The sequence below is a fragment of the Malus sylvestris genome, chromosome 4 (assembly GCF_916048215.2).
Source record: "Malus sylvestris chromosome 4, drMalSylv7.2, whole genome shotgun sequence".
Taxonomy (NCBI): domain Eukaryota; kingdom Viridiplantae; phylum Streptophyta; class Magnoliopsida; order Rosales; family Rosaceae; genus Malus; species Malus sylvestris.
Genome location: NC_062263.1, coordinates 22981925 through 23125459, shown reverse-complemented (window position 1 = coordinate 23125459; position 143535 = coordinate 22981925). Strand labels below are relative to the sequence as shown.

At 36.8% G+C, this 143535-nt stretch overlaps 9 protein-coding genes, 5 long non-coding RNA genes and 4 pseudogenes across 18 annotated transcripts; 12 read left to right on the top strand and 6 right to left on the bottom strand.

Moving 5' to 3' along the window:
• The first annotated feature begins 21968 nt into the window (after positions 1 to 21968).
• LOC126618222 (probable LRR receptor-like serine/threonine-protein kinase At3g47570) lies at positions 21969 to 25110 on the top strand. The gene is made up of 2 exons (XM_050286285.1): positions 21969 to 24300; positions 24501 to 25110. The coding sequence occupies exons 1-2, from the start codon at positions 21969 to 21971 to the stop codon at positions 24911 to 24913; spliced, it is 2745 nt and encodes a 914-aa protein (XP_050142242.1). The 3' UTR covers positions 24914 to 25110.
• Positions 25111 to 27071: 1961 nt separating this feature from the next.
• LOC126618221 (probable LRR receptor-like serine/threonine-protein kinase At3g47570) lies at positions 27072 to 56385 on the top strand. Its single transcript, XM_050286284.1, has 4 exons — positions 27072 to 27132; positions 27704 to 27819; positions 55200 to 55548; positions 55741 to 56385. Exons 1-4 carry the CDS (start codon positions 27072 to 27074, stop codon positions 56151 to 56153), a joined length of 939 nt encoding a protein of 312 aa, XP_050142241.1. The 3' UTR covers positions 56154 to 56385.
• LOC126619127 (probable LRR receptor-like serine/threonine-protein kinase At3g47570) lies at positions 27813 to 31133 on the top strand (annotated as a pseudogene).
• On the bottom strand, positions 37198 to 37963 carry LOC126619150 (uncharacterized). The gene is made up of 2 exons (XR_007621982.1): positions 37582 to 37963; positions 37198 to 37546 (listed from the first exon to the last, which is right to left on the bottom strand). It is a non-coding gene; the product is annotated as an uncharacterized LOC126619150 (long non-coding RNA).
• On the bottom strand, positions 40427 to 42831 carry LOC126619149 (uncharacterized). Its single transcript, XR_007621981.1, has 3 exons — positions 42748 to 42831; positions 41932 to 42024; positions 40427 to 40523 (listed from the first exon to the last, which is right to left on the bottom strand). It is a non-coding gene; the product is annotated as an uncharacterized LOC126619149 (long non-coding RNA).
• LOC126619144 (uncharacterized) lies at positions 44652 to 45919 on the top strand. Its single transcript, XR_007621977.1, has 3 exons — positions 44652 to 44823; positions 44990 to 45113; positions 45618 to 45919. It is a non-coding gene; the product is annotated as an uncharacterized LOC126619144 (long non-coding RNA).
• LOC126619145 (uncharacterized) lies at positions 51047 to 52308 on the bottom strand. The gene is made up of 2 exons (XR_007621978.1): positions 51352 to 52308; positions 51047 to 51163 (listed from the first exon to the last, which is right to left on the bottom strand). It is a non-coding gene; the product is annotated as an uncharacterized LOC126619145 (long non-coding RNA).
• Positions 56386 to 57981: 1596 nt separating the features above from the next.
• LOC126619136 (PHD finger-like domain-containing protein 5A) lies at positions 57982 to 78326 on the top strand. Of its 4 annotated transcripts, XR_007621973.1 has the most exons (3): positions 74349 to 74478; positions 75537 to 78229; positions 78312 to 78326. XR_007621973.1 is itself a non-coding variant. In XM_050287410.1 (2 exons), exon 2 carries the CDS (start codon positions 75541 to 75543, stop codon positions 75871 to 75873), a length of 333 nt encoding a protein of 110 aa, XP_050143367.1. In that variant the 5' UTR covers positions 57982 to 58120; positions 75537 to 75540; the 3' UTR covers positions 75874 to 76166. The 4 variants fall into 4 exon arrangements, 3 of the variants coding, with proteins under 3 accessions (XP_050143367.1, XP_050143366.1, XP_050143368.1); XM_050287410.1 differs by lacking the exons at positions 74349 to 74478; positions 78312 to 78326 and adding an exon at positions 57982 to 58120 and having other exon boundaries at positions 75537 to 76166; XM_050287409.1 differs by lacking the exon at positions 78312 to 78326 and having other exon boundaries at positions 74343 to 74478; positions 75537 to 76166.
• LOC126619134 (PHD finger-like domain-containing protein 5A) lies at positions 58116 to 59748 on the top strand (annotated as a pseudogene).
• On the top strand, positions 66029 to 71997 carry LOC126619122 (probable LRR receptor-like serine/threonine-protein kinase At3g47570; annotated as a pseudogene).
• A 1801-nt stretch (positions 78327 to 80127) lies between the features above and the next one.
• On the top strand, positions 80128 to 81922 carry LOC126619131 (protein ZW2-like). Its single transcript, XM_050287407.1, has one exon. It carries the CDS (start codon positions 80966 to 80968, stop codon positions 81719 to 81721), a length of 756 nt encoding a protein of 251 aa, XP_050143364.1. The 5' UTR covers positions 80128 to 80965; the 3' UTR covers positions 81722 to 81922.
• Positions 81923 to 82859: 937 nt separating this feature from the next.
• Positions 82860 to 87126, bottom strand: LOC126620013 (acyl-coenzyme A oxidase 4, peroxisomal-like). The gene is made up of 13 exons (XM_050288469.1): positions 86915 to 87126; positions 86424 to 86528; positions 85985 to 86091; positions 85797 to 85874; positions 85576 to 85699; positions 85377 to 85450; positions 85233 to 85292; positions 85010 to 85119; positions 84586 to 84745; positions 84046 to 84122; positions 83767 to 83938; positions 83585 to 83677; positions 82860 to 83235 (listed from the first exon to the last, which is right to left on the bottom strand). The coding sequence occupies exons 1-13, from the start codon at positions 86934 to 86936 to the stop codon at positions 83104 to 83106; spliced, it is 1314 nt and encodes a 437-aa protein (XP_050144426.1). The 5' UTR covers positions 86937 to 87126; the 3' UTR covers positions 82860 to 83103.
• Positions 87127 to 95124: 7998 nt separating this feature from the next.
• On the top strand, positions 95125 to 96928 carry LOC126618219 (uncharacterized). The gene is made up of 3 exons (XM_050286283.1): positions 95125 to 95692; positions 95837 to 96645; positions 96902 to 96928. Exons 1-3 carry the CDS (start codon positions 95125 to 95127, stop codon positions 96926 to 96928), a joined length of 1404 nt encoding a protein of 467 aa, XP_050142240.1.
• A 1014-nt stretch (positions 96929 to 97942) lies between these two features.
• On the top strand, positions 97943 to 106611 carry LOC126617710 (uncharacterized). 2 transcript variants are annotated; one of them, XM_050285752.1, is made up of 24 exons: positions 97943 to 98160; positions 98460 to 98590; positions 98889 to 98973; positions 99231 to 99284; positions 99703 to 99794; positions 99897 to 100000; positions 100529 to 100604; positions 101269 to 101728; positions 102042 to 102380; positions 102553 to 102759; positions 102842 to 102940; positions 103020 to 103092; positions 103263 to 103390; positions 103519 to 103813; positions 103912 to 104153; positions 104231 to 104355; positions 104552 to 104666; positions 104765 to 104820; positions 104936 to 105029; positions 105110 to 105296; positions 105379 to 105453; positions 105546 to 105646; positions 105737 to 105799; positions 106189 to 106611. In XM_050285752.1, the coding sequence occupies exons 1-24, from the start codon at positions 98116 to 98118 to the stop codon at positions 106294 to 106296; spliced, it is 3354 nt and encodes a 1117-aa protein (XP_050141709.1). In that variant the 5' UTR covers positions 97943 to 98115; the 3' UTR covers positions 106297 to 106611. The 2 variants fall into 2 exon arrangements, with proteins under 2 accessions (XP_050141709.1, XP_050141708.1); XM_050285751.1 differs by having other exon boundaries at positions 105543 to 105646.
• A 122-nt stretch (positions 106612 to 106733) lies between these two features.
• LOC126617715 (selT-like protein) lies at positions 106734 to 107718 on the bottom strand (annotated as a pseudogene).
• Positions 107719 to 110387: 2669 nt separating this feature from the next.
• LOC126617712 (omega-3 fatty acid desaturase, chloroplastic-like) lies at positions 110388 to 113241 on the top strand. The gene is made up of 8 exons (XM_050285754.1): positions 110388 to 111303; positions 111490 to 111579; positions 111692 to 111758; positions 111862 to 111954; positions 112047 to 112232; positions 112316 to 112396; positions 112551 to 112688; positions 112814 to 113241. Exons 1-8 carry the CDS (start codon positions 110783 to 110785, stop codon positions 113000 to 113002), a joined length of 1365 nt encoding a protein of 454 aa, XP_050141711.1. The 5' UTR covers positions 110388 to 110782; the 3' UTR covers positions 113003 to 113241.
• A 4801-nt stretch (positions 113242 to 118042) lies between these two features.
• LOC126617717 (uncharacterized) lies at positions 118043 to 119966 on the bottom strand. Its single transcript, XR_007621494.1, has 3 exons — positions 119499 to 119966; positions 119329 to 119397; positions 118043 to 119236 (listed from the first exon to the last, which is right to left on the bottom strand). It is a non-coding gene; the product is annotated as an uncharacterized LOC126617717 (long non-coding RNA).
• A 7046-nt stretch (positions 119967 to 127012) lies between these two features.
• LOC126617713 (uncharacterized) lies at positions 127013 to 128827 on the top strand. Its single transcript, XM_050285755.1, has 2 exons — positions 127013 to 128058; positions 128274 to 128827. The coding sequence occupies exons 1-2, from the start codon at positions 127173 to 127175 to the stop codon at positions 128630 to 128632; spliced, it is 1245 nt and encodes a 414-aa protein (XP_050141712.1). The 5' UTR covers positions 127013 to 127172; the 3' UTR covers positions 128633 to 128827.
• Positions 128828 to 143535: the final 14708 nt, after the last annotated feature.

Sequence of the window (143535 nt, the reverse complement as noted above, 5' to 3'; positions counted from 1 at the left end):
GTATAGTTATGGTGCGGTCAGGATGAAATTGGCTGCTAAAAATAAGAAGGGGCGGCATCATTCTAAAGCCCCTCCAATTCAACACACAAATTGCTCTACGCAAACTCTCGCTTTATGCAAAACCTCTCAACAACCTTGAGATTTGTGTTTTCTTTTCCCACCGACACACCTTCAGTTTGGATAAACAGCACTATGAAGGCAACCGGCGAACACCTTCAGTTTGGATAAACAGCACTGTTGTCGTGGAATCAGCCAACCAAGAGGCACCTTCAGTTTGGATAAACAGCATTATGTCGAGGCCGACTGGTTACTTATCCAAGTCTCGGTCGAGAAGGATTTTCGAATCCTTATCGGTAGAGGCCGTCTCATTAACCTTCTCGGCGAAGTGAGGTGTTACAGATTGCTAGGCTCGGCACATTGAACGCCGAGTTGTTTTATGATTAGATATTCACAAGTGGGATTTAGAGTTCAGTATTCCGACGGCCGAACTACATTTACGATTAAGACGCACATCTGCTTTGAGTATCTATGCCCGTATAGTTTAGTGTCGATTCAGCGCGCTTATATTTTTACGAATATAATCACTATGACCGAATTCGATGCCGATAATTTATGAACTTCGTAGAACTAGCAGCCTTGTCTTCAAGCTCTAGAACCCGAAGGCCGAGACAAGTTCCTTCATCAGCCGCAGTCGCAAAGCTAAGAAGTCAGTAGCGCACCCAACGCAATATCAACAAATTTTACTCATTGGCCGAGCTCAGCCGTCGAGTTGGCACGTACTGCACACAACTAAAGGACGTAGCTAGCTTATTAGTTACCCGGCCTGCACGCCACGTAGGTTTGGTAGTTTTTAGGGTCAACATTTTGGCACGCCCAGTGGGACCCAATGCTAAAACTACGAAGTTCATGCCCGTCGAAACACGATCGGTTAAAAAGAAAATAATCATGGGAAAGTCAATGACCAACCTACCAGTTCAGAGCCCGGTACAAAATTTGTCACATGCACATAATCCTCTTGTTACTGTGACACCTGAGGCTGTAAGTGTAACACACCGAGAAAAAGAAGTTTGTCTCGGTCCCCAACCTCGCAACACACAAGTTCTCCACAAAACCGCAGATGTTTTTGTTGAAGGAATAGTGGAGAACTGCGATGAAGATGGTGGTAAGGGTTCTGATCCCCCAACTCGGTCCTTTCTTCGAAGACGACTTGACGAGAAATCTCAGCAAGTTAAACAGGCAGTTAGCCAAAAAATGAATAGTTTGCTCGAGGTGATACGGAATAATGGTGACACACACACCAAATTGCTCGAACTATTGGTTAGTAGAGCCTTCGAATGAGGACCTATTGATCAGTCCCAACAACTTCCACTCAGAAGTAATTCATTGCAAGCCGAAACAGGATCTACTCGGTTCAAAATGATTAACTTGGAAAAAAAGAAGTGGATCAAGCAGTAGATCAGACGGATCCGACTAGATAATGGAAGTAGCCTCGGTCGATATTATCGATGTCTAAAGGATGATTGGGTCGGCCTTGAAGAAAGGGCCGAAGTTCCCAAAATTCATCCATCCATACCCTGCTTACGTAGAGAAGTTGAATATCCTAAAGGTTTCAATATCCCATATTTCAACCTTTTTGCTAGGGAATCGTCCTTATCATCGCTGAAACATATGGCTCGATTCACGGCGCAATACGGAGATGTTAGTAGTGACTTCTACAAACTGCGACTATTCAACTTCTCGCTAACAGGTTCGGCATTTGCTTGGTACATCAACCTCCTACCTAATTCCATACAGAGTTGGGAAGAACTGGTCGAAAAGTTCCGTGAACAATTCTACCGACCGGGCATGGAAATGTCAGTCTCATCATTAGCTAAGATGGCTCAAGCGTCTAATGAATCACCAATGGAATACTTAACTAGGTTTAAATCGGCCAGAAATTGGTGCCGAGTACCTCTCCCTGAAGTTGAATTCGTTAGAATCGCTTTGAACAACCTAGATATGGAATATAAAAAGAAATTCTTGGGGGCAAACTTCCTAGATATGTATGAACTAGCCCAGCACATCGAGCAATATGATTATTTGCTCCGAAAGGAAAAGATCTCGAAGCCCCCATCCCGGGGGGATGATTTACAAAAATCCTACGGTTAACTATGCATCGATCGGAGGCGAGGATTCCCAATATGTTAGTGTGGATGCGACCAAGATAGTGATAGACAAACCGTACGTTTGCAAGGCATTGGCTCAAAATAATTCCAAAGATGCCAAAACCCGCTTGGCCTCTGAAGAGGCAGTTAAAACATCAAAAGGTTACACTTTTGATATCACCAAGGTCGATGCAACATTCCTAAGGTCGAAGAGTTGAAAGGAAAAACGTATTGCAAGTACCATAACTCGAATAAGCATACCACAAACAACTGCGACGTGTTCCGTGATGCTATTCAGAGCTAGATTGATAAACGTAAGCTCAAATTTCCTGACAAACAAATGACTGTCGACGTTGATCCCTTCCCCTTGGCAACAGTGGGCATGGTAGATGCTCATTTGTCTAAGAGGAAAGGGAAAGGGAAGGCGGAGTTCGTTCCAATACAGTATGTCCCAAAATAGAACTCTCAGCCGTGACTCAAGATTGATCTATTTTCCAACGAGCCACCCACAAAGTCTTTGGGACCAGCTATAATCGAGTCTATGTCAAATTCCAATACAGAAGAGACTGATGGTTTTATGTAACTGTTGTAAAGCACGCGTCGTCCTAACAGAACCAAAAGAGAGACCACCCTAGGTTCCAACACCACGGCAACCATCCAAGGCCGTAGCGACACCTCCAAAGGAATTTGGCAGAGGATAGCGTCAGAAAGTGTTCGATAGGCTCGACCCTCACATATGAACGGACGGCCCCATCTCAGCCAGACGGCGTCTTGATTTCAATGTGCCGTTTTATAATGAGGATTATTACTCGCATAACTCCAGCAACTCAAGTTCATTGGCAAATCAAAAAACCTTCAAACTACCTGAGCCAAGCAACCAACATTGGTATAGTTACAATTCCCCCATTGGCATGTACACGACATTATCCAAATCTCATAAATGTCCACGCCAACAGATAGATTGCACGGCTCGACGACAGGCAGTACAGGCCACTTCGGCTACCAAATGGCAGCCAAAAGAAACGGTAGAAAGTGGAGATGACAAACAAAACTTGACAGTCACGATCGAATTACTTCAAAGGAAAATCACATCAAACACCTCATTCGGCCCGGGGAGATGAAAGCTCATCTCGAGCATTTCAGAAAAGAAGCCGAAAGAAAACTTCCCCCATTACCCCCACAAGAACCGTTAATAAAAGTTTGACGAAATCTTTACCCGCCATTCCTTGGCGAATCCTTGGAGTACATGCGAGAGTTTCACAAAACAAATTCCGCTAATGACTTGTACGGCCTACCAAAGGCGTGTCAAAAAGCTCTTGACCTAGCGTTAACGTGCCTCGATGCTGAACAGATTATCCAAAAGACTATTGATTTAGCAATAAAGGCTAGGTTCCAGTATATACGTGAAGCTCAGGTCCTCGGCTTCGAGGTCGACCCGTACACGGACATAGACATCGTCGAGCTCCCTTTTTTCTTTTAAGGACCTTCAGTATTTACGACATCATTTCGAAGTCTTCTCAGTCGTATCTCTATTCAGCCTTACGACCAATGAGCAGGATCGTGTGGTGCGTCTGGATGCCTACTAAAACACACGGGCCTGTAAAGCACTGCAAGGATAAACCCAAGTCCCAGCAACGACTACGTTGGAGGATGACAGCCGGAATGGAACATGTTTAGTGTGTGCGTCACAAAAACAAGTTTCCAACGAGGCAAAAAATGATCAGGTCGAAGATGCTCCAAAACATGATACTGCACTTGATAAACCAGAGGATGACAATCAAGACCCGATGGGTCCTTCTATCCTTGAAAATATGGAAATCAGCATGGTCCATGTTCTACCTGCTGAATTTCAACCAACCACACACCAACCGAATTTCTTGGATGGGGATGTGGTTGCTGAGGAAGCAACACAAGTCGAGTTCATTGCCACCGGAGAAGATGAGCAAGTGAGTAAGGATGATAAACTTAAAGCGACTCTGGCCGAACTGTTTCCCCACTCATCTTCGATTAATCTCCAAAATTTGAAGCCATTATATGTCACGGCTCACATTGAAGGTTATCCAATATCCAAACTTTTCGTTGTTTGTGGGGCGACGACGGTCAACATTATGCCTGTATCTGTTATGAAGGCGTTACGACGATCTAACAACGAACTCATTCCATAAGGAATAACCATGAGTAGCTTCATCGGCGACAAGTCCTAGACCAAATGAGTGCTTCTTTTGGAGGTAAGTGTTGAAGGTCGTAAGCACATGACCGCATTCTTTATCGTTGACTCCAAGACCAAGTATGTGAGAACCCGTATTTGTATTGGTGGAAGCCTTATGTTTAAGTTATTATTTATTTTATTAAACTTGAAGCTAAGATTTGGAATATTTTTCTGAGTTAAGCCTTAGAACCGTGTTTATGCTTAGTCATAAGTTTATAAGGTGGACTTGTGAAGCTTACCATGCGGCCTTAACTCTTATCCTTTTTAAGGTGCTTGTAAGCACCATGCTGGGTTGGACGTGTAGCTCCACAATTCAAGTCTTGCATCTAGTTGACACATCTTATTGCCACCATGTAATCATTAGCTTAATCACCTAGTTAGGTGATATCTCCTCATGCTATGATTCTATGCCAATTGACACGTGCCTTTATGAATCACTAAGTTTTGGAGCCGCTCGGTACTATAAATAGGGATCTTTGCTCCAATGTTTTTGTAAAGAAGCTAGCATTTCAGTGCATGCTTCGGAGCTAACGTACTATATATATATATATGAGAGAGAGAGAGAGAGAGAGAGAGAGAGAGAGAGTTAAAAAGAGATTAGGGTTTGAGGTTTGTGGAGATGTTAGTTGGGTTGTCTTGCCAAAGATTCAAGTTATCGAGGTGAGTGGTTTATATAATGTGTTTCAAAGTATTCTTATTTTCTGATAAATGAAAACCATGAGATATCATAGGTTTTATCTATTTATAAATATCTCTCTATTTCAAGTCAAGCATGTTGGATTTGTTGAAATACCTTTGGAATTATTAATATGGTGATATGTGGATTATTTGGATATGTTCATGGAGCATGAGAACTTTAGTGTTGCATTAATCCGAGGGATAAATGTAAACTGCACACGGGGACATTAGGGCTGAAAGGCCAGTAAGGGTCACGTGGTGAGTTACAATTTATGAAGGATATAATGAACACGTAAAGGGGTGATGTGATATGAAATTACGTGGTTAAAGCTTTGATATTATTATCCTATTTTATAGTGTGTGAAAAGGCATTGCTTGATTGGCATATTACATATTCTACTCACTGAGCAACGGTGATTGTTGCTCACTCCTCGCCTATTATTTTACATATGAGTTATTTGGCAAGACAGGTGTTATTTGATAGGACATGTGTTATTTGACAGAACGGGTGTTATTTGGCAAGACAGGTGTTAGAAGAGCTGAGGTTGTGATTGAGGAGAAGTTTAAGGATTTTAATTTATTACTTTTGTACACCCTGTAAGCTTTTGGAGTTATTTTAATAAAAGGAGTTCATTTTCCAACCCGTATCAATTCCCTTTTATTTATTTTTACTTTTATTTGCGTTCCGGGCGCAGGGTCTTATTTTTATTCACCGACCTCGGGTCCGGGGCGTGACAGAGTATAATGCCCTGCTTGGTCAGGATTGGATTCATCAAACAAATTGCATTCCCTCTTCGTTATATCAGGTCCTTATTTTTTGGGACGGCAAATCGGTTATGGTTCATCCGGCCGATAACCATCCGTTCGAAGCTAACATGATTCAGGCACGATATTACGATGATCACGTCGGCTATATTACCCTATAAGGTTTGAACGAAGAAGGATGGTTGACTCAAATTTTCGTAAAAAAAGCAATCGAGGTAGGTGCCAATATTGTCCATCAGGATTCATCGAGACTCGAGTTAGCCGATCTAATCGCAGACCCTGATGTCTGAAGGCAGACAGGATAAATGTTGGGCCGTAGTTTCATCTACCATGGAATGACTGCTGGCCCATTGGTATGCTATTTCCAACCAACCAAATTCGGGTATAAACTTAGTTGAATTTTTGGCCGAATAAGACAACGGTCAAGTACTATCGCTAGACAAAGTTTAGGTTGCACCAGCTGAGCTCGAGGATAGTCAACCATAGGTTAAAGATCCTTTAGAGGAGATAAATGTTGAAACAACCGAAGGCCCACGACCTTTGTTCATTAGCGCGTTGTTACCCCAACATGTCAAAATCGAGCTTTGTAGATTGCTCAGAGAATTTAAAGATTGTTTCGCTTGGAGTTATCATGAGATGCCTGGTCTAGATCGAGCACTAGTTGAACATGAGTTGAGCATTAAACCCAGGTGTAAACCTTTCCGCTAACCACCTAGGTGATTTTCCACCAACGTATAACTCGGTATAAAAGACGAACTCGTCCGATTGTTAAAACCCGGGTTTATTCGGACAGCTCGGTACGTCGAATGGTTAACAAACATCGTCCTTGTTTTAAAGAAAAGTGGTGCCTTACGTATCTGTATTGATTTTCAAAATTTGAACTTGGCGACTCCTAAAGACGAATATCCAATGCCAATGTCATATTTGTTAATCAATGCTACAGCAAATCACAAGATCTTATCTTTTATGGATGGACATGTTGGTTATAACCAAATTTTTATCGCTGAGGCCGATGTCCATAAGACCATTTTTCGTTGCCCGAGGGCACTCGGCACATACGAATAGGTTGTCATGCCATTCGACCTCAAGAACGTCGGTGCCACATACCAACGAGCTATGAATACTATTTTCCATGATTTAATTGGTACCATCGTCGAAGTCTACATTGACGATGTCGTAGTCAAATCCGCACGGCAGCAGACACATTTGGATGATCTCCATCAGGCTTTCCTGCGTATGCGCCAGCACAACCTTAAAATGAATCCTGCCAAAATGTGCCTTCGACATAGCAGCCGGCAATTTTTTGGGATTCCTTGTCCATCATCGTGGTATTGAGGTGGACCAAAACAAGGCATGAGCAATCATCAACACTCCACCCCCAAAGACTAAGAAACAACTGCAGTCGTGGCTCGGCCAGATTAATTTTCTCCGATGATTCATTACCAATTTCGCAGCCAAAATGAGAGCCTTCTCCACACTCTTAAAACTTAGGATTTTGACATCTTCGAATGACATGCAGAACATCAAGCAGCATTTACGCAGATCAAGGTTTCCCTCACAACTCCACCCGTCATTGTCCCACCACGCAGTGGCAGACCTCTCAAGCTGTACATTTCAGTAGCCGAAGAATCCATCGAATGCCTACTTGCACAAGACAATGATGTTGGGCCAGAACAAGCCATTTTTTATCTTAGCCGAAATCTTAATCCACCGGAGATTAACTATTCAGCCATCGAGAAGCTCTGCCTAGCCTTATTTTTTGCTGCATCAAAACTCACGCATTATATGCTGCCGTCAGTCACTCAGGTCATCACCCAGATCGATGTCATTCGTTACATGCTTACTCGGCTGATAGTAAAAGGCCAAATTAGAAAATGGACAATGGCACTGTCCGAATTCAGTTTACAATATGTGCCCTAGAAGGCTGTTAAAGGCCAAGCATTGGCCGATTTCTTAACCCAGCACCCCTCACCACATAGTTTTGGGGGTAATGATGTTGAAATGGGCATGGTGGAGACACGCGATCATTACTGGACAATGTACTTTGATGGCTCAAGTACTTCAGTCTCAGCTGACGTTGGGATCATTATTCAATCTCCAAATCACAGCCGCTGGTATTTTTCTCTCAAGCTTGATTTTTTTTTATATGAATAATCAGGCCGAATACGAAGCCCTTATTATTGGCCTTGGCGTCCTTCATGACTTGCGGGCAACTCGTGTCCTCATTCTCGGTGATTCCGAACTTGTGATTAACCAACTCAAAGGGACTTTTCGTTGCATGAGTTGCACTCTGGCGCCCTATCACATGGTTGCCAGGTATTTGGCCGAGTTTTTTTACGGCGTTACTTTCAAACACATTTCATGAGTTCGAAACACGGATGCAGATGAGTTAGCTCAAATAGCCTCTGGAGTGTAACTCTTGGAGGGCAAACTACGTCGAGAAATACCTGTGTTGCGACGAACACACCCGGCCTTGGTCAATCAGTAAGTCCTCTAGCTCGATAGCGTGATCCGTACACGAGTCATGTCCTTACCTTCGTTGTTGGAACGATAGGCCAACATAGAGGTTTGTGTCGTCGAGGCATTACCAAACGATTGGAGAAGGGCGATTATGCGATATCTCGATAGTGATAAACACGACCGACGAACAAGGGTCTATGCTACGAACTACATGTCATACCAGAACGAGTTGTATCGAAAAAGTGAGGATGGATTATTGTTATTATGCCTCGGCCGACAAAAGGTTGCCCATGCAATTACAAAAGTGCATGAACGAATTTGCGAGGCTCATCAGTCCGGATGAAATATGCGATGGTTGCTTCGTCCACACGGTTATTTCTGACCGAGCATATTGAAGGATTGTATTGCGTTCGCACGAAGATCTGTACAATGTCAAATTCATGGGTTGATACAGAAGCTCCTAGCCGAATCACTCCATTCGGTCACAAAACCATGGTCGTTTAAAGGATGGGTTATGGATGTAATCGGCAAAATTACACCATCTTCTAGATCAGCAAGGCATGCGTGGATACTCGTCGCGACAGACTACTTTACTAAGTGGGTCGAAGCCAAGTTATATGCCAAGTTGACGTCTAAAAAAGTTTACAATTTTGTAGAAGAAAATATTGTGACTAGATTCGACGTACTAGAAACAATCATAACTGATAATGGTACAATCTTTACATCTGACAGGTTTAAGGAGTATGCGGCAAATCTAAACATTCAACTCGAGCAGTCTACGCCGTATTACCCACAAGCGAATGGACAGGCCAAAGCAAGTAACAAGGTTTTGATTGGTATTCTCGAAAAAATGGTTAAAGAGTGGCCTGCAATATGGCATTTAAAGTTAAATGAAGCTTTATGGGCATATCGAACTTCACCCCAATCGGCAACCGGGATAACCCCATACGCGTTAACCTATAGACACGACGCAATGCTACCAGTCGAGTTAAGTATAAATTCGTTGCAAGTGGTCGAACAAAGTAATTTGTTCAGTGCAGACTACAATCAGGCCATGAGACAAGAGTTAGAAGACTTAGAAGAAGTTCAGCTTGATGCTTACAATCTGTTGGTAACACAAAAGAAGATTGTCGAGTGGGCCTATAATCAGCGGGTCAGACAAAAAAATTCAGCAAAGGAGAGTTAGTTTGGCAAACCGTGTTGCCAGTAGGAATTAAAGACCCAAGGTCCAGTAAATGGTCGTCGAATTGGGAAGGACCGTTCGTCATTCACAAAGTTCTCGGCAATGGGGCATATCATCTTAGAGATAGAACCGGTTTGGTTCATAAATTACCGATCAATGGGAGATTTTTTTAAAAATATTATCCAGTTACTTGGGAGATGCAAGAATAAAAGTTCATTTCATTGATCTTTGCAAAAACGGCCAACCTCTAACGTTAGAGTTCAACAATTTGACGATTGAGGTCAACAATTTGTCAGTCGAGGTCAGCCAGCTTTTTAGTCTTCACCTTTATCGCCTTGACCTCTGGACAGAGAGCCTCTTGAGTAGCCAACGCAACCTTAAACTCATCATCCGCTCGAAGAGCTTTCTCGAAAATATGAAAATAATCTCGAGTTCGTTCTAAGGTGGAAGATAAGCGAGTGACAATTTCGTTGCTCAATAGGCCGTCGGCTGCAAGGTTATTCAAGCATTCTTCTACAGAGTCAAGACCTTTATGTTCGAGGATTTGAGGAGCTGAAAGAGATAAGAGCCCCTGCAGCTTAGCATTAACAGTCGACTTGGCTACTGATGCAGATGGTCTGGCTGATGAGGCAGAAGGACCGGCCGCCCCCGAAGAACTAGAGAGAAGGGCTTTGAGTTCGACTTCCCATGATGGTTGCATGTAAGAGCAACGTGTTAAGAAAAGTCAAGTAAAAAAGCCAAAGAAAATGAAGGTTTGCTCTAAACCTGTAGAGAGGAGACTTCGGCCATGTCTGATGGTTAATTGCTCGAACCTAAAGAACTTAATGGCCGAGCCCAATGTTTAAGAGAGCCTCTTAATTCACGAGGCCGATTGAGGCTATCCACATTCGACGACCATTGAGGTGGCCATGAAATATAGATAACACCCTTCGGCGCATAAAATTTTTGGTGAAATGAGTAATTGGGCACCTGACATTTGATATTTTTTGGTTTATAATTCTAAAGCAGGAAGTTTACAGAAGGGTGATGAAGGTTCTTACAAAGGCCGAAGTAACCTCTTGAGGAGGAATGCCGAGATTCTGATCCTGAGGATGAATTAGCGTCTTTGCCGTCACTTCCATCTCGGCAAAGGGTATCGCTTCATGCCCTTTATTTGCTCTGGTAGAAAGGTCGACTTGACCAGCCCGTTCAACCACCGATTGGGGGATTGGGGTCGTTCTTTCGCCCTGTCGAGATCTTCTCACCAATTAAGGACCTTCGCTCTCATCCTCCTAAACAAAAGGGACAATCAGTAAACAAGGAGTTTTAGAAGGAAGAACATTCTAAATGTTATACTTCTTCTAGGATAATCGCAGTAGTTGCTCTTGGAATGAGGGGGTTCTTCTTGACCGAGGGAGTTGCCTTCTCCAGGGTAGCATGCACCGGGCTGATTTTAACGTGAGCGGTTGTCGGGGCTGAAGTTGAAGGCTGATCAACGACTAGGTTGATGGTTGTCTTAATCACCGAGTTTGGCTGCACATTGGCTGAAGTTTCGATAACAGGAGAAGGGGGAGAAGGAGCAATTGCTCCCGTGGTTTTGCTGGAGATAACATGAATCTCCCGTTCCCCTCTTTTAGCCAATTTCTTGACACGTTTTGTGGGCCGGGAAGCGTCTCATGCCTTTTCGGCTTCTGGACGGGGGCACTTACTTGGCTGGGTCAGCGCGGCGGCTACCATCCTTTTTGGATGAGCGAGTTTCTTCTTGGCTGCGACCATCGAAACTACCTCAACCCTTTTAAGCGTACGGTCACCTGAAAACATTGAAATTGGGTTAAATTAAAACTCGAATGAGGTAAATAAATAAGGAATGTAGAAGGCATATACCTTGAGCCGTATCTTTGGATTTTGGGGCAAAGACTTTCTTCGGGCGATCATCAAAAAGTTTTTTTGAAATTTCGTCCGCCGGCGTGGGAAAGAAGTCCTTGGTGTAAGCCTCCCACCCCTCGGCAAAGGTGTTGGCGCACCGAGATTCCAGGTCCCTTGGCCGAAGATGAAATTTGTTGCACCATTCGGTAAACTCCTTTTCAGCTGTCTCGCATTCTTTTTCTGATGAGCCAGAGAAACGTTCTTGACTTAAAAGAAAGCGAGATGAAATGAATGGCAAGGGACACCCCTGGAGGTAACCCAGTTAGCAAGCTAGGAAGTTGAGGTGGTAAACCTCCTAACTACCCCACCAAGCTTCACAGTTGTAGGGTAGGTCACGGGTCATGATGAATGACCCCCAGGTCTCCCGAAGATGAGTATCCTCGACCATCTCCCATACCGATTGTGGGAGAATGATGGAAGATGGGTATGTCCGGCGACAGCAGATTTGGTATTTTTAGTCGGTAAGGTCCTCAAGGCCAAAAATGTATCTGAAAATGTCTTCAGCCGAGTGAGGAAGAAGAGGGCGCGAAGCTAACTCTAAACTCATAGCTATGGATGAGTTGAAGCCTGAGATTTCAGGCCGCAAGGTTGAGAAGTAGACTTACAGCCAGAGCTGGAAGACCTAGAGTGAGCCGGTTTGGTGGGGGTCAATTTTCCCCAAAGTTGTTTCGGCCAAACACCGAGTGAGGTTGGCGATGACGGCGGGGCTGAGAGGGAGTGGCCGCTGGCCAGGGCATCGACGACGAGCATGTTTTCGGCCAAGCACTTATTCGACTTGGCACAAAAGAAGTACTTGTTGTATCAGTAGAATAAGAACGCCCTATGTTCTCCCTTTTCAAGTTTTTCGCCTTCGGAGCCGGCGAAGTGAATGATCAGGGTGCTGTAATTGAAAAAGTTCTTATACAATTTTTGCACCTCTTCTTTAGACGGCCTGTGATCTCCCTTCGTCAGGGACTTGACGGCGCATTCCTCGAAGACCATTTTCAGGTCCGTATCGAATTGGTACCTAGCGAGAGAAGTATTAATCGAGATACCAGTTGGAGAAGTACCAAGTAAAGCGGTCATATCTAGGACCGTTGGGCCGATAAGAAGAACCATCATGTTGTTGGTTGAGCATTAGAAGCTTAATGCCACCATCACAAGCTCTCGATCTAGGTTCATCTCGATGGTCAAGAGTTTGATGGCATCGAAGATGCCGAGAGCTTTCCACTCATCACTGAAATATGATTCCATCCGAGCAACCCAGGCAGCAATGGTCGAGGGCCAGACACCCGGGGTCTGGCCGATTCCCATTTTGACCAGTCATACCCTTGGAATAAGGGTTTTAGGCATGCTCCCTAAGCATCTCGATGATTGCTTCAGGAACCTGGTATTTAAATAGTGGGCCTAGGGTTTGGTGGGAGACGTTTGGCTCATCTTTGAACCGGATGGTTTTGATTGTGTTTCGATCAATGATATTTTGGCATTTGTTGCACTCATCGGTCAACCTGTGGATGAAAGTATTGGTAGCCATTGAAGATGAAAGTTTTCTGAATACTAAAGAATTGGTTTTCTAGAGAAAATGGTGAAGAGATATGAGGGACAACGGAAAAACAGTTTCTGGTTTTTTCTAAAAGTGTAAAAGGTTTAAAAGAAGAAGTGGGAGTATTTATAGGTGTTTTGAGAGGGAAGATCAACGGTTTAAATGTTAAATTAGAGGATAGAATCGACTAAGGGATTTAGTAATCATAATGGGAATTCAAGGAGTCCAAGTGAAAAGACCGGGAAAAACGCGCAGATCGAGGCTGCACGATGGCATAAGACGGCAGATTCAATGATAAGGAGACGTTTGGTTATGTGCACGACTCAAACAGACCAAAAAATTCGTAGTTCGAGGTTATAATGATAGCGTCGTGGTTCGAGGTTATAATGATAGCGTGTGAAAGGGTTTTGAGGATTGAAAGGACGTTTCAGTGTCAAGTAAGGGGGCGTGCCCAGAGGATGCCACGTGGCGGAGTGTCTGACAAAGTTAAGATTGTGTAATCGTGCTCCATAAATGCACACCTGGTAAGTGGAATATTTGAGACTTTTCATCATCCTCTAAAGATACTTTCAGGGTTTGATTTCACTTCTTTAAGGTTGAAATTCGACTAAGAGGTTTTAGGCCGAAGACCTCAGAAGTAAGGGGGCAATGTTTGGGCCCAAAATATTGGTGTGCGCCGAGTAAAAAGTTGTTCTCGGCCCGGTAGTATAATTCTAGAACTATGGCGAATTCCAGTTATTATGGGCCGCTTGGTTAAGATCAGTCGAACCCTAGGTTAAGACAGATTGATGAGGTAGGACGAATCCTAGTATAATAAGGAGTCCTAATAGGATGAGGATGCTAAGATTTGAGAAGAGAATGTGGCCGGATAAAATGTTTGGTTCAGAATCCTAGTAGAGGTAGGACTGGTCGAGGCTTAGATAGATTAGGATTAAGAATCCCAGTCTGAGTATAGTTATGGTGCGGCCAGGATGAAATTGGCTGCTATAAATAAGAAGAGGGTGTATCATTCTAAACCCCCTCCAATTCCACACACAAATTGCTCTGCGCAAACTCTCGCTCTACGCGAAACCTCTCAACAACCTTGAGATTTTTGTTTTCTTTTCCCTTCAACACACCTTCAATTTGGATAAACAGCATTGTGAAGGCAACCAGCGAACACCTTCAGTTTGGATAAACAACACTGTTGCCGTGGAATCAGCCGACCAAGATGCACCTTCAGTTTGGATAAACAGCACCGCGTCGAGGTCAACTGGTTACCTATCCAAGTCTCGGTCAAGAAGGATTTTCGAATCCTTATCGGTAGAGGTCGTCTCATTAGCCTTCTCGACAAAGTGAGGTGTTACAGATTCATAGGCTCGGCACATTGAACGCCGAGTTGTTTTATGATTGGATATTCACAAGTGGGATTTAGAGTTCGGCATTCCGAAGGCCGAACTACATTTACGATTAAAACGCACATCTGCTTTGAGTATCTGTGCCCGTATAGTTTAGTGTCAATTCAGCGTGCTTATATTTTTACGAATATAATCACTATGACCGAATCCGGCGCCAACGATTTGTGAACTTCGTAGAACTAGCAGCCTTGTCTTCAGGCTCTAGAACCCGAAGGCCGAGACAAATTCCTTCCTCGGGTCAAGAAGTCAGTAGCGCACCCAATGCAACAAATTTTACTCACCGGCCGAGCTCAGCCGTCGAGTTGGCACGCCCCTCACACAACCGAAAGACGTAGTTAGCTCATTAATTACCCGGCCTACGTGCCACATAGGTTTGGTAGTTTTTAGGGTCAACAGTGGGGTAGGGCTATGTTGGACTCAATGTCAAAGCTAGAATCCAAAATATAGGGGCTTTAAGTAGACTTGGCATTTTGGACCCAACCCGTTAACCCGACCTGACCCGACCCATTAATATTAGTATTTGGGTGGACGCTTAACAGGTCGGGTCACTTTGGGTCAACTCGTTAGCACCCGTTCATTAAGGATGTTTTAGTAATTTCAGTAAAGTCTTAACAACAAAAAATAAACTCTATGCAAAAATAATAATAATAATAATTGTTAATGGGTGTTAACGGGTAAAATGGGTGAAACGGGTCGAGTTTGACCGAAACCCAATAAGCCCGACCCGTTTACAGGTCTAGCTTTAAGTCATACAAAAGAAATTAGACAAAATAATTGCAATTTTAATTAATGGGATAAAAGTAAAGGTTTTGTTTTTTATATTGGCATGAAAAATTTTAGTCAAACAAGAGTGGCAGAGCTTTAATTTTTAGTATTGAAATATATCATAAGAAAAAAAAACTTGTTTGTGAGCTTTGATAAATAAAAGATTAATATATTAGATTCCAACAAAACATTTTATGTCAAAACTTAAAATTAGATTGCTCGAGACTGTATAGGCCTCGTTTTATATCAACGAGCGAAAAAAGAGGGTATTCTTTTTATATGGTAAAACATAAAGCTAATTATAACAAAAAAAAAAAGTGGGCTTGGTTTTTGTATGGTTGAGAAATAAGGCAAATTATAAGGACAACAAGTCTCAAACCAGGGCCAAATGGAACTGCAAAACTCCCATTAACCAATGAGCCATATTCTCATTGTTGTAAAAACTTGCAGATAGTTATATAAAACAGTGAAATTCCAGGAAAGGCCCATGCCTGTGCTGGCCACTATGTAGGCCACTGGTTGGGCTGGTGGGAATCAAAGACAGAGGGAAGAGACAAGTGAGAAGGGAGGGGCAATTTAAAACTTTTGTATGAATTTTTGGTTAAATTTGTAAGAATTGCAAAAAGTAGGTGAAAAATCATTCCGTGGTATAAATATGGCTAGTTACCAAAAAAACCTACCTTGAAACGTAAACACAAATTTAATGGACAGTTGGTGGAAATCTGTAACCTTTAATTATGTGCCATTTTCTACACATTACATGTTTATAAAACTCTTGTTGGGAATAATTTATCATTTTGAAGAGACTAGAAATAGTAGAGGAGAAAAAGTGGTGCACTAGTACCAAACAATGTCATTTTCTCTCAACTAATTATCGCTCTAGCCTCTGAACCCCATTGATTAGAAGGAGGAGATCCCGATCTCATTGCTGACTCCTAAAATTCCAGTGAGGAGTGAGGACACAACAATTTCTCGATAAGTAGGGCAAAGACTTCAAAGTCAACACATCAACCAGTCAACCCAAAAAGAAATCTCCCAATTCCGGTTTTCACAATGTGACTTTAGTAAGGTTTTAGATATCGGTTTTTACATATATTTTCTCAAGTCCATGAAAATGAAGAATGAATGTGGTTACTAGTGATATTCCTTTTTACTTATAAATGAGATGTTTTAGGTTCAATTCTCGCTAAAAATCTTAAACTTGTTTTCCGTTTCTCTTTCAAATTTTCCTTAAAAAAGAATATTTTTTTTATTTAGTAATTACTAATTCAATGATTCCCATTTTCTCAAGTCTATATTTATTTCATGTTTGAACGACCAATCAGAAGCATTTAAATTTTTGCATATATATATGTTTATTTTTTATCAAAGCATATACTTTTATTTGAGCCAAAATTTACATGACATAGCATTATTAGTTTGAAATAATGCACATGTTAGTCCCAAATCAAGTATTATATATAATCGTAGATATTAGGATGGGAAAGGCACCCAGGAGCACTAAGGTAATGGCCTTTTGGGGTCTCCGCTTTCTTCCACTTCGCTATGTTTTTCCACTTGCCCCTGCGGCAAGTGTTACAAACCAAACCACACTTACAGAGAAAACATGAACATAAATTCATAATTAATGGGACTTTGGTAAGAATAAGTGACTAATTTTATTATGCATCCACTTCCACTACTTTTCATGAAAATTTCCGGGTTAATGATTGCTTTATTCCAAGTCCTCGGCCACCCCTCTTTGAATGTATATTAAAGGAAAAGAATTTTGTCACTAAGTAATACTATTTAGTAATATTTCTCTTACAATAGATGTTAGGTTTGAATTTCGTGAGTAACGATTTCGCAACTAATTTATTCACCATGCTCACTTAATTATAGTGAATAAAATTGTTAAATGTTAGGAGGAAGGGGGATCAGTGAAGATCGCACACGCACTAGAATGCATAACCATTATTATTTATGCCACTAGAATTAAGAGAAAATGTGAGTGCATTTGCCCCAACAATGAAATTTTTCTCTCCACTACTAAGCATTGATTACCACTTTTGCTTGTGCTTCCTCACCTTACTCTGCCCTCATATTTAAACCCCATCTCTCTCTCTCTCTCTTTGCGTATTCTTTTACTTTCCCTTTCCAGTTAACAGTCCACAGTCCATACACACCCTCCATTTCTAACTTTTGCCCCTCAAAATTTCTCATTCTTTTTTCTGTATGTAATTAATCGTGACAAGGAGGTTATATCAGCATCCCCTTATTCGTAACTGCACGGTGACTAAAGCGATTAGTCACGGAGTAGGCACCAAAACGTCATTGTAGCGGCCAAAGGTTACGAAAACAAAAAGGTGACCACTGCTTGTCTTGTTTGTTTGATATTTTTCTTTTGTATGTATGATTTGGAAGAACTTCTGAACACAAGTTGAGTGCTCTTTCTTGATATTCTTTGAACGATTTCATGATGCCATTCAGCACGTAATCACTAATCTGCCTCTCTCTTTCTCAAATATTAAGTTTCAACTTTATATGAATCTTATGAATTTTTTTGTAAGTAATTAGAAAAAATATGATTCTTTGTTAGAAAATGAAGTCCCCAAATCAAATGGATATTACCAAATAGGGAAACTTGATATAAGTCCAATTTTTTAAGCCAGTAGTAGGAATAGTTCAATTTATTAAAATAAGTCAAATTCCAGTGTGGGATTATTTTATAGAAAACTAGATTTTAATCCCCAAATAAGATGAAGTTTTGAAAAATGTCTTATACAAGATTAAAAATTGATTTTAGTCCCTAGACTCTATTAAATGTCAACATATGTATTCAGTGTCTCTCTTTTTTATTTATAATTTTATGTTGTTCATAAATTAAATTTTATGAAAATATTATAAATTTTAATTCTCATTATGGTCAGTATCTTATATAAGAAAATATTTTTCGTAGAAATTTTTCGATACACTTATGTTTTTGCATATTTTCTTATGTGCCACTAATTCATTACAATATATTTAGGTACAAACATTTCGGTACACTGGCCGGGTTAGTATAATATGTTTAGGTACGAACATTTAGGTATACTAGTTTAGTATAATATATTTAGGTACCGACATTTCGATACACTAGCTTAGTATCATATAATTAGGTACGGAATTTTCGGTGCACTTATATTTTTGCATATTTTCTTATGTGCTACTAATTTACTACAATATATTTAGATACGGGCATTCTGGTACACTAAATTAGTAAAATATATTATGATAAGAACGTTTAGGTACACTAATTAGAAGAAGTTAAATAAAATTAATGAATTAAAATGTGTATAATAATAAATTTTAATTTTAATGTAATGACATTAAATAAGATATTTATTAAATATTTAAACAAAAATATAATATAAATTTGAATTAAGTACACATTAAGGGACTAAAATCAATATCCAACCTAACATCAGGTTTTTATTAAATTTTAATCTTCTTGAAGGATTAAAGTTAAAAAAAACCCCATTATTTTATTGGCAATAACATTATCTTTTTATTGATGAAATTTACTATAAAAATTAAATTACTTTCTAATTATCTCTTTAGTTATTTCTTCTTGTTTCTTTTTCTTTTTGTTATGTCTTGTTCTTATTGTTCTTCCTGTTCTAAACCCCATTTATAGATTTTATTTTTAATTTTTATAATCAACCCATATCACAGGTTAATTGCATTTATCTACCTATATGATATTTCTTTTTTGTAATCAACTTATATAAGAAATTAATGTTTCTTGTTTGTAGGTGTATTATGTTGTTGTACATTTTAGTTAGGTTTCATATCTCGCTTATGGGTATAATATATACATTCATGTATTTGTTACTTGAATTAGGGGCGTACGTTGTGTAGATGAATTTAGGTTATAAGATATTAAGTAGATTGTTGGAATTAGAAGATTCCAATTTATCTCTAATATTTTTTTTAAATGTAAAATGAGTATAAAAGAAATAAAAGCAGAAAAAAATAATACTGGACTTAACCTATATAGCCATGTTGATTTTTTGGACCCAATTCTAAATGCCCCTAGTGTAACATCCCACGTCATCCAATGGAGTGGATCCTCTAAACCGTATATGTATATTCTCATCTCTACCTATCACAAAGCCTTTTGAGAGCTCACTGGCTTCGGAGTTCATCGGAACTCGGAAGTTAAGCGAGTAGCACACGAGAGCACTTCCATGATGGGTGACCCACTGGGAAGTTCTCGTGTGAGTTCCCAGAAACAAAACTGTGAGGGCGTGGTCGGGGCCCAAAGCGGACAATATCGTGCTACAGTGGAGTCGAGTCCGGGATGTGATGAGGGCCTGGGCCGGGATGTGACACCTAGCAAATATTGGTTGGAAAATTTGAAAATGTAACACTATTCAATGGATATTCATGCAGTTGTAACACCATATATGTAAATCTAATATTTATATAACTAGAATGGCAAGAGACTAACCTGTAGAAGCTCCAGAAGATGATGCCATAATTAAAAACTCCCAACAAAACTCACTGAACCTTCTCCTCTCTTGCAGAAAATAATATACTGGCCTCACAATAAGTTTAAGTTCAACAATGAGACTAATATTTGTGAGAGCAGAGACCACTATATACATAATCCTAACCAAAACTAATGAGGGTTCCCTATTAAAATCCATACAAGAAACTGAATATGTTTCCTCGTCTACCGGGAAATCAATTCCAATGCCATAATATAATTCTAATACAAGGACCATCATTCCTCTTTAATAAGACTTTTCTATATCCATTGAATCGTGTATAATCTTTTTAATCTCATACTCAAAATCAGTGGCGAAGCTACGTAGGGGCAAGGAGGGGTGGCCGCCCCTCCCCTCACCTGAAATCAAGTCTAGGAGCGGTGATTTCGCCGCTCTGGTCCTGTCGGAAGTGCTTGTTGGTGCGGTGGTGGTTCCATCTATGTTCATCTAGGTTTGTAGCTGGTGCACAGCTCTGCTATGTTTGTTTTTTTTTTTCTTTTCTAAAAGCCAGGCCAAACGACACCGTTAGGTCCTGGTTAAAAATTCCTTTAGTGCAATGACATCGTTTAGGTATAGAATTAAAAAATAAATTAATCAGAGAGTAGCGTAACAGATCCCGTTCGCCCCCTCCTTCCCTTGCTTCCAGACTTAAAGGCTTCAAAGTTCAAGCCTTCAAGCCATTCCAAGCCGCAAGCAGCCAGCCTCCAGCCGCCATTATTGGCCCCTTTCTCTTAATTTTTTAGATAAAGTTTTTAATTTCCAAATTTATACTAACATTAACCCTAATTGCTTATTTAATATGAAATTTTGTTTAATAGATATAGAATCATAGAGTAATTAATCAATAGGGTTATTGATTATTGATTATTGATATGAAATTTTATAATTATTGATGAATAAAATTGTTATTTAAAGTTGAATTCTTGATTATTGATTAATTGAATTGAATTTTGTTTAATGAATAATTTATATGATTATTGGTATTGTTTAAGAATCTAAGACTTTATTTTTTCCGCATTATACGGTTACATAATGGAAGGATATTATAAGAAACAATGCTTAAATTCTCCTTCAAATATTTCAAGTAGTCCTCTTCAAATATTCTGGGTAGTCCTCTTCAACTATTCTGGGTAGTTCCAACAAAGTGAGGTCACTGAGTTGGATGAAATATTGACTAATCTTTTTTAACCTTGTACTCTTTTAAGTTCGCCCCAACCCATCACTTAGTGCTACGGTCTAGTGTATTCCTTTTCACTTGTAAGTAAAAGGACTTATGTTCAATTCTTGCCAAGGGCAAATTTAAACCACATTATTGCTAGCTCATTGTGAGGCTTAGCCCACTCCCCCTCCCATGTAGATAATATCGTTTGTCAAAAAAAAAAAAATTTCGCCCCTCCCCCCCCCCCCCCCGCGACAATTCCTGGCTTTACCACTACTCAAAATCATACAACAGTAATTGCGAAATAGACGTCATGAATCGAAATAATTCCAATTGGTAATATAGGGAGTAGCCCAACTTATCCCTTCTTTTCTCAATGTCAGATTCATACTCTCAACATTGAGAAGTATCATTTTTAGATTCAAACACATTTCTCTTCCAAGATTTATTTTTATTTTTATTTTTATTTTTATGAAGCAGTATAAATTAAGCAGACGTTCATGACTTGGGTAAAAGTAGAAGCCAATGCAAGTGAGACTTAAAGTGTCAAAAGCTCTCTGGTTAATAATCCAAATTTCCTTTAAGCTTTTCCTTCTAAATGTTACTTGTGAGCAATCGCATCAATCAGACTCTTGTGCAGCCAAAAGATTAATTAAGAATGGACAAAGTTCCCCTCTCATTTGAAAAATCTCCTCCATTCCTTGTAAGATGTACAGTAGAATGAGGTATATATTATTTTTAGTTCTTACGGTTGCCATCTAATTTTTTTTTTAAACATATTGATCCAAGTGTTTCTTCTATGTGATATGTGATAGCATTTCTTCTCTTTTATGCATTTGTGCAAATTACACTTCTAACCTGATTTGCTCTCCGTCTTAGAGCAATGATGGGGCATTCATGTACCAATCGTACGCTGGTTTTGTTCAAATTCCTGCATGGGTTCATTCTTTTATGCATGAGCACATGCCTCGAATCTGCAGCACTTCGCAACCTTACTCTGCTTGAAAATGAATCTGATCGCTTGGCTCTGCTAGACTTCAAGAAAAGAATAACCACAGATCCTTTTGATGTCATGAGCTCGTGGAATCATTCCATCCATTTCTGCAATTGGGTTGGAGTTTCATGCCACCGTTCCACCAAAAGAGTCTTGATGTTGAACCTGAAATCAAAAAAGTTGGTAGGCTCCATTTCACCTTCAGTTGGAAATCTTACTTATCTCACTGGAATCAATTTGAGATACAACAACTTTCATGGGGAAATTCCTCCAGAAATGGGTCGTCTACAAAGCCTACAATATCTCAACCTCTCTCATAATTCCTTTGGTGGGAAAATTCCAACTAATTTGTCGCAATGCATACAACTAAAATTCCTTAATTTGGAAATCAATCATATTAAGGGGTCAATTCCGAACCAACTCAGTTCATTGTTGAATTTAGAAGATATATGGCTGTATGATAACAATCTCACTGGATCCATCCCACCTTGGATAGGAAACTTTTCTTCTTTGAGGACTCTTGATCTTGTGAGAAACAATTTGCAAGGAAGCATACCAAATGAGCTTGGGCATATAACAGGCTTGGTTCAATTCTCAATTGGGGAGAATAATTTGTCTGGTATAGTCCCTTCTTCAATATATAATATTTCCTCCATACAAATGTTCAATGTCGTTATCAACCACTTACATGGAGAGCTACCACCAAATCTCGGCACTATGCTTCCTAATCTCATACAGCTTCACTTTAGTGGGAACAAAATAAGAGGAAATATTCCTATATCATTGTCAAATGCTTCTAGACTTCAGAGTCTTGGGCTTGCTGAAAATGGCTTCTCTGGGACAGTCCCTAGTGAAAGTCTAGGAAGCTTGCGAAGCTTAGTTTCGCTAAACTTTGAAAGCAATCAACTGGGAAAGAGAAAAGTTGGTGACTTGAATTTTCTCAATTTCTTGGCTAATTGCACTAGTTTGGTGTTTTTGGGTCTTCGCGATAATCATTTTGGAGGAGAGATCCCAAGATCCATAGCCAACCTTTCGACCCAACTAAAAGTTCTTACTCTTGGGGCCAATGTGATACATGGAAGCCTCCCTAACGGCATTGGAAATCTTCTAAATTTGACCGTTCTAGCAATAGAAGGTAACCATTTGGGTGGTAATGTCCCGCCTGAAATTGGGAAGCTAGAGAAGTTAGAGCAGTTGTATATGGATGGTAACGAATTTTCTGGGTCAATCCCGTCCTCACTTGGTAACATGACGTTATTGTTAAACCTCTACATGGAGGTCAACAGGTTTGATGGCAGTATACCTCCAAGTCTTGGAAACTACCAAAACTTATTAGATCTTAAACTTTCAAGTAACAACCTTACGGGCACCATACCTAAAACGCTTATGGAGCTTTCAACCCTTTCAATTTCTTTAGACCTGTCTGACAATTATTTGACTGGTCTACTGCCCTTTGAGGTGGGTGATTTAGTGCATCTCACGGAGCTAAATCTCTTAAGAAACAATTTATCAGGTGAAATCCCAAGCACCCTCGGCAGTTGTGCTAGTTTGGAGCGCTTGTATTTGCAAGGTAATAAGTTTGAAGGAATAATTCCTCAATCTCTTCAATTTTTAAAAGGCTTGGAAGAACTTGATATTTCAAGCAACAACTTATCTGGTCAGATTCCTGAATTCATAGGCAAGCTTGGTGCTCTCAAGTATCTCAATCTTTCGTACAATGATTTTGAGGGCGAGTTGCCTAAAGAAGGGATTTTTGCAAATATTAGTGGTGTCTCTATTCTTGGAAATCATAGGCTCTGTGGTGGCATCCCACAATTACATCTACCACCATGCCCCTCAAAAAAACACCATTCATCTCGAGGACTACATTCCCCAAAAGTTGTCATCCCTATAGCTTGTGTATTTGCAATCATAATTGCTCTATCATGCTCCTTTGGTGCTTGTTCAATACTGAAAAAGTCAAGAGATAAGTTTGCAACTTCACGTTCTTATAAGGATTGGAAATCAGGTGTCTCCTACTCACAACTCATTGAATCAACTAATGGGTTCTCTGTGGATAATCTGATTGGTTTGGGAAGTTTTGGTTCTGTTTATAAAGGGATAATTCCTAGTGATGGAACGGTAGTTGCTATTAAGGTATTAAACCTTCAACAACAAGGAGCTTCCAAGAGTTTTATAGATGAATGCAAAACTTTAAGGAGTACAAGGCACCGTAATCTTCTCAAGATCATAACTACATGCTCGAGCATTGATAATCAAGGTAAAGACTTCAAAAGTCTAGTTTTCGAGTTCATGGCAAATGGAAGTCTTGACTCAATGTTGTATCCAAGGGAAGAGGAGCAAACTCTAAGCAAGAGATTGAGTTTTATGCAAAGATTGAACATTGCCATTGATGTTGCTTCTGCTTTAGATTATCTCCACCACCATTGTGAAACGGCCATTGTTCATTGTGATCTAAAGCCGAGCAACGTGCTTCTTGATGAAGATATAGTAGCCCATGTTGGGGATTTTGGTTTAGCAAGGTTCCTCTTTGAAACATCAAATGGTCCCTCATTCAGTCAAACAATGTCATCTCAGTTAAAGGGTTCTATAGGCTACATTCCTCCAGGTATATATGAGTTTCTATCATTCTAACTTCCTTTTTATGTTCTTAGTAAATTATTACTAAAAACCAACTAATTAATATCTATTTATGAAAAATACATTACTGCCTTTTTTATTCTTGGAAAATAAGTAACATATTAATCTAAAGAAGATATTGTTCTAATTGTCAATTGCATATGACATATTGTATGTATGTCCTGGCAGAGTATGGTACAGGAGGCCAAGTTTCTATACTTGGAGATGTTTACAGCTATGGGATACTATTGCTGGAAATGTTCACAAGAAAAAGACCTACTGATGACATGTTCAAAGGTGGTTTAAGCATTTACCAATTTGTAGCCATGGCTTTGCCTGACCATGTCATGGACATAGTTGACCATTCAATTATCCTCGACCTCGAAGCAGACTGTGATGTCAACGATGACATAGAGCGAGAACAAACTCCATCGAGACGTAACAATCGTGGCCCGGTGAAAGCAAAGAAATTAAAGGAATGCTTGGTTTTAGTGATGCAAATAGGACTCTCTTGCTGTGCCATGTCACCAAGGGAACGGATGCTGATGGACGCAGTTGTCAGAAAAATGAGTGGAATTAGGGACTCGTACCTCAAAGTTTAAGAAGACTTATGAAGGACAAAGCATGCTACTCAACGGAGAAAGGACATGATGACTCATCAATAATATTTTCCACTCTCTACTCACCAAAATTTTCTTTCTACTTTTGCTTTCTTTCTCCTGCTATCGCTTTGTATTTTGTCTCGTTTATGTTTGTGGTGTGTTTTACTTATATGACTTGAAACTTTTGAATTTTAATTTGTGCGGTGCTTTTTAGAATTTTAATGATTAGCGGTTTTTGTTGGATTTTTTTTTCTAGTGTATTCTTTGTTGAATGGCTAACTCTGCAAAAAGTAGTTACAAACTGCTAGCAGCTTTGATAGAATTTGCAAATGGTGTTAGGAATGTGAGAGAGATGGTAGATAGTAATAACATTGCTACTTACATTTTTCTTTAATCTCGGAATTTGTTGTTCTCGGTGCTCTAAAAATGTTATTTTGCCGTATTCATAAGTGAAAACATAAAAAAGATGTTCACTTGTAAAAGGGGAAAGCAGAAAGTTGCATGATGGTGAGAGCTTAACATTAAGGTTTTGTGCAAAGGGTTTGGAGTGAAAGGAACATTCAAGTTAGGAGCATTTTTCTGTTGTGGTTGAAGGCCTGAGATTGATTTCCCATTCCATAAAATTGCTTGTATAAAACAAAACATTAAATTTAATATGAAAATTGCTAACATTTCTTACAATATATTTTATTAGAAAAGAACATAATGATTTTTTCTGAAGTGTCAATAACAATTTTCAAAATATTTAGCATTGTCACTTAACTTCGTTGTTACTAAATTTGCGTATAATATCCTTATTATATATGTACATACGTATTTTAACAAGTTTTGTTTTTCGTACACGTATTAATACGCTTTTTAAAACTCCAACGTACTATACATATTTTTCATGTTTAAAACACGTTATTTTCACACGTTTTTCAATAATACATATTATATTCAGTTTATCCATATTTTTAACATATTATTGATTAATAAATATTAAAATTTAAAAAAAATGGCCAAATTTTCAAAGTATTATTTTAGTAAAGTTATACACCGTGCATATTTTTCACATACTATACATTTCACTAACTATGCTCAGACAATCTCTAATCCTCGGAGTAAAATCAAATTTTAGGTTTTAAACTTATCCCAACTTGCTCCAACCCTTGGGGCAAATAATAGTTTTAATCCAAAACTCATTTTTGGTGCAAATTTAGCCCAGGATTTTCCCTAGGTTAGTGGGACTAGCCCACCCTATATGTGTACTTTTTTTAGTTTTATATTTATAAATTCATTGAATCTAACGGCTAAGATCAAATATGATCTAATCCATCGGTAAAAAAAATTAAAAAATCTAAAGGTCCAAATTTAAATCCAATGACTAAAGTAATTAAAAAAAATCATTTATGTGTTTCATATTTTTCATAGTGTTTCACGAGTTTCAGGGTCTCGGTTTAATGATTTTTCAATATTTATCGGAATCTAAACATTTTTAGGTTAAAATGTTCATAAAATTAAATTATAATAGTTTACATAATTATTCCTTTTTAGAAAGGTTACTTTAAGAAGAAGAAAAAAATCCTAAATTCATTCTTTAATAATCTCGGTTTAAAAATTTAACCCAGAAATGTTAGAGAAGAAAAACTATTTATGGATTAAAACCTAAAGGCTAAATAACCAAAATGGTCCCTAAGATTTGCATAACTCATCTCTTTGGTCCCTAACATTTCAAATCAATCCAAGTGGTTCCTGAGATTGTTCACCATCCATCATTTTGGTCCTTCCGTTAAAAACTCCGTTAAGTGTCCCAGAGCTCTTGGCTGGAAGTTTGGGTAATTTTCAAAGCTTCGTAACTTAATCGTTTCTTAACTAAATTCGACCCATAATATATCAAAATGAAGATAGGAAATTGTAGAGTAAGATTATACCTATTTGGATGCCCAATGGTTGCTGAAGATGGCCGGAAAATAGCCTCAAAGTTGACTGGTCCGAGGGAAAACTAGAACACTCGTCGGAAACTGGGCAAACTTTAAACGTTCATAACTTCTTCAATACTTAACGAAATCAAGTGATTCAAAAACAAAAATCATACTTCTCAACGAGATGAAGAGAATGGTACTTTTTTTATGGCTAACTCGCCATGGTTTGGCCGAAAAACGGCTCGAAAGTGGCCATGGACAGCCAATTTCGAGCTGTTTTCCGGCCAAACCACGACGAGTTAGCCATCCAAAAAGGTATCGTTATCTTCGTCTCATCGAGAAGTATGAGTTTGGTTTTTGAATCACTTAATTTCGTTGAGTATTGAAGAAGTTATGAACGTTTAAAGTTTACCCAGTTTCCGGCGAGTTTTTCAGTTTTCTCTCGGACCAGTCAACTTTGAAGATATTTTCCGGCTATCTCCGGCACCTATTGGGCTTCTAAATAAGTATAATCTTATTCTACACTTTCATATCTTCATTTTGATATATTATGGGTCGAATTTGGTTAAGAAACGATTGAGTTACGAAGTTTTGAAAATTGCCCAAACTTTCGGTCAAAAGCTCTGAGACACTTAACGGAGTTTTTAACGAAATGACCAAAATGATGGATGGTGTACAATCTCAGAAACCACTTTGATTGATTTGAAATGTTAGGGACCAAAGTAATGAGTTATGCAAATTTCATAGACCATTTTAGTTATTTACCCAAACCTAAATTTTCTGAATTAAAATTTTTAAATTTTAATCAAAAGTTAGAGGCATTCTTAACTTTTGACCTTTTTTTTATGTTTTTATTTTTTAATTTTACTAACTGTACTCGACTTTTGAACTTCTTTCTTTCTATTCGATTCTCTCAGTCAGCCCCCAATCGCGCCAATCCCAAATTTGTGCTCGCATCTCTCAGTAGCAGCCCTTCATCCGAGTCCTCTCCATCTATCTTCGGTAATCATTGGCCCCTTAGCTACTCGTTCTCCCTCTCTAGCTTTCGAGTATGTAGAAATTGCTGCTTAATTTTGAATTTTTTCCATCTGAAATTTAAATTTCTAGCCGAATGCGCATTCGATTACCTGTTTTAGGGTTCCTTTTTCTATTCAATTCATGAATCGTTTGATCTATTTGCACAGCCTTTTTAAATTCCACAATATGTTTTCTGTGATGGGAATTAGGCAAACATCGCAAGCGCCCAGAAGTTGAAAGAGTAACTAGAAATTAAAATTGGAAAAATTTGGAATATTGTGGGTTTTTTCTGTTTTTGTACTTATGGGGCAATGAACTGCTTTTCAATGATGATGAACTTTCACATTTTCTTGAAATTACCTTCTTTGTTAGTTCTTACTCTGATGAATTGGTGTTACAAAAGTAAACCACTTCTATTATTTTTGTGCATAGTTGTAAAAGAGTTTACAAATATTCGTAGCTGATATATTTGGCGTAAATTTCGTGATTTGCGAATATAAACATCCTGCAATTTGGCATGAAATTGTTGAAATTATGCAGATTTGCAATTGGGTTAGTCTTGAAATGTTGGAATTTGTAGTAGCGTTATCAGTTGATGCAGGAGCATCTAAGGGGCTCTCGAAAGCTAAGTGAGTCCGCTAGCCAGATAGCTGGCTAGGGTTGTAGTTAATTTGGGAGTTTTAGAGACCGTTTGGTACTCTATTTGAATTCAAGGTTTTAAACTCAAAAACTTGTTTAGTAAGCCTGTATTGTATGCAACCAATTCATCCAGCATCATCTCTAACAATAGGCTATATTAATTATAGATTAATCCCCCTCTATATATAAGGATAATACTTGTATCCCCTTTGGGGGATCCATAGCCAACTTGTCGACCCAACTTAATATTCTTGGTCTAGGGTTAAATTTGATACATGGAAGCCTCCCTAACGGCATTGGAAACCTTATAAACTTGAATATTCTAGCATTAGACGATAACCATTTGGGTGGTAGTGTCCCGCTTGAAATTGGGAAGCTAAAGAAGTTAGAGCAACTGTATTTGGATGCTAATGAATTCTCTGGGTCAATCCCGTCTTCCCTTGGTAACATGACTTCATTTTTAAACCTTTACATGGAGTTCAATAGGTTTGAGGGCACCATACCTATTAGATCTTTCCCTTTCCAGTAACAACCTTACGGGCACCATACCTAAAATGCTTATGGAGCTTTCAACTCTTTCAATTTCTTTAGACCTATCTGATAATTATTTGACGGGTCTGATGCCCTTTGAGGTGGGTGATTTAGTGCATCTCACGGAGCTAAATGTATCAAGAAACAATTTATTAGGTGAAATCCCGAGCACCCTTGCCAGTTGTACTAGTTTGGAGCGCTTGTCTTTGCAAGGTAATAAGTTTGAAGGAATGATTCCTCAATCTCTTAAGAATTTGAAAGGCTTGGAAAAACTTGATATTTCAAGCAACAACTTGTCTGGGCCGATTCCTAAATTCATAGGCAAGCTTGGTGCTCTCAAGTATCTCAATCTTTCGTACAATGATTTTGAGGGCGAGCTGCCTAAAGAGGTATTTTTTGCAAATGCTAGTGGTGTTTCTATTCTTGGAAATCATAGGCTCTGTGGTGGCATCTCACAACTACATCTACCTTCATGCCCCCAAAAAAAACACCATTCATCTCGAGGACTACATTCCCCAAAAGTAGCTCGAGGACTACATACCCCAAAAGTAGTCATCCCCATAGCCTGTGGATTTGGAATCATAATTGCTTTATCATGCTTCTGTGTTGCTTTTTCAATGCTGAAAAAGTCAAGAGATAGACTTGCAACTTCACGTTCATATAAGGATTGGACATCAGGTGTCTCCTACTCACAACTCGTTGAATCAACTAATGGGTTCTTTGCGGATAATCTTATTGGTTTGGGAAGTTTTGGTTCTGTTTATAAAGGGGTAATTCCTAGTGATGGAACAATAGTTGCTGTTAAAGTACTAAACCTTTAACAACAAGGAGCTTCCAAGAGTTTCATAGATGAATGCAAAGCTTTAAGGAGTATAAGGCATCGTAATCTTCTCAAGATCATAACTGCATGCTCGAGCTTTGATAACCAGGGCAAGGACTTCAAAAGTCTAGTTTTCGAGTTCATGGCAAATGGAAGTCTAGACTCAATGTTGTATCCAAGATATAAGGAGGAATCTCCAAGCAAAAGAATGAGTTTTATGCAAAGATTGAACATCGCCATTGATGTTGCTTCTGTATTAGATTATCTCCACCACCATTGTGAAACGACCATTGTTCATTATGATCTAAAGCCGAGCAACATACTACTTGATGAAGATATGGTAGCCCATGTTGGGGATTTTGGTTTGGCAAGGTTTCTCTTCGAAACATCAAATGATCCCTCCTTTAGTCAAACAATGTCATCTCAGCTAAAGGGTTCTATAGGCTACATTCCTCCAGGTATGAGTTTCTGTCATTCTAACTTTATGTTCTTAGTAAATTATTACAAAAAAAAAACAACTAATTAATCTCTATTTATGAAAAATACGTTACTGCCTCTTTTTTTCTTGGAAAATAAGTAACATATAATCTAAAGAATATATTGTTCTAATAGTCAATTGCATACGACATATTGTATGTCTGTCTTGGCAGAGTACGGCACAAGAGGCCAAGTTTCCATACTTGGAGATGTTTACAGCTATGGGATACTATTGCTGGAAATGTTCACAGGAAAAAGACCTACCGATGACATGTTTAAAGGCGGTCTAAGCATTTACCAATTTGTAGTCATGGCTTTGCCTGACCATGTCATGGACATTGTTTACCATTCAATTATCCTCGACCTCGAAACAGATGGTGATGTCAACAATGACATAGTGCGAGAACGAACTCCATCCAGATGTAACAATGGTGGCTCGGTGAAAGCAAAGAAATTAAAGGAATGCTTGGTTTCAGTGATGCAGATAGGACTCTTTTGTTGTGCAACGTCACCAAGGGAGTGGATGCTGATAGACGTGGTTGTCAGAAAAATGAGCACAATCAGAGACACGTACCTCAAAGTTTAAGAAGACTTGACAAGGACAAAGCATGCTGCCCAAAGGAGAAAGGACATGATCACTCATCAATAATATTTTCCACTATCTACTCACCAAAATTTTCTTTCTATTTTTGCTTTCTTTCTCTTGCTATCGCTTTGAATTTTTTCTCGTTGATGTTTGTGGTGTGTTTTACTTATATGACTTGAAGCTTTTGAATTTTAATTTGTGTGGTGTTTTTAGAATTTTAATGATTAGTGGTTTTTGTTGGATAAATATTTTTTATGTTCTTTGTTGAATGGCTAACTCTGCAAAAAGTAGTTACAAACTGCTATCAGCTTTGATAGAATTTGCAAATGGTGTTTGGAGTGTGAGAGAGAAGGTGGATAATGTTGAAATGTCTCACATCGATCGTATCAATGAGAAACTAAGAGTTTAAATATCATAACCTTACTCCAACTAATACCGAGGCCTTTTGTGATAAAACCATACACTTGATGGATTGTGCAGGTGTTAATTACCAAGTTAGGGATAATATCGGTGTTGTTGGAAGTGAACCCTTGGCCCGTCTCTCTGATAATTCTACAGATACTAAGAAGCAGAAAGTTACGTGATGGTGAGAGCAAAAGGTTTGCAGTGAAGGGGATGCTCATGTTAGGAGCATTTTTTTCGTTGTAGTTGAAGTTCTAGAATCGATTTTCCACTCCATAAAATCGTTTTTGAATAAAACAAAATAATAAATTTAATATGAAAATTGCTAATATTTCTTGCCATATGTTTTATTAGAAAAGAATGTAATGATTTTTTCTGAAGTATCAATAACAATTCTCAAAATATTTAGCATTGTCATAGTAAATTTGCATATAATATCCTTATTATATGTACATACATATTTTAACAAGTTTTGTTTTCTATACACGTATTAATGATTCGTTAAATTGTATGTTTTTTAACGGGGGGTGTATTCAATTAGGATTTTGAGGGATTTTAATTCTTTTAATGAATCTAGGGGTATTCAATTAGGATTTTAGATGATTCTTTGGAATTCAAGGTGTATTCAATTAGAATTTTAAGATAGTTTATTAAAATCCTTAGAAATCCGGGTGTATTCAATTATGATTTTAAAGAAGTTTATAACATTACATGTGTATTCAATTAGAAATTGATTTTAAAGAATTTGAGAAAGTTGAGGAATTTAAGAGAATTTGAGAGATTTCATAGTGTATTTTAATCATCCACAAATTTCATCTCTCCCCATGTGATTTCGAGGGAATTAAATCAAAATTTCATATGGAATCTCTACAAATCAATTAAACTCCATAAAAATTCATGGATTTATGGGGGGGTGTATTCAATTGAGAATTTGAGAGACTTTAATGGATTTATAAATCCATGAATTTTTATAGAGTTTAATTAATTTGTAGAGATTCCTTATAAAATTTTTGATTCAATTCCTTCGAAATCACATGGGGAGAGATGAGATTTGTGGATGCTTAAAATACACTACGAAATCTCTCAAATTCCCTCTAATTCCTCAACTTTTTCAAATTCTATAAAATCAATTTCTAATTGAATACACATGTAATGTTATAAACTTCTTTCAAATCCTAATTGAATACACCCAGATTTCTAAGGATTTTAATAAACTATCTTAAAATTCTAGTTGAATACACCTTCAATTTCAAAGAATCACTTAAAATCCTGATTGAATACCACTAGATTCATTAAAAGAATTAAAATCCCTCAAAATCCGAATTGAATACACCTCCCTATAAATCCATTAAAGTCTCTCAAATTCTCAATTGAATACACCCCCTAAAACTCCAATGCACAATACATATTTTTTTTTTCACGTTTAAAACACGATATTTTCACATCTCTTTCAACAATACATATAAAATTCATGCATTTTACTCATATTTTTAACAAATTATCGATTAAATAAATATTAAAATTTAAAAAATGCCTAAATTTTCTAAGTATTATTTTAGTAAAGTTATACACGTGCTTCACTTACTATACCTTTTACTAATTATGCTTAACTTTTGACCTTTTTATTTTTACCACTTTTGTTATATCCCAATCCGGGCTTCACCATATCTCGGGCTCGACTCCGCTATAGCACGATATTATCCACTTTGGGTCCTGACATGGACGGAGGGAGGTAAGGCCCAGTGGGGGCACATGCCCCCTCTCATCCCCTTTGTTTCATTACAAATTAATCATGCTTTGCAGATTATTCAATTAATCATATTAAAATAGTGAAAATCTTCTTTTAGTTTTTAAATGCCCATCCGTCTTGTATATTTTTCTCACGCACTAATGTCTAAACCTTGTTGAGTTGCTTGTACTTGGTTAATTAGTACAAATGAGCATTAGATTGTCAACAATTAAAAACAAAATTAGACAATAGAGTAATAAAATTAGGCATTTTGTAAGTAATTTTTTCAGCATTTGTAAAAGAACTAGCTTTATTTGTCCAAAAAAGGAGCTCAAATTTTTTAAGATGCCCCCTCTTAGTTAAATTTCTGGCTTCGTCCCTGGGTCCGGACCACGCCCTCACGGTTTTATTTCTAGGAATTCACACAAGAACTTCTCAATGGGTCACCCATCCTGGGAGAACTCGCTTAACTTTAGAGTTCCTACGGAACCCAAAGCTAGTGAGCTTCCAAAAAGCCTCGTGCTAAGGAGGTGGGCATGTACATATAATGTATAAAGGATTCACTCATCTGGACAATGTGGGATTTAACAACTTTCATTTTAGTTTTGAGTCCTAATTAAACGTGCCAATTTACCTCCCATCACAAAAATAAAAAATTATAAGACTAATGAAAAATGCCTCACCAACTTATTTTTATCCAAAAATATCTAATGAACCTTTTTTTATTCGTAAGGACAATTACAAATTTTCTGAAGAAATAGCTTTAACTTATTTACTATATAGTTACCGCAGCCAAACTAAATTCATTTACGATACTATCACCACCGCTATCTTGTTTTTGTTATTATTATTTATAGTAATTCATTAAGCATTTTTTATTAAATTATATAAAGCCATTTTGATAAAAGTGAAGTTATAAATATAAACACTTTTTAATTTTTACACTACTTGTTAAATTTTGTTTGTTCTTGTTTGCGTTATTAATCTGATTATTAAAATTAAAAAGAGTGAGAAGTCAGGGTAGGTGAAAATCATCTACCCAATAATAAATAAGAAAAAATAAATAAAAAAAATGAAATTGTTGTATGAATTTTTAATTGAAACTTAAAAGAAAACAAAACATTAGCCCTATTCGATTTTTTGTGTCATTTGTGCTCTCCTCTCTCATACAGTAGCAGCACTTCATCCGAGTCCTCTCCAGCTATATTCGGTAAGCATTGGTCCTTTATGCTGCGTTTGGTACGCAGACGGAACGGAACGGGACGGAACAGATGTTCTATATTATGTTTGGTACGTGCAGGACGGAACAGGATAGTTGTTCCGTCCTGCGTTTGGTACCGCATGGACGGAACAATACCAAAAGATTAAAATGACTAAAATACCTAAAACCCTTCTTACAACAACACAGAACATCGCCACTGCTGCTTCTTCTTCTTTATCTTCCACTCTCTTCTCTCACCCTCCAAACCCAACATTCATCGCCACCCCTTCTCCCACGAGAGCCTCGTTGAAACCGTTTTCCTTCTCCCAGGTGCCGAGGTGGATGCAGGGAACTCTTCGATGCCCTTCTTCATGCCAACGTCGTAGATTCGGATCTTGGGGTCGGGCACACCGCGACTGAAGCAGGATTTCGGGTAAGGTTTGTTCTTGATATTTGCTATTCTGATGTTACGGCAGAGCAAGGGCAAGGGTATCAACAGTTTCAATTTGATGTTCTGAGTCTTGTTGGAAATCAACCTTGGGTTCCCCATGCAATCCAGATGTTTGATGGAATGCCAAAAAGAAGAATTAAGGACCCAATGCCTAATTTTCTCACCTTGGATGGAACAATTTAAGTCTGGTTTGGCTCTTAATGAGTATACAAACTGTGCTTTGAGAGCTTTAAGGGCAATTCGAATGTTGAGATTTCTATTGGATGAGGGAGGGGATCTACGAGAACTACAAATTGTCGAGGCTGTGTTTAGGCAACTGTGTCAGTTGACATAAACAAGTATTAAAATTGTTTCGGATCAATTGAGCATTGTGGACATTACACTTTTGTATCCTGTAAGTCTAGAGCTCACTCTCTTGGCTTTAGATTGGAGCAAGTTACATATTACAAGACCATTAATCTTGATCCTTACAGCAGTGTTTCTGCCCTTTGAAGATTTTTCTATTATTTGTAGACATTTCCAAACAGTCTCGAGCAAGGAAAATATGGTGTACCACTTCAAGGTTAGTTATACTGTCGACGTAAGGTTGATGCCTCTTATGACTCACACTCATTTCCTTCCATATGAGGATATTATTCTTGCCTTGACATCTGCATATTGGAGTTCAGAAGCTATGCACTTACGTAAGTTCATTGCTACATCTTTTCATAAGAGTGGGTTACTAAATAATGATTTTGCATTGATTGTCTTGCACCTGCACCTTAAGCCGGTTGAGAAATTCATGGAAATATTTGAGAACGTGTGGATAAGCTGGATGACACTACTTATTAGTATGAATCACAAAGGGGCGCTGAACATGGAATCTTTCATTAAGTTACAGAGACTTTTACCATTAACAGGAGTTATGTTTAAGTACAACAATCCAGTGGCAGCCACCTACTTTAGTTCTGAAAATCAAAGACATGTTTGTCTTATCTTTGGTATTGATTCCATTGCTTTGAGAACTGCTTTTGAAAAGTATTGGGATAGTGAGGACTATGTAACATGGTGCCACTTCAATGTCACATGTAACGTTGATCTTATGGCAGCTATGTTTGTGACTCATACGACTCATGTTTTTTTAATGGAGATGTATTTTTCTGGTCCTACTACTTCTATGTCTCCTACTCATGTTCAGCCTCCAGTGACCACTTTTGTTCATGGTTTGCTTTTTCACCTTCATAAGCATGAATTAGATAATGTCTCAGTGGGGATGATAACTCAAGTTGCTGCCACCCTTAGTTATTGATTGAATGTTAATGTTTTGTTTATTGCCGAATGGGTTGAGAAACATATAGTTTTTGTGTCATTGTTCACATGGAGTGAAGTGTTGAGCAGAACTTTTGTTGTTGCTGATCTTTTTTGTCATCATGCCAAAGTGCAAGTTCCCTTGGCAAATATGAGAGCCATACTAGAATTTGGAAGATGGTTTTCTGGGGTGTACATGGAAATTATTACTAATGGCTGGAAATTGTATTATGTTCGACGTGAATGTAACTATAACACTCTTTGATTACTCTAGCTTTGGTGAACATGATCAATATTCTTTATGGGAAAGGAATACAACCATTACTTTCACGAGGTTGGCAGGGGTCAAACAACACAGAGTGGAAGAGAAATGTTTATCTGATTCACTTATTCACCTATGCAGTCCAGAGTAATGAACCTGCTGTCATGTGGTTCCTCACGAGTGATGGAGCATCCGCAGCTTGGATCAGACCTGTTTGCTTGGTCGTAGACCAGAGGGCAATTATAGGATGCTCAATCTGGAAGTTTTTGCTATTTGCAGTTATGAATCTTTCTGATTTCTGATAGCACGGATGATGTTAAACAAACATGATCTCCAAATTTCTCACCAAAAGGAGCAGAAGATAACAAGAATCCTCTGAAGCCAACCAAGAAGACAAAGTTGTCATGTCCGGTTGAAAGCTTACCTTGATAAACAAGCGTTATTCGGTCTAGAGAAGGCGGCATGAGAGCTTACCTTGGTAAACAAGCATTATTTGTGCCAAGAATAGTCTTTTCGTTTTCTATTCTCTTGATGATTCTTTACTTTCTAGCGATAGATAGGACAGCTTGAATCAATGAAATTAATTTACCTAGTTGTTCTTCAGAAGAACTTCTTCTCCGGTTATTTTTAAGGTCGGGTATTTGATAAATTGAATTGAGCATCGGTCGTTGCTTCCTTCAGTTTTGTATTCATATATATTATCTTGGAACCAATGAAGCCGGCAACCCTCAACGAGTTTTTTCTTTTACGTGAGAGAAATGCTAAGGGGTGTCTATGGAGAACACGAATTCCCTCCGGATCCATTACGTGGAGGTCCAGAAGAATCAACGTTTCTCATTATCTTAAACACAATATCAGCTGCAAGTATTAATGACAAACCTTTGAGCTAAAGTTCTGTCTCAGTAACTCTCTCTCTCTATATATATATATAAATTTTATCCTTGTAGATCACTATCTACTGCTTAATAACAGTTACTGTAAATGAAAAGGCTGTTTTTCACTACAAATTTACAGTCCAAAAATTGCATATTAGCGAGGCATCTCACCTCCGGAATCTAGCACAGAATCACCTGCCCTGAATCACCCTGTAATTGAGAACCAAGTCCTCAGATTTCTTCTATATATAAGCCCGCACCATGGCTAAGTTTAATGATATTATCTTATTCATGAGAACCATGTAATGGTTGTCATGCAAGGATGAAAAATATATAAGCTTAATCATATTATCTTGCTAAAGCAATAAACATGAAATATCCAGAACTTAAACATGAAATCCCAAATTAAACATTCGTCCTGACTTAAGAAAAAAAAAAAAGATAAGGTCTTACTAAGCCCTAGAAGTTGATATAGTTCATATCATACTAAACCCCCTAATGCTCAGATGCCATCCATAAACATTTTAATGAAATCTGGCTTGTTAGAGTCATCCAGGGTACACCAAAAACTAAACATATCAGTATCTTTCACTAACTTCATTGAAATTTTCAGCACCTAATCGTATGGGATACCCATGGCCTTAAGCTGAGAATGTAACTTGGCTTTAGCTTCTCTTAAAGTAAAACTTTCCCCTAAATTCTTCATTTCAGTAACTGCTTTATCCCAACCTTCACGAATAACAGCTACAATATTTGCATTAGCATCATTCTTATTCCTCTTCCTCTTCCTAATAGGTTGAGATGCACTGGATGTACCAACAGAATGAGATGGGGTAGGTGAAGTTGGAGGCATCTCGAAGGTCTCATCGCAATCCTCATTTTCCATTCCCATGTTTTCCATTGCATCTGCTGTTGATTCAGCCATACTACCCATGGCTCGGTCTCTCCCAAACACCGTACACAAGCGTGGATACAATGGAAATGGCTTATTTGGTTTGTAATATGCATTAGGATGTTTCTACAATAAGAACCCAAAGAAATCAAAGTTATGACTTCAAAGAAATCAAATATTGAAATTGAATATTTTAAAATAAAATTGAACTTAGTAGAACCTGTGCAAGATTGTGCACATGCAACTGTGAAAGATTGTGTTTTTGAGACAACTATATATATTGGGAAGGGGCTTATGAGTTAATAATAATTTGGTATTTAACTACAAATGAAGAAAAATCTTATTAAAGCAACTAATTGAAAAAGAATAAGAAACAAAATATACCTTCACCCACAGCTGTAGTACATCGTCACTATCCACAACAACACATTTTTTTTCGTCATTCCAACCAAATCTAGACGTATTCATCATGTCATATGCAGAGGAATACTTTTCTTTCAAACGCTTCAGCTTGTTTTGTATATGCTTTGGCTCTATATTAATGCCCGGAATCATCTCCCTGATCTTGGTGGCAACCATTACAAATGTACCAGCCTTAAAACTGCCGGTCTCACACCTAACACCTTCAACTACCATCTCCTCGAGGATGGTAAGCAGCACATCCTCCTCATTATCATTCCAATTACGTGAGGTGGCCATATAATCTATCAAAGAAGCCATAATATTACATATGAAAAACAAAGAAACATATTGTTAGTGGAGCAAACATGATGCAATTACGTTAATATCTACCTACAACTTTTTACAAAGCTAAATTACTTCAAATATTAAAAGGTAATCAATTATCAATTTATTATCCATGTACTCAAGGCTACATGGCAACACCAAGGGATAGCACTTACAAACAAAAATTTTAAGGATCATAGAAAATGCACATTAAACAGTAAACTGGTGATAAACACATATCATGAGGACTGAAATAAAACAATGTTATCCAAGTGAGGTTTTTGGTTAGCAACAATATATTTAGTAAGCAGAAGTATATTCTAAATTATCCATTCTTGTGGTTTGTTTCCAGCCTGGCCGTAGAAAGATAAGGTACTAGGGTCAGATTAACTTTTAAGCAGTTAAGCAAATTTAAAATTTTAAACAGTGTTTCTAATTCCTACCATATAACAACACCGGGCTTTATCAGCCATAACATCCAAATAACTCTCAATTACCACGTTACAAATCCACTTAATAAACATCTCAATAGTCTTCAAACAATGAAAAACAATTACATCAATCATCTCAGTAAAATGTCATCAAACAATAAAAGACAATTACAACAACTACTATGTCAACCCATTTTCAAGCCCTCCTTCCTCTCCACTCATCGTATATTTCTCTTGCAAGATCATCCCTCCATTGAGTCCATGTTTGGCTTGACTCAACGGTTTCAATGTAGGCTAATACTTCTGGTAAATCTTCCCTTATAGGCAATTCATCAAATGCAAGCCTTGCATTTTCCTCAGGATCAACCGCCATGTACATTCTGATAAAATTATGAAGTAAACTACATGCAGTGATCATTCGTCCTTGAATCTTAATTGGATAGTAGGAAGGACTTCGCAAGATAGCCCAACGTCTTTTGAGGAGGCCAAAACATCTCTCAATGACATTCCTAGCACGTGAGTGTTTCATATTAAAATATTCTTCATGATTCGTAGGTGCACGTGAATTGCCTTCCCACTCTTGCAAATGGTATCTCGTGCCTCTATACGGTGTCAGAAAACCCTCACCATTCGTATATCCGGAATCAACCAAATAGTATGTACCTACATTAGTTGATAATAAATTTTAGTTGTTGGCCAACAAAGGTAAGGAAGAATACTATATCTTGGTCTATTGACATTAGGCACAGTGACCCCTATGTATGTTCCATCTAGCGCTCCTAAGCAACCCTAGACAAAAGAAAAACTTATATTAATTAGCAACTACAAATAATTATGTTATTAATGATTTTACTATGATGATTACCTTAAAGCATTTCCATCTCGATTCCGTGCAATCCTCTGGTATAGGGGTTGGTTTTGCAAACAACACATCTTGCAAACTGAGCAACGCACGCAATACTCTGCGAACATACCGACTAATAGTTTCACCAGACCTAATGAATCTAACTTGCATTGACCTATTTTTATTGTGGTGGGCTAATATGTTGACAAAAGTAGCTACTTGCTCCTTTATTGTAACATGACCATCATCTACCAATCCAGCACGACTTTGTAGTAAATCACATAAAACTGCAAATGCATTCCTATCCATTCGCAGCTCCCACAAACAGTGAGTATCACTCAATCGTGTGATACGATTTATTTCCTCTCTCCTAACATGAAGTCTAACAAATGTCATCTGCTCTAAACTAGCTATTTCCCGTTGTCTCCTTTGTTGTTGTCTATACCTCAACAATTGTGCATTCATAGTAAAGACTTGTGCCATTATAATCCAAACGTTCAAAAGAACAAAGAATTGAGTCTCATATTCATCCATACCTTCACATGAAAAAAAAACATATGCAGGATTCAATTATTGAATGAATCAAAATATGATACTATATTTTCATAAACATCAAAAGAACCCTAATAGGAATTGATAATGATAAAAGTGTCCAAACTAAAACTTGGGATGACATATTGTGAACCACAAAGAGTAAATTGCAAATAAAAAACAAAGTCAACATAGGGTCAGTGGATACTATACCTTAAAAAAATATGTTCAAGAGTGATCTGTACTACACCAGTTACTACAATGGTCCTCATTAGTTAGTACATAGTGAAAACTTATAAGCCCTTAATCCCAACCTAACCACAGATTGAACTAAAAATGGAAATCTCATCACTACCTTCTGATTCACCTAGTAATCCCCTCTTCTGTAACAGTAACAAAAAAAACCTAATAACTTGTGGTAAAGGATATTGACCAACTTGCACATGGAGATATCAAGGAATTACGGTAGGGGAAAATCCATTTACTGCAAACTTGCAGCAACTATAATTACCAACATTGTCTCAGCGACAACTAAAGTTTAAATTCCCATGTAAGTAAAGAGGAAAAACAAAACTAATCAACACCAATTTTGTAAAGCCCACAGGGAATTCGAAATTTCATCGACTTTGCCAGCTGGGCCACATAATGAGAGAAGATTATCAAAGTAGAACTAATGCATAAAATGCTTTTGGGAAGAAATTGAAGGGGGGAGTCGTTGACATCGAATCCAATGTCCCCATCAAGCCAAAATGGAATAGGGTGTGCATCAATATACTTGAATTACAAACAGCAAAAAGGGTTAACTTATGTTTGCAATTTCTTTCTAAAATTTTGAAAACTTAATTGTAGTTAAAATTAAACTTAATTATAAGTGATGTGTCGTGCGCTAAATCGTTAAATTATTATAATAGTGTAAATTTAACAAAATGCTAGTAACTACATAAAGTCTAAATGTAGAGATTGATATCTTATATTTTTCTAGCTGGATATATGCGTTTGGCAACATTCGTTTGCTTAAAATTATGCAGAACAGTTTTCCAAAGTAGGTAGCTGATTGCCACCCAACAAAATCTACAACAACCAACCCCAACTTAACAATTTCACAAACCTAAAGTTTTATTTTTCCTTCTATTTCCTCCTTAAGCATTTATATCTATACACACTTATTCAGCTACTCATGATCGATCCAACAGAATCCAATCCAACAGAACCCAAAGACATTAGATTTGTAGATTTCAGCACATAAAAATCGAAACTTAAACACTGAAAAAAATCCAACAGAACCCAATCCAACAGAGGAAAATCCAAAACATAATCCAATCCAACAGAATCCAAAGACATCAGATTTGTAGATTTCAGCACATAAAAATCGAAACTTGAACACTGAAAAAAAAAATCCAGATAGAGAGATACCTTTGAATGCAGTACTGCTCAATAGGGGGAGTGGAAGCAGATAAACAGAGGCGGATCTTTGGTTGCAGATGCAGTATTGGGCAGATCAAGGCACTACAACATACAAAGAAATCAAAACAAGCAAATCAGAAAAGAATACAAAGAAATCGAAGCACTACAAAATACAAAGAAATTCAGCAGAATTAGGAATTTGGTGTTAATAAAATCGAAACAAGCAAATCAGAAAAAGAATAAAAATACCACTTCAAATTTACATCAAAATTAATTAAAGATATGAAAAGAGGGTCAGCGGTGAGAGCCCTGGCCAACCAACAATGCATGATGGTTGGGTTGATTAGCACTGCATCAATGTTGAAAAAAAAAATAGAAAACAGACAGCTCATGCACCATCTCAATCGATCGAGATTTCAGAACATGCAATGACTTGATGGCAACCCTAATTTTGGTTTTGCATAGCTAACCCTAGACAAGTGGTAAATCAAGGACTATAGGGGTTTAGGATTTGCATCAAGTCAATATCCTTTAACTTTGCCGCCACTTGGGGTCAGGTTTGTAAGAAAATGGGGTTTTAGTTTCAACAATTGCGGCATGGAAGGTGGACGAGTCAGTCCATCCAAATGGGTTGGGTTTCCGATTGCGAGCCTCCAAAATGTGGTATAAGGACTGAGAAATGAACATGTTTTTTAATTTTTTGATTTTATTGCTGCAGCAAACTAAATAGAAGGGAAACCCCAAAATCAAGTCTTACATTTTGGAGGCGTGTTTTCACCAAATCAGCACAATACAAAGAAAGAGAGACCGAGAGGCAAATCGTACCTGGACTGGAGATGCAGAGCTGAAGTTCACAGAGAAGGTTGCAAAGGGGAGATGCAGAGGATGAGGAGGAAGGTTGCGAAGGAGGGGAGATGCAGAGGAGAGGAATGAGGAAGACAACGGCAGGCAGAGAGAAGATATTGTTTTAGGGTTTGTAATGATTTAGATGGTGTAATTTTTGAAAAAGATATGGGGTACATTTGTCTTAAAATGGTAAAATATTGTGTTCCACAGGCGTGGAACAACCCGTTCCAGGGGGTAGACGCGAGACACAAAAACACCCAAATTCTGTCCCGTGGAACAGCGCGTTCCACCCTTTTTTGGTGTACCAAACGCAAGACCGAACGCTTCGTCCCGTTCCGTCCCGTCCCGTCCCGTGTACCAAACGCACCCTTAACTACTCGTTCTTCCTCTCTAGCTTTCGCGTATGTAGAAACTGCTGCTTAATTTTGAATTTTTTTCCGTCTGAAACTTAAATTTCTAGCCGAATGCGCATTCGATTAGCCGTTTTAGGGGTTCCTTTTCTGTTCAATTCATGAATTGTTTCATCTATTTACACAGCCTTTTTAAATACCACAATTTGTTTTCTGTGATGGGAATTGGGCTAAATCGCAAGCGCCCAGAAGCTGAAAGAGTAATTAGAAATTAAAAAAGGAAAAAAATATGGATTTTTGTGGGTTTTTCTGTTTTTGTACTTATGGGGCAATGAAGTGCTTTTCATTGATGATGAACTTGCACATTTTCTTGAAATTACATTCTTTGTTAGTTCGTAATCTGATGAATTGTTTACAAAAGTAAACCACTTTTATTATTTGGCGTAAGTTTCATGATTTGTGAATATAAACACCCTGCAATTTGATGAAATTGTTGAAATTATGCAGATTTGCATATTGGGTTGGTCTTGAAATTTTTGAATTTGTAGTAGCGTTATCAGTTGGTGCAGGAGCATCAAAGGGGTTCTCGAAGCTAAGTGAGTCCGCTAGCCAGATAGTTGGCTAGGGTTCTAGTTAATTTGGGATATTAGAGCCCGTTTGGTACTTTATTTGAATTCAAGGTTTTAAACTCAAAACTGTTTATCAAATTTCAACTCAAAAACTTGTTTGGTAAGCCTGTTTTGCGAAGCTTGAATAAAAAATTAACTCAAAAACTAGCCTAAAATCTAAGAACAACAAATTTATGTTACCTTGGCGTCCAGACCAACAACACCAAACTTCGACTGTGAGTAACCGCCGGTGATGTTGCCGAGATTTGTTAATACTTAACTTTTTAGTTACAATCTTACGAGAAGAATACCTTACTAAGCTTTCATATCTTTGAATTTCTTTGGACATTGCCGACAATTATTTGACTGGTTCACTGCCAAGTGAAGTAGGTGATTTTGTACATCTCGCAATGCTAGATATATCGAACAATAAGTTATCAGTGAAATCTCCAGCAGCCTCGGCAGATGTGATAGTTTGGAGCGCCTGTACTTGGAACACAATAAATTAAATTCCCCACATATATTTCTTTACATCAGTTTTGAGTGCCTAACTGGATTTGGAAGAAGAGACAGAGTGGGTGGCGCTGTGGTGGACTGGTGGGAGTTGAAAAGAGGGGGAAGAGGCAAGGGAGAAGAGAGGAGGCAATTTAGAAATTTTACATGGATTTATGGTTAAATTTGTAAGAATTGTAAAAGGTCTGTTGGCTATTCTACATCGGTGGGGAAGGAAAAAAGAATGAGTTTAAATATGATTACCTCACTCTAACTAATACTGAAGTCTTTTGTGATAAAACCCCACACATAGTGGATTGGGCAGATGATAATTATCAAGTCGGGGACAATGCCAATGTTATTGAAGTGGGGCCCTAAGCCTGTCGACTTGTTCCAAAAAGGTAGGCTAAAATTTCCCTTTTCTGAACAGGTAATTTTCTCTTCCAACTAAATTAAGATTCTACTCCTCTCTATCAGAATTTAGATGTGTAGGTTCCCGATGCTGGAGTGGAAGACGATGCAGCATCTCGATTCACAACATGTTGGCTGCAGCACAAATCTGTTGCAGCCTCACGTTGCCCTGTTTTGTCGATTTGGCCCTCATTGTAGATTTGCGCTTTCTTAATCTGTTGCTCAATTTTTGTTTTTAATTAATCTTGTTTAGGGATTAAGCTGACATTCAATAATTCAAGCTCTCTTGATTTTCATTAGATTAAATTACGGGTTTAATTCGTATTTTCTTAATTTGTTCATATGGGTTTGCACTTGCAGTTTTAATCACGAGGCTCTTCGGGAGAGCAAGAGAGAAATGGTTAATGCTACCAGAGGGTTAAGTTGTATGTTGAAGCTGGATGTCTCAACACTGACGACGGCATGCAAAATAATATAACCAAGTGTGAGTGCAATTTTATATGTTTTCTTGTGCTTTCTTTCAATTGTTGGTTAGATAATCGAGTGTTGAGACCCTCCTAAGCTCTAACAATTATGCTATAACAATTATGCTCAATTATTTGTTTAAACTGTTATCTTTGACAATCTACTAGAAATAATTGGAATGAGTTGATAACTTGATAGTCTTTTCTTTCTCTTCATTTGAATTCAGTTCTCCGTAAATAAAAAATGTGGACATCTGTTAAAGGACACTGCTCTTACTTGCGCTCCTTTATACCACAGCAGTGTGATTATAATATGAGTTTTTGTTTTACAGTTTGTCTACAATTGGCTAATAATTTGTAGCGTTGATTTTACTGGGTATAACTAATGAGCATGTTTTTCTATCCTTTCTTTTGGTATGATGATGTTCCCTTACGTTGAGCTTTCCCCATTTCTCATATGTAATTGGTCTGGACTCCGAACTTGATGGTGAAAGCAAAGAAATTAAAGGAATGCTTGGTTTCAGTGATGTAGATTGGACTCTCCTGCTGTGCAATATCACCAAGGGAGCGGAAGCTTATGAATGTGGTTGTCGAAAACGAGTGCAATTAGAGACTCGTACCTCAAGGTTTTAGAGGACTAAAGAAGGATAAAGATATGCTGCTTGTGGTTTTTCTTTTCTTGTTTCTTTGCCTCTCTCTCTGTCTTCGCTTTGAACTTTGCCTCGTTTATATTAGTACATGACTTATAGCTTTCAAATTATTGTTTGTGTAGTGTGGAGCTATTTGTAAAAATCTTGCCAGAAATTTCAACATGGTCGAAGGAAAAGAGTGTTCCAAACCATTTACAAATGAACTCTATCCACGATGAACAAGTCAACGATTATATCCAAAGGTTCCTAGAACCAAATCAAATCTTGCTCCACTAAAAGACCATACCTTGCCAGTCTATGTGCAATGATAACACATTTGAAATATAAACGGATTAAAAATTACACATTATGAAATCAGTTACAACAAAAGAGGAAGGCTCGGGTCAAACAGCATCATCTCTAACAATAGGCTATATCAATTATAGATTAATCCCCCTCTATAAGGATAATACTTGCACTCTCCTATGGGGATGAGCTTATTTTTCCAATTGTAAATAACGCAAGGTAGTAATTTCATAATCGAAATCGTTCAATTTCTTAATCTTCATTTGAAGATCATCCATACAAAAAATTATTTGAATCGGTGGTCGCTTAGTCAACCAAATGTATCACTGATTTGTTTGATTTTTAATTAGGATGATCTTTAAAAGAAGATAAAAAGATTAAACAGTTTCAATTATGAAACCTTTTTTGGTAAAGATACATTATCTGGAAGTGGGAGAATGAGTTCATTCCTCGGGAGAAATGCAAGCATTAAACTAGACGTATTATGCATATGGAAATGGTGGAGATATTGAAGGTTTCAGGTCCTCATTACTGTAGGTAATTCCCATATATAAGTTCCGAAAATAACTTTGTGCGTTCGCTTACCGTTTGGTACGCAGACGGGACGAAACGGGACGAAACAGATGATGTAAATATTGAAAAAGATAAGGAGAAATTTTGTCATAAAATGTTATAAATTTGTGTTCCACGGATGTGGAACGGGTCATTCCAGGGGAAAGAGGTGGAACGAAAAATCAGCCAAATTTCATCCCCTAGGACAACCCGTTCCACAGTTTTTAGGCGCACCAAACGTGGGACAGAACGGCTCGTCCCGTCCCGTCCCACGTACCAAACGGTATATCTTATATCTTGGACTTGGAGTCATTATACGCGTGATCAACAAAGTCTCTAAACTTTTGAGAAATGACTCGGGATTAAACTTTTCAATTTTTGAGAAACGACAATTTCTCAATAAGTAGGGAAAAGACTTCAAAGTCAACGCGTCAATCAGTTCAGCCAATATGAATCTCAAAATTTCAATTTCCACAATGTGACTTAAGTAAGGTTTTAATCATCAGTTTTTACATATATTTTCTCAAGTTTTAGGGCCTCAGGATGCCATCGACTATTTCTTTTGTTTAGTATTTACCAATTCAATGGTGTCTAACCACTTAGTATTACGGTTTAGTGGTATTCCTCTTCATTTATAAGTGTAAGATCTTATGTTCGATTCTAGCCAAAAGCGAATTTGAACCATTTTATTGCTAGCTCATTGTGAGGCTTAGCCCACTTAATTTCTCTTAGGGTACATAATATCATGTTTTAAAAAAAAAATCAACAGTATCCTTTACACGATTCCCATTTTCTAAACAACGAATGACAAGAATTTAATCTTTTGCATATATTTTAATTTGAGCAAAAAACTTGCATGACGGAGCATTATTAATTTGAAATACTGCACACAATACCGTCCCAAATCAAGTAATATATCTCATAGGTATTAGGATGGGAAAGGCAAGAGCACTAAGGTAGTGGCCTAGTGGGGTGTAAGTGAAGGGACCCATTGTCTCCGCATTCTTCCACTTCGCTATGTTTTTCCACTTGCCCCTGCCGCAAGTGCTGCATACCAAACCACACTTTACCGAGAAAAACATGAACATTAATTCATAATTAATGGAGAATAAGTGACTAATTTTATTATGCATCCACTTCCACTACTTCTCATGAAAATTTCCGAGTTGATGATTGCTTTATTCCAAGTCCTCGGCCACCCCTTTTTGAATATGGCTCGCTTAGTGCTAGACTTAGATTGGGTTGGTTAACTCATAAAACTCAAGGTAAATTAAAGGAAAAGGCTTTTCTCTTATAAGAGGTCTTTGGTTCGAATCTCAGAAGTAACTTAACTAGTAAAAAAAATATGCCATGCTCGTTTGAAAAACTTACGGTGAACTACTAAAAAGTTACTTTAGGAACATGACTTAGTTTGAAGGGAATCGAGTGAGAAGTTGAACGACTAAAAAGGTACATTAGGCACGAGTAAAAAAAGGGTTGAAATGTCTTAAACAACCTTAAAATGTCCAAAATAATCCTGAACGGATCGAGTGGGAAGCTGAAATATCCGAAATATCCTTGAAAACAAGTCATGTGCAAGACACGACTTGTTTTGGATGGAAAGTTTAACGGAATTAGGGTGATATGACAACTTAATGATTTTCAAAACTTAATAGAGTAATGTTACACTTACCACATTTTGCATACCACATTTGTACCATCTATCCAATATGGTAGGACCCACCAATCATGTGTTAGGATTTTGGCTCGTCAAAGTTAATGTCCTATTTTATTTAGGATTGTATTAGGGAAATTAATAGTGCACCGATTCTTCTCCTAAAAGGACTAGGGAATAACCAAAGTTTCCTTGTACAATTAGATTGGGAATCCCGGAAGATATCTTGGAAAAGGAAAGAAAGTGTCCTTTCGTATTCCATATAGAACAGGAAACGTAATAAAAAAGAAAAAAAAAAAAGGCATGCAAACCACACCGTATATTTATAAACAGGGTGCGGCAGCCACTGAAAAGCCAAAAACAGTCGATGGCAGAGGAGAGAAAAGCTAGAAATAGCCGTTGGTAAGGGAGAGAAAAGCTAGAAAAAGAGAAAAAAGAGACTGGAAAGAGAGGGATTAGTTCAGGGTTTGCAAAAGCACAATATACTCTATTATTAATCAAAAGAAGCTGTGATTTCTACCCAGGATTAGTTTAGTGTATTGCCGGATGCATGAAAGAGCAAGATCTAGAGGGAGTCAAAATTTTAACATTATGTGGATCTCATCTCTATCAAAGATGTGGTACAAACATGATATGATAAAAATAGTATTTTTAAACTTAATACAACAAATTGCATAAAATTTTAGTTCATATAACAAATTAAAAAAAACATATAAGTTTTTATCACATTTCAAAAAAGTTCTTATTTATTTGAGATACTATACATAGTTATATTTCAGATACCGCCACCAAGTGCTTCTCTTTGGCAGGCAACAATCTTATCCTATTTCTTATTTTCAATTCAAAATTTTAGTAGGCAGCGAATGTGACCCGTCGTCATCTGCTTTCTTCTACAATGTGCAGGGGAGACTTCCAATCTCATAATTCCAAAGTGTTAACTTATCTCAAATGCCACGAGTTTAATGGATAGTTACTGGGTTTTAACTCTGCCATTTTTCTACATATTACATAAATATATATTACTGGTTTGGTGTCTAGAATTTATTGAATTATATACTTATTACAAAATTTAAAGTACATCGAAAAGAATTGTATTTGAAAGGACAAAAAGCAGTACCGGAGACAAAGTGGGTGCAACTGGTTTATTAGTACCAAACAATGTCATTTTTATCTCCGTTAATTATCACTCTAGACCTAATAAGTTGTGGATTATGTTGGTCTGACTCTTCCATTTTTTTTTTCTTAAATATAAGACAGGAGGCAAAGGAAAAAAGATGTTTGCCACTTAGTAATATTGTTTAATGATATTTCTTTTATAAGGTCTTAAATTCAAATCTCACGAGTAACAAGTTCGCAACCAATTATTCTCCCCTTCTTAGTGTGTAGATATATTGTTGTATATAAAAAAAATTGAGAGAAACGATAGCTTTAGTGAATTAAATTGTTCAATATTAGAGGGAAAGGAAGATCAAACCCACATTAGGGTGTACAAGTATTATTACTATCTGCCAGTGGATTTAAGAGAAAATATGAGTGCATTTGACCCCAGCAATGACATTTTTCTCTCCACTAATTACCATTGATTACCGCTCTTGCTTTTTCTTCCTCTCCTTACTCTGCCTTAATATATATATATATATATATATATCTCTCTCTGTTAAAAGGACTAGAAACAGTAGCGGTGAAAAAGAGAGAGCATTTGGTATTTTAGTACCAAACAATGTCACTTTCGTCTCCACTAATTATCACTCTAGATCCCATGTATTGTGGACATAGGTTGGTTCTAACTCTTCCATTATTCCGTATGCATAAGACACGGGTAAAGGAAAAGATGTTTGTCACTTACTAATACTGTTCAGTAATACTTTTCTTACAAGAGGTCTTAGATTCGAATTTTAAGAATGCTAAGTTCGCGACGAATTTATTCGCTCCCCTTTAGTGTGTAAATATATTGTTGTATAATTCTTTTTTTTTTTGAGACAAACGATAACGTTAATAGGTTAAATTGTTAAATATTAGAGGAAGAAGGGAATCAGTGGAGATCGAATCAGTACAATGATGCATAGACATTATTATTTTCTAGCACTGAAATTAAAAGAAAATGTGAGTGCATTTGACCGCACCAATGACATTTTTCACTACACTAATGATTGATTACCACTCTTGCTTTTTCTTCCTCTCCTTACTCTGCCCTCATATTTAAACCCCTTCTCACTCTGTCTCTACGTATTCTTTTGCTTTCCCTCTCCAGTTGATAGTTCACAAAACCACACACACCTCCATTTCTAGCCTTTGCCTTCAAAGCCTTTTATTCTCCTTCAAAATTTATCAATCTTTTTTTTTATTTTTTTTCTGTAGAACTGCAAATAATCGTGACAAAGAGACAACAGTTATGTCACCATCCCCTTATTCGTAACTGCACGGTGAGTAAAGCGATTAGTGACGGAGTAGGCACCCAGAAACGTTACAGTAGCGGCCAAAGGTTACAAAAACAAAAAGGTGACAAGTGCTTGTTTTGTTTTTGTTTTGTTTGTTTGATATTTTTGTTTTGTATGTATGATTTGGAAGTACTTCGGAAGACATGTTGAGTGCTCTTTTAGCAACCCAACAACAAATAAAGAACCATTGTGAAACACAAAATATCCAGAGAGCCAAAATGTCCAGCGTTCTCATTTGCCTTGAAATGGGGTACCACCTTAGACACACATCCAAACCAGACACAACGGCTCGTATGCACTGACTTATTAAACACAAAACACACAGCCCTAAGATCCTGTATTACAATTTGGATTTTTCTTACGCTTGCAAAGGGGAAATTAAAAAATCATATTGAAAACCCCTACCGAAGCACATTAATAATATTGCTAATGAATGTGGTTCGAGAAACAAACCTTGTTCGAGTGCGACCGATTGGTTACAACACATCACTCTGTACACAATATCACCCCAAAAAATTTGACAAGTTACCTACTTAATAGATTAATGTAGACAAATGTGAATTTGGTTAGTAATTAGTAATCTTTGTTTAACCGGTATTTTTATTCCTACTTAACAAACCAATTTGAATGGCTTAAAACTCAAAAAATGCGGAATTTAATAGAAAAGTTTCAGTTAGACCTTATTTCAAACACATGCTCTGTTCTCCTTGAGGCTGCGGAACAACACATCCACCAACATTGATTTACAGAATCTGTTTCAATCACTTTCTCATCAACCCAATAGAGCACAGTGTTCAAAAGTTACTATTTACAAAATCTATCAATTACTTATATACATTGTATTATTTATATATTATAATACAGTATGAGCACCAGCCTGTAAGAAACCATAGTCAGAAAATTAACCAACATAAACATGCATTCCAACATACTTATATACATCTTTGTAAGAACCCCAGAGACAAAATCAGCAAAACAGAAGAAAAGATGACTTACACTTTTAAGGCCTACTGCAAGTCTGGGACTTCCCCTTTGTTTATCCTCATTTTCTCATCCAAAACCAAATTTTAGAAAACAAACAGTCTCTAAAATTCAAATTCAAACTCAGCACAAACAGTCTGTAAACACCCTCAATCCCCTAAAATCCCACCATATTTTCAGGTCGACTCTACAAATTCAAAAACCCTCCACATGCAATCACTAAAACCGATTAAATTGGTTCAAAAGAACCGGTTCTCACAACCACTTCCAAAATCAGCAAAAACAAAATCCGGAAATTGAGAGCTGTTCCTCAAAACATTAACTCCCAAAATTTCAAATTATTCTGAGCCGACAAACTTTCCAGAACACTAAGAATCACAGATCGGAGGTACTTACGCGTCATAGGATTTAAGCAAACCCGAATTGAACCATCAAGGAGAGAGCAGCGGAGAGGAATTTTCGAAAGAGAGAGGGGGGGGGGCTTTTAGAGAGGAACCGAAAACACCAATCGAGGGCTTTTTTTGGTTGGTTGGTCGTCGTCACCAGCTGAGTCGAGGAGAAGAGTGAGAAGGGAGAACGAAGAAACAGAAAATATAAAATAAATACAGTACATATATGATGGGTATATCAGGACATAATAGGAATTAGAGCAAAACTGGGAGGGTAATATCCGTAGAAAACTGGGAGAGTAATTTCAAAGTATTTCAGCTTTAGTATATATTAAATTTCTCTTCCAAGATTTTCTCTTTTTTTTTTTTTTTTTTTTTTTTTTTTCCCGATTACTACAAATTAAGCAGCAGTTCATGCCTAGGCAAAAGTAGAAACCAATGGAAGTGAGACTTTGTCAAAACTCTCTGGTTAATAATCAAAATATCCTTCAAATTTTTCTTTCTAAATATTATTTGTAAGCGATCGCATCGATCAGACTCTTGTGTGGTCAAAAGATTAATTAAGAATTGATAAGGTTCTCCTCCCATTTGAAAAATCTCATCCATTCCTTGTAAGATGTGCGGCATGACGGAGCTCTATTATTTTTTGTTGTTACAGTTGCCATCTCATTTTTTGTAAAAATATTGAATAAAGTTTTTCTTCTATGTGGTCGCATTTCTTCTCTTTTATGCATTTGTGCAAATTCAATTTCGTTGATTAACCTGTTTTGCTCTCTGTCTTAGAACAATGATGGAGCATTCACGTACCAACCGTAAGCTGGTTTTGTTCAAATTCCTGCATGGGTTCATTCTTTTATGCATGAGCACATGCATCGAATCTACAACACTTCGCAGCCTTACTCTCCTTGGAAATGAATCTGATCGCTTGGCGCTGCTAGACTTCAAGAAAAGAATAACAGTTGATCCTTTCAATGTCATGAGCTCGTGGAATCATTCCATCCATTTCTGCAATTGGGTTGGAGTTTCATGCCACCATTCCACCAAAAGAGTCTTGATGTTGAACCTGAAATCAAAAAAGTTGGTAGGCTCCATTTCACCTTCAGTTGGAAATCTTACTTATCTCACTGGAATCAATTTGGGAGACAACAACTTTCATGGGGAAATTCCTCCAGAAATGGGTCGTCTACAAAGCCTACAATATCTCAACCTCTCTCATAATTTCTTTGGTGGGAAAATTCCAACTAATTTGTCGCAATGCATACAACTAAAATTGCTTAATCTGCAAGCCAATCGGATGATGGGGTCCATTCCAAACCAACTCAGTTCATTGTTGAATTTAAAATATCTACGGCTTGATGGTAACAATCTCACTGGAACTATCCCACCTTGGATAGGAAACTTTTCTTTGTTGAGTAGTCTAATACTTGGCAAGAACAATTTTCAAGGAAGCATACCCAATGAGCTTGGGCATATAGCAGGCTTGGAGGTGTTCGTAGTTGAGAAGAATGATCTATCTGGTATGATCCCATCCCCAATCTATAATATTTCTTCCATATCCACTTTTAGTGTTGTTGTCAACCAGTTGAATGGAGAGCTACCAACAAATCTCGGCACTATGCTTCCTAATCTCGTAGACCTTTACTGCGCTGTGAACAAATTCACAGGAAATATTCCCATATCATTGTCAAATGCTTCAAGACTTCAGATGCTTGAACTTTCTCAAAATGGTTTCTCTGGGACAGTCCCTGGTGAGAGTCTAGGAAACTTGCATAGCTTAGTTTGGCTAAACTTTTATGGCAATCAGTTAGGAAATAGAAAAGTTGGTGACCTGAATTTTCTTAGTTTCTTGGCTAACTGCACTAGTTTGGAGCATTTGAGTCTTTTCGATAATAATTTTGGAGGAGAAATTCCGGGATCCATAGCCAACCTTTCGACCCAACTTAATGTTCTTAGTCTGGGGGAAAATTTTATACATGGAAACCTTCCTAAGGGAACTGGAAACCTTATAAACTTGACCGCTTTAGTATTAGAAAATAACCAGTTGAGTGGCAGTGTCCCGCATGAAATTGGGAAGCTAGATAAGTTAGTGGAACTGTATTTGGATTTTAACAAATTTTCTGGTTCAATCCCGTCATCCTTTGGTAATATGACTTCATTGTTATACTTGTACATGGACTCAAACAGGTTTGAGGGCAGTATACCTCCAAGTCTTGGAAACTGCCAATACCTATTAGATCTTAACCTTTCCAGTAACAACCTTACGGGCACCATACCTAAAATGCTTATGGAGCTTTCAACCCTTTCAAGTTCTCTAGACCTGTCTGACAATTATTTGACTGGTCTGATGCCCCTTGAGGTGGGTGATTTAGTGCATCTCACGGAGCTAAATGTATTAAGAAACCATTTATTAGGTGAAATCCCGAGCACCCTCGGCAGTTGTACTAGTTTGCAGCGCTTGTGTTTGCAAGGTAATAAGTTTGAAGGAACAATTCCTCAATCTCTTGAGAAATTGAAAGGCTTGGAAATACTTGATATTTCAAGCAACAACTTGTCTGGGCCGATTCCTGAATTCATAGGCAAGCTTGGTGCTCTCAAGTATCTCAATCTTTCGTATAATGATTTTGAGGACGAGCTGCCTAAAGATGGTATTTTTGCAAATGCTAGTGGTGTTTCTATTCTTGGAAATCATAGGCTCTGTGGTGGCATCCCACAATTACATCTACCTTCATGCCCCCCAAAAAAACACCATTCATCTCGCAGACTACATTCCCCAAAAGTAGTCATCCCCATAGCCTGTGTATTTGGAATCATAATTGCTCTATCATGCTTCTGTGGTGCTTGTTCAATTCTGAAAAAATCAAGAGATAGACTTGCAACTTCACGTTCTTATAAGGATTGGAAATCAGGTGTCTCCTACTCACAACTCGTTCAATCAACTAACGGGTTCTCTGCGGATAATCTTATTGGTTCGGGAAGTTTTGGTTCTGTTTATAAAGGGGTAATTCCTAGTGATGGAACAATAGTTGCTGTTAAGGTACTAAACCTTCAACAACAAGGAGCTTCCAAGAGTTTCATAGATGAATGCAAAGCTTTAAGGAGTATAAGGCATCGTAATCTTCTCAAGATCATAACTGCATGCTCGAGCTTTGATAATCAGGGCAAGGACTTCAAAAGTCTAGTTTTCGAGTTCATGGCAAATGGAAGTCTAGACTCAATGTTGTATCCAAGATGTGAGGAGGAATCTCCAAGCAAAAGAATGAGTTTTATGCAAAGATTGAACATCGCCATTGATGTTGCTTCTGCGTTAGATTATCTCCACCACCATTGTGAAACGGCTATTGTTCATTGTGATCTAAAGCCGAGCAACGTACTTCTTGATGAAGATATGGTAGCCCATGTTGGGGATTTTGGTTTAGCAAGGTTCCTCTTCGAAACATCAAATGATCCCACCTTCAGTCAAACAATGTCATCTCAGCTAAAGGGTTCTATAGGCTACATTCCTCCAGGTATGAGTTTCTGTCATTCTAACTTCCTTTTTATTTTCTTAAATTATTACAAAAAACCAATTGATTAATCTCTATTTATGAAAAATACATTACTGCCTCTTATTTTCTTGAAAATAAGTAACATATAAATCTAAAGAAGATATTGTTCTAATAGTCTATTGCATACAACATATTGTATGTATGTCTTGGCAGAATATGGCACAGGAGGCCAAGTTTCCATACTTGGAGATGTTTACAGCTATGGGATACTATTGTTGGAGATGTTCATAGGAAAAAGACCTACCGATGACATGTTCAAAGACGGTCTAAGCATTTACCAATTCGTAGCCATGTCTTTGCTTGACCATGTTATGGACGTCGTTGACCATTCAATTATCCTCGACCTCGAAGCAGATGGTAATGTCGACAATGACATAGTGCGAGAACGAATTCCATCCAGACGTAACAATCGTGGCCCAGTGAAAGAAAAAAAATTAAAGGAATGTTTGGTTTCAGTAATGCAGATAGGACTCTCTTGCTGTGCAATGTCACCAAAGGAGCGGATGCTAATGGACTCGGTTGTTAGAAAAATGAGCACAATCAAAGACTCGTACCTCAAAGTTTAAGAAGACTTGAGAAGGACAAAGCATGCTGCTCAAAGGAGAAAGGACATGATCATTCATCAATAATATTTTCCACTCTCTACTCACCAAAATTTTCTTTCTGTTTTTGTTTTCTTTCTCTTGCTATCGCGTTTAATTTTCTCTTGTTGATGTTTGCGGTGTGTTTTACTTATATGACTTAGAGCTTTCGAATTTTGATTTGTATGGTACTTTTTAGAATTTTATTGATTAGTGGTTTTTGTTGGATACATTTTTTTTCTTATGTTCTTTGTTGATCAATGGCTAAAACTGCAAAAAGTAGTCACAAACTGTTATCAGGTTTGATAGAATTTGCAAATGGTGCAAGGAGTGTGAGAGAGAATGTGGATAGTAAGAACATTGCTAGTTACATTTTTCTTTAATCTCGGTATTTATTGTTATCGTTGCTCTAAAAGTGTTATTTTGCCATATTCATAAGTAAAAACATAAAATAGATTTTCACTTGTAAAGGAGAGAAGTAGAAAGTTGCATGATGGTGAGAGCTTAACATTAAGGTTTCGTGCAAAAGGTCTGGAACGAAAGAGATGCTCAAGTTAGGAGCATTTTTTTGTTGTAGTTGAAGTTCTAGGTTCAATTTCCAACTCCATAAAATCGCTTGTATAAAACAAAACATTAAATTTAATATGAAAATTGCTAACATTTCTTACAATATGTTTTATTAGAAAAGAATATAATTATTTTTTCTGAAGTATCAATAACAATTCTCAAAATATGTAGCATTGTCACTTAACTTCATAGTTAATAAATTTGCGTATAATATCCTTATTATATATGTATGTACATATTTTAACAAGTTTTATTTTCCGTACAAGTATCAATGATTCGTTAAATTGTACGCTTTTTAAAGCTCCAACATACAATACCTATTTTTCACGTTTAACACACGTTATTTTTACAGGTTTTTCAATAATACATATAAAATTCACGCATTTTACCTATATTTTTAGCATATTATTGATTAAATAAATATTAAAAAATTTATAAAAAAAATAGCCCAAATTTGCGAAGTATTATTTTAGTAAAGTTATACACGTCCGTATTTTTCACATACTACGCATTTTACTAACTATGCTTAGCTTTTGATCTTCTTTCTATTTTTACCACTTTCATTTTAGTTTTTGAGTCCTATCAAAACGTGGCAATTTATCCTCCCACCATAAAAATAAAAAATTATAAGATTAATGAAAAATGCCTCACGAACTTATTTTTATCCAAAAATATCTAATGAACTTTTTTTAATCATAAAGACAATTAAAATTTGTATGAAGAAATAGTTGTTGATGACCCTAAACTATATCTTATTTACAATAAGGCTACCGCACCCAAACTAAACTAATTGATGATACTATCATCACGCTCTCTTATTTTTGTCATTATCACTTATAGTAATTCATTAAGTGTCTTTTTTTAAATTATATAAAGCCACTTTCATAAAAGTGAAGTTATAAAAATAAACACTTTTTAATTTTCACACGAGTGTCAGTTGTTTTCGTTTGATTTATTAATCTGAGTATCAAAATTAAAAAGAGTGGGAAGTCAGGTGAAAATCATTTACCCAATAATAAATAAAAAAGGTCGTACCCAGTGCACAAGGGCTCCCGCTTTACGCAGGGTCTGGGAGAGATGAATGTCGGCTAGCCTTACCCCCATTTATGGAGAGGCTGCTTCCAAGTCTCGAACTCGAGACCTACCTCTCATGGGCGAAGGCACTTGCCATCGCACCAAGTGCGACCTCATTTACCCAATAATAAATAAGAAAAAAAAAATTGAAATTGTTGTGAAATTGAAATTGTTGTGAAATTTTAATTGAAACTTATAAGAAAACAAAACATTAACCGTATCCGATTCTCTCTGTCAGCCAATCCCCCATTTGTGCTCTAATCTCTCATACAGTTGCAGCCCTTCATCCGAGTCCTCTCCAGCTATCTTCGGTAAGCATTGGTCCTTTAGCTACTCGTTCTTCCTCTCTAGCTTTCGCGTATGTAGAAACTGCTGCTTAATTTTGAATTTTTTTTTCCATCTGAAATTCCTTTAAATTTCTAGCCGAATGCGCATTCGATTACCAGTTTTAGGGTTCCTTTTCTGTTCAATTCATGAATCGTTTCATCTATTTACACAGCCTTTTTAAATCCCACAATTTGTTTTCTGTGATGGGAATTAGGCAATATCGCAAGCGCCCAGAAGTTGAAAGAGTAAACACAAATGAAAATTGGAAAAAATTGGATTTTTGTGGGTTTTTTGTGTTTTTGTACTTATGGGGCAATGAACTGCTTTTCATTGATGATGAAATTGCACATTTTCTTGAATTTACATTCTTTGTTAGTCCTTACTCTCATGAATTGTTGTTACAAGAGTTTGCAAATATTCGTAGCTGATTGATTTGGCGTCAGTTTCGTGATTTGTGAATATAAGCACCTTGCAAGTTGGCAAGAAATTGTTGAACTTATGCAGATTTGCAAATTGGATTAGTCTTGAAATTTTGAATTGTAGAAGATGCAGAGCATATTCTGAGGGGCTTAATTTGGTAGTTTTTCATGTTTTCCTTTATGTTTTGTGTAGTCTTTATTTATAGGATTAGGATGTATTTAGTAGGAATAGGATTAAATTTTAATTTGGTAGTTCCTAGTAGGATAAGGATTTCTTAGGAAAAAAAAAAAGGATTGGGAATTCTAAGCTGTCCTCTAGTATAAATAGGCTATGAATGTATTCAGATTTTATCAATATATTCTCAGAATCTGAGTTTCCTCTTGGGTTTCTTACCATAGGACTCAATTATCTTCGTTCCAACTTCGATTATATTGCTCTTTTATCTCTTTTATCTGTTTTTTATTGTTTGTATTCTGTTTCTACTGCGATTTGGCACTATTCTATCTGTTGAACAGCATCTTACTTTACCCTGTTGTTGTAGGAACATGGCGAAGCATCATCCTGACCTGATTATGTGCCGGAAGCAACCTGGAATAGCTATTGGAAGGTTGTGTGAGAAGTGACGGTAAGTGTGTAATTTGTGACTCTTATGTGCGTCCTTGCCCGCTTGTTCGGGTTTGCGATGAGTGCAATTATGGATCTTTCCAGGGAAGGTGTGCTATCTGTGGAGGGGTTGGAATTTCTGATGCTTATTACTGCAAAAAGAGTGTACTCAGCAGGAGAAAGATAGAGATGGCTGTCCGAAAATTGTGAATCTGGGAAGTGCCAAAACAGATCTGTTCTATGAACGGAAAAAAGTATGGTTTCAAGAAAAGATGATCTTTAGCAGGTCAAGTTTCGTTTAGCTTCCTGAAATTATTTTGTTGTGTTCATCATTGAGGCTTAGGCTATATTACAATCAGGTATTTTTCTTAGGAAGCTTGCTTATTACTGCTTGTATTTTCTCATTCGATATATTTCCAACCTACTCTCATTCTGTGTGGCTAGTCTAGTGAAGTAATTTATGACTTGAGTAAATCTCCGTCGTAATCTTTGTAGTTAATCTGTGGCATCCATCTATGGATGTTTGAACTCCTCAGTGTACTTGGAGCTTTGTTAATCCAATTTTAAATATGCGATTTTATGTTAATTATCTCAACTTGGCATTTCCTTTTATCTTCTACTGAAGTTGCGAAGGGATTCTGCTAAAGATTGCTTGTTGGTTAATGGTTCAGTATGTCAATGCCATACTCTTTCAAAATCCTTCAAAATCTCAATTGAATTCATCCCGCTTAGTGATTTTGGCCAGATAGTGTGTCTTGTCCAACCTTTTGCTCCAGAATTCGATCCCCTTCCTGTACATTATGGTAGTAAACAGAAAAAACCCCGGTATACAATGCGATCCGAAACTTCTGCTCTGCAGATGAACACCTTTGGTAGATGATCCAACCATACAGATTTCGATACCAACCATTCAGATTTCGATCAAGCTCTATACGGTTATTGAAAAACCGTATATTTCAATATGTACATATATGTATATTATGTTTATGGTAAAATACAAATCATTCTGACGTATACAGCAAACTGAAGCACTCGTAAATTTACGAATGAGGATAAATAATTAAGAAATAGTTATATTGTTAATCGTGACATCAAACCTCATTGGATTTCCCGCTTTATGTAAAAAAAAAAAGTTAGAGACTTGTTGAGGTGATAAGGACAACCAAATTTTATGTCCCATGACACGTAGCAGTCCCCTTTTCAATCATTGGTGGGTCAAATTGCCAATTGGCAACACCAGCATCCCATCACTTCCAGCAACTGGAACACGTCATGAACCAATTTTAACAAAAATGTCAATTCAGCAGCAGCTTGTTGCTGAATATATCTCATGGCAGCCAAATTCTGTCATCAGTAAAAGCCGAGGAAATTTTGTCACCTTCCCTTCAACTTCATTGCAATTCGCAATCACTTGGAACTGTGGTTTAGGTGATACCTAGTAAGTGAGTGATCTATTAAATGACCTAACTCAGCCTTTTCTCTTAGAATAGATTATCCTCTCTGCTTAGACGTAAAGTTATTAACTACATTGTAAAGATGAAGAAATGGTACAGTGGAAGAGAAAGATGATAGAGAGAAAACCAGAAAGATTGTATCGATTAAATGGAGAAAATGTATACAAAAGAACTTAAAGAAATGATAGCTATACAATCCCTTATATAGCCATATAACCTAATTACAATAATACCCTTCTAACTATACTAACCAATCTTATCCTTATGACAACCTACCAACACATTTCAACTAACTATATTCTTCATTACTAAGTAACCATGTCATCACTAATGACTATGGTTAATAAAAGTATCGTGGTCTCAAAAAAGATTTTTCATGCAACATAAATGCTACCTCAAATTCATATACTGTCATGTGGAAGAGATAAGACACATAAAAATGTGTGATTGTTTCATCATAGCGTCACATGTACATCTCGCTGTGGATAAGTTTACCTCCTCCATACAAGACTTGAAGACATAATATGGAACACCAAAAGTTCCTGTCCCTCTATACATGCTCTAAATTACAACAACCAGAACACTAGTTCCCTTTTTAGTCGAAATAGTCATGTATAAGCCGAGCTACCAAACCGACCTTCACTCATTTTTGTACTTAAGCCATTTCTACAACTTGCATGAGTCCCCCCACCCCCACCTGCCACCAGTCGCCACCAACCTCCTATGCATCATGAGTTTAAAACTCCATCTACTCATTATTGTAATAGTTTTGAACTTTCTCGCCCTCTTTAATCATTTAAATAAAAAACTGCACCGTTTAATCAATGCAAAACATTGCCTTTTAAGAAAGACACTCTCCCCCGAGGGTTTAACCCTACCCACTCCTCAAACCCAAAACGATGACTTGGCTTCACACAATCCCTCCACTTTGCCGCCTTGAGACGTGTTGCCCCGTCATAAAGATGTTCTGTTCTCTGGATGTCTGATATCAGTTTTTGATCTCCTCACAGAGTCATTTGATTTACATCTTTTGCTAGGGTGATAATGTGCCTCCACCATTCACTTCATTTGAATCTATTAGCTTCCCATCTGAGATTCAGAATTATTGAATTATTCTTCTGTGTTTGTCTCTTTTTGTGTAATACTAGCAACCATTAGTGTAAGTTACTCGAGTGTTTTGTGCAAAGTTATGTGATTGCCAGAGGTCAATAACACTTCCTAATTAAGTATTATATATCTCATAGGTAATAGGATGGGAAAGGCACCCAAGAGCACTAAGATAGTGGCCTAGTAGGGTGCGAGTGAATGCGACCCATCGTCTCTGCTTTCTTCCACTTAACCGAGAAAAACATGAACATGAATTCATAATTAAAGAAGAATAAGTGACTAATTTTATTATGCATCCACTTCCACTACTTCTCATGAAAATTTCCGAGTTGATGATTGCTTTATTCCAAGTCCTCGGCCACCCCTCTTTGAAAATGGCTCGTTTAGTGCCTAGACTTAGATTGGGTTGGTTAGCTCGTAAAACTAAAGGTATACTAAAGGAAAAGTCTTTTGTTAGTTAGTAATATCGTTTAGAGATATTTCTCTTACAAGAGGTCTTACGTTCGAATTTTAAGGGTGAATTAGCTAGTAAAAAAATATGTCATGCTCGTTTGAAAAACTTATGGTGAACTACTAAAAAGGTACATTAACATAGAGTTTAACTAATTACAAGCTTTGAAAATTCAATGTGGTCAATCATATCCATTAAAAAAAAGGGTTGAAATGTCTAGAAATAACCTTAAAATGTCCAAAATAATCTTGAAGGGGATCGAGTGGGAAGTTGAAATATCCAAAATAAACTTGAAAATAAGTCATGTGCAAGGCACATGACTTATTTTGGATGGAAAACTTTAACGGAGTTAGGATGAGATGACAAATTCATGATTTTCTAAACTTAATAGAGAAATGCTACACTTACCACATTTGTATCATCTTTGTAATATAGGTAGGGCTGACCAATCATGTGTTAGGATTTTGGCTGGTCATAGTTAATGTCGTATTTTGTTTAGGATTGTATTAGGGAAATTAAAGGAGCACCGATTCTTCTCCTAAAAGGACTAGGAAAGAATCAAAGTTTCCTTGTACAATTAGATTGGGAATCCTCGAACATACATTGGAAAAGGAATGAAAGTGTACTTTCCTATTCCATAAGAACATGAAACTTAATAATAAAATAGGCATGCAAACCACGCCCTATATTTATAAATAGGGTGCGGCAAGGCTAGGTAAAGCCACTGGAAAGCCAAAAACAGCCACTGGCCAGGGAGAGAAAAGCTAGAAACAGCCGCTGGCAAGTGAGAAAAGCTAGAAACAGCCGATGAACACACTTGTATAAATATAGGCCTTAATATTGATCTCAACAAAACCACCTTTAATTTCCTTGGCAACGTACTTTGCGTTTCAATTGCCTCCGTGCGTTTGTTTGTCGTGCAGTAGTGTACATTTTAGCTGATTTTAGTCATCAAGATGGATTTAACCTCAGTGAAGCTGATCAAAACCAAAAGCAAAGAAAAATCGGAAGAAGCAACTTCAACAACACCCACAGATAAAGAGGCTAGATTAATGCGACCAGAGAATGTTCAATGCCCACCAGCCCCAGAAAAGTCCCGACCAGAGAATGTTTTGACTATGGTTTCTTCCACTTCGCTATGTTTTTCCACTTACCACTGCCGCAAGTGTTGCATACCAAACCACACTTAACCGAGAAAAACAAGAACATGAATTCATAATTAAGAATAAGTGACTAATTTTAGGCTAGTAAAAAAAATATGCGACTTGTAGACTACTAAAAAGGTATATTAGGCTCGCTAATGTAGAGTTTAACTAATTACAAGCTTTGAGAATTAATTCAATGTGGTCAATCATATCCATTAAAAAAAAGAGTTGAAATGTCCGAAATAACCTTAAAATGTTCAAAATAATCTTGAAAGGGATCGAGTGGGAAGTTAAAATATCCGAAATAATCTAATATCCAAAATAATCTTGAAGGGGATCTAGTGAGAACGTAATACAACAAATTACTTAAAATTTTAGATCATATAACAAAGTAAAAAAGACGTATAAGTTTTTATCACATTAAAAAAAAAAAAGGCCTTATTTATTTGAGATACTTTACATAGTTACGTTTCAGATATCGCCAAGTGCTTCTCTTTGGCAGCAACAACCTTATCCTTTTTCTTATTTTCAAATTCAACAATTTAGTGGGCTGCGAATGTGACCCGTCGTCATGCTTTCTTCTACGGTGTAGTGGGAAGACTTTCAGTTAACAAGTCAATTCATAAACCAATCTCATAATTCCAGGGTTAACTTATCTCAAATGCCACAAGTTTAATGGACAGTTAACTCTCTACCATTCTTCTACATACTACATACATATTGGAACGAGGATTCTCTTCAGATCCTCTTTGTGAGGATTCTTGGGATTCTTAAATCATGTATGTTCATCGTATATCATGCGACTAGTTTTTATCAGTTACTGTTCATATTTAATTTAAAATAAACATATTTAAAATGATTTCTGGCTGCATATTGTACAACGAACGCACATGATTTGAGGATCTCCAAAATCCTCACAAAGAGGATCCGAAGAGGATACTTATTCTACATATTGCTAGTTTGGTGTCTAGAATTTATTGAATTATATACTTATTATAAAACTTAAGGTACATTGAAAAGAAAAGTTTTGTATTTTAAAAGGAAAACTAACAAAAAGTCCTTAAAAACTTTAATTTTAATGAAAATGAGAAAATAAAGGTGTAAGTGAATAGTACTAGAAGTGACTTTTCAAGGTAAAAATATTTTTTATGTTAAAAGTAAACAGTACCAAAAGTGATTCATTAAAGTTTCCTATTTTAAAAGGACAAGAAGCACTGAAGCAGTATTGGAGAAAAAGTGGGTGCAGGTGGTGTATTAGTACCAAACAAGGTCATTTTTGTCTCCATAAATTATCACTCTAGACCAAGGTATAAAATATTGATGATATCGGAAATATCGGTAGTCCAAAAACATGGAAATTTCGATGGAAATATCGGGATATTATCGATATCGATAAAAATTGAATAAAAACCACTGAAATTGTAAGAAAAACTTGGAAATTTTTATTGAAACTTTGCAGGATGTTTATTTAGTCAATTATCTATTAGTTTATTACAAAAAATTGGAATGAAATAGATATAACTGATTTAAGTTGATTATATAGCGAGCTGGCAAACATTGTGAGTATAGAAAATATGTAGTAATTAATGAAAGAAGTTTAAACACACTATAATCATTTATATATAATGAATTAGTACAATATTTTACACTTTATACATTGCATGGTAAGATACATGAATGACTTAGCAAGGTCTAAAATATCGATGATATCAGAAATATCGGTAATCCAAAAAAATATCGGTAGTCTAAAAACACGGAAATTTCGATGGAAATATCGGGATATTATGGATATTTTAGACCATGCTCTAGACCCATTAAGTTGTGGATGATGTTGGTCTGACTGTTCCATTTTTTTTCTTAAATATAAGACAGGCGATAAAGGAAAAGATGTTTGCCATTTAGTAATACTGTTTAGTTATATTTCTCTTACGAGAAGTCTTAAGTTCGAATCTCAAGGATGACAAGTTTACAACAAATTATTCTCCCCTCCTAGTGTGTTAATATATTGTTGTATAATTTTTTTTTGTTTTTAGAGAAACGATAGTTTTAGTGGGTTAAATTGTTCGATATTAGAGGGAGGGGAGATCAAATCCACATCATGGTGTATAAGTATTATTACTTTCCGCCAATGAAATTAAGAGAAAATGTGAGTGCATTTGACCCCAACAATGACATTTTTCTCTCCACTAATTACCATTGATTACCACATCTCTCTCTCTCTCTCTCTTTCTGCATATTCTCTTTCCACTTGCCCCTCCCTCAAGAACTCCATAGTGTTAAAAGGGCTACAAACAATAGCGAAGAAAAAGTGAGTGCATTTGGTGTATTATTACCAAACAATGTCATTTTCGTCTCCACCTATTATCACTCTAGACCCCATATATTGTGCACATATGTTGGTCTAACTCTTCCATTTTTCCTTAAGTATAAGACACGGCGGTAAAGGAAAAGATGTTTGTCACATAGCAACACTGTTCATTGATATTTTTCTTACAAGAGGACTTAGGTTCGAATTTTAGGAATGACGAATTCGCAATCAATTTATTCGCTCCCCTTTAGTGTGTGTATATATATTGTTGTATAAGACAAACGATAGTGTTAGTGGGTTAAATTGTTAAATATTAGACGGAGAAGGAGGTCGGTGGGGATTGAATCTATACCATGATGCATACACATTATTGTTTTCCGCCAACAAAGATTAAGAGAAAATGTGAGTGGGTTTGCCTCCAACAATGACATTTTCTCTCCACTAATTACCATCGATTACAACTCTTGCTTTTGCTTCCTCTCCTTACTCTGCCCTCATATTTAAATCCCATCTCTCTTTCTCTGTTTCAGCATATTCTTTTGCTTTCCCATTCTAGTTGATAGTTCACAGTCCACACTCCATTTCTAGCTTTTGCCTTCAAAGCCTTTTCTTCTCCTTCAAAATTTCTCAATCTTTTTTTCTGTATGTAACGAACTGCAATTAATCGAGACAAGGAGTCAACAGTTATGTCAGCATCCCTTTATTCGTAACTGCACGGTGAGTAAAGCGATTAGTGACGGATAGGCACCCACAAACGTTACTGTAGCGGCCAAAGGTTACAAAAACAAAAAGGTGATTAGTGCTTGTTTTGTTTTTGTTTTGTTTGATATTTTTGTTTAGTATGTATGATTTGGAAGAACCTCTGAACATAGGTTGAGTGCTCTTTCACGATATTGTTTGAACGATTTTCATGATGCCATTCAGCACGTAATCTGCCTCTCTCCTTCTCATACATTAAGCTTCAACTTTATATGATCCTTATGAATCTATTTTGTAAGTAAATAAACAAAATATGATTCTTTCTGAGAAAATGAAGTCCAAAAATCAAATAGATATTATTAAATATAAGTTTAAGATAAAAGGTATTCATTGAGGGATAGGGATCCTCTCGGATCCCTTCCATCAATTCCACCAAGTTTGAGAATCCGGATCGTGGAAATTTGATCCAACGACTATAAATAGTGATCTCCTTTAAAAGGTATAATAACTATAACCGTTTGATCAAATTTCAACGGCTTGGATCCCCGGACTTGGTGGATTTGGTCGAAGGGATCCGGCTCTTTCCTTCATTGAGTTCTACAAATATAATTAATGAGTAAATTGTAGCAATGGTCCCTCAACTTTAATCAAATTGGAGCAATGGTCCATCAACTAAAAATCTATTACCATTAGTCCCTCAACTCATCAAAATGTATAGTTATGGTCTTTTTTTTCAACTTTGTTAGAATTTTGTCAAAATAAGTTATGTTTGAAGGACCATTGTTACAATTGGGGTCCATCAACTCATCAAAATGTGTAGTTATAGTCATTTTCTCCAACTTTGTTAGAATTTTTTCAAAATGAGTTATGTTCGAAAGACCATTGTTACAATTGGGTTAAAGTTAAGAGATCATTACTCCAATTGCGTTGAAATGTGATTTGATTTGGTTGGGATTTAAGGTTTTGAAGGAGCTCTGGATGTGCAGGTTGTGCTCGATTTCGTTGACGTTGAGCACGACTTGATCTTGGCGGCTGATGCCTCTGCATCTGATTTGATTCGGAGTATTGCCAAGCAATACGGGGTCAATTTTGATGAGTTTTGTGTAAATTTTGGAAAATTGGTTCGTTTAGGTAAATTGGAAAACAAAATCATTGATGAATTGATTTTAATTTTTTTTTTTTATGTTCTTAATATTTACTTGGGCCCATATTGACACATGGCGTCTAGTCATTATCCATATTGACGGCACGTCATCAATTAACGGCTGACTTAATAACCAACTTAATAGAGGTACGAAACTGTCCCAAAATTAAGACTTATGATTTTGAGATGAAAAAAACTTTATGTACCAAATATTGAAAATCATGAAATTTCATGATAGTAAATTGAGATTAACCTAATAAAAAAATAAGAGTTCTTTTATAATTAAAATAAGGATAACAAAACGTACCAAAAACTTGGTACGTACCAAATAAGGATAACACAAAGTACTAATAACTTGGTGCGTACTAAATAAATAATTGCATAATGTATCAAAAGTAATATTTTATAACTTACCAAAATACTAATACGCACCCGAATGAAATTTATATAACGTACCAATAATGTACTAAATGATTGGTACGTTATATTTAATATATGTGCATGCTATATCTCATAAATGTATGTTAATAGGATATTTGATGTATTTTGAGAATTAAAAACAAAACAAAAAAGAAAAGTTTAGTTGAGCTAAAAAAAATTCTTTTCAAACGAATTATAATAAGATAACATAGGATATTTGTTGTGGTTTTAGGAGATTTGTGATATTAATTTGTGAACTAATTGGTAAATTAAATCTCATAAAAATCATAATTTTTAATTAAAAATTAGTAGAAAAATGTTTGATCAAAATTTTAAAAGGTATACATGTTTGATTCAAAATATTTAAAATTGAAGCACTTACATCAAAACGTCTTTTTATAAAACTCAAAGTATGTTATGGGGAATAACTTTTCATTTTGAAGAGACTATATAAACAGTTGTGGAGAAAAAGTGGGTGCATTAGTACCAAACAGTCTTTTTTTTTTTTCTCGTGTTTCGAAAAAAAAAAACAATGTCTTTTTTCTCTCAAATGATTATCTTTTGTGAACTATGTAGATCTGACTCTTATGTTATTCCTTAGTTATAAGACACGGCGTGAGCTTTATTATTTGGTCGACACAGCTGCTATCTCAATTAAAAAAAGGGTTCTGATTAATTTTCTCTGTGCAATTTAGAGCAAACATGGAGCATTCACGTACCAATGGAAAGCTTGTTTTATTGAAATTCCTGCATGGTTTCATTCTTTTATGGATGATCACATGTCCGGAATCTGCAGCACTTCACAGCCCTACTCTGCTTGGAAACGAATCTGACCGCTTGGCTTTGCTTGATTTCAAGAAAAGAATAACTGGAGATCCTCTCAATGTCATGAGCTCATGGAATCATTCCACCGATATCTGCAGTTGGTTTGGGGTTTCTTGTCACCGTTCCACCAAAAGAGTCTTGACGTTGAACCTAGAAGCTCAAAAATTGGTAGGCTCCCTACCACCTTCCATTGGAAATCTTACTTACATCACTAGACTCAACCTGGGAAAAAACATGTTTCATGGTGAAATTCCTCAAGAAATAGGTCGTCTAAGAAGCTTGCAATACCTCAACCTGTCTAGCAATTCTTTCAGCGGGAAAATTCCAACTAATATATCGCACTGCGCACAACTAAGAATGCTTAATCTTGAAGTCAATGGGATTACTGGGTCAATTCCAATCCAACTCATTTCATTGTTGCGTTTAACTCATCTGAGGCTTTCAAGTAACAATCTCAGTGGAACCATCCCAGGTTGGATAGGAAACTTTTCTTCTTTGACTAGACTTCATCTTGGCGACAATAATTTGCAAGGAAGCATACCCACTGAGCTTGCGCATATAACAGGCTTGGATAGCCTCATAGTTTCAGAGAATAATCTGTCTGGTATGGTTCCATCTAGAATCTATAATATTTCTTCCATACGTTATATCAGTGTTTCTGTCAACCAGTTGCATGGAGAGCTACCACCAAATCTCGGCACTATGCTTCCTAATCTCGTAGGATTTTACTGCTTTATGAACAAATTCAGAGGAAATATTCCTGCATCATTTTCCAATGCTTCTAGATTTCAATTGCTTGATCTTGGTATGAATTGGCTTACTGGGACACTCCCTGGTGAAAGTCTAGGAAGCTTGCGAAGCTTAGTTAAGTTAAGCGTTGAAGGCAATCAACTAGGAAAAAGGAAGGTTGGTGACTTGAATTTTCTCAGTTTCTTGGCTAATTGCACTAGTTTGGAGCATTTGGGTCTTGGCTTTAATAATTTTGGTGGAGGAATTCCGGGATCCATAGCCAACCTTTCGACCCAACTTCATTATCTTAGTCTGGGGGGAAATGTTATACATGGAAGCCTCCCTAACGGCATTGGAAATCTTATAAACTTGACCTTTCTAGCATTAGAACATAACCATTTGGGCGGTATTGTCCCTGATGAAATTGGGAAGCTAAAGAAGTTAGAGCAACTGTATTTGGATGTTAACCAATTTTCTGGGTCAATCCCATCTTCCCTTGGTAACATGACTTCATTGTTAAACCTCTACATGGAGTCTAACGGGTTTGAGGGAAGTATACCTCCAAGTCTTGGAAACTGCCAAAACCTATTGGATCTTGACCTTTCAAATAACAACCTTACGGGCACCATACCTAAAATGCTTATGAAGCTTTCAACCCTTTCAATTTCTTTAGACCTGTCTGACAATTATTTGACTGGTCCACTGCCCTTTGAAGTGGGTGATTTAGTGCATCTCATGGAGCTAAATGTATTAAGAAACAATTTATCTGGTGAAATCCCGAGCAGCCTCGGCAGTTGTGCTAGTTTGGAGCACTTGTATTTGCAAGGTAATAAGTTTCAAGGAACAATTCCTCAATCTCTTAAAGATTTAAAAGCCTTGGAAAAACTTGATCTTTCAAGCAACAACTTGTCTGGTCAAATTCCTGAATTCATAGGCAAGCTTGGTGCTCTCAAGTATCTCAATCTTTCATATAATGATTTTGAGGGCGAGTTGCCTAAAGAAGGTATTTTTGCAAATGTAAGTGGTGTCTCTGTTCTTGGGAATCATAGGCTTTGTGATGGCATCCCACAATTACATCTACCTCCATGCCCCCCAAAAAAACACCACTCATCTCGAGGATTACATTCCCCAAAAGTAGTCATCCCCATAGCCTGTGTACTTGGAATCATAATTGCTTTATCTTGCTTCTTTGGTGCTTGTTCAAAGCTAAAAAGGTCAAGAGATAGACTTGCAACTTCACGTTCTTATAAGGATTGGAAATTAGGTGTCTATTACTCACAACTTGTTGAATCAACTAACGGGTTCTCTCTGGATAATCTTATTGGTTTGGGAAGTTTTGGTTCTGTTTATAAAGGGGTAATTCCTAGTGATGGAACAGTAGTTGCTGTTAAGGTATTAAACCTTCAACAACAAGGAGCTTCCAAGAGTTTCATGGATGAATGCAAAGTTTAAGGAGTATAAGGCACCGTAATCTTCTCAAGATCATGACTGCATGCTCAAGCATTGATAACCTGGGCAAGGACTTCAAAAGTCTAGTTTTCGAGTTCATGACAAATGGAAGTCTAGACTCAATGTTGTATCCAAGATATGAGAAGGAATCTCCAAGTAAAAGAATGAGTTTTATGCAAAGATTGAACATTGCCATTGATGTTGCTTCTGGTTAGATTATCTCCACCACCATTGTGAAACAACCATTATTCATTGTGATTTAAAGCCAAGCAACGTACTTCTTGATGAAGATATGGTAGCTCATGTTGGGGATTTTGGTTTAGCAAGGTTCCTCTTTGAAACATCAGATGACCCCTCATTCAGTCAAACAATGTCATCTCAGCTCAAGGGTTCTATAGGCTACATTCCTCCAGGTATGAGTTTCTATTATTCTAACTTCCTTTTTATGTTCTTAGTAAATTATCACTAAAGATCAACTAATTAATCTCTATTGATGAAAAATACATTACTGCCCTTTTTTTTCTTGGAAAATAAGTAGCATATAAATATAAAGAAGATATTGTTCTAATAGTCAATTGCATACGACATATTGTATGTCCTAGCAGAGTACGGCACAGGAGGCCAAGTTTCCACACTTGGAGATGTTTACAGCTATGGGATACTATTGCTGGAAATGTTCACAAGAAAAAGACCTACCAATGACATGTTTAAAGGTGGTCTAAGCATTTACCAATTTGTACCCATGGCTTTGCCTGACCATGTCATGGACGTTGTTGACCATTCAATTATCCTCGACCTCGAAACAGATGGTGATGTCAACAATGACATAGTGCGAGAACAAACTCCATCCAGACGTAACAATGGTGGCTCGGTGAAAGCAATGAAATTAAAGGAATGCTTGGTTTCAGTGATGCAGATAGGACTCTCTTGTTGTGCAATGTCACCAAGGGAGCGGATGCTGATGGACGTGGTTGTCAGAAAAATGAGCGCAATCAGAGACTCGTACCTTAAAGTTTAAGAAGACTTGAAAAGGACAAAGCATGCTGCCCAAAGGAGAAAGGACATGATCACTCATCAATAATATTTTCCACTCTCTACTCACCAAAATTTTCTTTCTATTTTTGCTTTCTTTCTCTTGCTATCGCTTTGAATTTTGTCTCGTTGATGTTTGTGGTGTGTTTTACTTATATGACTTGAAGCTTTCGAATTTTAATGTGTGGTGCTTTTTAGAATTTTAATCATTAGTGGTTTTTGTTGGATAATTTTTTTTATGCTCTTTGTTGAATGGCTAACTCTGCAAAAAGTAGTCACAAACTGCTACAGCTTTGATAGAATTTGCAAATGGTGTTAGGAGTGCGAGAGAGGTGAATAGTAAGAGCCGAAAGTTACGTGATGGTGAGAGCTTAACATTAAGGTTTAGTACAAAGGGTTTGGAGTGAAGGGGACGCTCAAGTTAGAGCATTTTTTTCGTTGTAGTTGAAGTTCTAGGATCGATTTTCCACTCCATAAAATCGTTTTTGTATAAAACAAAACAATAAATTAAAAATGAAAATTGCTAACATTTCTTACCATATGTTTTATTAGAAAAGAACGTGAGTATCAATAACAATTCTCAAAATAGTTAGCATTGTCACAGTAAATTTACATATAATATCCTTAATATAATGCACATACGTATTTTAGCAAGTTTTGTTTTCTATACACGTATTAATGATTCGTTAAATTGTATGTTTTTTAAAACTCCAAGTACAATACATATTTTTTTCACGATTAAAATATATTATTTTCACATGTCTTTCAATAATACATATAAAATACACAAATTTTTACCCATATTTTTAACATATTATCGATTAAATAAATATTAAAATAAAAAAAATGCTCAAATTTTCAAATTATTATGTTAGTAAAATTATACATGTGCTTCACATACTATACCTTTTACTAATTATGCTTAACTTTTGACCTTCTTTTTATTTTTACCACTTTCGCTTTAGTTTTGAGTCCTATTTAATCGTGTCAATTTACCCTCCCACCACAAAAATAAAAAAGGGAACTTTAACGAAAAGCTCCCGGTACTGTTCACTTTAATGAAAAACCACATTTTTACACTAAAAAGTCAATCCTAATACTGTTCACTTTACCCTTTATTTTGTCTTTATCGTTAAAACTCAAAGTTTTCAAACCCTTTTCATTAGTTTTCCTAAATAAAAAATTATAAGACTAATGAAAAATCCCTCACCAACTTATTTTTACCCAAAAATATCTAATGAACGTTTTTTAATCATAAGGACAATTACAAATTTTATGAAGAAATAGCTTTAACTTATTTACGATATAGTTACCGCGCTCAAACTAAACTCATATACAATACTATCACCACCGCTCTCTTGTTTTTGTCATCTCTACTAATTAAGAAAATACTCATTGTCATCTTTACTAATTAATAAAACACTCACTATCAATCAAAACCGTATGAAATTACCAGTTTAACTCTCTAATTAAAACAGAACATGAATAAGAAATATGGGGCAGAAATGTAATTTCACACAACCAAATTTTGTTTTTTTTTCCTTTTCAAAACCTCACATATATGTAATCCTAACATGTCTCTAATTAAAAAAAATTAAAAAAAATAAAAACTTTCTACTCCCACATTCTCTATCACTATCTTCCTCTCTCCTTCTATTTCAAAAACAAAAATAAAATAAAAAATTCTCTCACACTTTGTGTGTGCCCATATGCTGGTTATTATTTATAGTAATTCATTAAGCGTTTTTTTTTATTAAATTATATAAAGCCATTTTGATAAAAGTGAAGTTATATACATAAACACTTTTTAATTTTCACACAACTTGATAAATCTTGTCAGTTATTTTCGTTTGATTCATTAATCTGACTATCAAAATTAAAACGAGTGTGAGAGTCATGATAGGTGAAATTCATCTACCCAATAATAAATAAGAAAAAGAGGAAATTGTACAAATGGTCCCTCAACTTTAATCAAATTGGAGCAATGGTCCATCAACTAAAAATCCATTACCTTTGGTCCCTCAACTTATCAAAACGTGCAGCTATGGTCCCTCAACTAAAAATTCATTACCATTGATCCCTGAACTTTAATTCAAGTGGAGAAATGGTCCTTTAACTTTAACTCAATTGTAGCAATGGTCCTTCCAATATAACTCGTTTTGACAAATTTTTTGACATAGTTGACGAAAAGAACCATAATTATACACTTTGATGAGTTAAGGGACCCTAATTATATAAATGGTCATTCCAACATAGCTTATTTTGACAAAATTTTGACAAAATTGATGAAAAGGACTATAGCTACACATTTTGATAAGTTGAGGGACCAATGGTAATAGATTTTTAGTTGAGGGACCATTGCTCCAATTTGATTAAAGTTGAGGGACCATTTGTACAATTTACTCTAAGAAAAAAAAACTGAAATTGTTGTATGAATTTTTAATTGAAACTTAAAAGAAAACAAAACATTAGCCCTATTCGATTCTCTGTGTCATTTGTGCTCTCATCTCTCATACAGTAGCAGCCCTTCGTCCGAGTCCTCCCCAGCTATCTTCGGTAAGCATCGGTCCTTTAGCTACTCGTTCTTCCTCTCTAGCTTTCGCGTATGTAGAAACTGCTGCTTAATTTTGAATTTTTTCCATCTGAAATTTAAATTTCTAGCCGAATGCGCATTCGATTAGCCGTTTTAGGGTTCCTTTTCTGTTCAATTCATGAATCGTTTCATCTATTTACACAGCCTTTTTAAATCCCACAACTAGTTTTCTGTGATGGGAATTAGGCAATATCGCAAGCGCTCAGAAGTTGAACGAGTAATTAGAAATTAAAAAAAAATTGGATTTTTGTGGGTGTTTTCTGTTTTTGTACTTATGGGCCAATGAACTGCTTTTCATTGATGATGAAATTGCACATTTTCTTGAATTTACATTCTTTGTTAGTCCTTACCCCTCATGAATTGGTGTTACAAAAGTAAACCGCTTTTATTATTTTTGTGTATAGTTGTAAAAGAGTTTGCAAATATTCATAGCTGATCGATTTGGCGTCAGTTTCGTGATTTGTGAATATAAGCACCTTGCAATTTGGCATGAAATTGTTTAAATTATGCAGATTTGCAAATTGGGTTAGTCTTGAAATTTTGAATTTGTAGAAGATGCAAGAGCATATTCTGAGGGGCTCCCGAAAGCTAAGTGAGTCCGCTATCTACGTAGCTGGCTAGGGTTCTAGTTAATTTGGGAGTTTTTCATGTTTTCCTTTATGTTCTGTGGAGTCTTTATTTATAGGATTATGATTTATTTAGTAGGAATAGGATTAAATTTTAATTTCGTAGTTCCTAGTAGAATAAGGATTTCTTAGGAAAAAAAGGATTGGGAATTCTAGGCTGCTGTCCTCTAGTATCAATAGGCTATGAATGTATTCAGATTTTATCAATATATTCTCAGAGTCAGAGTTTCCTTTTGGGTTTCTTTCCAAAGGACTCAATTATCTTCGTTCCAACTTCGATTATATTTGCTCTTTTATCTCTTTTATCTGTTTTTTATTGTTTGGATTCTGTTTCTACTGCGATTTGGCTCTATTCTCTCTGTTGGACAGTATCTTACTTTACCCTGTTGTTGCAGGAACATGGCGAAGCATCATCCTGACCTGATTATGTGCCGGAAGCAACCTGGAATAGCTATTGGAAGGTTGTGTGAGAAGTGCGACGGTAAGTGTGTAATTTGTGACTCTTATGTGCGTCCTTGCACGCTTGTTCGGGTTTGCGATGAGTGCAACTATGGATCTTTCCAGGGAAGGTGTGTTATCTGTGGAGGGGTTGGAATTTCTGATGCTTATTACTGCAAAGAGTGTACTCAGCAGGAGAAAGATAGAGATGGCTGTCCGAAAATTGTGAATCTGGGAAGTGCCAAAACAGATCTGTTCTATGAACGGAAAAAGTATGGTTTCAAGAAAAGATGATCTTTAGCAGGTCGAGTTTTGTTTAGCTTCCGGAAATCATTTTGTTGTGTTCATCATTGAGGCTTAGGCTATATTACAATCAGGTATTTTTCTTAGGAAGCTTGCTTATTCCTGCTCGTATGCTTGACTCTTCTATTTTCTCGTTCAATATATTTCCAACCTACTCTCATTCGGTAATTCTCCCTCGTAATCTTTGTTGTTAGTCTGTGGCATCCATCTATGGATGGTTGAACTCCTCATTATACTTGGAGCTTTGTTAATCCAATTTTAAATATGTGATTTTATGTTAATTATCTCAACTTGTCATTTCCTTTTTATCTTCTACTGAAGTTGCGAAGGGATTCTGCTAAAGATTGCTTGTTGGTTAATGGTCTTTCAAAATCTCAATTTAATTCATTCCGCTTAGTGATTTTGGCCAGATAGCGTGTCTTTTCCGACCTTTTGCTCCAGAATTCGATCCCTTTCCTGTAGATTAGGGTAGTCAAAAGAAAAAACACCTGTATACAATGCGATTTGAAACTTACGCTCTACAGATGTGCACCTTTGGTAGATGATCCAACCATACAGATTTTGATACCAACCATTCAGATTTTGATCAAGCTCTATAAGGTTATTGAAAAACCATATATTTCAATATGTACGTATACATATATTACGTCTATAGTAAAATAAAAATCATTATGACGTGTACGACAAATTGAAGCACCCATAAATTTACGAACGGAGGATAAATAATTAAGAAATAGTTATATTGTTGGTTGTGACATCAAACCTCATTGGCTTTCCCGCTTCATGTACAAAAAAAAAAAAAGTAGAGACCTGTTGAGGTGATATGAACGGAAAGGGATCCGGTTGAAATTTGATTTAACGGTTACATTTATTATCACTTTTAAAGGGGCTCTTATTTGTAGTGGTTGAATCAAATTTCAACGGTTCAGATTCCGGACTAGATGAATTAGGTGGAAAGGGATCCGTCCGATAAGAACAACCAAATTTTATGTCCCATGCCACGTAGCAGTCCCCAGTACAATCATTGGCTGGTCAAAATTGCCAATTGGCAACACCAGCATCTCTTGAAAGATCATCACTTCCAGCAACTGGAACACGTCATGAACCAATTTTAACAAAAATATCTGTTCAGCAGCAGCTTGTTGCTGAATATATTTTGTTGCTGAATATATCTCATGGCAACCAATTTCTGTCATCAGTAAAAGTCAATGAAAATTTGTCACCTACCCTTCAACTTCACTATAATCATCAATTACTTAGAAGTTTAGAACTACGGTTTAGTAGTATTGCTCTTAATGTGTAAGTGAGATCTTTTTAGTTTGACTCACATGAATGACGATAATGTATTAAATTTGTGTTGAGTTTAATACCTAGTTGGTGACTAACACATTGTATGGCCTAACTCAGCCTCCCTCCCTTAGACCATCTCCAATTGTGACTTATAACCTAAAATTTTCCCTTCCCCCCCTCCAAAAATCCACTCCAACCCATGACCCAAAATTAACCTAAAACCTAAAACTCATTTGAGGGTCAAATACCAGCCCAGTTTTAGGCCACAAAGCAAAATGAGCCCGACCAACTAAGACTGAAACCAGGGCTGTGAAGCCCAGTTCCCTTTCCCTACTCGCCTACGCGCTTCACGCGCTAGGCATTTTCAGAAACCCAACAATCCCATGTGGGGGTGTTCCCCCGCCTATCAGTGCAATAAGTAGCCCAATGGCTACTTTTTGTAATCTAACGGCTACGTTTAAATGGGCCATTGGTTAATCCAACGGTCCAGGTTCAATTTTTTTTTTTAGTTTTATATTTATGTATTTATTGAATCCAACGGCTTAGATCGAATATAATCAAATCTAACTGTAAAAAAAAAGATCTAACGGTCCAAATTTAAATCCAACGGCTAGAATAATTTTAAAAAATTATTTAACTTAAAATTCAACCAAAAACTCTATAAATACCTATGTATTTGTTCAAACATCCACACAAACTTACTTTTCTCCTACAATTCTTCCAATTTTTCTTTATACCATTTCTTCTCATTTCCAAAATTTTCAAGATGGCAAAAGAGCATGTTAGAGGTCGTAATTAGACCTTTGACGAAGATATTGTTTTATGTTTGGCATGGATTTATGTTAGCGAAGATGGTGCCATTGGCACCAATCAAAATAGAAAGGTTTTGTGGAGTAAAATCGTTGATAAGTTCCATGAAAATTCCAACGCCGGTCGAAAGGAAGTTGGTGGTGTTTATGATCGGTGGAAGATTATCAACAAAGCGTGCACTTTGTGGAAGGGAAGATTGGAGAGAGCCATGGTTGACATGCCCAGTGGAAGGGGCGCCTCAGAAATTGTGAGTTTCTTTGTTGATATTTTAGTTGTCATGTACATAATAGTATTTTGCAACTAATTGTTTTTATGTATTTGTTGCATAGGGTGACAAAGCAATGACAATTTACAAGACAAGAACTACACCAAAAAATCAAGCTTTTAAGTTGCATCATGCTTGGAACTTCCTCAAGGATTGTCCGAGGTGGGGAACCGATGCGAATCAACAACGTGGAAGATTATTTCATAATGAAGCCCTACCCCCAAATGATGTCAATGAAGGTGTGAATTTTGCTGACAATGAAGGTGTCGACCAAATGAGCTCAACTTCTTCTTTTCCAAGGCCCTCGGGTAGAGATAAGCAAAAGGAAGCAAAGAGAAAATGGAAGTCCCAAGATCCGATACGTGCACAATTTGCTAGTGAAATGGCAAGAATGAACAAAAACTAGTGCCGCATGCAAGAAGAATCGGCCTAAATGTTTTTGGCCATGAAGGAACACGGGGATAGGGAGCAAGAAAGGTATGAAACTAATTTGATAATTGAGGACCTCGACAAATACACTCCAGAAAGGAAGAAATACTTACATGGTAAGCAAAAGGAAATTTTACTAAGGAATTCCATAAGGAGTATATTTCAAGATGATGATTCATTTCAAGACTATCACCCAAGTCCATCACCAAGTCAAGATGGTGGATATCATTATTAAGTTTATATAGTCTATGAGTTTTCGATTGTATTAAGTTTATGTGGTTTATTAATTGTCTTTTTTTTTTAAGTTCATGTGGTTTATTAAATGTCGTTGGTATTAAGTTTATGTGGTTTATTGTCACATCCCGGCCTGGGCGGGACCACTTCCCCGGCCCGCTCCACCACCGTAGCACGATATTATCCGCTTTGCCCGCTCCACCATCATAGCACGATATTGTCCGCTTTGGGCTTACCATTCCCTCACGGTTTTGTTTTTGGGAATTCACGAGCAACTTCCCAGTGGGTCACCCATCATAGGAGTGCTCTGGCCACCTTCTCGGTTAACTTCGGAGTTCCGACGGAACCCGAAGCCAGTGAGCTCCCAAAAGGCCTCGTGCTAGGTAGGGATGTGAATATACATTTAAGGATCACTCCCCCGGGCGTTGTGACATGTCACATTTATCATGATTTTCATGTATTGATTTAGTGATTTTTCAAAATTTATCAGAATTTAAATATTTTTAGGTTAAAATATTCATAAAATTAATTTAGGATAGTCTACATAATTTTTTTTTTTTTAAAGTTAATTTTTAGAAAAATAGCCTTAATTCATTCTTTGATAATCTGGGGCTAAAATTTTAGACCAGAAGGGTTGGAGTAAAAAAACTGTTTCTGGGTTAAAACCTAAATTTTCTGGGCTAAATATTTTTAGGTTTTAGGTCACCATTGGAGATAGTCTTAGAATATATCATCTTTCCCACTTAAATGTAGAACATTGTTGTATCAAAAAAGGCTTTAATGCAACGAAAATGCTACCTCAAATTAATTATGTACCGCCACTAAAAGAGATACGACACATAACAATGTGTAATTGTTTCACAATAACATCACCTGTGCTTTCCGTTGTGGATAAATTTTTCTCCTCTATACAGGACTTGAAGACACAACATAGTACACCAATAAGTTCCTCTACTCTATACATGCCCCAAATTACAACAACCAGAACACTAGTTCCCTTTTCAATCGAAATAGTCATGTACAAGTCGAGCTACCAAACCGACCTTCACTCTTTTTTGTACATCGCCATTTCTCCAACTTGCATGAGTCCTCCCACCCCCACCCCCACCAGCCACTAACAACCTCCAATGCATCATGAGTTTAAAATCCTATCTACTCATTATTATAATAATTTCAAACTTTCTCGTCCCTTTAATCATTTAAATAAAAAACTCACCCCTTTAATCAATGCAAGACATTGCCTGTTGAGAAAGACACCCTCCCCCGAGGGTTTAACCCTCCCCACTCCCCAACAAACCCAAAACGATGACTTGGCTTCACACAATTCCTCCACTTCGCCGCCTTGAGACGTGTTGCCCAGTCATCCGGGCAGGCCCAAAATCCCCCATTAAGCTAACACAAAACCCCCTTCCTTTCCTTGTCAAATCGAAATCACCTTCTGACAAAAACAAATGTGAAAAAAATACACACCCCAAAAGAATCACAAATTAAAAAACCCTTCTTGTTAGTGAATCTTTCCCCTTTCTTCCTTCCACTCCCACCACTTTGAATTGAACACCTTCATGTAACTCCTCTGGCTTTCACTACACGACGGAACCCACCGAGACCTTTCAGTTATATATCATCCCCTCCCCTCTCTCTCTCTCTCTCTCATCAGTCGGTGTCTTTTAATGACAGCAGTTGGAGCCACCGTTTAACTATTATCTCTCTCTCTCCCTCTCCCTCTCTCTCTCTCTCTCTCTCTCTCGCTATATATATATATAATATATATACATATATATATATATATATATAATGGCATCCACCTGCACACGCGTCTCCGCCTGACCATCACCTCCTCTGTTTTCTCCTCTCCTCTTTCTCTCCCTAAAGAAACAAAATGCATGAACCTTGCTCTCGAAGTATCCCCATCCATTAGCATTACTTGCCCACAAAGCGAAATCAAAAACCAAAAGAACCCACCTTTCAAATCCAATCTCCTATTTAATCACGCCCATCTCTCTGTATTTCGTCCCCATTGAAATCCCAGAAATCTTCCCTGTTTTTGTTTTGGTTATGTCAACCGGCTCTCACAGCGGCAATACATCGAACACATTCGTGGCATTCTTCGAGGGCTGGCTGGTCCGGCAAGAACACTTCCTCGACGAGCTCCTATCGGCCCAGCGGACGGTCGACGAGGCCCGAGATGAAGACCTCCAAGATTTGATATCTCGGGTTCTCCTCCATTACCAGCAGTACTACGACGAGAAATCGCGACTTGCCCAGCGGGATGTTTTCCTGGTTTTCTCCCCGACGTGGTTTAGTTCCTACGAAAGGACCCTCCTTTGGATCGCCGGGTACAAACCGGGTCTTGTATTCCGGATAGTGACGGAGTCGGTGCCCGATTTCAGCGACCGGCAGCGGGTCAATATAGCCCGGCTGAGGGTGGAGACCCGGATCGAGGAGCGCGCGCTCAACGACAAGCTTGCCAATATTCACGAGAGCGTGGCGGCGCCGCCGTTCGTGGACGTGCTGAGGCGGTACGGGAGGGCCAGGGACGGGGAGATCGTGGAGGACATCGCGGTGATCGAGTCGCTGAAGCCGGCATTGGAGTCCGTGCTGGTGAATGCCAACTTGCTGAGGACGACGATGGTGACGAAGCTGGTGGAGATACTGAGCTCGAGGCAGGCGGTGAGGTTTTTGACGGCGGTGGCGCAGTTTCAGCTGAAGATTAGGAGTTTGGGGTTGGAGAGGGACGCCGAGAAGCGGAGGGAATTGAGCGGAAGGAGCGGCGGCGGTGGGAGTCCAATTGGTAGTACTAGTAGGTGGTAGAATTTTCTAGAATTTTGTGGCTTATTGTTAATTTTGAGTTTTTATTTCGGAGGAAAATGTATGGTGGGTTAGGCTAATAATTTAGATTATGGTATGCTAATTTTGGGATGTATACTATATTATATTTAATATGATTGTATTTAGCAATGGAGCTTGGATGATGTATATTTTTTTTTAATACAAGTGACATTTTTATTTTAATTTATTATAAGGCTCAGGGACGGTTTAAATTCGAAACACAATGAGTTTTAATACAGAGCTACATAGTTGGGGAGGGGTGATGCAATTTGTATTTTAACAAGGTTCAAACAAATTGTAACTTGATTAGAATTATGATGTAAATGTCCAAGTATTTGTGAATATTGGTAAGTTGTTAAATGAATATTCGAATGGAGGGAATGAATCACAAATATTACCGAGAATTTTATGGTTTTTGGAATGTGGTCAAGAGAACAAGACTTGATCAGACTTCTACTCAAATTTTCTCCTACTTGGGGCCAATTAGACCAAATTTCAAGCCCTTAAGAAATGTAATCCTTAAGATGTATAAGTGTTAAGTGATCAAGAAAACGAGACTAAATCAGATTGTAAGTTAGCTTTTCTCCCACTTGGAGGCCAATTAGACCAGATTCCAAACGTTCAGTAGCAGCTTTTTATCTCATGGACGATAGCTGTTAATCAAAAATATGTTTTCAAAAATTATAGATATATATCGGCTCCCTTGGCCTTGATGGGGGAGAAGACGACATTTTGGAAGGTTACAAGCCTACAAGTTACAATCAAAGATGTAACTGCTTATGACGTTTAGCTACCCGTTACTTAAAATCTCATCTTCCTGAACCCAACATATTTTGGCAAGTCGTCATTTACCATAGTGGTGAAAAAGTGTTAAACCCGTGCATTAATCTAACAAAAATCTATCGTTTGACACAACAGCTTTTGATGGGAATTTTGCTTCTGTTGTGTAAGATAACGTGGTCAATACAGACGCCTTGGCAGCTTTCTGTTGACCCAACCACCAAGTTTAGCAGTCTCTGGTCGTAAGTTTCAAAAGGTTCATTTCTTTTCGTCACTCCAGTTATGCCGCCGGCGCCTGCCCAGGTATGGCGCTTTTTTGGCGAATAACTCAGTTTACTACTTACTGAAAAGTGAGATGGTTTATTTGTCTTTCAGAACTATGAAAAGTCGAATGCGGCGATCTGCTGAGATCGTTTATTTGTCTTTCAGAACTCTGACGATACAATGTTCAAAAACCAGAATTTATAAAGCGTCCTTAAGTTTGGTTGTCAATGGATAAGTTTACTTCATCCCATTTGACATCAGACAACCTTGTTAATGAAACAAACTTGCGGAGGGAGCTGAGATTCGGAGAAGTTACACTGCTACAGGCGGCTCCGTTGGCTTGACGCAGGTGGCTTGAAGCTGGCAATGCCAGTGACTTCCCTGCCGGTGACCAAGGAGTTGATGTCATACGTGCCTTCGAATGTGTAGATGGGTTCCAGATCACCGAAAGCCTGCAAGGTGACCCCAAAATGAAAAGGGCTCAAAATGTGAAACTAAAAGGTGGACATATATAACAAACGCCCGTGTCAAAAGAAACAGCCTCTCAATTGCAAGTTTACAAATCAATGCAATCGGATTCCGAATTAAAGATGTACATAACGAACGTTGCAAATTCTTTTACTGCAGACAAAGGTAGGACAAAGGAATGGGTATGCAAGTCAATCAAACAGAGCGAAAGTTCAAACTCAATCCTATCATTGCTTTCGAGTCCTAGCTTGAAAATTCATCTAATAAAAAACGTTCCAATCCTTCTATAGATTCTAAAACGTAAAATTTTAAATCCACAAATAAGCAAATTACCTTTGCAACAAGAAAATCAGATAAGATTCCGTTGCCACCTAGCAATTCCCTCCCCAGAGCAACTGTTTCCCTTGCTCTCAGAGTGATCCATGCCTGAAAATTGCACACATTTATTATTCTGAATATTTTGAATGGATAAGCAATAGGATAACCAAATGCATCAGGACGTCATTTTTTCTTACCTTCCCCATGCTAGCATGACCTGGAGTCATTTTACCTGCCTCATACAGCTTGCAGAGGCGCCAGCCTATAAGAACCATAGCTTGAACATTACCAAGCATACGAACAAGTTTCTCTTGGTTGATTTGGAAAGCTGCAAGGGGGGCTCCAAATTGTTTCCTCTCCTTCAGATACCTTCCAATTCCTTATAATTCAGACTCGGTACCAAGGAAACTTGAAAATACACTGAATTGAAGATGTGAGAGAGAGAGAGAGAGAGAGGCTTAGGCACTTTTTAATACCTGTGACACATATCATAGACTCCCATAGATAAACCAATAGGTTGCCAGGCAACCATGACACGCGAAACAGCAAGAACCTGTTTTCAGCAGTTTAAATCAACATCAAATCAATAAATACTCATGAAGACAGCATTATATGTGTCATTCTAACGTGTGAGAAATGAGAGACCATAACAATGTAAACTACTTGAAGATTCCTTAACAAATGAATCAATTGATTCACATCTGCTTTATGTTAGGGCAACAGAATGAAAAATTTTGCTCTATGCTACGTAGAAAGAAGATTCAGAGTTATAACTTTGGGATAATGTCAACGCAGTATCAAGCCTTATCTCTCAAAAGGTGAAGAAAGAGCTAAACAAGAACAAAGATGAATCTCTAGTCAAGCTTCAACATGATCTCCAAATCACAGTACAGAAAGTAATACCTCTCATGTCTTGTTTATTAAACATATGGTCGAATAAGAAGTAGAATTTATGCCTAAATTACTCTAAAGGGAGAAGATTAAACAAATTCCACCAACACGGCTTTGCAGCTTACCTTGCTAGTATCCTGAAAAGAATTAACACCAGGCAGCCTTTCCTCATCAGGAACAAATACTTTATTTAAGAGAATATCTCCATTTTGAACAATGCGCAGACCAATTTTATTTTCTATTTTTGTAGCTGCCAGTCCAGGGGCATTCTTCTTTATTATAAATCTGAAATAGAAGGAGAAAAAAGGCTTTCAACATGAGAGTGCTGCTACAGAAAACCATCATGCTGACTTTTGGATTAATCTAGAGCATCTAAATACCAACACGATGTGGATGTAAGGGGAAACATAATCAGAAAGAAATATTCATAGAATTTGCATAACTTTGAAGCTAAAGAAATATTCATAAAATTTTGCATGAGTTTGAAGCTTAACTAACAAGTTCCGAACACATACTAAGAGGTTGATCGCATGTTTCTGTTTTACATACCCATTAATCTGATTTGTTGTTGTATTCCTAGCAAAAATAACCAAGACATCAGCAAATGTACTGTTTCCTATCCATCGCTTTTGGCCCTCAAGTATCCAACCTCCTTCCACCTGATGATCCCAACAACACAAAGAATACGTGATATAGCATGAGATCAGAGCCATGACAAATACCATTTAACAACAGAAATAAAGAAGCAAATGGGAATGTTGAAATCCTTGACCTTTGTTGCTGTCGTTCTCAAGGCACTCGCATCACTTCCGTAGTCAGGCTCAGTCAAACCCTTTAACATGCAGATGAACAGATTTCAGTATCTTGACATTAGCATAAAAATATATCAGACACATATCATAAAAAAGCAGCTTACCCAGCAGGCTACAGTTTTAAATTCAGCCAATGAAGGTAGATATTTCTGCTTTTGAGCTTCTGAACCACATAATGCTGTTCTTGACAGTCCAGAAAAGTTACACTAGTTGTGAGTCTTGACTTGTCAACAGCATCATTTTTCAGTGAAGGTTTGGTTATTTAAAATCAAAATGTCAAAAGTAAAATTATCCAAATCTAACCAATAGTAAGCATTGCTAGTGAGGAATGAACCAAGACGAAAGTAGAACAGCTTGCATCAACTCTAGCAAGTTCAGCTGTAGCAAAAGCACTTGCCGTAATAGAAAGACCAGGACACCCATAACCCTGATAGCAAGAAGGCCAAAAGCGAGTTTAGCAACCCATCCACCAAATTTTTGAACGCAAGATTTAAAAGTAACATATTAAGATATGTATTAAGCACCTTGATTGTGCCACCAGCAATGCGCAATGCACCAAGCTTTGGAATAATTTGAAATGGAAACTCTGCCTTCTCCCAGTACTGAAAAAACGAATTCGCATATCAATCTAATTGTTTATAGTTAGATCATTACATACTTACTGTTTTAGCATTAATATGAAATGCACAAATGGATAGAGCAAGAGGGACACCTCTGCCATAATTGGAGCGACGTCTTTCTCCATACACTTTCTTACTCTCAATCTCATAGCCTGCTCCTCAGGAGTCAATAGATCATCAAACTGGTAATAATCCGAGGCTGTGAATTTTTAAGGCCAAGAGATAAGAAAATGGAAGTTAATAACTAAAGCTGCCTAGTTCACTTCAAATTACAAATCTAACTCACAATCAACTAAAGCGGTGCACGAGAAATGTACAAAATATTCACAAATAAACAAACTAAAAACAAACTAAAATGCAAAAAATAGACATGATGAATACGCAAATCCGAACGATTCCATCAAATCAATAGTCTGGATTCACATAACACGCGGAAATCCTAAACTGTTCTACAAAAGAGAACTTCTCCATACACACATATACGAGTTTATGTATACCATATGTATATATAATGATGGTTAATGTTCTTACCGCAGGGAGGAAAGGTGGATGCCGGCGTTGCTTGTGGAAAAGCAAGTGAGACATCCAATGCAGGGGAATTGAAATAATTCGTCCTTTCATTCTTCTTAACATCATCTGCAGAAATCAGCAAAGTAATAGCTACGGTCAAACCGAATCGAAAATTCGAAATCACAGCCACATGGTCAGCTTATAACAATTGCAGAATAAACCAAATCAACACCAGAAGCTTCAAGTTCAATCCAATAACTTCACTTAATGCTTAACTCAAAAATTAACCCACAAAATAAAAAATCGGAATTTCAGTATAATTTCCATCAAAGTTGTGATCTTTAACACTTCTAGGAGACCCCATATGATTGCAATTTGTAAATATAGAATTGTTTAATCCATCATTTCTGATCGTTAAAAATCCATAAAAATAAAAATAAAAAATAAATCTAATTAAAAGCCAACAAAAATTAATCAAATAGCTGGAAATACGATTGAGCTGAATATTTCACCTTGATTCGGAGGAACTGTCATGGCGACAAGGAGGGAAATTGGGAGCTCGGAGCTCGAACTGTTGGCGTTCGGGGGAATTTTCTTTTCCTTTTTCCGTTGGGAGAGGAGGGAAATATTTAGGACGGTGATGAATTTGGAGAGACAATACGTAAGGATATTTGCGGATCAGCGATGAGGGAGACGAGTTGGCACGCAACTCCAGGCAATGATTTTTTTTATATTTATACTATAAGTGGACAAAATAACCCATTGTTTAGATTTTTTTTTATATTTTATACTATAAGTGGATAAAATAACCCATCAGCTTTTAACTGTCTTTTTTTTTCAAATCATATCGGGACTTTAGCTTTGCAGTGTATTTTGACATATAACCTTGTTTCATGTTGACAACAAGCGAGGCTAGTACAACTTTTGTGATTTGCTATGACATGTCAAAAGATTCATGTGAGTTTGCTATGACATGTCAAAAGGTGCTCAAGCCTCGCTTTATACTAACAACAAGCGAGGATATGGCTACCTATGCACATTGCCAATGGAATGTAGCAGTGCGTTCAATGTCAACATTTTCCTTGCACAATATAATGCTTCCCATTGTTATAATTCGTGAGTTGTTAGAATGGCAAATTTTTTTTAGAAAAAGTATGACACCCAAATAAAACAACTAGCGTTATGACCTTATACTTGAATAGTCTTCCTGTTGGGACCAAATCAAGTGATTGATTTGGTTCAGTTTTACTTATAAATTTTGCTCTGATGAAATACATGACGAGTTATGTTTTGTAGATACGGGCATAACCACTTTGGATTGGTAGATGTGCTCCTTATATGCAATTGAGTTTTGTAAACATGGTCATAGCCACTTCAAATCCGATAGATTTGCTCTTCATGTGCAATCGAGTGCTTCCTTGCAAATCAAATTAATTTTGTTGATGCACAAAATCATTGAAGACTTTGGTACAACAGAAAGTGTTAAGTTTGTGACCTTCGCTAGATTGTTCTGGTCACTAGTGTGGATAAGTATGTAAATGGATAGGGACAGGGAAGCAAACACAAGATGTACGTGGTTCACCCAGATTGGCTACGTCCACGGAGTAGAGGAGTGCTTATTAATTGTGAAGGGTTTACACAAGTACATAGGTTCAAGCTCTCATTTAGTGAGTACTAATGAATGATTTAGTACAAATGACATTGGGAAATATTGTGAGAGAATGATCTATATTTATAGAAGAGAGTTTCTAGTTTCATTCTGACATTGACACGTGTCGTGTTGTGATTGGCTTCTGATGTTGACATGTGTCGCGCTATGATTGGCTTCTGATGTCCACACGTGTCATGCTGTAATTGGCCTCCTGGTTGTAGGGAAACTCTTCTGGGTCCTTGACGGTATAACGTTGACCGGTGCTCACTAGTTTCGGGATTGGTCAAGTATGGTACAAACAGTGCTCTCCTAAGTTCCCGAGTGAGGGAAGCTCCTCAGTTAGGGACTTGCAAGATCCAAGCCATTGAGTAATCACGAAACTTCTAAGTACTGAAGTGTGGTATCATTTTCACTTGTCTTATCTGTCTCATACGTAGATGTGGCATCTTCTCTGGATGTACTTTTCTTTCATCCAAGGGTGGTATCTTTAACCGATGAAGATGCACAAGGTAATGTATCAATTTCACTTAAAGCTTACTTGTAGTTTCGGGCTTGGTCAAGTACGATACAAAACCCTATAGTAGGAGCCCCCCAAGTCGCCGAGCTAGGAGATTTGCTGAAAGAGGTAACATACAAGGTAAGCAATCAGACTTCCAAGCAAACAACCTGGATCGGAGGTTCGACTTCGGCTTCCAGTTGATTGTTCTTCTTCTCCTTGTGTCGTAAACAGCAACAAGGATAAGGAGAAGGAAATTGAGAAGAGATGATATGAGATACTTTTGCTTTTGAAGAAGTAACTTTCCACAGGCTTATTCTTAAACTAGGCTGGAGGGTTTTCTGGTTTCCTCCAGAGTATAAGGCCAACTCAAGAATTTGAGGGTCAAAACAAGTCCATCAAATCAAAAGTGCGTTCGACCTTGATGATATGGGATACTTTTGCAGTTGACGAAGTAATAGATGAATCGGCATGTGTTCTGTTGTGCTTGTCTCCACATATTTCCTTGTATCCTTCTCACTTGCCCTATCTGTTCCTCAGGCAGATGTGGTATCTTTTTTGGAAGCATAAGATGTTAAAGATGAGTACTCGAGAGCAATGCTAGGTAAGTAATCAGGCAAGGGGTTCTAGGCAGTCAGTTCCTGACTGGAAACTTGATTCCAAGTGCTGACTGATTGCTCTCTTTCTCTTTGTCTTACAGGTAAGAACAAGGGCAAATGAAAAGACAGGGAAAAAGCATGATATGGGATACTCTTGCTTTTGACCCTGATGATATGAGATACTCTTATTCTGGTGTGGCTGGTTTGCATATGTATTATTGGGGGGGAAGAAAATTGAGTATTTCGAGAGGTTTCGTTGGGAGTGCCCTCTCAGATATGAGGAAGGGTTGAGCATTTTTACAGGTCTGCCTATCTGTGGAGGATGAAGGTTGACATATATAGGAGTCTCCCTAACAACCAGTAGTAATGTTATTCATTTACCCTTATTGGTCGTAGCAATGTAGTGGGAGCTGCAAGCTTCATGTGTTTTAACTTTGTCAGAGCACTTTGAAAAAGTGGTATGTGGTATCTGGAAAGCTGATGTTGCGTGTGAAGATTGCAGACAAGCTTTATCCAAGGAAATCTGGCTCTCAAAGTTCGGAGAGCGATGCCTCTTCGGTTTTCGAACAAGCAATCCTGTCGGGGATCTGGTTCTCGAGATTCGGAGAGCGGTGCATTTTCGATTTTTGATAAAGCAATCTTGTTGGGAGTCTAGCTCTTGAGATTCGGAGAGTGGTGCCTCTTCGATTTTTGAGAAAGTAATCTTATTGGAAGTCTGGCTCTCAAGATTCGGAGGGTGGTGCCTCTTCGGTTTTTGAGCAAGTAATAATGCTATTCCTTTACCCTTCTTAGTCATAGCAATGTAGTGGGAGCTGCAAGCTTCACATGTTTTAACTTTGTCAGAGCGCTTTGAAAAAGTGGTCTGTGGTATCTGGAAATCTGCTGTTGCGTGTGAAGATTGCAGACAAGCTTTATCCAAGGAAATCTGGCTTTCGAAGTTCGGAGAGCGGTGCTTCTTCGATTTTCGAACAAGCAATCCTGTCGGGGATCTAGCTCTCGAGATTCAGAGAACGGTGCCTCTTCGTTTTTTGAGAAAGCAATCATGTTGGAAGTCTGACTCTTGAGATTCGGATAGCAGTGTCTCTTCGATTTTTGAGAAAGTAATCCTGTTGGGAGTCTGACTCTAGAGATTCGGAGAGTGGTTCCTCTTCGATTTTTAAGCAAGCAATCTTGTTGAGAGTGTTTTCTCGAATATGAGTAAATGTTAGGCATTTTTGCTAGTCTGCCTTGCCACGAAGCACGGAGGTTGACACACATTAGGACTTTCTAGTTATCAAGCAGTGGTGTTGTTCCTTTACCCTTGTGGGTAATAGTAGAGTAGCTAGACCTTCAAAATTTATGTGTCTAAATTTTGTCAGAGATCTTTGGCAAAGTTATCTGTGGTACCCGATGAGTTGATGTTGCGTGTGGAAAGTGGTGCCTCTTTAAAATCCGGAGAGTGGTGCCTCTTTGATTTTTGAACCAACGGCCCTGTTGCCTTTTCTTTTATAAAGGCACCAATTGTGTGCAATGAGTACATTCAGAGAGTTATTGCTTGTAGGAATTTTCCCTTACTTCAGAGATTTATTGCACCTCATTTCTCCTTCATCATTTCTGAGAATGTCTGGCCCATCCGACTGTCATTTTGACTTGAACTTTGGTGAAGAGGCAGCCATACCTTCTCAAGACAACATATGGCGCTCATCCTTCTTATCCCCTACTGGTCCTCTTACCGTTGTGGACTCTGTGATGATAATGATATGACCGCTGCGGTGGTGACCAGAAACCTTCTCACTCCCAAAGATAACAGACTACTTTCCAAACGGTATGATGAGTTGGCTGTTAAGGATTGTTTGGCTCTCAGTGTTCAGTGTGCAGGTTCTGTGTCTAATATGGCCCAGCGCCTATTTGCTCAAACCCGCCAAGTTGAATCATTAGCGGCTGAAGTGATAAGTCTTAAACAGGAGATCAGAGGACTTAAGCATGAGAATAAACAGTTGCACAGGCTCGCTCATGACTATGCTACAAACATGAAGAGGAAGCTCAATCAGCTGCAGGAATCTGATGGTCAGATTTTACTTGATCATCAGAGGTTTGTGGGTTTGTTCCAAAGGCATTTATTGCCTTCGTTTTCTGGGGTTGTACCGCGTAATGAAGCTTCAAATGATCAACCTTCGGTGCCTCCTCCTTCTGGGGTTCTGCCTAATACTGAGGCTCCGAATAATCACCCTCTAGTGCCTCCATTTTCTAGGGCTCTGCCGATTGTTGAAACTTCTCCTGAGCAACCTTTGTGAAGGCTCCCTCTTGTTTGTTTATTTTGATTCATGTATATGTACATATTTGTAACTTATCGAAGATATCAATAAACAAGTTTTGCTTCATTTCAACGTATTGTGTTAAATACACCAAGGCCTTCTTCACTAAGTTCTTTGAATTTTTCCTTTTGTTGAAGCTTGTATGTTGAAGCTTTGTGAGTGAAGCATGTAGGTTGAGGTAGTGCTCCCTTAATTTCCTGAGTGAAGAAAACTTCTCGTTTGGAGACTTGAAAAATCCAAGTCACTGAGTGATCGTGAGACTTCCGAGTATCAAGGTGCAGTAGCATATGGTAAGATCCTCCTTGTTATTTTGAATGGTTTCATTATTCAAAGATATACGAAGATACGTATTATTTAAATAATATCTTATTATTTTATTTGTGTCATGATAACTAATAATAAAATAATAATTTTATTATTTTTATGTCATTGTGACTTATGATTAAATAATATAATTATTATTTCTGATATCACATGATTACTACCACGTTATTGATTTATGCAACATGTCATTTATCACATGACAAATTAAATCATTTATTCACAAAAGGCACATAATACAATATTTTGCCTTGACAAATTTTGTCAATTTGATTTATTCATTATACGGTCGTACTTATACTGTCATTTATTGTTAGGAATTATTGAGCAACTAGGTCCACTGATCAACATTGTTGCCAATTAACGAAGTCTACCAACTTATAGACTGATGAGCCACGTGCTCATGGTGATCTCTTGTTTGACCAGACACCTATTTGCTCGGACATTCGCTTATTGGGACACCTATGTGCTCGGACCCAACTCGATGACCCTACAGATAGTCCCAACTTGATGACTCTACGTATGGCCTCAACTCAAAGACCCGACTTGCGGACCCGATCTGCGAATTCGACATATAGACCCAATATGCGAACCCGACAAGCGGACCCGAGTCATGTCGAGAATCAACTCATTCTGAGTGTATGTCGACATAAAGTAGATACTTGCAATGAGGAATACCACGAGCCGAGCCGCCTCGCAACGAGCATCGCCTCTAGCTTAGCAAACGTCTCGCTGCGAGCATAGCCTTTAGTCGAGCAGCCTCGCAACGAGCATCGCCTCCAGCCGAGCAGTCTCGTAACGTGTGATACATCTAGCTGATTATTGCTTTATGTTGAGCATTGCCTTGGGTTGAGTACTGGTTGAAGACATCTAGCCACTTCGGCTCACACATGGATTGGATTTGAAGTCTCCAGCCAAAAGACTCTCTTGACTGAAGATTTGGGGGACTACTGTTAGTACCACACATAATGGGCCTCAGACTTTTATACATTGTGCCTCATTACCAAGCCCATATGATTATGTAAAATAAGGAGCCCCGTATTCTATAAAAGGGGACTCCGCCCCCTCACAAAGGGAACAGAGAAAACCGAACAGAGGGCAATACCCTCACAAACACAACAACACTCTCTTTCTTTGGGGGACTCCCTCTCACCCTTGTAATTCATACATACAGTCAGAGAAATACAATCAGTGTAGACATAGCCCAAACATTAGGGTGAACCACGATAAATCTTGTGTTATTTACATTTCATGCAAATTCACGGTCGGATTTACGTTGTTCCAAGACCTCCGGTTTTGTGCATCAACAAATTTAAAATTCAACATAAAAAAAATTGGTTGTATGAAAAGAAGAAGAAAAATACCTTTTTTTATTATTTTATAATAGGGTATTGTTATCATGTGTAAAATGAATTGAAGAAGATTAATGACAAAAAGTTAACAATGATGTGTATGAAGTAAAAATATGTGTATAAATAGCACTTTTCTTATAACATTGATAACGTTTTCTTTTGCTTTCCTTCACGTGATGTCTACTTCATTTACTCCATTGGCAAATGGCATTGTGTCAACCAAATGATGCAAAAAGAAGTCAGCTAAGGTCATCTCCAACCGAAGGCTGGTCAGAAAGCTTGTTTTAGCCTTCTGACCCTTCAAGAAATTAATATTTTAATGAACAGGGTAGGGTCATATTTCTTACCATCTCCAACCGAGGGTCAAATGGCCATATGACTCATTTTAGCTCTGTCACAAACCGTCTTCAACCGAGGGTCAAATGATCATAGGGCCAAACATAATTTATTATTTAAATATAAAAACTACAACAACTTAAATTTAAAAACTACAACTACAACAAATTAAATGTAATATAATTAAATATTTAAAATAAATTATGAAAGAAATATGCTTATGAAAGGAACTACAACTATAACTACACCCATTATAATTGTCCCACACGACCGTGGAAGATGAACGAGCAAGGAAATACGCTTAAAAAAATGAACATCCAAACTTTGACCAAATCACCTTTCTCGGCCCGAAAAAACTAAACCCATAATTAAATATTTTTTAGAAAATTTTGGCCCCCAAAAAAGGAAAAATGTAATAAAATAATAAATACGTTAGCATGTGGCTCGGCCAGTGGCAGATCCACAGTGGGGTCGTCGGGGTGGCACGACCCCTTGGAAACCATGGAAACAACCTTGAAGCTCCCATATGCGACCTCTTGGAGCTGGGGTCGTCGGGGTCGGACTCGCACGCCAACTGTTCGACAAAAATCCTGAACCAAGACTCGGCAGGAAGAGGAAGAAGAAGCAGCGCTCGCGTGCGCTTCTTTTTTTTCAAAACAGACGGGCAAAACGGCGTCGTTTTGGCCCAGGAAATTTTTTTAAATGACCTGGCCAAAACGGCGTCGTTTTGGGCCAGGCCGAACAAAAAAAAAAAAAAAATTTCCCACCGTGTCCCCCCCCCAATCCCAGCTTTCCTACCCGACTTCTATACAATCAAAAGCCCCAATTTCTTTTCCTCCAACCCTAACTCAATCCCCCCAAACCCTCAACTCCTCTCATCCCTTGCTGCTACTGCCCCCAAACCCTCAACTCCATCTCCTCCCTTGCTGCTCCCCTGCTGGCGGCTCCAACTCCATCTCCTCCCTTTATTTATATTGTGAGTATTTATTTTGAATATTTTGTATATGTAGAATATATTTAATTAATTGAAATTCAATTCATATTTATTTTGTGAGTTTTTATTGATGGTTTGTTTATATTGATGGTTTGTTTATATTGTGATTTTTTATTTTCATTATTTTGTATATGTAGAATGCAAGATGAGATATTTAATTTAATTGAAATCCAATTCATATTTATTTTGATTATGTTTATGGTTTGTTTATATTGTGAGTATTTATTTTGAATATTTTGTATATGTAGAATATATTTAATTTAATTGAAATTCAATTCATATTTATTTTGATTATATTGATGGTTTGTTTATATTGTGAGTTTTTATTTTCATTATTTGGTATATGTAGAATGCAAGATGAGATATTTAATTTAATTGAAATCCAATTCATATTTATTTTGATTATGTTTATGGTTTGTTTATATTGTGAGTATTTATTTTGAATATTTTGTATATGTAGAATATATTTAATTTAATTGAAATTCAATTCATATTTATTTTGATTATATTGATGGTTTGTTTATATTGTGAGTTTTTATTTTCATTATTTTGTATATGTAGAATGCAAGATGAGATATTTAATTTAATTGAAATCCAATTCATATTTATTTTGATTATGTTTATGGTTTGTTTATATTGTGAGTATTTATTTTGAATATTTTGTATATGTAGCATTATTATGGAACGGTTTTTTAAGAGAAAGTCATCATCGGGTTCGGGTAGTTCGAATAATGTTGATAGTTCAAATACTGTCAGTAGTTCAAGAACTCCAAGTTCAAGACAAAGTCAGTTAGATGATGTTTTGGGTAATCTTCAAGCGGATCCTGGATTAAGAACTCGAATAATAGATTATGACGCTAATATGAGAGATGAGGTCCGAAGATTATATCTACAAAAAGGACCTTGTCAACCTAGAGGTCATAATTTCCCAATAACTAATATGTCGGGAATTAATCGACGCTTCATTCCCCAATGGTTTGATGACTTTGATTGGTTGGAGTATAGTGTATCTAAAGATGCGGCATTTTGTCTCTATTGCTATCTCTTTAAAACCAAATTTGAACAAGTGGGTAGTGAAGCTTTCACTGGAGATGGATTTAAGAATTGGAAGAAAGGGAGAGAAAGATTTAAGATGCATGTTGGACCGGTTGGGAGTGTTCATAATAAAGCTAGAGAAGCTGCTACAAATTTGATGAATCAAGCTACACATATTGAAACGGCAGTGAGCAAACACTCTGACCAAGCTCGTAAGGCTTATCGCACATGCTTGATTGCTTCAATCAAGTGCACTAAGTTTTTATTGTGACAAGGTCTTCCTTTTCGTGGCCATGATGAAAGTGCCACTTCAAGCAATAAGGGAAATTACTTGGAGTTATTGCAATTCCTTGCAGATAATAATGATAAAGTTAGAGAAGTTGTGATGGAAAATGCTCCGGGGAATCTCAAATTACTAGCTCCTTCCATTAAAAAAGAAATTGTGAATTCATGTGCCCTTGAAACACTTGATGCTATCATGGATGGTCTAAAAGATAGATTCTTTTCAATATTGGTGGATGAAGCACGTGATGTGTCTGTGAAAGAGCAAATGGCTATGGTGTTGCATTATGTGGATGACAACGGGCATGTAATTGAAAGATTTGTGGGTATCCAACATGTTACCGACACTACTTCAAGTTCACTAAAGGATGCTATTGACACATTGTTTTCTCGTTACGGTTTGAGCATTTCCAAGCTACGAGGACAAGGTTATGATGGTGCTAGCAATATGAGAGGTGCGTTGAATGGCCTTAAAACAAAGATATTGAGAGAACAACCTTGTGCATATTATGTTCATTGCTTTGCTCATCAACTTCAACTAGCTCTTGTTGCCGTAGCAAAGAAGAATATAGACATTGCCTATTTTTTTGCAACGGCTAATAATGTGGTTAATCATGTTGGAGCATCTTGTAAGCGGCGTGATTCACTTAGAGGGCAACTTCAAGAAGAGCTTGTGATAGCTTTTGAAAATGATTGTCTTATAACGGGGCGAGGCTTAAATCAAGAAACAAGTCTCAAACGTGCCGGTGACACACGATGGAACTCACACTATGGTACCTTGATTAGCATCATTTCTATGTTTTCATCCGTGGTTCATATGCTTCAAATGGTTATTGATGATAATCCCAATGAAAGTGCGGGTGAAGCAAATACGTTAATGAGAGTGATACATACTTTTGAGTTTGTGTTTCACATTTTCTTGATGAAAGTCATATTGGGACTCACAAATGATTTGTCACAAGCATTGCAAAGGAAAGATCAAGAAATTGTGAATGCAATGACTTTAGTGAAATCATGCAAGGAAAAGCTATATTGGATGAGGAATAATGGGTTCGATGCATTGGTTGATGAAGTATCTTCTTTTTGTGAAAAACATCATATTGATGTTCCTAACATGGAAGAGGCATTTATACTTCCAGGGAGGTCAAGGCGTTATGCTCCAATAAAGACAAATCGTCATCATTATCGTGTGGAGCTCTTTATTTATGTCATTGATGAGCAAATTACGGAGTTAGAGGATCGCTTTAATGAGGTAAATACCGAGTTGCTTATTTGTATGGCATGTTTGAGTCCGAAAGATTCATTTGTAGCTTTTGATAAACCAAAGTTACTTCGTCTTGCTCAATTTTATCCTCAAGACTTTTTGGATGAAGATCGTTTGGCACTTGAAGATCAACTTGAGATTTATATTCATTATATGTGTTCCAGTAGTGATTTCTCTCAATTGGAAGGGATTGGTGATCTTGCAAAAAAAATGGTGGAGACAAGGATGCATCAAGTATTCAATTATGTATATTTGCTCATTACATTGTCTTTAGTTTTACCAGTTGCAACTGCTTCAGTGGAGAGAGCATTTTCTGTCATGAATATTGTTAAGGGTCCACTTAGGAACAAAATGGGAGATCAATGGTTGAGTGATAGCTTGCTTGTTTATATTGAGAGAGATATTTTTGCTTGTATTGAAAATGAAGCTATAATGCTTCGTTTTCAAAATATGAAACCTCGTCGTGGACAATTATAGTTTGTAATATTGTTTCCATTATGAATTATGAATGAAAGTACTATGATTTCATTTTCAATATGTTTTTCCATCCTAAATTTTTATTTGAACTTTTACACTGCGACCCCTTGGGATAAGATTCCTGGATCCGCCACTGGGCTCGGCTGGTTGGTTTGGGCCAATTGGTTGGTCATTTTTTATCCAATGAAACTCACGAGCCATTTGGCCTGACCCTTGGTTTCAAGTTAGTTTCGAACCTCTGACCTTTTAGGTCACCCTTCGGTTAGAAATAATCTAACTATTTTCGATCCTCTAACCCTCTAAACCATCTTCCATTCAAGATGGCCTAATATGCCGAAACGACCGTATACGATTCTAGCCCGTTAAAAGCGGCTAAGCGCCTTTTTTTTTTTTTTTTTTTTTTAATCTTTTAATGTTTAATTTCTGTCATTGACTGATTCGGAAAACTTACGGCTCATAAGACTAGGAACGCCATTGGTATGATCACTGAAACAAATCCAGAAAGTCTCCTCCGATAGTCAGTCGAATCGAGCAGCCGACGAAAACTTCCAACTCTCTAACTTCAAAAATTCTCAGAAGCTCAAATCTTTCAGCTGCAAATTCGAATTCGCGATGCTCGCCAAGCGGCTTTTGCAGAAATCCATAAACGATTCTCAGGTAATCGTATTCCCAAGCAATCGATCGCCGCCACTGTTTGCTTGTAATTTTCGTTTTTACTTACAAAATTACTTCCCTTTTTGTTGGGTTGGATTAAATTTCGACGCTTTAGCTTGTTCGTATCCTGGGAAATTGGAAAGTTGCATTAATTTTTCATAATTTTTTTATTCATTTCTGTGTATTTTTTTGCTGAAATACCTGGATTAATTTAATTTGAGATACCATTTAGTATCGGCGTTTGGATTGATACTTGCCGTTTTTAAATTTGGATTTTGTGTTGTGGAAATTGTTGGTTTCAGCATAATTTGCCACACGGGGGTTTGACGGCTGAAGACTTGGACCTGCGAGTTGCAGTTCACTATGGCATCCCATCCACGGCGTCCATTCTTGCTTTCGACCCGATTCAGCGCCTTTTGGCCATTGGAACACTGTGAGTTAAAATGCACCTACTTTCTTATTTAGTGTCTGCTGTTTTCTGTGTGGGAATTGATAGAATGACAGCCAATCTACCTAGCATGGTGCTCGGTCATGTGGTTAGTAAGATAGATTGATACTAAGCATTGATGTTCCACATTAATCGGAATCGCTATTCATTTCTATGAGACAGTGATACCAAACTTTTTGAAAGAATATTGGCACTACTGCCAGACATCTATCATGGCGTATGAGATTCCCGCTTCACACAAGTTATACTACAATTTCACTTTGTTGTTTTGTTTTTTGGGCAGGGATGGGAGGATTAAAGTAATCGGTGATGATGGTATTGAAGGACTGTTTATATCCCCGAAGCAATTGCCTTACAAATACATTGAGGTATCTATGTGCACCACTGATTCTTAAGTTTCCCAGTGAATTATTTTTTACTCCTCTTGTTTAGTTAAAAGAATAAAATATGAAACGCATCTTGTTTTTTCATGCAACAACTTATTAAAACAAAAGTAACATAGGTTTGAATGTTATATTTATAAAACTTTTGCGGTAAAACACTCCAAAACGTCCTTGAATACTGTTCTCCTGTCTTTTCTATCGTTAAGCGAGTTAGCAACTAATCTTCTTACTGTATCTGGCAGTTTCTACAAAACCAGGGTTATTTGGTGAGCATCTTAAATGATAATGATATTCAGGTATTGATTCTTTAACCACTTTGCAGTTTTTGTTTCTCGTGTAAAACTCAACTCTGTCCTTGCGAAACATGAGAACTCCATATAACTTCTGCATCGTATGCATCTTCATTAAGTTATAGGCGATTACAAACATCAGTGTCTTTGTCATTTTAAATATTCATGATATGCATTAGTGGTCCTTTTGGATTCAATAAGTTTACCATTATAACAAAAATGTACCGTACGAACACCTGAATAAGGTTGAATATCATAAGGAGGGAATACGCATAGATAGAAGCAGATGACAGTTGGTAGCAAGGCTGTTGATTTGGAAATTGCAGTGGATAATCGAGTGCCAGAATTTAAATTCGTTGAAGTGATTAAGCATGAAACTATCTTTTGTTTAAACACGTGATCAATAACTTCTCAATTTTGGCAGGTTTGGAATCTCGAGAGCAGGTCCCTAGTTTATTGTCTAGAGTGGGAAACAAATATAACCGCATTTTCTGTAATCCATGGCTCCAATTTAATGTACACTACTGATCGAAAAAATTGTTACAACTATTTTGAGTCAGCTACTAATTGGCCGGAGTGGCTTAGTTCATAACTTGCTTGCTGTATTAAAACTTGCAGGTATGTTGGTGATGAGTATGCCCTAGTGGCTGTGGTGAAGTATGATGCAGAGGAGGGAAAACTTTTGCGATTGCCATATCATATTTCTGCAAATTCTTTATATGGTAATATATGAAGAATGGTTTTTTCAGTTTGGTGGTTAATAACTGTAGCTTGCAATTTTATCATTTCTTTGCTCCTGTAGTTTATGATTTTTCTAGTTAATGTTGCAATTCTTGTCACAGAAGAAGCTAAATATAAAGTTGCAAGGGCTTCATCCAAAGAGGAGGGTTTTTTTTAAAACCCAAAATTTATTTGATCAGAAATATGTTTCATGTGAACCTCATTTTACTGAAGGATCCTAAATATTGTTCATGATGATGCTATTTCTGTCTATGGATTTGTGCCACAAAATTGTTTCTCTCCCTTTTCTGTTAAATCTGTTCTGAGAAGACTTGGACTTTGGTTTTAGAAGTTGTAGGGTACAATTTGAAAGATATTTGTGATATTTATATCCTCCATGAAGAATTGTATGATTAAATGTCTTCTTTTCACGGTGAAGTCAACATCAATAAAATTTAATTATGGAATGTGTGAATTTTATTTGCTTTTGTAGTAATGTAATGCAATCGTTCTTTTTCTATATTCTGCAGAAGCTGCTGCGTTTCCATTTCCAATTGACCAACCTATAGTTGGAATTCTTCCCCAACTCTGTTCATCTGGAAATAGGCGAGTTATAAACTTGAAGTTTCTCACTTTCCATATCTGCTTTTAGTGTGGAACAAGAATGGGCCTAATTTATAATTGTTTTCTTGTCTCCTTCGTGTGTTTATAACTTTGCAGGTATTTCTTGTTAAATTAAGGTAGTATATCAGTTAAAAGTTATTAAGTAGTCGTGCTTAGTCATGGCTAAACCTTGGTTACTTTTGTTTTGATATTCTTTCGTTTCTTTTTCTCTTAGAGTGGCTTAACAATGAAGTAATAAAGTTATTTCATACCCACAACTACTCATACCAATAAAGACTAGAGTGCTATATTTTTACCATAAGGAGAACACAAATCTAACTTGTCCTATAGTCATGAAGGATGTCAAAAAACATGGACATGGTGGAAGATTAGATGAGACAGTTACAGTTAGGAACTTGGACTGATGGCACTATATATGAGGGGTATATCACTTTAGCTCCCTGCCATTCTTGAGTCTCTAAATAAAGTTCATTGCTATCCCGTTAACGAATCCAATTTCAATTCAGTTTGTTCTATTTATGATTTCCTGATAGCATGTGACTTTTTATTGAGGTTACATTGTCTTATTCAAGACTAAGTATTATTGATTAGGAACGTATGGTTTATATGTTCACTTCACTGAATGATGAGGTTTTTCTATTGGCAGAGTATTGATTGCATATCAAAATGGGTTGGTTATTCTTTGGGATGTATCTGAAGCTAAAATAGTTTTTATTGGAGGTGGTAAGGATCTCCAGCTAAAGGATGGAGTTGTTAAATCTACAAATGAAGTCAATGTTGATTCTCCAGAAGATACATTGGAACATCAATTGGGAGACAAAGAGATAAGTGCTCTTTGTTGGGCATCTTCGAATGGCTCCATTCTGGCTGTGGGATACATAGATGGAGACATTTTATTCTGGAACATGTCATCTCCTGCTTCCGTCAAGGGTCAAAAATCTTTATCGCCATCTAATAATGTTGTGAAGTTACAATTATCATCTGCTGAAAGGAGACTTCCTGTCATAGTTTTACAGTGGTCCACAGATTATAAATCCCATAATGGTTGTGATGGCCAACTATTTATCTATGGTGGCGATGAAATTGGATCAGAAGAAGTTTTGACGGTGTGTTGTCCATTTGTAGTTGTTTGACATTTCATTTATACTTTTAGTTGGATAGCTGTAGTTACTGAAAAGTTACACAGCTGTTTCGGAAAAATGGTTAATATTATACCAAAACAGTGCATTTTTTTTAAAACAGTATAACATGCCTATAAATAGTAAAGACTTCAGTTTAAAGAGATAAAGGCTTTACTTTTCGAAAACAGTATAACATTGCTAGAAACAAAGCAATTTCTGTACAACAATTGAATTGGTGCTTTTCTTGTTTATTTACTGCCACAAAAGATAGGAGCTGACAAGGTTCTCCATGTTTCAGGTTCTAACTCTTGAATGGTCACCTGGAATGGGGAATTTAAGATGTGTTGGTCGTACGGACCTCACCCTTACTGGCTCTTTTGCAGACATGATTTTGTTACCAAGTTCTGGGACAACTGGGGATAATCATAAAGCTGATGTTTTTGTTTTAACCAACCCTGGGCAATTGCATCTTTATGATGATGCTTGCCTCTCTGCCTTAATGTCCCAGAAAGAAAGGAGTCCATCTGTCTCTGCTTTGGAGTTTCCGGTGGTGATACCTACAACTGATCCAACCATGACTGTTGCCAAACTTAATAGGGTACCCACTGGGGAGAACTTATTAAAAGCTCTATCAGAGGTATTGTACTTCATCCATGTATGAGTGCATACATCTTTTATATTTTTCCCGTTTCTATATTGCATTAAGGTTCTATAGGAGTATTGGATATTTCTTTTATAGATGAGTGGCTCATACATTTTGGTTTTAATGCTTCTACATCACATAATTATTTACTTTTTGTATATCTTAGATATCCTCAGTTGTGAACCTTGGCTCAGCACAAACCCCATCAGCTGGTACAAAATGGCCCTTGACCGGGGGTGTTCCCAGTCAACTGTCTATTTCTGAGAATAATGGTATTGAGAGACTGTACCTAACAGGATATTCAGATGGATCTGTTCGGATATGGAATGCAACATATCCACTCTTCTCTTTTATCTGCCTTGTAGAAAGCGAGGTTAGAGTACATCACTTAAATCTTATAAACTTTGTCCTTATAAATAAGATATGTGCATGGTGTGATACCTTATAACTGGCAGGTGCAAGGTATAAAAGTTGCTGGTTCAAGTGCTCCCGTATCACAAATGGATTTCTGCGCCTTCACTTTAAATCTGGCTGTTGGCAGTGAATGTGGTCTGGTCAGATATCTATCTCTATCGATACCATTTTTTACTTTAACTTTTACTGTGCTGATTGTCTTTCTACTAGCGTGTATAGGTTCGAATTTATAATCTGAAAGGCTGTTCGGATGGGGTAAAATTCATATATGTCACAGAAACCAAATGTGAAGGTAGGTTTTAAGTGTCAATTTCTTTGACTTCATAAAAATGTTGCTTTCATTTTTCTGTACACAGTCCATCAGATGCAAGCTCATCAGATCATACTGTTAAACTTATCTTGAAGTAGTTTTTATGGAACATTTGTTTACGAAGCTAACAATTTTATCACTCTGTTTAATAGTTCACGATTCGCCTCAAGCAAAAGGATTGCAATGCAGAGCTGTATTTAGTCTTACAAATTCCCCAGTTCAAGCACTTCAGTTTGTAAAGCATGGTGCTAAACTTGCTGTGGGATTTAAGTGTGGTCATGTAAGTATTCTTTTTCTGCATCTGAATTTATAACACAACTTCGTTGTTTTCAATAGATTGAATATTGGCCCATAAAATTTAAGTTGCTATAGTTAGAAAGACTTTTGAATTTAATGCATCCATTTCAGGTTGCGGTGCTGGACACAAGTTCCTTTTCTGTATTGTTCTTTATAAAAGATGCATCTTTCTCCAGCTCTCCAGTCATTTCAATGACTTGGAAAGAACTTACAAATTCTCAATGGCTCCTGAAGAGCCCAAAGGTTTCCGAAACAAAATCAACAGCTAACCTAGCAGAGGAGGTAATGTTTGTCTTAACCAAGGATGCAAATATACATGTAATTGATGGAAATGCTGGTAACCTGATCATCCCTCAGCCATGGCACTTGAAAAAGGAGTCAATTGCACTTTCAATGTATGTTATAGGCAAGTACAGATATCATCTACCAGAGAATAAAATACTTTTAGTTTCTTTTTCACTTCATAATTAGAGAACTCTAATAATTTTTCTGTTGGTACTCCAGATGGCAGAGTATCTATGTCCGAAAATGTGTCTGATGATAATCCACCCCAAGAGGCCTCCAAGGATTCTTCAACAAAGAATGAGCCTATGCCAGGCGATACTCCAATTGTTACAAATTCACATGAAACTGAGCATGACTTCAGCTCAGAAAGTACATACTCTGAAGAGAGATTGTTGAATTCGTTCATTTTGCTTTGTTGTGTGGATTCACTGCGGTTTTACTCAACAAAATCTGTGATTCAGGTGCCTCTTGCCTTCTTTATTTTTGTTTGCTATTTCATTTATTCGGAAAGCATGCTGAGACAGTGTCATCTTATCAGGGAAACAATAAACCCATCCGAAAAGTGAAACATGCAAGACCTTGCATTTGGACAGCAACTTTTAAGAGAGTTGAAAAGGTTTCGGGATTGGTTTTGCTGTTTCAGACTGGAGAAATTGAGATCAGGTACCATTCTTTTCCCCAGTAGTCAAGGAAATGATACAGATTATGTAGCAGCAAGTACCTTATCAATGTTTCTAGTGGGGATTAAAACATGTAATGATAGCATATCAAGCTACCACTACTTGTTTATTGACTGATGCTGTAGATATATGTGCATTATTGATTGTCTGATGAGTTGTTGATACCTGTTCGTGGGCAGATCCATTCCTGATTTAGAATTAGTGAAAGAAAGCTCCTTGATGTCAATTCTAAGGTGGAATTGTAAGGCAAACATGGATAAGACAATGAGTGCCGATGATGCACATATTACACTGGTATCATTGCCTTTAATTTTTCAAGAATGTTGGATTTGCACTTAAATCTCTTGAAAAATAGCACGTGATTTCATTAGTCTATGATGTGGATTTTATAGGTAAATGGGTATGAATCGGCATTCATCTCTATATTAGCTGTTGAGAATGATTTCAGGTATTGTTTATGTTCATTTACCTAAAACGCTGTGAGGGAAATGTGATAGTTGCATTACGGTTTGGTCATGAACTTTCTGTTAGATAATTTCAGAATTTTTTTAATCTGTTTGTAGGATTCCGGAGTCTTTGCCGTGTCTCCATGATAAAGTTGTTGCAGCTGCTGCAGACGCTGCACTCAGTGTCTCTTTGAATCAGAAGAAAAAACAGGTTTAGACAAAAACAAACTGTTATTTCATTGTGATGAAGGGAGAATTATTTTCCGGTAATAACGTATCTTTCGACTACAGGGTACTGCACCTGGAATATTAGGTGGTATTGTTAAAGGCTTTAAAGGGGGGAAAATGGTCCAGAGTGGAGATCATACTGCAACTCCTAAATCAACTTTCGATCATTTAGAGGGCATGTTTTGGAAGTCTCAACTGTCAGAACCATCTCCGCCTGTAGATCATCAAGAAGTTTTGGAGCTTAATATAGGTTTTGTGCTATCCTGTTTCTTTGTATTCAATCTTTTCTACATCTTTCTCCTTCTTGTTAACTCAGTTCTCCTTTGATATAGATGACATTGAAATAGATGAACCTCTATCAGTAGCATCTACTTTATCACCACATGATGTCAAAGATGAAAAGAGAGGTAAATATTTTGTGATATTCGACCTGCTTTTTTCTTTTCTGTAAATGTTAGTAAATGCAATAATAGTGTCATTTAATTGTTGTATGAAGAAGGGCAATCAGAAAGGGAAAAGTTATTTCAAGGTGGGACTGGTGATACAAAGCCCAGAGTTAGAACGGCCGAAGAAATTAGAGCTAAATATAGAAAGACTGAGGTAATATCAAATGACGATGATGGTTCAGATGATACATAAGTTATTCTAGAAATGAAATGTCTTCTCTGATCTGGTAAGAACTCATTTCAGGGTGCTTCTTCTGCGGCTTCTGAAGCACGAAATAAGCTCATGGAGAGGCAGGAAAAACTTGAGGTAGGATTTCTACCATGTTGGTTCACAAAGGAATTTTCTTCCTTGGACTAACTGCTTCTCATTTTATCTTTTGTTTGAGAATGTTGTGAAAATGTATTTGGGCGGGTTCACAAACTATTACGTCCGGATGTACAATTTGCTTGCATATAAGATCGTAGCAGAACCTCACAAACTAATTTTTCTTTCTTTATTTGCGTCCGAAAAAGAGTTCATATGTTTTGTGATAAAAGATTGCTATCATGATCAAAGCCAATTATGTGAACAATATTTCATTTCTAATCTCAGTTTGTTCTTTCTAGGTTGCATACCTTCAACTAGCAAATGTTTAAATCTCTTAAACTTTCTAGTTTCCTTTTCTCTGTCTAATCCCAAAATTAAACATTTATCAGAAAATCAGCCGGCGTACTGAAGATCTGCAGAACGGGGCTGAAGACTTCTCATCAATGGCAAACGAGCTTGTCAAGAGATTGGAAGGTCGAAAATGGTGGCATATTTAAAAAAAAGGTTCCGCTTTATGCATTAGATTTGAATTTCCATGTCCAGGAGTGAGAATCCTTCTGCAGTACCCGAAAGGCAATGTCATTCAATTAAGAACACCACCTGCAGCTTGTGATCCGGAAGATATCCAAGAGGTCGTTCTTGTTCTTCTACAGTGTATATAATTGCCACCGCGTGTCGTTGTAATCCTTGATACAAAGTAATTTATGTTGCTAGGCTTCAGAAACATTACCGGCCACACTTTTCTTTACATTGATGATTGTACAAAAATATTAAGAAGAAAAAGAAAATATTATGAACAACTGGTTTTTCAATCGTGTGGCAATTCATGCATGTTAAAGCATATAAACCGCATGGCAATCTTGCGTTCATATCAAACAAAAGATCAGGTATATGTCGATCGTGTAGAGGTAAAAACGTCTCCTCCTCCAGCGCACTAAGACCATACCCCTCCTCCAAGCTCTTTCCGACGAGATCCCTCAACTCAATTTCATTAGGGAACCTCTGCTCCTTCAGCTTCGAGAAGAGCTACGTCCGACAAGATTCATAACGATGAGCAGCTAGCGGAGATAGAAATGGAGAAATTTCGACATTTAACTCAATCGAGAAGAGGGTAGGGTATACCAGTTCACCATTACAACACACTTAAAAAGCTCCTGTGCTTTAAAGGAAGGATTGGATGAAGTTTCCAAAAAGCCAAGTGCTTGCCATACTTCCAAACCTACTTGCTAGCAAGGCCTGGTACCAAGGAGGTGGAGTCGTTATTCCCAGCCCCGAGAACACATGTTTGCCGACCATTATCGTCCCGATGATTCCTACTTGAACAACCGGTACCAGTTTGCTCAGCAGGCGCCTTGGAAGTTGGAAGGGAAGGGTTACATCGATCCGGGGAAATGAACAAGATGTACAAAAATTAATATTGATGGTGCATCCAATGCCAAATCCCCCACTGCCACTAGATTTCTGCAGTTGAACAAACAAATGAGAATTTCAGCATATAACGATCATCTATCACTAATGTAATGAACACTCCAAATATCAAACAGGCGTTCATTCTTTATGTTATCAATACAATATATCTGTGCGTAAAAGAATAGACGTCTTGCACAGAGAGTTTGTGTGCAATGTATTCATATAAACAATGGAAATAAATTGTCAGACCTTCTGGGTAGGGAATTTGAGGGGATCTTGGAGAAGCTGTTCTTGCTGGGGTCTGGATGGTGAGGATCATCGGCGTCATGAAGAGGATAATGAGCGGTAGTTTTGGAAAAAGGTTAATTAAAAATATCTGTCCGGAACAGAAAGATCGGTAACCCTACCAGGTAACTGAGCTCGATCGATCCATTGGAAAAGAAAGTGATCATGCTTGCATGGGGGATATAATTGATTTTTATGATTTACAAAAATGTGAAACTAATTAGTTCCAACGCCCAGGTTCATTCGGACTGACACGTGCCTTGTATTACAAGCATGCAGATTTGTAGGATCTTCTGCTTCATGCTGAAGAGATTTTTCAATGTGACTGTAACACGAGATGGTACACCATGTGTTACTATAACAATAATGAAATATATGTGCTAAAAAGTTAATAACTTAAAAAATACAATTTCCTATCATTTATATAAAAACACGTAATATACAACTCATGTTCTTGTCACAATTAAAAATTTCTTTGTTGGCTAAAAGACCTACTAGGATTTTGGCCCAATCAAATGCATGAATGAACATAAAAGTTCCATGATTTTGTTTTTCTTTATTTTAAGTTGGCTATAGAAATGTACTTCTCTGTTTACATTTAAGTTCGGACTTTTCTTTGTGTCGCTATAATTAATATATTAATTTAGTATAATAAAAGGAAGATGATCAGTCAAAGAAAAAAAGCAGACTTATGTGTTTAATAGTTTATTAGGCTGGTTAGGTGAGATTTTTTTGTGTCGCCTGAACGTGGAGTGGTTGGAAAGTTTTCTTTTCAAATGTTTCTCAAATTGCATAATTACATATGATGTACACTATTTTGTGCACATTGAAAACATTCCTCATTGGTTAGGCCGAATCATAAGGCAATAGAAACAATAAATGGAGCGTTATTCGTACTATAAAACATAACTTAAGATAAATATTAAAAAATTATTATTGGTACTTTAAAATTTTTATTTTGTACTCTTAAACTTTTTATATTTAGAAAGAAAAATATAATAGTTTCCCAATATTATTTGTATTATGTGGAATACGAGAATGTCAAATATGAGTGATGGTTTGAAATGATATATAAATATTCTTTTATGACCAAAGAAAATTCAAACTCAAAACCTCTTTTAATTTTTCAATAAGAAGATTGTAAGTCGAGCCACAAAAGATGATGTTTTTAGGCTTAAGTGTTAAAATGATTACTGTGTTTTACTCTATTAGTCAATTTGGTCTTCATGTTTATCTTTGTTAGCCAACTTTAGACTGACAGTTAAAATTAAGACAAAAAAAATGTAATTCCATTGTAAACTGATTACGGCTCAAAATATTTTCGTGTAGGATAATCTTGTGGACATCTATCTGGATTGCAAATCAGCTGCACAATAATTTTTTAGGATTTCAATTCTCTTGGAAAATAAACAAAGGATTAGAAAGATTACTAAAGAGGGAGTTGACGGGTTTCATGGCATTACATTTTTGTCCTTTCACAAACAAGACATGTGTCAATTTTAACAATCATTTTGTCTTGAATTGGCCAACAAAGGCAAATGCAGTGATCAATTTGGTCAAATTGAAAACATAGAGACCAAATTAACCAAATTTATGAAATAACAAAATTTATGAAACACAGAGACCGTTTTGATATTTAAGTTTTTTTTATAAACATTTTGGTTAGAAAGATTGAGACAAATACTAAATTTTGTGATAAGCATCAACATGGAGAGATTTTTCAATGTGTCGAAAACACGATCCAGAATACCAAGTGTCATAATACGATTAGTTGAAATTTTTTATTCTTCAATTTTTCAACCAATGTATTATAACATTTAGTTTACCAAACTATATTTTTAGCACACTAAAAAAATTTCTTGTCAATTTGTATAAGTAAAGTGAGTCATAAAATTACTTGGACGGCGGCATTGGAGAAATAATGATTAAATGCATGGCGAGAACACGAAGAATGAAATTCCTTATGGGCTGCTTTTCATGCAGTCTACCTTTCTTTCTTATTTACAGGCTTTTTCTTGTCAACCTTCCAATCCAATGATGACTAACGAAAACAGAAATTAAATAATGTGTCATGAGTTTACCAAAAATAAAAAATCATGTGTGACATGATATCATTATCCCACCAACAAAATTCTCTCATTAGGTCAAACCAACAAAACCACTACTATCAAAGCTGAGCAAAATTCTTAGTTTCGTACACAAAAAATCTACTTTTATTACAAGTTTATGTTATATTTGTACTAATTTTTTTTTAATAAAAATGAGGCTTTTATGTTTTAGTGGGTGTACCTTTATTTAAAAGATAGTATAAATATGATATAAAAATTATGATAACAATAATATTACTTCAATATATAATTTCATCGTTAATCATAAGTGACATGACAGTACGTGCAATAAAGAAATTTGAACACCATTAAGATCATAATTGTATTTTCCATTGCAATGTGCATGTCCTATAGCTATATGTCCCTAATGATCGCTACACGATATTCGCTATAATTCTAGCTTGAATCACTTCCTGTTAGAAAGAAAAAAATGTCCCTCTCAAAACTTTTTTTTTTGGTCAAAAAGTGTGACTTTTCGTTTAGTATTTTCTCTTTCTAATAAAAATATGTTCTTAATAATTTAAAAAACAAATGTCTAAATATTTTTCTAATAAAAAACATGTTTTATGAGGGACACACGTAAAACATTTTTTTATTAGTTCTCCCATAATCTAAATACGAAAAAAATCGGCGTGTTGGACACGCGTAAAACACAGTGGAAGTCTCCCCAAAACAAACAGAAAAAGTTGAAGTCCACTGACCGAGTTGCCATGGCGGAAAGCTTCAGACTTTTTCACTGTGTCTTCGGTCCTATATTTAACCCACTCGTATGCCCATCTTCCTCCTCATCACAAGGGATCAGAAACATTCAAGGTTCAAACTTTGAGAGAGAGAGAGAGAGAGAGAGAGAGAGAGAGAAGAGAAACAAAAACTATAAAATAATACAGATTTCTTTTAGCTTTTTAACCCAGAAACCCAACAAGAAACAGTGCCTAAAACCCTGAGACAACATAGATTGTATTTGTGTGGTTGTGGTTGAAGGAAAAGAAATCAAAGACCAATCTGTTATCCTATATATATTTCTCAATTTTAAAATCCAAATATTTTTAGCATTAGAACTTTCTTGTTTTGGTTTTTGCTCCAGCTTCAAATTCTCTCTCCTCGCTTTCTCTCTCTAGCCTGAGGGAGACCCCGGAACTAAAACCCTGGTGCTGGTGTTTCTGCTCCATCTGGGTCTCCAATGGCGAGTCGGGTCCTCTCAGAATGCGGACTAAAACCTCTCCCCAAAGTTTGGCGCGGACCCGGAACCGCAATTTTCTGTAGCCACCGGTCAAAAGTTCGAATTTTTCGGTCCAACCAGAGCTCGACGGATCTGAGATTGGATTCGACCAAAATCCCAGGTGGGCTGTTCAGAGAGAGAAGATGGGGACTAAACGTGAGCGCTCCGTTGAGAGTTGCTTCATTTGAAGAGGAGGAGGAGAGGGTTAACGGCGTTAATGGTGGCGGAGATGGAGAAGAGGAGGTGGGATTTGATCCGGGTGCGCCGCCGCCGTTTAAATTGGCTGACGTTAAAGCTGCCATTCCGAAGCATTGTTGGGTTAAGGACCCCTGGAGGTCAATGAGCTATGTGGTGAGGGATGTGGCGGTGGTTTTTGGGTTAGCTGCGGCCGCGGTTTATGTAAACAAGTGGTTTGTTTGGCCTCTGTATTGGGCTGCTCAGGGGACAATGTTTTGGGCTCTATTTGTCCTCGGCCATGATTGGTAAATACTAATGATTCCCTATGTTCCCTTCTTATATTTTTGTGTGTTTCTTATAACAGCGATATTTAGACTAATCTAGACTTACTCTAAACTGCGGGGAGAGAATTTGAACTCGTTTGCATTGCATGCTATATGTCAATTTGTGTTTTCTGGTGTGAATTGTTTGTCCGGTTTGTGATTGTGCAGTGGCCATGGAAGCTTTTCGAATAATCCGAAGCTAAACAGTGTGGTGGGGCATCTCTTGCATTCATCAATTCTTGTACCCTATCATGGATGGTATGTTCTTGACGATAGATTAGTACAATATAATGCATTTTGATTTGAGTATTGGTTTCGTATGTAATCGAACATTCAAAAGTATGGTTAAAATGGTGATTGAACTTTGCAGGAGAATTAGCCATAGGACTCATCATCAGAACCATGGCCATGTTGAGAATGACGAGTCGTGGCACCCAGTTAGTCTTTTTTACATTCCTCTGTATCACTTCTGTGTTCTTCATTCTCTTGACGCGTCCAGATTTTTCTGACGTTTGAGGGTGATAAATTGTATGCTTGCAGTTGTCTGAGAAAATCTACAAGAACTTGGATAACATGACACGAATTTTGCGCTTCACCATGCCTTTTCCCATGCTTGCATACCCTTTCTACCTTGTAAGTTTGTAGTTCCTTGATCGATTGATGATTTTAACTGCATAATGCATGAAACATGAAAACAATTACTTATTGTGATTTGTCTCCTATAGTGGAATAGAAGTCCAGGAAAGACTGGTTCCCACTTTCACCCGGACAGCGATCTGTTTGTCAAGAAAGAGAGGAAAGATGTGATCACTTCCAGTGTATGTTGGACAGCAATGGCCGCGCTACTTGTGGGTTTGTCCTTTGTAATGGGTCCTGTTCAAGTTCTTAAGCTCTACGGCATTCCCTATTGGGTAAATTTTTCATCTTTAATTTTCCTGTAGGTTTGCATCTAAATCGAACAAGAATCCACATTTGACTCTGCTTTCATTGATAGGTTTTTGTCATGTGGCTGGATTTGGTAACGTACTTGCATCACCATGGTCATGAAGACAAACTACCCTGGTATCGAGGAAAGGTGGGTGGATTTCGAATCAAGTTAGGCATTATTTCCCTATGATGCCACGACAAAGAGAATTCCACGGATATCATCATCTTATCACGTCTAGTTTTAAGTTTGTGGCTGAACTTCTCGCAAAATCTTATAACTTTCTTCCTCAAAACTTATACAGGAATGGAGTTATCTGAGAGGAGGGCTTACGACACTGGATCGTGACTATGGATTGATCAATAACATCCACCATGACATTGGAACCCATGTGGTTCATCATCTTTTTCCTCAGATCCCCCACTACCATTTAGTTGAAGCAGTAAGTACCAACTTAATACCTATAGAAGGGCTTGTTTGGGAATACTTCTAAACGATTAAAACGCTCTCAGATAACTAATAGCGCTCGTGAGTCGTGATGATGTTTTAATGTTCTTCAACTTGCAGACCGAGGCAGCAAAGCCAGTATTCGGGAAATACTACAGAGAACCAAAGAAAGCAGGACCTCTACCATTTCACTTGCTTGGAAGTTTTATAAGAAGCTTGAAAAAAGACCACTACGTGAGTGACACTGGCGATGTTGTGTACTACCAAACCGACCCTAACTTTGGTGGCAGGAATCCTGCATCGAATTAAAGCTTCGCTTCTTAGTTTCTTGGACCACAAGAAAACTTTTCAATCTCTCTGCATCGGCGTCTGCGTTTTCAACTGGTTCTTGAATCTTGACACAACAACAAAAAATGTATTTTATTCTTTATGGAGAGAGAAAAAGAGCTCTCTTCCTGCGAATTGTGAGAAAATAAAAGGAAATTATGAACACTTTATTTATGATTATCAAATTGAATAAATCAAACGGTATAATGAATAAGATTAAACATGTGTGTAGAGTTCTTTTTTTTTTTCGGGTTCATATTCTGGATTAGGATCATTCCTATAATAATCAGATGAACTGAGTTGTAGATATAAAAGTAAAGAACTCAATAGGAACCTTTCGAATCAGACAAAAAAAGAAAAGGTGAGAGAGAAAAATAATGCATAGTTATCATTTTTCGAGATAAATGGTAGGTAAAATGTAACAATCATTTGCTTCTGATTCAAATTAGTGGATCCAGTGGGGCATAATCATTCTTTTTGTGTTAATGGACCACGTAGTTTTTTTCATCATGAAAACAAATTTTGCCCGTCACGACCTTTTAATCATTCTCCATATATTTAGTTAAAACTACTAAACGACGAAAATTGTTGGTAAACAGCAGGGGCAGAGTCAGATTTTAGTTCAAAATGTCCAAAAGTCTCACTCTAAACTAATATTCTTATTTAAGAAAAATAAAGAGTTTACGTGTTCTAAGCTACCAATCACCTTCATTTGAGTTTGGTATGACATTGTTTTTGTTATATTCTTTCTCAACTCAATCTCATTTCTAGTATCACGACTCCTATTCAAAATAAAAGTCTATTTAAGCGGAAGAAGGAACGAAGGCGGAGAGGAATAAAAAATAAGAAAACAGAGAAAACAAAAGTAATAGTATTAAAAGACTTCAAGGAAAAAAAATAAAAGAATAAACAAAAAGGATAAGCAAAAACAAAAATAAGAACCAACTCTCTCGCCTACTTCCACTCTCTCCCTCTTCTCATCACCTAAGTCTCTCAAATTCACACTTACGCTGGTTAACTGCATAACAGCCACCGGTCTTAAATTGAACCCAATGAAGGAAATAAGGAAAAGACTTTGGTTGGGGATTTAATGCCATGAAAAATCTTTAAAAATAAAAAAAATAACTCGAGTTTTTTCTATGTGAAGAAAATATCACGATATGCCTAAGACTATTTTGGTTCTTACGTAGCTCCGCCCATGGCCAAACGCCCAACAAAAATTAAAAGAATATATCACAACATCTACAGATTTCAGACACAAAAAAAAATGTGGACTAGGAGGCCGGAGACAAATCAAATCGCTAACCGTGGGCAAATGCCCGAGTCATTATCTCAAAACAACGTCGGAGTCTTATACGTATCCAAGTCTTCGTCGCTTTTGTCGATATCGACACCTTTTATCGACTAAGTTGTGACTAATCTCAACCACATCTTAGACCTCTCTAGTCATGACTCTAGAGCCTATAATTTAATTGATTTTCTAATTAACACGGCACTATGAACCTATTATTTTGCTTGCAAGGATATATAACATGATATTATATTATTGGTGTTGGAGTAAATATGTTTTTATTTAAAATATATTTATATTTTGGTTTATTACAAACATTAAATATAAAACGTAAATTGTTATTAAAGATGGGATTCCAAGATCAAGTCTATATACATAACTTTGTCCGTTCTGATTTGTACGGTTTGGTCTCGTCCGTTTTTTAATCTTCCTTTTAATTTCCTACGGTATTGCATCCTCATAATAAGTCCCTTGATTTCTGATCATTTAGCACCCCCAACGTCTATTTTCTTATATATATATGTAGGTTATGCGATTTGCAAAAGTAAATAAGGAAAAATTAGAAGTACATAGATTGATAGCAACATATTGAAAGGGTGCAAGTTTGAAGGTTCTTCCATTGTGCAAGGAAGAATCTTATCAGAAGAATGTTCTGAACTGTTTTATCCTGGAGACGACGTGGTGTTTGTGAACTGCTTGCACACTTTGGGCAAAGTCGCGAAACGTCTTAAAGAGAGCGACTTAGTCCACGACTCATTCCAAGAATCATTCATCACTCAAGGCTTCTGCATTTTTCGGGTAACTTCTTTCCTTTCTATTTCAGTTTACAATAATTGGAAAGTCATATAATAGTGAGCTCGTTCATTGTCGTTGTTCATTATTTTAAAGATTATATTTTTAAAATGTTAGTAAAATAATATGGAAAACTAATAAAAATGACTTGAAAACTTTGAGTTTTAATGAAAATGACAAAATAAAGGGTAAAGTGAATAGTACCAGGTTTGAATTTTTAGTGTAAAAATGTGGTTTTTCGTTAAAGTGAACAATACCGTAGGCTTTTCGTTAAAACTTCCAAAATAATAAGGATCAAATTGTTGCATTGCCACAGTCCGCAGGTGTGCGAATTATAATTAGAGTGGTTATGTGAACTCCCAAGTTTTGTCTTTGGACACCCAATTTATTTTCACACTTATTTTTGGACAACTAAAATATAATTTATTAAACTTTCAAGAATACTCTTCTTTTATTTTTTGTGAATTTATTTTTCTGCGGACACCTTTCTTTTTATTTACTTTGGACACCCATTTCATTTGTATTAATTTAAAACACTTGTTATGGATTGGTTGGAGAGAAGGATGTTTATATCAAACTGAAATTTTACAACTGGGCTTAGCATTTGGATTTCACTCTCTCTTAATTATCTATTATATGAAAACCAATAGATTAAAAAAGAAACAAAAGATAGGAAACAAAAAGTGGGGCAATGGTAGAAGATCCAGATGATGAATAGGCAATCGGTTTTGGCGATGGGGTTCGTAATGGAGGCGGCGATGGTGTTTTCTGTGTCGGCTGTGAAAAAATGGGTGGTTTTGGTTGTAGAAAAGGCCTTGTTTAGATGAAGGGAGGGTGGTGCCGGCTAATGGTTATGTTGCATAGTAGTTGTTTCTTGACAAGATAGAGCGTCCCTGTCGAAAATGGGTTCGATGGTGGAGAATAATATTAAGGGGTTTTTGAACATTAGTTTGCAAAAGATTAAAAATTTTAAAAAATTTGGTACTAAATTACATATTCAATTTAATCACTTGAAGTCTACCTTTGTTAAAATTTATATTTAATTTTTGTTATTTAATGTGTATTTTTATTTAATCTCTCCATATTAAATTTTAATTTTATTAATATTGTAACATCCTACATCGTCCAGGGGAGATCCTGTAAGCCTTATATGTATATTCTCATCTCTACCTAGCACGAGACCTTTTGAGAGCTCACTGGCTTCGGGTTCCATCGGAACTCCGAAGTTAAACGAGTTCGCGAGAGAGCAATCTCATGATGGGCGGCCCACTAGGAAGTTCTCGTGTGAGTTCCCAGAAACAAAACCGTGAAGGCATGGTCGGGGCCCAAAACGGACAATATCGTGCTACGGTGGAGTTGAGCCCGGGATGTGGTGAGGGTCCGGGCCGAGATGTGACAATTTGGTATCAGAGCCAATCTTTGGCTGGAAGTGTGCCGACGAGACGAGGACGTCGGGCCCCTAAGGGGGGTGAATTGTAACATCCCACATCGCCTAAGGGAGTGGATCATGTAAGTCTTATATGTATATTCTCATGTTTACCTAGCAAAAGGCCTTTTGGGAGCTCACTGGCTTCGAGTTCCATCGGAACTCCGAAGTTAAGTGAGTTCGCACGAGAGCAATCCCATGATAGGTGACCCACTAGAAAGTTCTTGTGTGATTTCCCAGAAACAAAACCGTGAGGGCATGGTCGAGGCCCAAATCGGACAATATCATACTACGGTGAAGTTGAGCCCGGGATGTGGTGGGGGCTCGAACCGGGATGTGACAAATATGCACATATTTAGTTCTTTAATTATAAATAAACATAAATGAGAAAATATTAAAAGAAGTTTGTGATATAAAAATATGTAAATACATAAGTGTACAAAAATAACTGTACCGAAATATATAAAATTGACTTCTTTGTACCGAAATGTTTGTACGTAAATGTATGTATCGAAATATATTATAATGAACCTAAATGTATGTACAAAAATGAATTATATTGAATTAATGTACCTAAATATAAATACCAAAATATATTTACCAAAAATATATGTACCGAAATATAGTATATTGAATCAATGTACCTAAAAGTCAATACCCAAATGTGTGTACTAAAATGTAGTATTGAAATGCATTATATTGAATTAATGTACATACATGTTTGTATCGATGGATATACCGAAATATTCACATGTATTAAAGACACACCCCGACCCGAAATGTCCACTAGGACCCCAAATCGAGCAGAACTGGCCGACACCTGGAAGGTGACGAAGCCATAAAGTGTGATAATGTATAAAATGTGAATAACTTAAAATCTAAAAGTGCCTAAGTACACGAGTATGCCGTGAGCGGGTCTGGACCTATTTCACTCATGATACAGAGTATAAGTAAAGTACAGTAAGGTAAGATAATGAATATACCATCATAAGAAGCCACCTACACTGGGAAGTGCCACGAATCCTCGTCGATACGGAACTCTGCTGCTAGAACCTGGAGGGGTACAACAACAGAAAATGTGAGTGAGTAAAACAAAACTCTTCAAACCAATTCCAACTATTATAGTAGCCCCTCGCCGCAATACCTGCTTAATTTCCCAGAAAATAATAGGCGTGACTATAAATCAAGACCATAACCAAAATGATAGTCTTACGGTTATGCTATGTCAATTATCTTAACAGGAATGAGTAACCCATGTGAATTAAACCAAAAGGAAATGACATGTTAGCCGGATCTACCCATCATGTACAGTTGAATCAATATTTCATCCCATATATGCTAGCATCTCATCACATATCTCATCATAAATATATACTAGCATCTCATCATATATCACCACATTTATACTAGCATTTTATCATATATCTCATCATAAATATATACTAGCATCTCATCAAATATCACCACATTTATGCTAGCATTTCATCACATATCTCACCATAAATATAGCATTTCATCACATATCTCATCATAAACATATATGCTAGCATTTAATCACATATCTCATCATAAATATATACTAGCATCTCATCATATATCACCACATTTATGCTAGCATTTCATCACATATCTCATCATATATCTCATCAATCATGGCTAACATATAAGTCGGAGTCACCTTTAGTGACCTGTACGACATATTCATATCTCATCATATATTTCATCAATCATGGCTAGCATATAAGTCGGAGTCACTTTTAGTGACTTGTACAACATATTCATATCTCATCACATATCTTATCAATCATGGCTAGCATATAAGTCGGAGACATCTTTAGTGACATGTACGACATATTCATATCTCATCACATATCTTATCAATCCTACCACATTATATACTCACCTGAACTTACCTTAGCCTCCGCATTGGTGTGCAACACTGTGCAAGGTTGCACTAAATCACATACTAAAATGTAGACTAATTATGGCATGGCATTTATAAAACATAAAACCACAATTTCTCGTTTCCTCATACGTTGATTTATAACCAACATTTATTCACCCAAAACATAGGGTTAAATCTCACGTTTTTCACCAGATTCCTTCACATTGCTCATTTTCCCAAACAAAGCTTTTGTCTCGATTATTTAATCTCACTTATTGTATGACTGCATCTAACGTCTCGTTAGACTGCCTATATACCCTAAACAGGGATCAAGTCATTCGTAGTTCACATTAGTACTTCAAAGCATTGACAGTAATTATATGAAATATATATATATACACACACACACACTATAGAAGAGAAAAGACCTACTCACCTTCGATCCGCACTACGACTCCCTCGCACGAATATCGAGACATCACGAACTATCATCACTTGTGGCCAAGTATCAAATCACGTCTCAGAGTTCTTACCAGTAGAATACATAATTTACATAAAACATATCCTAATCAAGTGGTGGACCTTAGTGGAACTTTGCTGGATTCTGCAGATTTTGCAGATTTCCAGGGCGATTTTTGGAACTCCATATCTCACTTGTTTTTCAACCAAATTCAACCCATAATATACCAAATCGAAGCTAGAGAAATGTAGAACAAAATTATACCACTTGGAGTCCAAATAGTGGCCGGAGGCGGTCGGAAAATGGTCTGAAAGATGGCTGTCCGCGTGAAAACTGGTAACTCGCCAGAATTTCTGGGCAACCTTTCAATGTCCATAACTTTGTCAATACTCAACAAAAACAGGTGATTCAAAAACGGAAATCATAGTTCTCAATGAGACGAAGAGATTGGTACCTTACACGATGGCTAACTTGCTGTGGTTTAGCCAGAAAACGCCCCGAAAGTAGCGGAGGTCGCCGGAAACTGGGCAACCTTAAAATCGTTATAACTATCTCATTTCTCCACCAAATTAAACGATCCAAACATGAGAATTCATCTACAAAACATGAGGAATCGATTTATACCTGCTACTAAGGCCAATTGGGCCGAGAAACACCTCAAATCACCACGAACCGTACGAAACCCTTGAATTTGGGTGTGCTGCATTCGACCTCGAACGAACTCCAACGCCCCAAAACTTGTTTGGGCTTTATTCCAGACCTCATGAGGATGCTATAGGTGGTGGTAATTGGTGAAAATTGTTTCAATAATAGGAGAATCGACGGTAAAGGTTTCCCGCACCCATCGGTGCGGTTTTCATACCTTCATGGCTAAATTTCTACAATTTTGGGTTGTAATGGGTAGAGGGAAGGTCGTGGAACATTTTCTAAGGGGTTAGATAATGTGGTTCATTGGAAAAACCGACGAAAAACCACCGAAGAAGATGAAAAGGACCAGGTCAGGTTGGAAAATGGAACCTGGTCGACGGATCCCCCGCTCCCCTCTTCTCTCCTTTTTCCTCCTTTCCTTTGTTTCTGATTGGGCCATCCTAACTCTCTCCTCTCCCTATTGGTCACACACTTCCTCTCATTTTTTCTTTTATCTTCTTTCCTTTACATTTCCACCATCCATTCCTCATTTCCTTTAATTTGGGCCACCCACGTGGCACTCCAGATTTTCCCCTCAACAAAATCTGAAATTAATTAATTTAACTAAATATCCTTAACTTTAAGTATTAATAACTTTTTCGTTATAGCTCCAAATCACGTCCCGTTTACGCCCACACGTCCATAGCGATGAGTAACACGAGAATACACCAAGAAAATGAGTCTCACATGACACGACACGGTAGTCAACACAAGTCAACACTTTGCCTCGAAGGGCATCTTCATAACTCACGTATTAAAATTATAAAATCATCATTTTTAGGGATGGGCTGTTACAATTAATGTACCTAAATGAAGAACATACAAAATTGTTATCGGAATATATATTATAAAAAAAAATTAGTTTGCCTAAATGTAGACATTAAAATATAGAGAGATTATATTCATATATCCTAACTCACTTCTCTCACACCCTTTTAATTTTTTTTTTATATTTTCTACACACTACTAACACTTGATAGAAAAATATTAAAAAATTAAAAAGTTGTGGGAGAAGTAATTTGGGGTATGTGAATATAATCTCCCTAAAATATATTATGATTCATGAAAATGAAATTTAAATGTAATTAATACATGAAAAAGGGAAGAAAAAGATAAATAAAACATCAAAATATAACTAATAAATGAGATGATTAAATGCACCAGGGATTAAAATTGGATTTTATTCTTACGCAAGATTATAGTCTAAAACTCATCTTTTTTAAGGATTAAAATGAAGTTTTCTATAAGAAAAATTATACATATAGTATACTTTTAATACTTAATTGTATATTGAGACAACACTTTTTAAACATTTCAAGGAGAGACAAATATTAAAACATGTGAAATATGACATCATTGCCTATTTTTTAAGTTACAAAAATACTCTTTATTAACATAGGTTTTAACATTATAATCATTCAGATTCTAACCTACATTTTCTACCTAAACCCAAAAGCCAACAACCCACAAAATAACATAAACATTCATCAAACACCATGCCCGCGCAACCATACTCCTTTCCATATGTACATAAACATTCATCATGGGCGATTGAAGTTTACGATATTTGGGGGCTTTTTTATTTATTAAGTAATGGATATATAAAAAGGAAGGGTCATTTTGATTATATTTTTATATGAACAATATAAGATCCCACATCAACCAATGGAGAGGGGGTGATGTGCCTTATATGTACATGCTCCCCTCTTTATAGCACGAGGCATTTTGGGAACTCACTGGCTTCGGATTCCATCGGAACTCCGAAATTAAGCGAGTTCGGGCGAGAGCAATCCTATGATGGGTGACCCATTGGGAAGTTCTCATCTGAGTTCCCAGACACAAATAGGTGAGAAATGGTAAGCCCAAAGCGGACAATATCGTGTTACGGTGGAGTCGAGACTAGGATGTGACAGAATGGTATCAGAGCCACTCTGCCGTTCGGTGCGAATGTGCCGACGAGGATGCTAGGTTCTCCTTAAGTGGGGTGGAATGTAAGATCCCACATCGACCAATGAAGAAGGGGTGATGTGCCTTATATGTACATACTCCCCTCCCTATAGCACGAGGCATTTTGGGAATTCACTGGTTTCGGATTCCATCGGAATTCCGAAGTTAAGCAAGTTCGGGCGAGAGCAATCCTATGATGGGTGATCCACTGGGAAGTTCTTGTCTGAGTTCCCAGAAACAAATTCGTGAAGGAATGATAAGCCCAAAGATGACAATATCGTGCTAAGGCGAAGTCGAGATTAGGATGTGACAAACAATGTTCAGATAATGCATTCCTGACAGTGCCTCAACATATATCATCAACATTTCAAAGTGTTGTTTTTGTTTTTTTATCATTGAAAAACACAACATGTGATTTTCAAAAGCTTATATGAAGTCATCAATAAGACAGAACTTAGCTATTCTGTGAATGCCAAGTTAAATTATTCCAGGATTGTGATTGTGTTCAAGAGAGCAATGCTCAAACAAATTCAAAAGTAGATGAAATAATGGAATACAAAGGTACAAGAAGATAAATATGAGTCGGTCATGCTTAAGTCTCCCTTTGTTTGGGTTGCTGTTGCAGTAGCTCTTCTCTAACCCTCTTCATCTCCATTTTCTTTCTGAGTCTTTCTTGCTTTTCGTCTTAATATAATATTAATCATTTGTGCCTTGATGAGCTAATCTAGGCAATTCTAGGTATGATAATATGAATAATTTTGTTTAATCATTAATCAATGAAATAGCTTAATGAGCCATTATGGGCAATTCCTGGTGGCCACCTCTACTCAATTGTTTCTTTTTTTTTTTTTTTGGCCTATGTAGCTGATTGGCATGTCGCAATTTTGAAAATTGTTAATTGTGAATTTTTTTTTTGGTAAAATAGTTTCATTATTGAAATTTAGCTTCAAAGTTCATCCTACCTTAATTTTGGATCGTACGTTCATGCTTGGGCATAATAGACTTGTAGTTACTTAGAATGAAATGATCTTACAGTAATAGGGAACTGAATGTAAATATATGCATTTACAAATTGGTTGTACTAAAAAGCATACCAAAATTAATTCTGCATATATTTGAACTGATTCTTAAAAAATGGTCGAGAACGGGTTGAACTCATTATGCAAAAATGACTATCCAATAGTCGATGACGGGTTGAACTGTTTCTGCAAAAACAATCGAGGACGGGTTGAACTGATTCTGCAAAAATGGTCGATGACATATTGAACTGATTATGCAAAAATGGTCGATGTCTGATTGAATTGATTCTGCAAAAATGGTCAATGTCTGATTGAATTGATTCTGCAAAAATGGTCGATGACGGGTTAAACTGATTCTGCAAAAACAATTGAGGATAGGTTGAATTGATTCTGCAAAAACAGTTGATGACGGGTTGAACTGATTTTGCAAAAATGCTCGAATACAGGTTGAACTGATTCTGCAAAAATGATCGATGACTAATTGAACTGATTCTACAAAAATGGTTGATAAGGGTTGAACTGATTCTGCAAAAATTATCGAATAAGGGTTGAGCTTATGATACATATTAATTTTGTTGGAGTTGTGAGGGTTGTGTTCTATTAACCGCCCTAAAGCCTTAAGGGTATAACTGGTATTTTAAACATTGTTTCTATATTTTTGGGTTGGGCTTTAATTGCTTTTTATGTTTTTATCTCTCATTGACATGTTTTAAAATTAGTGGAGTTCTTTAAAATATAGTAAAAGTTTTTGTCTCTATATATAAAACTATCTTTTCTATAGTATTAAAGAGGAGATAATAATTATTTAAAAAAAATTACTAAGCTCTTTTTGATAAACTTATATATGAATGTAAGAGTGCCTATGATTGATAATTAAGGAATCAAACCCAACATTTATCCAGATGTGGGGGGCACCACTACACTCATGATGGCTCGATTTCGTAAACATGCCTTCACTGTATAAGCCCATCCAAGCTTCGAACCAATTCCTCCAATAGTAGGTATGGGACCATTATCCCTACATGACTCTATCCATAGCTAAACGCCCAACAAAATAAAACTACACTAAAATATCACAAAGTTTAAAGATTTCAGTAGCGTTGGACACCATAAATTGTGGACTAGGAGGCAGGAGACAAATCAAAACCCTAACTGTAGGCAAATACCCGAGTCATTGTCTTAAACAACGTCGGAGTCTTATACGCATCTAAGTCTTTGTCGCTTTTGTCGATATCTACACCTTTCATCGATCAAATTGTGACTGATCTCAATCACATCTTACACCTCTCTCTAGTCTCTACTCCGGAGCCTATAATTTAATTGATTTTCTACTCTAATTTACATGACCTATTCTTTTGCTAACATGGATGCAGCTACACATGTTATTTTTCATCTGTTTGTATCAAGAAGATTAAAAAGTATTTTTATTTTAAAAAATTCTTACGTTTCATTTATGGGGCTTCTGTTAATCTGCCTGTGACTGATCTACCATTCATGTAAGAAATAAAAGGACCAACTCAGATCAAATTAACATTTTTTTTTGTCAACTGAACTTCATTGTTAGACTGCCGCATGACCCATTATGTGGGAAGGAACTTATATAAAATGGGTTTACGATGCATTGTAAGTTCCTATTCTAATAAAATAATGGTATGTGTAAGTTTTTTAGCAAATGATATTGTATTATTAGATTAAGACGTCATGTAACGGTAAGATAGTTTCATGTAAGTTGTTCTCTATTATTGTAACAATAGCCTTTAATGATTATATTTTTCAAATTATGAAAATAATAAGGATCAAATTGCTACATGCCATAATCCGCATGTGTGCAAAATATATAATTAGAGTGGTTATGTTGGCACCCAAGTTTCGTATTAAGACATCCTTGTTTTTGTGGACACCCGATTTACCTTCACACATGTCTTTGGACACCCAAAATAATGTACTAAACTTCCAAGAATATCCTTCTTTTACTTTTCGGGAATTTATTTTTCTTTGAACACCCATTTTTCTTGTATTAATATAAAGCGCTGGTTATGGATTGCTTGGAGACAAGGTTATGTTATATCAAATTGAAATTTTACTACTGCGCTTAGCATTTAGATTTCACTCCGTCTCTTAATTATCTAATATATGAAAACCAATCAATTAAATGAGAAAGAAAAATGGCAAGACGTCATTTACATGATGGCATGAGTCAAAATTCGTCGGTGGCTAACCTGACATCTAATCTAACAAAATCTATTATTTGACAAAAAAAACAATAAGAAACAAAAAGTTGGACAATGATGAAGATCTAGAGGATGAATTGGCAATTAGTTTTGGCGGTGAGGTTCATAATGGAGGCGGTGATGGAGTTTTCTGTGCCGGAGGGTGGTGGTGGTGGCTAATGGTTATGTTGCCTAGTTGTTGTTGTTGTTGACTAGATAGAGCGCCGCTGTTGGAGATGGCTTGGTTGCCCCAAGACGAAGGATGATATTGAAAAGAAAAAATAATTGTTTTCTTAAGACTCACTCTATAAACCCATCAGAGCTTCGAACCGATTGAGACCGATAAGCTCTTACATAAGGAGTCAGCAAAGTCGGTGAGTGGGAATTCGTACCACGGTGTCTCAAACTTCAGAGGGAAAAATGGTCAACAACTTCGGCATCTTTTCTCCTTCTCCTCGTGGAAAAAAGAAAAGAATATCCCCGAAATGGCAAAACAAATAGAGATGAAGGACCCAAATGCCACCCACGCGTTTCTTCCATTTTTCAACTCCATGTTTTAATTATTCTTCATGCTTGCTGGCTAGTTGATACTAAAGGCAATCTCCTACATGCAATTGGACTTCAAGATAGCATAATTTCGTAAATTGTCTATATCGTCTTTTTTTTTTTTTTTTTAAACTCATTATGTTTGGTATGTAACCATCACATTTCTTCTTAATTTAGATGAATTGGTGTAAATATTGTCTAACATTTATTAAAAAAAGAAAAGAGAAGAAAAAGGATAACAATACTTCAAATCAATTTTGTGATGCTATGTGAAAAATTATGTCAGTGCGTGATATGCTTGAGATGCCTTAGCATCATGATTACCCATAAATTTCTCCTGTTATAAGGCACATAATAAACCAGTTAAATGTTACTTAATAATAAGGTTTAGTGGTCTTCCTCTTCACTTGTAAGTGAGAGGTCTTGGATTCGATTTTTGCCAAAAGCGAACTTGAATCACATTATTATGGCAAACTCATTGTAAGACTTGACCCACTCTCATACTTCTTTAATGTAGATACTATTGTTTGTTTGAAAAAAATTAAAAAACCAATCAAATAGGTTATAATATTTAATAGTGTGACACATTAATAAATAAGAAAATGCAGTGTGGCAGAGCGGTCCAAATTTCAAATGCGATGGGACAGCCAATTGTGACCGGGAGAATGGCTCCGGAGATGGTGCTTGTGTGAGGTAGGAGATGAAAGTTGATCTTCCTAAGTGGCGTATTCCGGGTTGTCAATTTCAATAGAAGTTGTGTTGGTGTCCATGGGGTTGGGATCGGTTATGATTGTGCGTGGTGGGGGAGACGAGCCATCAATATGAGACCAAAATTCATGTTCATGAAGAAAATAGGTAATTTGACGAAGCCATATGAGATAGACAGAAGAAGAACATGATCACAGGTAAGAAACTTGAAACCCTAGGATTTAAGAAGGCCGGTACCCTGTAGAATTGGCTTTCCAAGATTTCATTTGTGTGTAAAGAGTACAATGTCTCTTCGGGTTGGTTTGGAATTGTGGTGTTTTAAAAAAAATACTGCTTATTAAGAAATCTAGAACATTAAATTTGTTTGGTAAAACAAAAAAAAAAAAACAATTTTTTTTTAAACTACTGTCAATGAAAGTAGAAAAATATAGAAAAGCAGAAGCATAGTCTACTATGCTTTTTCAAAGCATAGTAATTAATGCTCATTTAATGAACTTTTCAAATAACAAGTATATCTCCACATGTTTTACAAAATTACAATTTTTGCCGTTACATTATTGTCTTTGACATATTATATCACATTAAATACTATATCATTTTCAGTTATTTAACATATTCAAAACAATTTATATAAAAATTTACCAAACACTTAGACACTGTTTTTTTTTATATTAAAAGCACTTTAAAAAAAAGGTTTACCAAACACTTAACAATTTTATTTTACAGTTATTTATTTCTACACTACAACAAAAACAGTTTTTATAAAAAGCACAACGTAAACAATTTTTATTAAAAGCATATAAATACCAAACTAGTCTTTCGTATGATCATAGACTTGAAAATTACAGAAGAATACATACAATTACTAGGTACAGTGACTAAAAAATTATGAATTATAAATATTATTTAACATGACTGACAACAACAACACGGTGAGGACCATTTTGTGTTTAACTATACATTCTTTACGCGACCAAAGTGCGCGTCCGGCCACCAATTTTCCCATATTTTTATAAATTTCCAGTTCCTAATGTGAACTCAACGACCAAAGTCTTCAATCCTTCCTTGATAAACGACTAACACCACCACCATATTCAAATCACCCAAAAAAACCCCTCTCTCACTCCAAAAACACAGCATCAAATCTCTCTCAGTCTCTCTCTTTCTCAAAAAAGTTAGTCATGAGTGGTAACTCAGTTCATCAGACCTCTGGCTGTTTCAACGGCATCCTGCGCCGGCTTTTGTGCAATGGAAGCGTTCCAACACACCCATCAGATCAAATTCCAGAATCTAACACTACCCAACTCGCAAAATCCCCCATAAAACAAAACCCTGATCCCAAAATTCAAACTTCAGCTTCTGTCACGCCTGGAATCGTGGCAAGGCTGATGGGTTTGGACTCGTTGCCGGAAACAAATTGGGTTTCAAGAGCCCCGGAGTTGGTCAGTCGAAGTAGGTCGTTGAGTTTTGCAGATTACTTGATGGGTTTTGACTCCAATGATCTGCATCGTAGGGTTCGAACCTCGGTTTCTTTTCGTGAAGTTCCGGAGGTTATGCATCGGCAGAAGAATAGCCATGATTTTATGGTTGTGTGTTTGGACAATGTGGGTGAGAAATCGAAGGGAGTTGGGTCGATGGTGAAGAAATCTGAGGTGGGGTTTGGGGAACTGAGGCAGGGGAAGAAGGAACAGAGGAGTAAGAAGAACAAGGTGAAGAATGATGAGATTATGAAGGAGAAGAAGGAAAAAACTGTAATGATAAAGCAAAACAAGAAGATTTCTTGTTTAAAAGATGAGCCCAGAAGGGAATTTGGTGCAAAATCTTCAAAGAGTTACAAAAATGTTGGTGCAAATTCGAAGGGGGAGAGTGGAAATCTTGCATTGAAAAAAGCAACCCAGAAGAAGAAAGTTGTGGTGGAACCAAAAATCAAGAAGAGAAACCATAAAAATGAAGCTGAGAAGGGAAAAGAGGCCTCTGAATTTCATGGCTCCTCAGAGAGCGATGCAAGCCCTGTTTCAGTTCTTGACATTGATGACATGTTGATCGAGCATGAAGCTTGGTTATCAGGTTTGTTCTGTTTCCAACAAATTTTTATTTCTGATTACAAATATTCTAATCACTCTAATCTAAATTGCGAAAAATGAGTTCGATACTGGTTGTTGATCAACTTTACTAAGCCCATGTCTGCTTTTGTTTCCTCAGTTTTGATTGCAAAATGCTAAGTAATTTCATGTAGCACATTGTCTAACCAATTCATTTTTGTGGGTTAATTTTTCTTATAGGATATTCAATTCCCATGGATTTGAACTCCACTGTGAAACCGTTACCAAAAGCTCCTTTTAGTGACAGCTCAGAAGTGAAGGCAGCAAAAAGGAAAGATTTTGAGCCGATTAACGAAGAGGAAACCAGAGACTACGCAAAGCTGCTGGCTTCCAAAATCCAAAATTGGACGGAGGTGGATTTGAAAGAATCAAACTGGGTGGCCAAGAATGTGGTCGGGTTCGAAGGTTTCGAAGAAATCTGCGAGGAATTTGAAGGGCGGATCCTTGACACGCTATTGCACCAAGCCATTGATGAATTTATTGAGATTTCTTATGAAAATGTGTGGGGAAATCTGTGGACTTGCAATGCTGCTAGTTGAAGGACTAGGAAACTTCTGAAATGTTGTAAATATTCTTCAAGTTTCTCCGTCTAGAACTTTGAAACCCTAGACTTTTGGTTGAAGCTTCAACTCTTCTATTTTGGTGTGAAAAGAGTTTGAGACTTTTAGCGACAACTGAGGCATTGCCTGCAAGTATATCAGCAACGAAAATATAATTTAATTTCAATAATTTTATATGCTTGTCTTGTGAAAATGTTGATCATCCAATTTAGTCGAAGTCAATTAAAGTATACCTATGAACAAACCGTAATAAGATTGTAGGTAAACCTTAAAAGAGTAAATTGTTATGACGAAACTACTAACTGATCCAAATCAAAGAGTAAATTATCATGACGAAACTACTAACTGGTCCAAAAAAATAGTGTTAAAGGTAAAGAGTGTTAATACTACAATATTATATCACATCTACACTAGTAAATCACAGCAAACTATTATAATCACCCAAATAAAAACAAAGCTTTATGCATAAGAATCCACTGGTGAAAAGAAGAATGTTTCATTATTTTTTGTGAAAATTTTGATAACTTTTGTAGTCGTATTTCATAGGTCCAAGAAGTCAACAATCCTAGAGAAACCTTGGCCATCTTGCATGTGAGTAATCTGTACACTTTATTGCAAATTCCATCATGAGATTATGAAAGCTAACGTCCGATCGATATAAGTCGTCGCTCATAATTATAATGAGAATCGAATTATGATAGCATCGGTTTTATGGTATGTGAGACTGTGAGTTATAACTGTAAACGACCAATGGTAGCCATTATTTATTAGAGATATGCGGTAATTCTCTCTATTTCTCACATAACGTGAAAGGATTATCGGAAGCTGAAGCCCTACCCGTAAGCCACCTTAGCACTTTGGCAATTCTAATAACAAGAAAAATATCCATATGGTAGCTTGATTACCCACTCTCACAAACGTGTAGGACTATGAGTACTGGAGGTTGTACTTACATAAGAAGAGATACTCTCTTCTCATCAAGTGGCAAATGGTCATTGGACAAATGATTTATTTTTTAAACACATGTCAAACATTTATGTGGCAAGTGACGCCATTAAAACTATGTTCTAGTTGCGATAAAAATCTCTCCTACTCAAATATTTCCCCTCAAAAACATATGCAGCATTCATCTAGACACGACGAGCTTGTCTCCACATGTGTTCGGCAAATTGACATCAAATCATGCATGCCAAAGTGCTCGATTGTAAATGGGAAATGAGAACTGTATAAACTATGAAGAGAATCATATGGATCATAAATGTTAACTCGTGTGACATCGTTCATCTTATAGAACATAGTGCTTCCACTTTCCAAGAAACCCAAGAACACAGCCACGAACATGAAAGAGAAATGGAAAAGAAAATAAACAACCAAGAAAAAGAACATTCATTGAAATGGAAAGCCCCTTAGGCTCCTAATATTCACCAACCTTCTTAGAAAGTAAATGGCATTGGTACTTGAAACATTTGATCATTTGGGATCGAGTGCGATCAGTAAATGAACATTGTAAAAAATGTACAGTTACTGCTACAAGTAAATTGAGGAGAAAGGCCCTATCCACTACTGCAAACCACTACCTGCCTTCTTTTTTTCTTTCTATAGTTTAGTTTGAATAGTATTGTTAAACAATAAGGGGGCGTTTGTTTGCCCTCACTAAGTGGGACTGGACTAGCTGTTAGTCCAATACCGTGTTTATTCCATGCTGGGACTAACATTAATGAAACTAAAGGAGACTAGCATGGACAAAACCCTTCACTAAGAGGTCTTAGCGAGACCCCCCAATAACCATGGGACTAGCTAAGACTATCCTCTCTCGTCCTCGTCATGCTCAACAACCACTCCCAATAGACTCCTCGTCATCTCCAGTCACCTAGATCATAATAAAATATTAATAATTTATATATTAAATAATATAATATTAGAATTTGTTATTATCCAGCTTCTTAGTCCAACACTGTACCAAACGCTTCACTAAGTTAGTCCAGCTTAGTCTAGTCTAAGCCAGTCCAGCTTAGTCCTTGAAGCTAGTCCAGTCCGAGATAGTCCGGCGCAACAAACGCCCCCTAAGGGCATATCTAACACATGGCTTTTAGCCCAGACAAGAAGATCTAGTCCCAAGTTGCAAAGAAAGCTTTCTAACGGAGCTAATCAGCCTAGGTTAGTTGGAGCCCAATTAAGGCTCCTTCAGGTTATGCCCAAGACTTCATGTTTAGGACAATACATGTAGCCAATGAAAATGAGGCACCTAACACTTTTTATCCTCTAGCCTCAATTGCCATTAGAACAACACAAGGCTAAATTTCATGAATGATGTTAGTTTGAGGGGCGAGATTTTATCTTTAGCCCATGAGTCCATGACCCCTGCCCTTACCATTATACATGCACACAAAGTTTGAAATCATAACGCTTAGAAACTGAATGAATAATCTAAAGATCGATGAAAAATGTTAATCGAATGCAGGTGTTTCAAAAGAAATTGAAACAAGAGACACAATAAAGGAGGACACAGCAGTGCAATGTGAAAGCCCTGTTGATTGTATAAGCTTGTGTTATGGGTGCCTAGCCAACAAGTGCAAAACTGGTCGATGTGTTTGTGGCTGTGCAAACAACAACGCCATTGCAGAAGCAATCACTGGTATGAAACAGTAAAAGATTAATTTTTTTATAAATTCTTAATAGTAACTAATTAAGAGTACTTAACTATACTGTCCTGCTTAATTATTTGATGATATTAATCTTTTTTCTTAATTTTTATCAGGTTCTCATCCAGGAGTTGAACGTCGACGTCAACGTGGACCTGATGACCCTCACCACTTCTGTTATTGGGACTGGCAGTGCAAGTACATGGCAACATACCCATCTGGATGAAACGCTAACAAATGTGACAATGGATATTGCTCATGTACTTGTTAGTAAAGAAATTTACACCATTTCTAGAGTAAAAAGTTACCACATAAATAAAAATAGAAACGATGTATGAACCGTGACAGAATTTGGAAACATCAAAATGTCTGCTCCCTTGAACTGTGGCTAATAATCTTCTCGTAGTTCTTCGTAGAAACCCAGCTATATCTTCCATTCTCCAATACTTGATGACTGATCCGCACCTTTCTTTGTGGATCTTGATTTTCCACTTGGGAGTTTGAAAGCAAAAATTACTTGAGGTAATATCGCAGAGGTTTTTAATCTTACAGAAATCTAAAAGAGCATATACACTTTAGCTAAAAGCTTCAAAAGAGAATTTCAAAGAAACATAAATTTGAATCATTGTCGACTCCAACCTTAGATCTTTTTTTCGAAATGGAAGAAGTTCTTGTTTTCTACACATAACTCAAATAAGAAAGGACAACAAAAAAGCTGTATGATTCAACCACAGTGATATCGTGAATGGGAGTAGACATAAAAGAGTTCCTGAATAGATTCAAACCTTCCTTAATTTTGGCATGTGTAGAGAAAGGTTTTCTGGAGGTAAGTTGGAATTAAGGGTGCATGCATCCTGACGCTATGCTTGAAGGTCTCTTATATGACATACAGAGTTTACAAAAGCATTTGAGGTCATTAGAAGTTCTTTTTGCTCCTCGTTTGTAATAAGGCACCACATTTAGTGGCTTCTTTTGTTTCAAGTGATTTCATAGCTGGGATCCGTTTGAGCCAAAGTGGTTGGTTAATACTTTGGCCTTTGATGTAAACGTTTCCGCTGAATTTAATGAATTTCTATCATTTGAATAAGAAAAGATACAAACCTTCCTTAATTTTACAGATCCGTTCAGATATAAGAAATTTATCTAGATTCAAACCAAACCCAATCCAATCCAACCCCAATATATAGTTAAGGTAAAAATTAACTAGTTGGAAAGATGTATTTTTCTTTTTAAGATTGATCAATTGAAATGTCTTGAAAATTATTGAGACGTGCACCATAAGTAGGTTTACTTTCCTTTTAACAATTGCCACAAATTGTATTAGTATCCTCATCATGTGAAATTAGCTTAAGCATGATTGTGTTTGCCGAACTATATCGTCAGTTTTTCAATCAACTCGAACTTTGCCAATTTGTTTTTGAAGATTAAATATAGGGAGACTTTGGATGCGGTCCCTAGTTATGAATAATCTTTGACTGAAACTTTGTTGGTTTTCAATTTTTGATCCAAGTCCCTAAAATTAATTGATAATTTATTTCTATGTACGTTACTATATTTTTTAAATTAAAAATTAAAATTTATAGTTGTTTATAGTAATGAGATTTTAAATAAAAAACATAATTTGTGGGATTACAAATATTAAAATATAAATATACTATTGTGTGTGTGTGTGTAAACATGGGTACATTCATAAAAAATAACCAAAAAATTATTGTATCAAAACATGGGTACATTCTTCAAAATGGGTACATTTAGCAAAAATAAAAATGGGTACAAATAAATAAAAAAATATGGGTACAATACAAATAAAACTTTCAAAAATATGGGCACAAAAAGAAATTAATATATGGGTACAAATTAAAATTGAAAGGAAAATTGGTACAAATTAAAAAAGGGTTGCAAATTAAAAATGGGTACAAACTAAAAATAAAAATATATGATAAAAAATTTAGCCATAAATATAAATATACTAATTGTAACATTTTTAATATTAAATGAATATATTTAGAAATAAAAAATATTTTATTATTGAAATAATTAATGATATTATTAATACAAAGGACCTTGATCAAAAATTGAAAAGTAATAAGGTTTTAATCAATAGAGTAGTAAAAATAAGGATGAAAACCTAATTACTCCTTAAATATATCTAGCACATGACGTAAGAATTACAAATACTAATGGGCTTGTAATTTATATTGTTAAGATCATTTATCCATGCATATTAGGTTATTTACCTAAAAATCCCCCTCCACGTCAGCTCTCTAATATAATATTTAATTTAACAAATTTATCGTTTCATATAAAAAATAGCATTGGTGTAAAAAAAATAAAAAAATAAAAAATTGTTCGTCATAAATCGTGCCAATTAGATTGTACTTTTGTAGTTCTAATTTCTAAACAAATTAGTTGGGCCTAACGGGATTCAAACTTTCCGTAAATGTTTTATATTTTCAAGTTTTCAAGGATATAGTCGCAGCCCAACCCAAGTTTGCAAACCAGCAATCTAATTCTTTTTATTTTTCTTATGGTAGTTTGTGCTAAGCTTTGGAATTTTCTATTTAAAAAAAATATATAAAGAAATCTTTTTCTAGCCAGATATTCCTATCATGTGATCTCAAAAGGTAATTCGTGTTATACATTGTTCTTTTCTTTTATATAATGCAGTTTGTCATTTTTTTTGTGTTCACGTGAAACAAATGAATGCTTAATTCATAGCTACAAAAGTACTAACTCGCATCATAGGTTTTATCGTCTAGTAGTATTTCTCAACTTTTTTATGAGTACATGAAGTTAATAATATATTTATTCTTCACAATTAGTTTTTTTTCATTTTATCATATTTATCAACTTAGAAATCGAGGGTAAACCGAGGTGCGTTTTAACATTTAAGAGGGAGGAGGAAGGGGAGAAGAATAGGGAGGGAAGTGAAAAGTAGTGTAATTGAGATTGAAAGAGACTTGGAAAAACTAATGAAAACTTACTTCTCTATATGAATTAGTGGCATGGGAGTAAATGGACTGAGGAGAGGGTAAAAGGAATAAGGTTGATTGAATGTGTTCTTTTCAAAATTCAATCTCTTTCTTGTCTCTCTTAAATTATTTTCTTACTCATCATTTTTCGATAGATCAGTTTTGTGATTTTTTCAAACTTTTAGGATGTTTCAAACGTGCGTTATAGAAGAAGACTAGTATAAAAAATTCAACTTGTTTTGGAGATACTTAATTCCATATAGTTTTCTTATCTTATATTGTACATTATTCTTCAAAGATTTTGACTTAATTCAATGCACGATAAAGAAGTGATGCGACATTTCCCTCTCATGAGGACATCAAAACATGTCTGCCATTCACAAATGCAATAGAAAACCCCTCAAAGAGGGTCAAACTTTCCAATGAAAATATTGCTGTAACTGTTGCAAATGACATGGTTAGTGAGAACCTCTGGAGCATGCGGGAGACATTTTGAAGGGATATTGTGTACCCGGGATGGCCAAGTATTTTTGTGTGTGTTGCCAAGGATTTTTTCACTCTCCTACTAAATTTGTCGAGCATGCCGGTAGAAATGAAGTGAAGAACCCTTGAGGCACATCATTGTCTGCTCTTCTTCCGATTAGGTCAACGGCAGTGGCTATGTCGACTTGGAATGTTAACCTTATATATAAACACCTTGATTTGAGCAATTAGCTCTCATTTATAATGATAGGTTATTATATATATGTGTGGTGGTTGGGAGATAAAAAGATGAGTTTGCCGAACACCACGAGAATATGTGAAAAAACCTTCAATTGAACCATTGGTAAGGATAGAGAGATGAGCTGAAGCTAGAACAGAATGAATCCAATCCACAAAATCTATTGAAAAATCAAAAGCGCTCAAAATCCATAGAATGTATCTCTACACCCACTTATTATCCACACCCACATTCTACTTGGTAAATCATCTTTGAAAATCAACAAAAGACAAAAAACAAAAACGTTGAAAAATACATAACTTCGGACCAAACAAAACCTTTTGAATTTACTCAACGAAGACGATGGAAGGCTCTGGCTGGGAGGGGTTGGAGGAGAGTGTTGGGAATGAATCTCACAATGATAGGAGAAGAGACCTTGCAACGGCATATTAAGTTGGGCTACTCTCCATATCGCTAAATGGTTTTATGGTAGACCTCAACTTCTTCATGGCAACAGAGTAGGTTGTCCCACATGTGAAAACCAACGGCCACACGTACTTAATGTCATTCTGTTTGTGTTGTCTATGTGTTAGTCTTAAAAATTCGACATATGTGAGATGACATATTGAGAATGAATCTCACATTTATGGTGGAATGACACACCCCGACCCGAAATGTCCACTAGAATTTCAAATCGAGCTGTGCTGGCCTACACTTGGAAGGTGACGAAGCCATAAAATGTAGTGATGTGGAAAATGTGAATAAATTTAAACCTAAAAGTGCCTAAATACAAGAGTGCGCGGTGAGCGGGAATGAACCCATATTGTAACATCCCACATCGACCAACGGAGAGGGGGTGATGTGCCTTATATGTACATGCCCACCTCTATATAGCACGAGGCTTTTTGTGAACTCACTGGCTTTGGGTTCCATCGGAACTCCGAAGTTAAGCGAGTTCGAGCGAGAGCATTCCCAGGATGAGTGACCCACTGGGAAGTTCTTGTGTGAGTTCCCTGAAACAACCATGAGGGCGTGGTCAGGGCCCAAAGCAAACAATATTGCGTTACGGCGGAGTCAAGACTGGGATGTGACAAAATGGTATCAAAGCCACTCTGGTGTGTGGTGGTGTGAGTGTACCGACGAGAACGTCGGGCCCCTAAGGGGGGTGGATTGTAACATCCTATATCGACCAACAGAGAGGGGGTGATGTGCCTTATATGTGCATGCCCACCTCTATATAGCACGAGACCTTTTGGGAACTCATTGGCTTCGGTTTCCATCGAAACTCCGAAGTTAAGCGAGTTTGGGCGAGAGCATTCCCATGATGGGTGACCCACTGGGAAATTCTCGTGTGAATTCCCAGAAACAAAACTGTGAGGGCGTGGTCGGGACCCAAAACAAACAATATCATGCTACGGTGGAGTCAAGACTGGGATGTGACACGGAACCTGATGGTTGTATATATAATATAGTAGAAAAGACAATACACGTAAAAAATTTAAGTTTGGTGTAGAAATACAAAATATGTATTTGAATAAAATTTCCCTTTAATTAGTAATAAACACATATAATATCCAAGAAATTGATGAATTTTTCCTATGCCTGACAGAAGTAGGGCACGTCAAGAAAAGTCCATTCCCATTTTCCATTTAACGTACACTATCCAGATTCGTAGAAAGTCCAATGGATGATAAGATACCAATTTTTTCTTTTATTTTTAATATTAGTATATAGAACAAGAGGGCAGTAACCATGTGATTAATTACCTCAACATAGAAGCTGGTCAAATTTAGAAGTTGCCTGCATAGTTGCAGACATTATAGTAGGAAAATTCTTACGTACTCCCTCACAAATTCACAAACTTAGAAGTTCATCGCAGCGAAGTGGATCGTTATACCAAATTATTATTGACAAGTTCTGCAGATTAAATGTTCCAAAACGATAAAAGTTCGAACTTAGATCAAATCCAGGAATGTAATGAGAACTTCTGTATCATCTCTTTTAGCATCTTTTGTTACTGTTCATGCTTCAACTGTCTGTAAATACACAGGGTAGTTGTCCGAAAAATGTGTAGATTTAGATTTAACATCTTGAAATTAAACCCATTTAACAGTTCCAATGTCGGAGCATATTAAAAACTCCTTTCATCGCCATCCTTCTATCTGGAAGTACGACGAAGAAGCGAAAACCAACTTTACTTGCCGAATTTAACTTCTCCCGTCGAAGATAACTCTTGTGAGAACTTTTTTCTTTTCTTTTTCGACAAGCAATGTTGTTAATCGATGAGCACTGTCCTAGCAAAAATGGAAGACAAAATAAAAGGCAATAGTAGGCTCCAATTGACTGGTGAAAGAGGTCATTAGAAGTTCTTTTTGCTCCTTGTTTGTAATAAGGCACCACATTTAGTGGCTTCTTTTGTTTCAAGGGATTTCATGGCTGGGATCCGTTTGAGTCATAGTGGTTGGTTAATACTTTGGCCTTTGATGTAAACGTTTCTACTGAATTTAATGAATTTCTATCATTTGAAAAGGAAAAGATACAAACCTTCCTTAATTTTACAGATTCGTTCAGATATAAGAACTTTATCTAGATTCAAACCAAATCCAATCCAATCCAACCCCATTATATAGTTAAGGTAAAACTTAACTAGTTGGAAAGATCCATTTTTATTTTTAAGATTGATCAATTGAAATGTCTTGAAAATTATTGAGACGTGCACCATAAGCAGGTTTACTTTCCCTTTAACAATTGCCACAAATTTTATTAGTATCCCCACGTGATATTAGCTTAAGCATGATTTTGTTTGTCTATGTCGTCAGTTTTTCAATCAACTCGAACCTTGCCATCGTTATGTGGCCAAGTTTGTTATTGTTAACTAGAAAAATTAATTGTAGAGTTTTCTGTAAAACAAAAGTATTTGTTTTTGAAGATTAAATATAAGGAAAACTAATGAAAATGGTTTGAAAATTTTGAATTTTAACGATAAGGACAAAATAAAGAGTAAAGTGAATAGTACCAGGTTTGACTTTTTAGTGTAAAAATGTGGTTTTTTGTTAAAGTAAACAGTACCGTGGACTTTTCGTTAAAACTCCCTTAAATATATCTAGCATATGCCGTAAGAATTACAAGTCAATAGCGTACTAACAGGCTTGTAATTTAAATTGTCAAGATCATTAATCCATGCATATATGTTTATGTACCTAAAAATCCCCCTCCACGTCAGCTCTCTAATATAATATTTAATCTAACAAATCTATCGTTTCACATAATAAAATAGCATTGGTGTAAAAAAAAAATAAAAAAATAAAATAAAAGAATAAGAAAAAAGAAGAAGAAGAAGAAGAAGTGGACGTCATGAATCGTGCCAATTAGATTGCACTTTTGTAGTTCTAATTTCTAAACAAATTAGTTGGGCCTAATGGGATGGGGATTCAAACTTTCCGTAAATGTTTTATATTTTCAAGTTTAGTTTTCAAGGATATAGTCGCAGCCCAACGCGAGTTTGCAAACCAGCAATCTAATTCTTTTTATTTTTCTTATCGTAGTTTGTCCTAAGCTTTGGAATTTTCTATTTTAAAAAATAGAGTAAACTGTCGGTTTACCCCCTGAACTTTTCACCTCACTTTTGATTTCCCCCCTGAACTTTTCCATTGGAAAATTAAGGACTCAAACTAATTTTTTTAGCCAATTTGCCCCCTACCGTTAGTTTTTCATATATTCCATCCATATTTCCGTTAAGTGAGACCATGTGCACAACATGTGAGGGTAGTTAAGTTATTTCACTCTTAAAAATGATTAAAAAACTGAAAATAATAAAAAAAGCAAAACTTTCCCTCTATTTTTTCCCGCTAATTCATATCCTCGATTTTATTTTTCCCTCTCATTCCTATGCATGAGAAATGACATATGGTGTTATTGTCTACCATTTTTATTTTCTCTAACAAATTAATAATTTGACAAATGCTAATGGTGCTATTGTCAAATTATATTAATGCACTGCTTTGGAGACAATAACACCATGAGCATTTGTCAAATTATTAATTTGTTAGAGAAAATAAAAATGGTAGTACATGCTTCAAAAAAAAGATTAACTTAGCTACTTATGAAGACAATAACTTCATATGTTATTTCTCATGCATAGGAATGAGAGGGAAAATTAAAATTGAGGATAGGAATTAGCGGGAAAAAATAGAGGGAAAATTATTATTATTATTTATTTTCAGTTTTTAATCATTTTTAAATTGAAATGACTTAACTATCCTCACATGTTATGCACATGGTCTCACTTAACGGAAATATGGATGGAATATATGAAAAACTAACGGTAGGGGGCAAATTGGCTAAAAAAATTAGTTTGAGTTCTTAATTTTCCAATAGAAAAGTTCAGGGGAAAAATCGAAAGTGAGGTGAAAGTTCAGGGGGTAAACCGACAGTTTACCCTAAAAAATATATAAAGAAATCTTCTTCTAGCTAGATATTCCTATCATGTGATCTCCAAAGGTAATTCGTGTCATACATTGTTCTTTTCTTTTATGTAATGCAATTGTTCTTTTCTTTTATGTAATGCAGTTTGCCATTTTTGTGTGTTCATGTGAAGCAAATGAATACTTAGTTCATAGCTAAACAATTACTAACTCGCATCATAGGTTTCATCGTCCAGTAATACCTTCCTACTTTTTTATGAGTACATGAAGTTAATAATATAGTTATTCTTCACAATTAGTTTTTTTCATTTTATCATGGTTAGCAACTTAGAAATCGAAGGTAAACTGAGGTGCGTTTTAACATTTAAGAGGGAGGAGGAAGGGGCGAAGAATAGGGATGGAAGTGAAAATTAGTGCAATTGAGATTGAAAGAGACTTGGAAAAACTAACGAGAACCTACTTCTCTATAAGAATGAGTGGCATGGGAGCAAATGGACTGAGGAGAGGGTAAAAGGAATAAGATTGATTGAATGTGTTCTTTTCAAAATTTGATCTCTTCCTCGTCTCTCTTAAATTATCTTCGGACTCATCATTTTTCGATAGATCAGTTTTGTGATTTTTTTTCAAACTTTTAGGATGTTTCACACGCGTGTTGTTGAAGAAGATTAGTATAAAAAATTCAACTTGCTTCGGAGGTATTTAATTCCATATAGTTTTCTTATATTGTACATTATTCTTCAAAGATTTTGATTTAATTCTATGCAGGAGAAAGAAGTGATGCGACATTTCCCTCTCATGAGGACATCAAAACATGTCTGCCATTCACAAATGCAATAGAAAACCCCTCAAAGAGGGTCAAACTTTCGAATGAAAATATTGCTGTAACTGTTGCAAATGACATGGTTAGTGAGAACCTCTGGAGCATGCGGGAGACATATTGAAGGGATATTGTATACCCGGGATGGCCAAGTAAGCATTTTTTGTGTGTTGCCATGGCTTTTTTCACTCTTCTACTAAATTTGTCGAGCATGCCGGTAGAAATGAAGTGGCGAATCCATTGAGGCACATCATTGTCTGCTCTTCTTCCGATTCGGTCAACGGCAGTGGCTGCGTCAACTTGGAATGTTAACCTAATATATAAAGACCTTGATTTGAGCAATTAGCTCTCATTTATAATGATAGGTTATTACATATATAACTATGGTGGTTCAGAGATAAAAAGATGCGCTTGCCAAACACCACGAGAATATGTGAAAAATGCTAAGCATTATGCAGGAAGAAGAGAACAGAGAGATTATAGAAGAAGAAGGAGGAAACAGAGGAAACTTAGAGAGAGAAAGAGAATGATTTTTCACTTGTATTTTCTTGATTGATTCAATGGTTCCAATGATACAGTTATATAGAAGAGTACTAAGCTAACTGCCTTACCTGAATCTCACACTTAGCAACAATCCTAACTGCCTTATCTTATTTGGCTATATACTCTAACATCCCCCCGCAAGCTCATGGTGGTTCAAGCATGAGATTGTTGCAATTGGATAGTACAGTATCGCTTCACTGCTGATAGTTGTGGCTGATCCCATTGGCTCACAAGCGGCCAAATGTCTGACTAGTGCCTTATCGTTCATCATCTTCTTAATGGCAAAAGCAAGACTCAATGTCACAGCCAAAAGCAAACCTTCTGGAACAGCAATAACTACAATTGTAATAGCTATAGCAAAATATTCCAAGATTTCCCATGTGTCATCTCCGGACCAGATCAAGTGGGATCCTTCTTGAAGCTTGTGGCTGAACAATCCTTGTATTTTACCATTATACCGTGTATACCATAGTAACCAAATCAGCGTAGACTTGGTGCCCCCACCCTTATCAGAAATTCTCATATGGTATCCTAACTGAATATCAAATATACTTCCACCATAGCATAACCGAAATACATAAAATCTTCTAAACTCATGTGCAAGTGCAACAGTTTGAGCAGGAACACTAATGTTCGTCTTGTTGTCAGAGTTAAGAACCGGAAATGTCACTTGAATACACGGTTGTAAACCCATTAAAATCAATTGAGATTTTGTACCTTCGTTGTCAATACATTTCAAAACTTGGTCTTTGGCATCATCTAAAAACATTTCATCTTCTGAAACAATGAAGTCCAAGAGAGAACCAGACTTGCAATCATAAACCGTATGAATTTCAACATCATAATTACTTTGTAAAGGTGTTTCATGTTTCTGCAGGATGACTGGACAACCTAGTTTGAATTGGTGATCCAATGTGCTTTGACATGATTTAGGGGTTGAAACTGAAGACTGAGCACTATGTTTGGGATAACAATCATCATCAAAATGATCTTTCTGTGAACAAATTTGATGTGTCGGAAAATCAGGTGGTGGAGAATTAAAATTTGGAAATGGCAGGGAGCCAAGAATTCCAGGTGAAAGTTTAGGAAAATACTTGTAGGTTGCACCATTATTGTAATGGAACCTCCCTTTACCATGATTCTTGAATTGAAAATTGCTATACACACCATTATAACCACCAACATTATTATCTAAGCGTGATTGGCATGAACTAAAATTGTGTTAGAGAGAGGAAAGAAAGAACTTTGTGTCTGACAGTCACCAAATTTAGTTACCACAGTAGACAGAAGGGGTGCCACAGAAGCACAATCCACAATGGCTTCCTCAGCGAGCAATTGTTGACGAAAGTTCTCAAGTGAAATAACACCCTCACGCCCTCTGATTACACATTTAAATGTGTTGTATGTTGCAGGGAGTCCATTCAACGCAATGAGCACAAAGTCTTCATTGGTAAGTGTGACACCAATAACAGAAAGTCCATCCCTTAGTTCTTTAATTCTTTGAAGAAATTGGGAAATTGAATCTGATCCTTTCTTCATGTTGTAAAGATAAGTCTATAGCTTGATTATACTGGTTTTTGTACTTGGTAAGAAAAAATGGTTTTGGAGACGAACCCACATCTCTTGAGAGCTTGTGCTACTAATCACACAGGAAATTACAGATGAAGAAAGTGTTGCAGTAAGGAGCAACATCAGAGCATAATCGTGCATTTTCCATGCTTTAAGCTCATTTGATTCAGGGCTAGCAGAGGAACCATTTTGGAGTACTGAATGTGCAGAGGTTGCTGCATACTGAGGAGGACACAAATTTGATCCGTCAACGAATCCCATAATGCCATGGCCCTCAAGTAGCAATTGCAACAGAAAGTGCCATTGAAGGTAATTGGTCTCGTCCAACTTGACAGAAACGGATGTAGAGACCGAAGAAATCAAGCCAATAATTGGGGATTGCAAGATTTGCAACTGATTTGCAGCGACCATTTTGAGAAAATTGAGAGGAAGATTTCACTAAGGAAAAAGGTCGAACACCTTATGTGCAACAATTTAAAGCTTGAGAAACACATACATAGGTAGTCGGAGGTGCCCAAAAACACAAAGAAGACACAAGCACAACACAAGAAATGTGTAGTGGAAGTTAACGATCTTCAAGAACCAATAACGGAGCTCCAAGAATCAAGATTCTAAAGCTTGGACACCGACGATTGAGCTGGTGAAAGACTACTCCACCAAAGAACTCAACAACCACCGCGAAAAAGAATCAAAACAGCGGAAGAACACAGGATCGGAGTTGGCGATTATCCTAGATTGGCTCTGATACCATGTTAAGCATTATGCAGGAAGAAGAGAACAAAGAGATTATAGAAGAAGAAGGAGGAAACAGAGGAAACTTAGAGAGAGAAAGATAATGATTTTTCACTTGTATTTTCTTGATTGATTCAATGGTTCCAATGATACATTTATATAGAAGAGTACTGAGCTAACTGTCATACCTGAATCTCATACTTAGCAACAATCCTAACTGCCTTATCTTATTTGGTTATATACTCTAACAAAAAAAACCTTAAGTTGAACCATTGGTAAGGATAGAGAGATGAGCTGAAGCTAGAATAGAATGAATCCAATCCACAAAATCTATTGAAAAACCTCAAAACCCGTATTATGTATCTCTACACCCACTTACTGTCCACACCTACATTCTACTTGGTTTGTCTACTATTATATCTTTAGCCCAACATTAGTTTCAAAAGTAATGTATTTCCATTGTTTGTCATCGTCATAGCAATG

Excerpts from the sequence above, each read along its gene's own strand:
- LOC126620013 (XM_050288469.1), bottom strand. The coding sequence starts at position 86,936 with ATGACAGTTCCTCCGAATCAAG. Across the intron at positions 86,529-86,914 it reads GACAGTTCCTCCGAATCAAG|ATGATGTTAAGAAGAATGAA; the intron begins GTGAAATATTCA and ends TGATTTCTGCAG. Across the intron at positions 85,293-85,376 it reads TTAAAACTGTAGCCTGCTGG|GGTTTGACTGAGCCTGACTA; the intron begins GTAAGCTGCTTT and ends TGCATGTTAAAG.
- LOC126619136 (XM_050287410.1), top strand. The coding sequence starts at position 75,541 with ATGGCGAAGCATCATCCTGACCTGATTATGTGCCGGAAGCAACCTGGA.
- LOC126618219 (XM_050286283.1), top strand. The coding sequence starts at position 95,125 with ATGGAACGGTTTTTTAAGAGAAAGTCATCATCGGGTTCGGGTAGTTCG. Across the intron at positions 95,693-95,836 it reads CAAACACTCTGACCAAGCTC|ATAATAATGATAAAGTTAGA; the intron begins GTAAGGCTTATC and ends AATTCCTTGCAG. Across the intron at positions 96,646-96,901 it reads AAGCAAATACGTTAATGAGA|GGAGGTCAAGGCGTTATGCT; the intron begins GTGATACATACT and ends TTATACTTCCAG.
- LOC126618222 (XM_050286285.1), top strand. The coding sequence starts at position 21,969 with ATGGGTCGTCTACAAAGCCTACAATATCTCAACCTCTCTCATAATTCC. Across the intron at positions 24,301-24,500 it reads TATAGGCTACATTCCTCCAG|AGTATGGTACAGGAGGCCAA; the intron begins GTATATATGAGT and ends ATGTCCTGGCAG.
- LOC126619131 (XM_050287407.1), top strand. The coding sequence starts at position 80,966 with ATGTCAACCGGCTCTCACAGCGGCAATACATCGAACACATTCGTGGCA.
- LOC126617712 (XM_050285754.1), top strand. The coding sequence starts at position 110,783 with ATGGCGAGTCGGGTCCTCTCAGAATGCGGACTAAAACCTCTCCCCAAA. Across the intron at positions 111,580-111,691 it reads CTTGTACCCTATCATGGATG|GAGAATTAGCCATAGGACTC; the intron begins GTATGTTCTTGA and ends TGAACTTTGCAG. Across the intron at positions 111,759-111,861 it reads ATGACGAGTCGTGGCACCCA|TTGTCTGAGAAAATCTACAA; the intron begins GTTAGTCTTTTT and ends GTATGCTTGCAG.
- LOC126617713 (XM_050285755.1), top strand. The coding sequence starts at position 127,173 with ATGAGTGGTAACTCAGTTCATCAGACCTCTGGCTGTTTCAACGGCATC. Across the intron at positions 128,059-128,273 it reads GCATGAAGCTTGGTTATCAG|GATATTCAATTCCCATGGAT; the intron begins GTTTGTTCTGTT and ends TTTTTCTTATAG.
- LOC126617710 (XM_050285751.1), top strand. The coding sequence starts at position 98,116 with ATGCTCGCCAAGCGGCTTTTGCAGAAATCCATAAACGATTCTCAG. Across the intron at positions 102,941-103,019 it reads TTGGCAGTGAATGTGGTCTG|GTTCGAATTTATAATCTGAA; the intron begins GTCAGATATCTA and ends TAGCGTGTATAG. Across the intron at positions 104,667-104,764 it reads ATGATGCACATATTACACTG|GTAAATGGGTATGAATCGGC; the intron begins GTATCATTGCCT and ends TGGATTTTATAG.
- LOC126618221 (XM_050286284.1), top strand. The coding sequence starts at position 27,072 with ATGGACAGCCAATTTCGAGCTGTTTTCCGGCCAAACCACGACGAGTTA. Across the intron at positions 27,133-27,703 it reads CGAGTTAGCCATCCAAAAAG|GAACTTCTTTCTTTCTATTC; the intron begins GTATCGTTATCT and ends TACTCGACTTTT. Across the intron at positions 55,549-55,740 it reads TATAGGCTACATTCCTCCAG|AATATGGCACAGGAGGCCAA; the intron begins GTATGAGTTTCT and ends ATGTCTTGGCAG.